We start from the raw sequence: 144,179 nt of genomic DNA on the forward strand, positions 1-144,179 counted from the left end.
CCCAGGTTGAGTATACAGTTTGATGAATTTTGACAATATATAAGAATTCATAATCATTACCACCACAAAAAGTTTCTCTATGTCCACTTTAATCAATTTTATCTCCCCCACCCTCCAGGCCCAGGCAACCACTGATCTGCTTTTTCGCAGATGTACTTTGAATTATTTTCCTTTTGCTTGTCTGTATAATAGTCTTCAGTAAACATGTATCTTTTTTTAATAAAAAAAGCTATTTTAAAATTTAAAAATTATGTTAAAAACAGGAAAGGAATACAAAAAATTAGTCTATGAAATAGTTATTTCAAATTGATTCATATATTTCTCTCCATAAAATATGCACCAAAGAGTAGGATTTTCATTTTCCTGTTTTGCCCCTGAGTCTGAAGGACCTCCCTATCCATCTCCCAACCCACAATCCAGGCATTTAGCTGACCCAGAGTCACTCAGCCCAAACCTGCCCAAAGTTGGGAGCTCCCCACTCCTTTTAGATTCAATAGTCTCTAGGGCTTATAACAATCTTCTCACCCAAAATGGAAGAAAGAGAGCTAGCCCCCTTTTCTGATGTTTGTAGATACATGACATTGATGTAATTTATTGTACAGGACAATCATTCAAATTATTCTTCTTCCTTCAATCTCTTTGAAATACCTCCTGACCACTGAGTGATAATTAAATATAGTGGAAGCTTAACACAGTCCAAATATGTTAAAAAGATTGTCTTCCATGGATAGCTCTTCTGCCAAGCCACTGGAAACATTCTGAGACTACAGGAAATGAAGAAATTGTGGTGAATGAAATAGATAGGATCTTGGGATTAGGTCAGGATGCTGCAGACCTAGGAAGCTGGTAGCTTCTCTACCTACAAAGGTTATGAAGCAGATCTGAGATTAGCTGTTGGGGTATGCAGAGTAATTCCATTAAAGCCAAAACAAATGATCAAATATTTGTTGAAGACCTGCCTGCCTAATATCCAGATACAAAATCCTCTTTGTACCATGTACACTTTGAGTGATGTAGCCCAGTAGCCCTGATAAAAACAATTTTATTTAGTTTACATTGCCTAGAGGAGTAAGGATTCAATAAACACTGATGCTTATCTTGTATAAGAACTTTACATATATTATTTTTCTTAATTGTCTCCATTTCACAGATGAGAAAGTCAAGGCTTTGAAGGCTTAAGCAAATTGGTTGAAGCTGCATAGAAAGCAGCAGAATTGGAATTTAAACCTTCAAAGCCCTGATCTCATGAAGGGCCTCATGCCTGTTTGCTCTGCAAATATGGCTGCAGCGCCCTTTAGTCTACTTATTAATCTTGTATTGAAAACACTTGCAAAAAATTCTCATGGAATTTGTAAGGCTCATGCCTGCACCTTTCTCTTCTCTGAGAGTATTTCTTATATTCATTTCCTCTTGACTCCTCAAGTGTGAGATAAAGTAAAAAATTACTGGCTTTTATTTATTCATCTGTTTGTTACTGAGAAAACATTATCACCATGGAGAAAGAGAACAATTCAAATAAATCGCATTTTCAGTTCCTTTACTGTATTTACACCTGTGTCTGTTAGACCAATTTCTTCATGGGATTGAGTAGTTGTTAGAGTGTGGTACAGACAGAGCAGTTGATTTTCCCTCAATCTCTGAATTATTAAGATTAATTAATGTAGTTAATCTTTATTATTGTTCTGATAGTTTTAAATGGAAGGTGGGGAAATTTTTTATGTGCTAAGAACTAAGTATTTTACAAGGTTATCTTATTCCTTTTATTAACATTCTTATTTTTCAGTTTAAGAAAGTAGCTTAGAAAGGTTAAATAATTTGTAGAAGGTCATACAGCTGATAGTTGCTCAAGTTCAACAGAGCCAGCTTTCAAACCCAGGCTGTGTGATTCCAGAGCTGTTGCCCTGTGTTGTTGTTGTTCAGTCGTAAGTCGTGTCTGACTTTGCAAGCCCATGGATGGCAGCACGCCAAGCTCCTCTGTCCTCTGCTATCTCCTGGAGTCTGTTACACTGTGCTATACCTCTTCCCAAAATCAACTGGGCTCTTTTAGGGTAGCATACTGAATTCATTCACATAACAAATACATTTGACATTTCTTTGGCAAAAAAATGTGGGGGAAAAACAGCAACAAAAATCAAGCAATATTATAAATAAATGAATCAAATGGAGAGAGAAGAAGAAAGGCCAGTTAACAAGGAAGAAGTGAAAGGGTGTTGGGGTCAATTGAGATCTTGGTCTCTAACCAGCGCTGCCTGAAGCAGGGAGTTGTGTTGATGCTTTTAAGGAGATCTGGCAGAGAGTTACATGGCATGAACCAAGCCTATACAGTGATGAGTTATTTTAATTGTTTGGCTGGTGTGTGGCTTCTAAAAGACTTTTGTAAAGAGAAGTGTCAGGAAGGCTGGGAAGAATGAGATGAAAGGGATGGGCTTTTAAAGTGATTAATTGGAAAGGACTATATTTATTGCATAAGTGCTGGCAAGATGGATAAGAAAACTTTCTGATCCCTTTATGGTGCTGCCTCACAGAGGCCTGGTCACATGAGGTTGTAACAACTGTTCTGAATGGAGCATGGTTCTAATAAGGTCACAGTCATATAAGTCATAGGGACAGTTTACAATAGAGGACATCGTTTTCACCTGACCATGCTCACCCAGCCACCGGCAGGACAATGGATTCTGAGTGAGAGAATATGTGCAAATTCATTGCCATTGTTACACAAAGGATTCTAGATATCTTGCCAGTGTTCAGTAATAGAATCTTCTTATGGTACATAAGCAAATATTTATTGAGCACCTACTATATTTTGGGTTCCATTATGAAAATAACTATAGTTATTATTAATTTAGGCATGAAATCCTGATAGCTTTTTAAAAAAAGTCTCTCACATTAATCTTTTTGTTTCACTTGTTACTATCTTAGGTCAGGACCTCATATCTTACATCAGGATTATTGTTAGAGCCTCCTAAAATGGAATAGATTAGAAAATAATAAATTGTTTTATAGTTGAAGGGATATAATTTAGTTCAAATCAATTACAAGGCTCAGATTCTACCAGAGATTAACATCTCTTAAATCATTGCCTTTATCATGGTCTTCACCTATCTTCTCAAGGATACTCAGGATTTTCCCACAGAGTTTAATTCATAGTTTGGCTTTAAGGTCCCACCTTGTATTGTGGCCCTACTCTATCTGTCTAGTCTCAAGTTCCCAAAGCACATCCTCTCCTTTAGATGACCCTAACTTCTTACAGTTGTCTCCCACTCATATGGTACTCAGCTCTGCCTCTGAGACTTTGTTCATGATATTTGTTTCTCCTAAAACATCTTTCCTCCCATTCCTACTGTCTAAATTCCACCATGGACATGAGTTTGAGCAAACTCTAGGAAGACAGGGAAGCCTGTCATGCTGCAGTCAATGGGGTCAAAGAGTCAGACACAACTTAGGAATTGAACAACAACAATTACATCTTTGATGAAGCCTTCTTGGCTGTTCCAATCAATTACAATTATCATTTATCATCTCTCTCAAACCACTAGTGAAATTATAATGCATTCCATAAATTAGGGATTAATTACAGAACTTCAGGATTGAAAAGGTCTTTAAGACCACCCAGTTATACTTTTTAGTCTGTGTGCTAATCTCCCCTACTATAGCCTTCCCAATGAGCTTTTGCTCTTCACTCAAACATATATTCTGGCAGATCTCATCAACTTTACATTCATTCATACATTCAACCAATATTCACTGAGCACCCAATGTTCCAGGCATTGTACAAGGGGCTGGGAATTCAACAGTGAATAGGAAGCAAAAGTCCATGTACCACCATGAAGATAATATCATATAGGGATGAATGCTAAAATAAAATAGTGTTGCATTGCAAAGTGACTGGAGATGCTAACTTAGATAGGGTGCCAGAAAAGCCTTCTCATCAGAATTTACCTTAATGCTAAGGGCCTTAATGATAAAAGGCCAACCATGTACACATCTGGGGGAAAGCTTTTCAGACAGCAGGACTAGCAAGAACACGAGGCTGAGGTCGGGTTGGTGAGTTTGAGGAACAGGAAGGATAACAGTAGGTGACCTGTAATGAGTGGGTGGGAGAGCAGTGGGACAGTGGCTAGAGAGAAGCCTTGTACGGTAGACCCCATAGAGTTCACTGGCTATGGGTAAATGTTTGGACAACATGGTTTGTACTTCATTTGAGCTGAATGTGGTTCACTCTAGTTTTCATTGCTTTATCCTACCTCAGCCTCTAGATGTCATACAGAACAAGTATAGACCCTCCTCCACAGAATAGTCTTTTATATATTTGAAGGTTTGTATCCTGTTCCCAGTGACCCTTTTTGGGGATAGACATTTCTGTTTCCTTCTGTCACAGAAGCCATCTTTATTCTGCCCCATTTCTTCTACACATCCTTCACTGTTTGTGTATATCTCATAAAGATGATACCTGGGCCACTGTCTATTTACTTACTCTTTCTAATATATGTTCGATGCATACTTCTCAGTATTATAGTATCTTCTTTTTTTCCTTTTCCAGCCAGTCACACTGCATAGTCATATTGTGTTTTCTGCCAAAGTCCGTGAATCATTTTCTGTCATCTGCTGTTAAATTATATGTTCCTTCAACCTGTTACCTCTATGATGTCATTGTGGGTTTTTGTCGTTGTTAATTTTGGATTCAAGGGAAGAGACATATTTATCTTTATTATATTCAGTATTATTTAATTTAATCTATTACACCAGCCTTGGGAATAAATGTCATCATCTGCAGGATCTACTATTTTTTTTTTACCTACTTGTCATATAAAAATGTAATTAACGTGTTTTCTGGATATTCACCAAAGTCATCTAAAAATGTTTATGGAACAGACCTGACAGACTCAGATTTAAGATCCTTAAGGGCAGAAACTGTCTGTCTTGTTCCTTGTTGTTCCTTTTGCTCATCACAGTGTTTGGTACAGACTATGTTTGATGGATTAAATTGGAAAAAGTGCTCAGGCTCTTTGGTATGACACCAAGAACCTCCTTTTAAATGGACATAAATTCGCCTTGACTACACTTTGAATAATGTATAAATTCATCAGTCTGTATTCACATTCACCCAATGTTTTCATCTTGACCGCAGGGTATTGAGAGATATCTATTTTGTTGCTATTCAAGGATTTCCTACTTACTACAATTTTGCTGTTGCTGCTGTTTAGTCACTAAGTCGTGTCCTACTCTTTGTGACCCCATGAATTATAACCAGCCAGGCTCCTCTGTCCATGGGGTTTCCTAGGCAAGACTACTTGAAGTAGGTTGCCATTTCCTTGTTCAGTGGTCTTCCCCATCCAGAGATCGAACTCACATCTCCTTCATTGGTAGGCAGATTCTTTACCACTGATCCACCTGTAACTCTTGTCCAAATGGAAATGAGGTAGTCAAAGATGCCTGACTCTTAGAGGGCTTGGTTCATTCTCACACCGGCAGATTGTCTAACTGATCATTTTCTAAGTGCTTACAATCTGGCCCTTTAAAGATTCACTGCAGGGTCATTCTGGTGATTAAATTTCAGACCATACCTTCCATCCCGTTTTGGAAATTAAAATGATATTTACCTGTCCTCCATGTTTCTGCAAAGATCTCTGGTTTTTTAGTAGTTTTCAGCTGTAATTTATTGGGCCTGAAAACGTGAACTCAAGGTAGGGAAACTTTCTTAAAATGTACTTTCTTAAAATTACTTTGCAGAGGTCTTGATTTAGTCATCCCTGTCCATTTTTTTCCCATACCTTCTCAGTTTAAATACCATTCACCTTTACTGAAAAGACAGAAATAAAAGAGACAAAGGGTTTTTTTTTTTTTGGTATTCGTAAACTACTATTTGTTCCAGTGTATCCTGATAAAATATAAGCATAAAACTTTTTTTGTTAACCTTAGCATTTTTTGCAACAAGTAGCCTTTTTTCTTTCATGTAATTCTTTATATAGATTGATGCCATTCTTTTATTATTTTTTCATTGGTCTTTTTCTCTTATGCTTTGTATGCAACTGTTATATATAACCTTGTGGGAAAACTGTATAATTACATTGCTTTTCCATTTCTTTCTTATAGAGAAACCACATAGTCAGAATTTCATTTTTGATAACTTCTTAACCCTTTAAACTATATCCCCTTAAAGAATCTTCTGCCGTGAATCATATTTTCTTCTGTACCTCAATCTCAGGCTTTCTAATCTTAGGCTATATTCAACTTCTGTTTTCCTGATGATCGTCCAGAGAAGTTTTCTCCTGGGACACCATTACTTTCCTTTCACCAACAAACTCCTCCTTTCTGGCTAGTTTTGGCTCAGAGTTGAAATTCCTCTAGGCATTTCATCTGCTCTTTGGGAGATGAAATTGTCTGTGTATTAAACTAAAAGTTAACCAAGAATTAACTTTAGCTGGATGAGACCCTCAGTAAATGTCTGAATATTTGAAACTACGTCGTAAGTCTTTCTTATTCTATCCCATCAAGTGCTTCCTGTGAAAGTATATTTACCATGCCATGCTACAATATCAAATGTATCTCCTTTATAACCCATATTCTATGTTAGTATGTAAAACACCTGGTGTATGAGACTGTGAGACTTGTTTAGGACACAATTCTCTATTATTTTTATTGAAATGATTTGTAACACACTCATAGTCATGCTTTTTTCTGCATAATTTAGATAAGAATTGTTTGCTTGTAAGAATTAGGTACCTACTCAAATTAAACTAAATATGGGGGCTTTAATGACAGAATTGGAGAAGGCAATGGCACCCCACTCCAGTACTCTTGCTTGGAAAATCCCATGGACGGAGGAGCCTGCTAGGCTGCAGTCCATGGGGTCGCTAAGAGTTGGATACGACTGAGTGACTTCACTTTCACTTTTCACTTTCCTGCATTGGAGAAGGAAATGGCAGCCCACTCCAGTGTTCTTGCCTGGAGAATCCCAGGGACAGGGGAGCCTGGTGGGCTGCTGTATATGGGGTCACACAGAGTCGGACACGACTGAAGTGACTTAGCATAGCATAGCATAATGACAGAATATAGGAGTATGTTATAGAATATGTGACCATGGAGGATAGCTGAGCTCCACAAGTAACTCAACTAACATCTGACACTTAGGAATTGCTATCTCTCCATGCTTCTTTGATTTTGAGGTTCGTCTGTACCATTCTCCAGCTTCTGCACCCTAGCATTTGTTGGTTATATGTGCACAAGGTAAAAAATGGTGATGTTATCTGCAATGGACATGACCTTCCAGACCAAGTGTCCAATCCCCAAACTCAGTCTTGGTACCCCTGCTGTATCTCCCATATCTAATTGCCTTATAATGGCCTATAACTTATGTTCTTTGGTGTTACAAGCTCACTTGCTCCAGCCATTTGGATCTAGAGAAGAAAGATCTTTTCTTGACACCAACAAACTGGGGAAAATAGCTTTCCTAAGAAGAGGGCACAGCAGAAAAATATCTTGGAGTTTCCATGTTAGAACTACCATCTTTTACTCTAATTGTTATTGCTATAGGTTTATTTCTAACTTTTCTTCATAATTACATTAAGTAGTTTATAGACAAACAGTCTTACACTTCTTGGAAAGATACAATCCCATCTTAGACATGGCTCTTTAATTTCATTGTTTTAAGTCATGGTTTAGAAATTTTCATTCACTAATATCTCCCATATTTTCCTCTTTCTCCCAAAGGGAATCAATTTAAAATACCTCATGTTCTCAAATACTTGTTTCCTTCCAATAATGTTATTACCCTAAAGATATGTCCCAATTGTCTCTATGGGAATCAGCTTGACTAGGTAACAATCCTGGGCACATGCTTGAGAAAGATAGCAATACTAGCTCTCCTTTGGTTTATTATAGCTGCCTCTAAGTTCCACCAAGCTACCAACACCAACATATATTCTTTCATCCCAGGGTTAGTATTTGATAGCCTTGAACTACCAGGCCTCTTTCGTTCTGGCATTTTTTTTCCTTCCTCAATGAAGGTCCAGTCACATCCCATCTCTACTTCAATGAGAAACACATCCTTTCTCTGCATTTCCAATGAACCAGCATCTTCTATTTCTTCTCTCTGTCACATTCCTATACTTTTCATTCTATGAATTCTGATTTTGATTCTCTTCTCCGATAGATTGTTCTGTTGAAATTGGTATGAAACCACTTTTCTAGAAGGTCTGGATTTACTTTTGAGAGTAAATATACTTATTGTGCATGTTTAGTTCATTTGAATTTCTTCACCTTTGCTGTCTCTTTTTCCTTTTATTCATTATTCTTTATTCACTACTCATTTTATTCATTCATACTGTTGGATCAAGTTTTTCTTACCAAGTCCAAGCTCTCTCTGCTCACCGCATGACAGGCCAATAAATCGGGAGACAAGTTGTTGGGACAAAGAATAGTGACTTTAATCGGAAAGCTAGCAGACTGAGATGATGGCAGATTAGCATCTCAAATAAATAAATAAAAGAGCCCCATCTTTTCTCAGCCAAATTCCAGGATCCCTTTATACAGAATAGGGGGAGGGGCCCACTGTGGTGCTGACCAATGGCCAAGAGGGGCTGCTAGAGGTAGTGCCTACCCCACCCCTATTATAATTCCCCACCGTCAATGTTCATTCCACAGTCTTGTAGGAAAATGGGTGATGATCTTTCTGGTTACTTCCCACTGAACAGAGGTGATGAGGGTGTGATCATGAAATGGAAGTGATTGGCTTGTGGTCTGGAATATTCCTAAAATTTTTAGTAAGCAGTACACTTCTCTGTCTTTATTTACAACTATTTGAACCTAATGAAATTCCTTCTGTGATGAAATCTGAATCTCATCACATCTCCTCTGTGATGAAATTTTACTCTTTTTGAAGAGAAATCTTAACCCTTCTAAGAATTCACAAATCTATTGCTCTCTAGGCCTCTCAGGAGTTGGGTCATTTTCTGATGTCAGTGGGGCTACTTTAACCCAAGTGTGATGAATCCATGGCTTTACTCTAGCTAGCTTGATGGGTGAATGTGTGATGAGTAATACCACGTGTGGTCCTACCCACCTTGCAGTCAGCTAGTGTTCAGGCCCTTGTTTTCAACAGGTTTTAAGGAGGATTCAGTCTCCAGACCAGAAAGAATATAAGACTAACTCAGTTGGATAAGCAGACCTACTGGAAACAAACTCACAAACAGAGGTTAGTATAGTGTCCAGAGTTTAACATAATTGGCAACTGTTAGATTGTTCAGAGCATTTATATATTCTTCCCCCAAGGCAGACACCTGGAATGGCCTACCATACAATATTTCAAAGGAGCTTAATTTAAGCCTGCTTCTGGGAGCCACACTGATCCATAGCAAGGCAACTGGCAAGGCCTTATCCCAAGTTAAATTCCTCTCTTGACATATTTTAGCAATGCTCCTTTTTAATGTATAATTCATTTTCTCAGTTTTTCCTGTTAATTTTGGTCTCCAGGATGAATGTAGCTTTCTATTAATTTGCAGTACTTTAGACACTTGTTGGGTTATTCTAGAAACAAACACAGGCCCATCACCTCTTTGATGGGAGTTAGGCAGTCCAAATTGGGGGATAATTTCCTTAAGGAGGACTTTAACACCTTCGGAAGCTTTTCCTGACCTGGTGGGATATGCTTCTACCTATCCTGAAAAAGTGTCCACAAATGCTAGCAGGTATCTGAAGTTTCCTGTGGCTCGAGGCATTTCAGTGAAGTCTATATGCCAGTCCTTGGTGCACAGGCTCCTCTGTGTTGGGTCCCCATCTGGGGAGGTCTGACAGCAGTCTTTGGGTTATTTTTAGCACAAATTCTATAATTTTGAGTGACGTGTTGGATGGTCCTTTGTAGGTTAGGCCCCAGTACATACTTTTGTGTCCACATCTCTCTTAGATGTCATCTAAGGTGACATCTCTCCTAGAAAGGGTACCATTAGGAATGTGCTGCAGCACAGTGTCCAAGAGGGCCTTGGGAAGCAAAACATTCCTGTGTGCATGACAGTCCCAACCAGGAGAGATGTGATGAAGAGTGAATCTCCACTCTTTGACCCTCTCCTTCCCTTTTCTGGATACACAGGCTGCTATTTTGACAGGTCAGTCTGTGGGAGAAGTCATGGCTTGACCATCCCCACCTTGGCTACTTTCTTTATAGCTTGGTCAGATAACAAGTTGCCTTTTATTAAATGAGCCTTGCCCTTTTGGTGGCCCAGGAAGTGCATTATGGCCACTTGTGGGGGTTTATGGACTGCATCAAAGAGTGACAGGATTTCAGAAGCATGTTTTAAGTCTTCATTGTTTGAAATGAGGATTTCTTTCCAGATTGCTCTGTGAGCATGCACCACAGAGAAGGCACAGAGGGAGTCTGTGTATGTATTTACTTGCTTGCCTTCAGTGAGTAGTAGGGCTCTTGTCAGAGGAATGACTTCTGCCTTCTGAGCTGAGCTCCCCGGCACAGGGCTTTTGCCCCAACAGTCTTTTTAAAGATTACCACCACATACCCGGTGCACTGCCTACCTTGATCCATTAAGCTGTTTCCATTGGTGAAAAGGTCTGATAAGTGTGGTCTGTTGGAATATACTAGCTGAATGACACGTAGGCAGTCATGCTCTGGGGATTGTGCAGCATTAACTGAGACAGTGGGGCTGGATTTATGACTGAAGTGACCTGAAGCTCTACATTGGGATTGTCCAAAAGAATTTCTTGGTGCTTTCCCATTTTCCCAGCAGTCAGCCAATAGCTCCCTTTTTGTTCCAGTAAAGAAAGGACATGGTGAGAGACATACACAGTGGTGGGTTGCCCCAGGATAAACTCCTCAGCTTCCTGAAGTAACTGCTTCAGCTCAAAGGAAAGGTGGCTCCCAAATTGTGTTTCTTGCTCCAACTGCCACGTTTTGGGTTAGCTGGTGCCACTTCAGGGAATTTTGAAGAGAAGGTCCTCAGGACAAGTGGTCCTGGAAGCTGCTAGGGCCTTACATGAAAATTCTCTAACTGGGGTCAGCTGGCTTCAAGCAGCAATGATCCTGGCTGACTTTACCAAAATTTATTACCAAGCTGGGGCTCAGTAACATTTTCACCCTCTTCTTTTTTAAGTCAAGATTTTGTACTTTAAAATTCCTCTTCTAATCTGATTTTGTTGGAATTATTTATGTTCAGATGCTCTCTGCAAAGCCAAAATATATATTTCAAGTCTTATATTTTTAAGTATGTAAGTTAGCTAGCAAGTATTCAAAATTCCCATAACTTATGCTTACTTCTAACAGGAAGACAAACTTCATTTTTCCCTCTGCATTCCACTGAACTAGTACCATTATGTCCCATGAATGTTGGTTAATTAAGACATCAAGATATGTATTATCCTATATCACATCATTGTTTAAAACTCATCTCTTGAAATAGAAGTTAACACCATAATAGTCTTAAAGGTCAGCTGGACCTCTGTGATACTGGAAAAGTTACTAAAACTCTGTAGGACTCACTTTCCTTGTCAGTAAAATAAGGATTATAATAGTTCCTAAAGCATAGCATAGTTATAAAGATCAAGTAAGAAAAAGTGGGTTTGCTGTTTACTGCATAGTAGATGCAGTCCCTGCAACAGTAAGGAGATCCAACCAGTCAATCCTAAAGGAAATCAACCCTGAATATTCATTGGAAGGACTAATGCTGAAGCTAAACCTCCAGTACTTTGGCCACTTGATGTGAAGATCTGACTCATTGGAAAAGACCCTGATGCTGGGAAAGACAGAGGGAAGGAGAAGAAGGGGATGACAGAGGACAAGATGGCTGGATGGCATCAATGACTCAATGAATATGGGTTTGAGCAAACTCTGGGAGATAGTGAAGGACAGGGAAGCCTAGCATGCTGCAGTCCATGGGGTTGCAAAGAGTCAGACATGACTGAGTGGCTGAATAACAACAACAAAATGCTCAATAAGTGCTGCTGCTGCTGCTGCTAAGTCGCTTCAGTCCTGTCTGACTCTGTGTGACCCCATAGACAGTAGCCCACCAGGCTCCCCTGTCTCCGGGATTCTCCAGGCAAGAACACTGGAGTGGGTTGCCATTTCCTTCTCCAATGCAGGAAAGTGAAAAGTGAAAGTGAAGTCGCTCAGTTGTGTCCGACTGCCAGCGACCCCATGGACTGCAGCCCACCAGGCTTCTCCGTCCATGGGATTTTCCAGGCAAGAGTACTGGAGTGGGATGCCATCGCCTTCTCTGAAATAAATGCTAGCTTTAGTTATTCTTATGATTACTTTTGTTAGATTGTAAGCTTCTTGAAATTAGGAACCATGTTCCAAATATTAAACAGTGAATACCTAATACAAATATATTATTTATTATTCATTTATATAACAGTTATATTTAGTAATAAGAATTCCAGAAAATGAAACACACTGGAATTAAGATTACTAGATTTAATTCTAGTTTATGTTCCACTTCTTTATTTCCCCCAAGTTGATGGGTTGTTTTATTTCTTCCTCTTAATCTGACAATTTTTTCTTTTTGAAAAATAGTAATCATTTTTTTTTTAGTGATCATTTCTAAACTTCCTTTTGTCTTTTCTCACTGCAGGGTGATTCACATTCAAATTCCACCTGTATTTTTAAGTGTTAGCTGCTCCAGGCTCTGTGCTAGGTACTTGAGCATACCTAAATATTATCTCCATTTCATAGAGAAGAAAACCAAGGCTTAGAGAGCTCAACAGAATGGCCCAAGATCATACAATTAATGGGCTTCCCTGGTGGCTCAGATGGTATAGAATCTGCCTGTAATGCAGGAGACCTGGGTTCAATCCCTGGGTTGGGAAGATCCCCTAGAGAAGAGAATGACAACCTACTCTGGTATTCTTGCCTGGAGAATTCCATGGACTGAGGAGACTGGAAGGGGTCACAAAAAGTTGACATGACTGAGCAACTAACACATACTAGTTCAAGAATGACCAATTAGACTTAACCCTAAACCACTGAAAAGAACTTTAGGAGGAAAATGACTAAGTAGTTTGATGTACAGAGAGATAGAAATGTCTCTTCTTCAAAAAGGGGTGAGGAGGAGAGTCAGGGAATTCTTTGTGAAGATGAAATTACTCTCAGAGATGGCCAGTCACTCCATGGACAATTGAGAGCTGACTAATCTGGAACAAAACTTTTTCCTTTCACTCCTTTCATTTTATATATGTATTTAAATATATATAAAATAAACACATATTTTATTAATTATATATGTGTGTGTGTGTGTGTGTGTATATATATATATATATATATGCATGTTTATGGCATATAAGTGAAAGTAGATAAATTGCCACTATTTGGAAGATAACATGGTAGCCATGGGAGAAAAACATTTTATTTGATGATATGTGGACCATAAGTACCGGAGAAGAAAATGGCAACCCATTCCAGTATTCTTGCCTGAAAAATCCCATGGACAGATGAGCCTGGTGGGCTACAGTCCATGGGGTCTCAAAGAGCTGGACATGACCGAGTGACTAAGATGATGGTGGACAATAAGTAAATTCACAGGCTTTTGATATATAAAGAATGAAACTAGTAGAAGAAGACCCCTTATCAGTGGTGAAAATGATAACACATACGTCCTTTCACCAAGTTTAGTTACAGTTCTCATAATATAAAACTAGTCCTTGAAATGCCTGGTAAATGTGCTGATTCTGGGTACAGATGAATCCACCACTTCTGGAAGCTTGGTATGGACTTCGATTTAGGTCTCCAATACATGTCCAGCGATTTTTGGTGCCCTTGCGGGAAATACACCATTTGGCATGATCCTGATAAGAGCTGAAATAAGAGTGTCTAGATATCTTAATTGCTTTGATATTGTAGACATGGTGAGGAAGGGAGCAGTTTGAAGGAAGCTCTTGTCTCTTCCGCTGCCAGGTTTCTGTTAGCAAGTGTGTCTTCAACTGTTGAGCCATCCAGGCTGCAAAGATGTCTAGAGTTTATAAAGAGAAAAATAGTGAGGTTAATATTTATTCTTAGATAAATCCTAAAAATATCCTCAGGAAGAGAATCATCACTCATGCCTGATATGTGGATGTCACAAGCGTAATAAAAACAGCATGACTGAAAGAGTGGATGGGAGAACATTTTGTAAATGCTAAAGTGATGTGAAAATAAAAGTAATTATCTTTATTACTAGGATGATATTGGAGCTGAAAATGTCTTCTGTTCTGCACAAACAAGGGAGCAGTATATGTTTTTGTCCTGAAAAGACCTTTGGAAAGACTAAGGCTAGAGAAGTAATCAGAGGCCAGCATCTAGAAATCTTTACAAACCATGCCAGAGTATATGAATTTTCCTGAAATCAATGTGAAACTTTTTAATACTGTATTTTATTTATTCATTCTAAATTAGTTAATTTTATTTTTGTTGCTCTGGATCTTCATTGCTGCGTGGGGCTTTCTCTAACTGTGGAGAACAGGGGTTACTCTCTAGCTGCAGTGCACGGGGCTTCTCACTGCAGTGCCTTTTGTTGTGGAGCACAGGCTCTAGGCTCATGGGCTTCAGTAGTTGCAGCACATGGCTCAGTAGTCACTGCTTGCTGGCTCGTGGGCATGCAGGCTTCAGTAGTTGTGGCTCATGGCCTGTAGAGTGAGGGCTCAGTAGTTGTGGTGCAGGGGCTTAGTTGCTCTGAGGCAGGTAGAATCTTCCTAGGCCCGGGACTGACTGAACCCGTGTCCCTTGCATTGGCAGGCAGATTCTTATCCACTGTACCACCAGGGAAGTCCTCAACAGAGAATTTTTTAAAGAGTGTTAGTGGGGGGTCACAATAAACTGTGGAAAATTCTGAAAGAGATGGGAATACCAGATCACCTGACCTGCCTCTTGAGAAACCTGTATACAGGTTAGGAAGCAACAGTTAGAACTGGACATGGAACAACAGACTGGTTCCAAACAGGAAAAGAAGTACGTCAAGGCTGTATATTGTCACCCTGCTTATTTAACTTATATGCAGAGTACATCATGAGAAACGCTGGGCTGGAAGAAGCACAAGCTGGAATCAAGATTGCCGGGAGAAATATCAATAACCTCAAATATGCAGATGACACCACCTTTATGACAGAAAGTGAAGAAGAACTAAAAAGCCTCTTGATGAAAGTGAAAGAAGAAAGTGAAAAAGTTGGTTTAAAGCTCAACATTCAGAAAACGAAGATCATGGCATCTGGTCCCATCACTTCATGGCAAATAGATGGGGAAACAGTGGAAACAGTAGCTGACTTTATTTTTATGGGCTCCAAAATCACTGGAGATGGTGATTGCAGCCATGAAATTAAAAGACGCTTGCTCCTTGGAAGGAAAGTTATGACCAACCTAGACAGCATATTAAAAAGCAGAGACATTACTTTGTCAACAAAGTTCTGTCTAGTCAAGGCTATGATTTTTCCAGTAGTCATGTATGGATGTGAGAGTTGGACTGTGAAGAAAGCTGAGCACAGAAGAATTGATGCTTTTGAACTGTGGTGTTGGAGAAGACTCTTGAGAGTCCCTTGGACTGCAAGGAGATCCAACCAGTCCATCCTAAAGGAGATCAGTCCTGCATGTTCATTGGAGGGACTGATGTTGAAGCTGAAGCTCCAATACTTTGGCCACCTGATGCAAAGAGCTGACTCATTGGAGAAGTCCCTGATGCTGGGAAAGAGTGAGGGCAGGAGGAGAAGGGGACAACAGAGGATGAGATGGTTGGATGGCATCACCGACACAATGGACATGGGTGTGGGCGAACTCCGGGAGTTGATGATGGACAGGGAGGCCTGGTGTGCTGCAGTTCATGGAGTCCCAAATAGTTGGACACGACTGAGCAACTGAACTGAACTGATTGGGGGAATTGATAGAAACTGATTTATGATCATAAATAAACAATGTGCAGGATGAATTGAGAAGACTACATTAGATTGGAGAGAGGAAAAACATGAGGTTTTCATAATAACTGTGATAACAAGCACAAGTGTAGACTATGGCCATGACAAAGAAATAAATTGAGAGTTATTAAGGACCTGGATGGAGAAGGCAATGGCAAGCCACTCCAGTACTCTTGCCTAGAAAATCCCATGGATGGAGGAGCCTGGTAGGCTGCAGTCCATGGGGTCGCTATGAGTCGGCCGCGACTGAGCGACTTCACTTTCACTTTTCACTTTTCACTTTCACGCAATGTAGAAGGAGATGTCAGCCCACTCCAATGTTCTTGCCTGGAGAATCCCAGGGATGACAGAGCCTGGTGGGCTGCTGTCTATGGGGTCGCACAGAGTCAGACACGACTGAAGCAACTTAGCAGTAGCAGCAGCAGCAAGGACCTGGAACTGATTGTATTTGATGATTTGATATGGGGGGGGGGGCAGTGAGAAAACAGAAGGATTGAGAGTTTCCAGGTGAGTATGCAGAATATGAGAAAAGGGGTAAGATATGTGAGGGATAATGATGAGATGAGTTTGACATATTGAATTTTATGTGGCTCTGCCACTCACTGTTGAATACATCTGTCAGAACACAGGCCTTGGATGAAGATCTAGATTTGGGAATCTCTCAAGGGCTAGCTGGAATTGCCTCAAATGCATTGTAGATGAGATAAGGATGAGTAGAAGACCATAGGGCAACCTAGTCACATAAGGAGTATGCAGAGGAAGAGGACATGGCAGAAGAGACTTAAAAGCAGGAGGAAGACCAAAAGACTGTACACTGCCAGGACTCAGGGAGGGGAAAGTTTCAGAAAGGAAACTGTTCCAACTGTGCCAAATTCTGCAGAAGCTATTTCTGTCCTATTACTTTGGGGATCTCTCATGCCTACCACAGGGCTTGACAAGTAGTAGGCATTCAATAAAATTTATTCACTATTAAAGGAAGGAAGCAAGGAAGGAAGACTGAGGTCAATTAGGGCTGTCATGGGTGACTGGGGATAGAATACAGAGAAGCAAGACTGTAGTCAAGGAGCAGTGAGCAAGTAAAGACCCTGAAGAATTTTCTCAAAATAAATTTAGAAGAAAAGAAAAAAACAGAGATATAGGGAATCTAGAATTGAGGGAGGATTTTTTTTTTTTAGGAATGTTTGGGGCTCGTAGAGTAGATAGGCTAAAGTACAAGAGGGAGAAGAGATTGAGTGTAAGAATCCATGTATTCTGAGCCAGGATGGTTTCTAGGGCACAGGGGGGCACTGCTTCTGTTGGAAAGGGAGGAATCTGGTGAAAAGGAATGAAAGCAGAAATGATTGTTGAGGGTGGAGTGTGCGCTTGAAGTGGTTTCTCCCTCTATTCGCTCTGTGAAGGAAAAACTGAAGACGAGTGAAGAGACAGGGAAAAGTAAAGGACTTGAGGGTAAGGAAGGCTTAAAATAATTGCTTAGGGAGTGAAAGAAAAGGAAGAAAGCTTGATTCTGTGCCCAACTGAGGCTGGAGACTGAGTTTTTACTGGCCTCTAGCTAGATGGTTGTGAGTTACTTTTTTTTTGGATGGATCAGCAGTCCTTCTATTCAAGTGGCTATTGTTTGAATTGGTCGTTGATGTCCCCTTTCCCTTTCCTTTTTTTGTCTTTCCTCCTTTTCTATTTCTACACCCCTAAGTAATCAGTATATTTGCTCTTTGCAATCCAAAATGAGTCCAACAGCACTGTTATAACATATCATTTTGATGATGGTCTTTCTTACCGTCAAGAAAAGAATCAGACTTGGCAAAATGGAGAAATTTTTGTCCCTGGGCTGACTGAAGTGTGGCCAGGTGCCGGCCTGGGATCTCTGAGGAGCTGGATCCAGCACACAGCTGGGGCATGTGGATGAGCTCCATGCGAAAGGCTGCAGGGATGGAGCAGCGGTAAATATTCGGGTTGTAGACCAAGAGCTGAGAGTCTGAACCAAACAGTAAAGAAAAGTTGAGATTTAAGACACAAATGGAAATGCTTGTTGGTATTTTAGATCTTGTTGTGAATTAAAAAACTGAACAGAACAAAAAAACAAAAATGAAAGTATTTCCTTCTTTAAGCCTTCAAACTTTTAATTAAAATAGTTGACACCTATTGAGCACTCCCTACTTTTTATTACATGGCTTTACTAAATTAATCATAAGAATATTACCTTATTATTGGGTAAGTTATTTTATCACAGTCCTCATTTTATAGATAAATTAATGGAGAATTTATGCCCAAAGGTATAAAACTTGTAACTGAAGGAGTTGATAGTCAAGCCCAGGCAGGCTGGCCTTGGAGACCATGTGTTTTTTATCCTATGTGTAACCATACAAAAGTAGAAAACGCCCATATACTGATCATCCAGCTTCAAGAATGACCAATTCATCACCATGAACACCCAGTCTCTATGCTATTAAGCTCTATAATCTTTGCAGGAGCTCAGCTAGCTAGACTAGGGCTTAATTTGGGTAAGAGGCTCAGTGATCCTTTCCGTCAGATGGAAATTTGATTAAAAAAATCATATTTGAAACCTCCTGTATTAGAACAAATCACTCTTTACTATTTAGCAGCTCCCTCAGTAAAAATGATTGATAAAATACCATCACTACTTCTCCTCCTCATTTGTACTTTGCATTTTTCAAGTCCAAGTATTTTTGGCCACTTGAGCTTCAGATCTTAAGGGAAAGTCATCTGGTTTAGGCTCAGAAGTATCATGTTGTTGGCCTGTAAGCAACATGAGGTCTGCACAATTTAAAAAATAAGGTGGAGATCATATTAGAAAATCAGAAGATCTCTTTCTCTCTCAATTTCTCTTTCTCTCTCTCTTTTCTACTTTACATCTTCCCCTAGATTTCTGCTTCCTCTGAAAAATATGGAGATGTAGGTCTTCATTCTCATGGAGCCACAACATAATGGAGTGGCAGCTTTCGAGGAAAGCTAGTGGAGAGTCAACACCCCACTTTGTCAAATTCCCCACTGCCCATGCGATGTTCACTGGTGTCACCCAGTTTTGTCACCTGCCTGGCCCCTTTAGACATTTGAAACTACCACTTCTGATCAAGTTCAAAGACTTCCTTGGATCAGGAAACAAAGGTTCAGTAAGTGAGCCTGCCCAAGATCTCATCATGGCAAAACCAATATTGGAATCTAGGTATCAGGGTTTATGAATAGAGAAGCAAATGAAGTGATACATTTATTCATAATTTCCAAATCCCTTCTTAAATATTATGTCTTTTTAAAAACACTCTAATGTTACCTATTGCTTCATACTGGTTGTACTTGAAAGTTATGCACATGCCAGCTTGTCCATTTCGTCTCCCTGTGGGTGGATAATCATAGCCTTCTTCAGGAACTGGAGGAAAATGGGGAATGGAATGAATCAACCAGAACCCCTGGACTCTGTTCCACAGAAGTACACCTACCAAAGATACAGTTAATACAGATAAATTAGAAAAACAAGCCTCCTTTAAAAACAGAGTTCAAAGCTACAACATTTAAGCCTTTTAAACTTCAGGCTAATGTTTCCTTAGGCTAATAATGACAAAGATCATGTTCTTTTTCAAAGATTTAAAAACCAGTTCAGGTACACATTACATTGCCCCATTACTGATGGTAACCCAACACAAGAGGGAGCTAGCGCAGACACCCTGTGAAGAGTTAAGAGGCATTTCATGTTGAAACTACAAGGAAAATTTGTTTTGGCAGAATGCAAATTTGCTAAATCGGAGTTTGACCTCGATAGACTATATAGTCACCTGGCAAGCTTCAGATAATGTTTTTACTGCTAAGCAGCTAAGCTATTTTCAAAACCCAGCTGAAAAACATAGTTGAAAGAGAAAATATCAAATGAAAAAATGTATTTGCAGTAATTTGTTGTGAGAAACTGATGCTCATTTATGTGCAGAAGTCACCCAATTTCACAAGTTTGAAAAAAAGGAAGCAGAAAAGGGGTGGGGGTGGGGATGAAGGAAGCCATGTCCTAAAGCATCCTGCTGCTGCTGCTGCTGCTGCTAAATAGCTTCAGTAGTGTCCAACTCTGTGTGACCCCATAGACAGCAGCCCACCAGGCTCCCCCATCCCTTGGATTCTCCAGGCAAGAACACTGGAGTGGGTTGCCATTTCCTTCTCCAATGCATGAAAGTGAAAAGTGAAAGTGAAGTCGCTCAGTCGTGTTCCACTCTTCATGACCCCATGGACTGCAGCCTACCAGGCTCCTCTGTAAAATCTCTGGAGCAGACAGTATGAAAGCCAGAAAGGAAGAAAACTGAAAGATTTTCAACATCTTGTGACATGGCACAAAGAACCCTGTCCAACAGGCACCTATGACTATTTCTGTGTTTGTAAATATATCAGGATAATTTGGGTATGCTAACTTGGCTTTCTGGTTTGCACATGACCATGCAGACATAAAAGTCATACTTGCCTTAGTGTTAGAGTAGCAACCAAATGCCTGCCAGTTATTTCTTTTTCAAAGAACATACTTTAAGAAAGCACACTGTTGCTGTCTCAGTGACTGTGGAATCAATACCTGCGTCGAGATGGAAAATGTTCAAAGTTCAGCTGCCTCACAGAGCTGGATGACCTCAGGGTCTCTCTTCTGCCCAGATGAGTATGCTGTTCGTCTGAAATCCTAACTTCCTGGAACAAGTGCCACAGGATGTTGGAGCACCTGTTGGCAGGGAACTCTCCCATATGACATCAGGTTCCACTCCATTTCCAATCTTCTTTCTGAGCCCTTGTATCAACTAACAGAGTGGAGTGACAATGGTGGTGGGAGCTTGGTAAAGAAGAGTTTGCAGAATGTGGCAAATAGGACCATCAGGAGGGCAACTTAGCTAAATCCAAAGCTAAGTTGCTCATGGCATTTGACAGCCATTACAAATTAAATTCTTAATTAGAGGTTGCAAACTGGCAGCCCACAGGCCAAGTCTAACCTGCAGATACATGTTATTATGCTTGCAGATTATTTTTAAAACTTCGAATTCATTGCCAGCACTTAAAAACTGGGATTTTCCACAAACTCCTCATTTTCTCTGGAAAAAGTTACATTCCCATAAGGCAAGCTGAGTGGTAACTGCTTCTTTAGACCATGTGTATACTCTCCAGTTCTCTAGTTACCTGCTGATTCAGCCCCGTTAGCTTGCTGACATCATTTTCCTGACCCTGAAGGTATTTGCTTTGGGAACCTTCTGAAAAACACTTATTGCCACGGGAAGTTATTCATGGTATATTAAGTTGAAAAAAGTTTGAAGTAATCACTAAAAAAGTTTTATAAAAATGTTTCAAAATATATATTATAGAAAAAGTAAAAAAATATTAGATGCAACTGGGGCTTCCCAGGTGGCTCAGAGGTAAAGAATCTGCCTGCAATGCAGGAGAAGCAGGTTTGATCGTTGGGTCAGGAAGATCACCTGGAGGAGAAAATGGCAACCCACTCCAGTATTCTTGCCTGGAAAATCCCATTTTCCAGGAGCCTGGTAGGATACAGTCCATAGAGTCACAAAAGAGTTAAACATGACTTAGTGACTAAACAACAAGATTAGGTGTAATTAGCTAATGAATATTAGGATTACAGATTTTTTGTTTTCTATCATTTTGACTTCTTCAACAACACACATACTTATATACATAGTTTACAAATAGAAAAATATAAAAAAATCCCTATAATAAAAATCATTATAATATATAATTATTAACAAACTTACTATAATATGAAAATTATTTTTAAATACTTTTTCAAAAATGTTTACTGTCTTTTAAATGGGACTAAGAAGGGTGAATTTTACTCTATGTAAATTATACTTCTATAAGTTTGACTAAAATGTGTGTACACACACACACACACAGTCTGGCTAGTATTTCCAGTAGTCAAATGCTTGTATTTCTGCTTTAAAGTATATTTTAAAAATGCTGAGAAATAAAATGGTATTTGTGTGAAGGATATTTCAAAGTCAAATTACATCATTATAAACTGTGATACAGGAATCACTCATCTTGATAACTCAGACCATTAAAAAGAAAAGCTATCTTTTTAGTGTGGAATATAAACCTACCAAAGATAGGTTGTTTTAAGAAAATGCTGACTTCCAGTAGGAAAGAGAAATAAGAGCCTTTGTCATACCTTTGGTGTGTCCATACTTTCTGCTGTAATTCATGGATTTAGGGACTCCATCATTGTATATTAGATAGGCTGTGCTGTTACTCTGCAGGAATATTTTAAGGTTATAATGGCATAAGTCCTTCACTCATAAACATTTTTTGCTCACAACATTTCTACCAGCTACCCAGCCTACGATACAGAACTTTCATTAATACACATGAGAAATCATCCATTCCCCTAATGGGCAGATTTCCCATCAGTTTGAATTCTGTGACATGCGAGGCAGGAGACAAGAAGTCCATCCTCAACTTCGCAACGTGTGTGACAGCCCTGTGCTCTGTGATGTGTGTGTGAGGGCAATATTCCTGTTTCTCCCAGTTGTTTTGGACTCATGTTTCTGATGAAGCAACTAGTGTATAATAGAGGAGTCCTTAAATATTTGTTCAGGAAATGAAGTAGGAACAATCAGCCAAGGAGTACATCTGGGCTTTTTCCATTGATATTATAGGCACAGCGCAGAAATGGCTGTCAGGGTTTGATTTCCTCTGCCTATTTTGTGCTTTACCACTTGGTCATAGCTTCCTGTTTAATCAGAATTCCTCATTCTCTGCTTCTACTACCTCTTTGTTAGTGGAGGATTTTTTCTTCAATCTATTTCCCTGTGTCACTTCACCTTTCCAACTTGACATTTCCCTGCTTAAAAAAAAGTGGTGTAATTGAATGTGTGATATTGGATTTCCTCTGGTAAGGCAAAATGCTAGTAAATTCTCCAAACAGTTTGCCAAATCTCTGAGTCAAAATGAAGCTATTACTTTGATAGTGTCTTTTTGTCATGTTTTGGAAACTTGCTTGTATTTGTTCAGTGTCATTCCATTTCAACTGTATCATGATGCAGTGACTCTTAATGAAGCCAATACTGTCAATAGTACAAAGTCTCAGCAATATATTAATAATTAAAAGCAGGAAAGGACAGCCCATCTCTGTAAAAAAGGTCTTTGTTTTTCTCTGAGAAAAAAATAAGAATTTCCTACAGTTGCTTCATTATTTGATTTCATCTAAAACCTTTTTTTTTTTTTTAAAGGCATAAGGTAGTCTGTATAGCATTTTTGGCTACTATGTTTAGGAATATTCGGGGAAATCAATTGTTTTCTTACCTGCATTTTCCGTAATTGACCACAGCTACGGTTGGTATTCGCGTTCTCCACTGGAGAGCTCTCACAATTGTTCTATGAGCCTGTGTTGAATGTGCTAACAAGGCCATTGTGCGCCTTTAGGGTACAATGTGGAGGGCCTCTGGGAAGATTCAGTGAGGAACACAATTCTCCTAATAGACGAAGTTTATCATTCTAACTAGGAGTGTAACAATCAGCTAAGATTAAATGGGATGTAACTCTAGTGAAGAGAGGCCCTTTTACAAAGGGGAAAAATCATGAACTAACAATAGGGCCTGGAGATTATCATACTAAGTGAAGTAAATCAGACAGAAAGACAAATATCATATGATATCATTTATATGCAGAATCTTAAAAAAAATGATGCAAATGAGGTTTTTTACAAAACAGACTCACAGACTTCAAGAATAAATTTATGGTACCATGGTGGGGGGGAAAGGTGGGGAGGAGGGATAGATTAGGAGTTTGGGATTGACATGTACCCACTGCTATATTTAAAATAGATAACCAACAAAGACCTGCTGTTTAGCACAGGGAATTCTGCTCAGTATTCTGTAATAAACTAAATGGGAAAATAGTATGGAAAAGAATAGATACATGTGTATATATAACTGAGTCACTTTACCGTGCACCTAAAACCAAAGCAACATTGCTAATCAACTGTGCTCCAATATAAAACAAAAATAACAAAAAAGGAATAGGCAGAAAGAGGCCTGTGCCTTTGGACATCTTTATTTCTTTAACTCCTAGTTGGATTTGACTTATTGGACTACTGGATGTTGAACAAGAAGGTTACGGTCCCCAGTCTAGCTGGGAATGTAGTCAGGCAAATATAGGCAACTGTGATATGGTCTAAGTGTTATTGTCAAGGTATATGGAAGGTTCTCATTTATTGACACAACAGTAGAAGAAGGAAAGTATTTCCCAACATAACCCCAGATATTATCTTAACTTGACATTTGAGATTTAAAACCAGTTAGTCTGATCTTGCTTTCTGCTTTCTGTTAGAAGTTCAATTCTGGGTCAGAAGACGGGAAAGTTGTATCTTCATGGTCACTTCTGGCACGTATGTTCAACTTCCAAAGAACATTCAGTTTTACCTGAATATCACCCCCTATTGTTGTTATTCTTTTTTTGGCTCTAGCCAATCAAACATGGCAATCAGCCCCTCTACTGTCATTTTCTTCCAGAATCCACCACTCATGGCATTGTGTGTGAGCAGGGTTTACTGAAGCTATGAAACACTGAATGGTTTTTACATTACCAAGCTGACCTGCCTCAGTCTCCCTCCATGTTTTATCTACTTTTAAATTCCTAGCTTCCATCTACATTTTTTTTCTTTTTTTTGCAGAGCAGTTTAGCTCTCCTGCCCTCCTAGGCTCTGGGACTACTTTTGCACTTCCAAAGATCATTATTATAGTTTGTCAAACTAAGACCCACCCTCCCCAACCAAGATAAATGACAGAGGCTTTGCAGTGTTACTCTTTCCTTTCTCTTCTTGGGCAGTGTGAAGTGGGGAGGGGAAGAATGTGTTTATTTTTTCATTGATGGGTTATACTCCAGGTTTTCCCATTGCCAACCTTGGAAAGCAGAAGCAGCTACAGGTAGTTTTGATTTTACGTAATAATTTATTAATTCAAAACAGGCTTGTTGCTGAGACTGAAGAATTTCTAAAAGCCTCTAGGACAGTGTTTGGAACATCACATGTATTCAAATAGTTTACAAATAAGTTTTGACTTGGTAACTTGGCTCTGAAGGCTGGTGTTAATGACAGGTGAATACAGTGAAATATTTGCACACACAGAGACAGCTCTCCACACATTTCAAGTAAATGTTCAAATAGACCTGTGCACTACGGTGTCTCAGATGGTAAAGAATCTGCCTGCAGTGCAGGAGACTCAGGTTTGATCCCTGGGTCGGGAAGATCCCCTTGTGAAGGGAATGGCAACCCACTCTTGTATGCTTGCCTGGATAATCCCATGGACAGAAGAGCCTGGTGGGCTACAGTCCATGGGTTCGCAAAGAGCTGGACATGACTATGTGACTAACACTTTCAGTAGTGCTATGGTCTAACTCAGAATTCTTGTGGGAATTAAATTAGTTGACATATGTAAAGGCCCAGCACATTGTTAAGTGTTGAGTTATTTTACATTTTTACTTCTCAACAAATTGTTAGGAAATGCATAGATGAAAATGAAGTGAAGTGAAGTGAAAGTTGCTCAGCCATGTCTGACTCTTTTTGACCCCATGAGCTCTAAAGTCCATGAAATTCTCTAGGCCAGAATACTGGAGTGGGTAGCCTTTCCCTTTTCCAGGGGACTTTCCCAAACCAGGGATCGAACCCAGGTCTCCTGGATTGCCGGTGGATTCTTAACCAGCTGAGCCCCAAGGAAAGCCCATAGATGAGTGTAACTGGATATTAATTATTGTTTGATTTACTTGTCATCTCTGGTTGAAAAACAGTATCTTGTCACTGAATAGCAGATGTTGCCTGGATGTTGGGAGACTGCGCACACTGAGGCACTAGGCCTATTTACCCGTGTCTCTTTGGCTGGTTAGTTCATTGCCTGATGAAGTCCAGTGTATGTGCTCAGTCACTCAGTCATGTCTTACTCTTTGTGACACTTTGGACTGTAGCCTGCCAGACTCCTCTGTCCATGGAATTTTTCAGGCAAGCATACTGGAGTGGGTTGCCATTTCCTCCTCCAGGGGATCTTCCCAATCCAGGGTTCAAACCCACATCTGCATCTCCTGCATTCGCAGGCTGATTCTTTACCACTGAGCCATCGGGAAAGCCCGATGAAGTCCAGATAGCAGATTTAATCTCCATATAGGCAAGTTAGTTCCAGGGCCTTGAACTAGTTCTTAACCTAGTAACCTAGGTACAGATACTCTAACCCAGTCCTAGCTCTTAACCTACTATTTTGAAGATGATTAATTAAAAGGAAGACCAAGTGGAACCCTTTACTTTTCCCATCAAACTCATCATGCTATGGCATGAACAACCCATAACTCATGGCATATTGACCATAGATCTATATTGCATTGTAATAGGAAAAGTGCTCTTCTCTCTAGTTCCCTTTAAAGGGCTAAGATAGCCAGTACTGAGAAAATTGGCAGAGTTTGGCAGCCAGAAGATTTCAATATGTAATTAGTTCAGTGATGCCATTGGACATAATGCTAAATGTATCAACAATTTGGCATTGCTGTAGAGTCTGTTGACATATCCCCTAAGGTCTTGGTTGGGTTGATTCAGATTCTGAGCTAACTTACTTCCAGCTGCTAGGATTGGGGGGTGAGCAGTTATAACTTTTTGGAAGCTTTGGAGTCTGTATAATGCATTTTATGTGATTCAAATGAATGATTAACTATAACATACCTCAGAGGCAGATGCTTCATACAGTTGTTGTAATGTCCTTCCCAAAACACTCTTGGTGGCATTCATCAGTTGCTTACTCCTACTCCAGCTTCTGGTTGTAGAGTCTAGGTACAGGTACTCTAACCCAGTCTCTCTGCTTTCCTCGTTTTGTTTTTTGGGCAACTTATAAAAGGTAAACCTAACAAAGGAAATAATTATGAATTACTAACATTTACTGAGTGTTACATTTTTTAAAAAATTATTTATTTATTTGGAGGAAAATTGCTTTACAATGTTGCATTGATTTCTGCCATACAACAATGTGAATCAGGCATGAGTGTGTGTGTACACACACATACATTCATCACACCTTCCTCTTGAGCTCCCCTCCCCTTCTGCTATCTCATCCCTCTAGGTCATTACAGAGTGCCAGGCTGGGCTCCCTGTGTTATATAGTGTTTCCCAGTAGCTATCTATTTTACACTGGTGGTGTATATATGTCAGTGCTACTTTCTCAATTCATCCCACCCTCTCCTTCCCCTGGTGTGTGCACAAGTCTGTTCTCTATGTCTGTGTCTCCATTCCTTCCCTGCAAATACGTTCCTCAGTACCATTTTCCTAGATTCCACATATGTGCCTTGATACATTTTTCTTTTTTTGACTTACTTCACTCTGCATAACAGGCTGTAGGTTCATCCACCTCACTACAAATGACTCAAGTTTGTTCCTTTTTATGATTGAGAAATATTCCATTGCATATACGTACCACATCTTCTTTATCCATTTATCTGTCAATGGACATCTATTGCTTCCATGTCCTGGCTGTTGTAAATAGTGCTGCAATGAACATTGGGGTAAATGTGTCTTTTTGAATTGTGGTTTTCTCAGGGTATATGCCCAGTAGTGGGACTGTGGGATCATATGGTAGATTTATTCCTAGATTTATTCCTAGCTTTTTAAGGACTCTCCATACTGTTCTCCATAATGGCTGTATCAGTTTACATTCCCACCAATAGTGCAGGAGGGTTCCCTTTTTTTCCATAGCCTTTTCAGCATTTGTTGTTTGTAGATTTTTTGATGGCCATTCTGATTAGGGTAGGGTGATATCTCATAGTAGTTTTGATTTTCACTTCTCTAATAATGAGTGATGTTGAGCATCTTTTTCATATGTTTATGTCTTATTTGGAGAAATGTCCAAGTATTTTGCCCATTTTTTTGATTGGGTTATTTGTTTTTCTGATATTGAGGTGTATGAGCTGCTTATGTATTTTGGAGATTAATTTCCTTGTCAGTTGCTTTGTTTGCAGTTATTTTCTCCCATTCTGAGGGCTGGACTATTTTCTTGATGGTAGCCACTGTCAAGCACTTAACTATATCATTTCACCTATATCTCACAGAAGGTCTTGAAGTTTAAGGAGAGGGATTTGCTCAAGCTTTCTGCCTCTTATATTCCACCCTTACTGTTGCTCCTTCCCAGAGAAGGAAATACAAATCTGACTGTGCATGTTCTAAAAACATTTACTGGCCTGGTGTGTGAGATCCCTGTGGTGAAAGCCCATATACATTGAACATGGCTCTGCTATTCTTTCCATGGTTGGTAAGAATGCCAAGGCCCGGGCCTGAACTAGAGAAGTCTTAGATGTGTCTCTGCTGCCTGAAGGGCTTGGCATGCACATCTCTTTGCAGCTGGCTGGCTGAATCTGAGATTTGGGTTTGGGCATCAGAGTCAGTGGAGGCTGTTTTGAGCCTCTGGCCTGAGCTATGTTCTTCAGCTCAGTTTATCGGCATACTCTGCATTGAGGATTGAGGGCTAAGACCAACCAATTAAGTAAGTGCCTTGCTTTCTTTACTATTGTCTCCTGTTTGTATGTTTCCTTTGGTTGTCTCACATGATGGAGAGGTGGTTGGACCTGCATGGTATTCAGACATTCTTGAATCATCTGGCCCAGGGTTTCTCAGTGTGCTCTATTCACATTTTGGCGCTCATTGTTCTTTGTTCTGGGGGGCTGTCCTATGAATTATAATATCCCTGGCTTCTACCTGTCAGTAGTACATATTCCCTGAGTCGTGCCAATCAAAAATGTCTACAGACATTGTTGAAAGTACCTGAAAGGTGAAATTGACTTTGTCTAGTCAAATACCCTTTAATAGCACGAACACACATTTAACCCTCAAATACTCACACTGAACCAAACATTGTAATGCATTCACTATTACCACATAGCTGCATCTCACTTTACCCAGAAAATCTTCACTTTTCACTGGGTTCTCATCAGTCTTATGCTTCTATTTATGCTCTTTTCTGCCCTATCCAGGCTTTCTGCCTCTCAGGGCCAGGTCCTCACATGTGGCAGGAAACATGAAATTATTCTTTGATGCTGACCCCATGTTCCTCTGGCCTTTAACTCTCGCAGTAAGTTGTAGACTCAAGACTGTGCCTCCCTGTGTGCTCAGTTCAGCATTCTCTCTGACAGATACTGCTAAATAATATGTCCATTCATTTGTGGCAAAAATAAAATTTTTGTGTTGATCACAATTTGATGGCCCACCCATGAAAGGTTTGTGAACTATCATGGCACACCAGTTAAAGACTAGTGCTTTTATAAACAATATTCCTGGGTGACCATCTCCAGTTATAATCTGAAGATTCTTGAATCTATTTCTAGCCCAAATCTCTGTGCTGAGGTCTCAATTCAGTTCAGTCACTCAGTCGTGTCCGACTCTTTGTGACTCCATGAATTGCAGCACGCCAGGCCTCCCTGTCCATCACCAACTCCCAGAGTTCACTCAAACTCATGTCCATCAAGTCGGTGATGCCATACAGCCATCTCATCCTCTGTTGTCCCCTTCTCCTCCTGCCCCCAATCCCTCCCAGCATCAGAGTCTTTTCCAATGAGTCAACTCTTCACATGAGGTGGCCAAAGTACTGGAGTTTCAGCTTTAGCATCATTCCTTCCAAAAAACACCCAGGACTGATCTCCTTTAGAATGGACTGGTTGGATCTCCAGATCTCTTGCAGTCCAAGGGACTCTCAAGAGTCTTCTCCAACACCACAGTTCAAAAGCGTCAGTTCTTCAGCACTCAGCTTTCTTCACAGTCCAACTCTCACATCCATACATGACTACTGGAAAAACCGTAGCCTTGCTGAGGTGTAGATAAACCCAAATGCAAAGATGGTTCAGAGACCAACTCCATGTTTTTGAAACCAAGTTCATGATATTGTGCAACAAATCTATTCATTCCCTACTCTTAGGGGATACATTCACACAGTCACAGAAGCTAGCAACCTGCAAGTCTTTCTTAACATCTTTCTCTCTCCTACTACCCTCTGCCCATCCATTACCAAGTCTTCTCAGCTGCTCTTCTGCTTTACTTCTACTTCTTTGAGTATCCAGACATTGTCTGGATACTTTTCTCACCTATTATGCTGCAGAAGTCTCGCTGGTCTCCATGACTCTGCACTGGTTCCTGGCCAATTGGCCTTCACAGTACTGCCAGTGGGCTTTCTAAAATGCAAATTTGACTTTTTCAAGTCCCTACTTGATGTCCCTCAGTAGTTCCCTTTCAAGGTCAAGTTCAGATTCAGCAGTTTAACCCATAAAGCCCTTCATGACCTGGCCGTCACTTATCTCTCTAAGCTCCCCTCTTGCCATTTCCCCATGTTCTCCTGAAGCACAAACATTACTCAACTGCTTCCAGACTCTCCCCATTGTTTATTGCCTCTGGACCTCCTCAATGCTTCTCCATTGGCCTGAGATGCCTTGACATCTCCCTTGTCTTTCTAACCAACTCAAAGTTATTCTCCAAATGTCTCCTAGAGAAGTCTTTCGGGCTCCATCCTCTCTAATGCCCCATCTATACCCTTACCACACACCTATGAGCTCCTTAAGGGTAAGAACTATACTTTATTCATATTTATATTTTCAAAACTTAGCACAGGACTGGTGTGTGCTCAGTAACTATTTGGTGAGAGAGTGATTGAGTGCATCTGTGTCCTTCAGCCTCAACTTTACACAAAGCTTGATGCCAACCATAAAGGCAAACCTAAATACCCTAATTAAAGAGTGAGGAAGTGATCAGAGCTTTTGGAGAATCCACGACTGTAATGCAAAGCTGTGTTTCACCCCTTTGACACTTCAGGAGACCAGTGGCCTCCCACTCACCCTTAACAACTGCCTGTCCTGCCCAACAAACAAGGTTAACCAAACAGTGCTGTGTACCATCAAGCCCTCTTTCTCCTTCACATAAGTATATGCTCCACTATCAGGAAAAAGTCATCTATCTTCTCTTCTTTGTCAACTTAAAAGGATGCTGGGAGTGTTCTGTTAGGAAAACCACAAAGCAATTGAAGGAACTTGCCAAATGAGAGAATCTGTCAGCTCTCCCACACCTCTGTGGCCACCAGCTTTGCCCTGCTAAGAGCATGAATCAGGCCCACAAGGCACTGCTCAGCTCCTTCTCAAGGGAAAACTCCCTCATTCAGAGCCTATCCCTACCTGGATACGTGGCCCATTTACACACTTTCACTTCCTTTCCTTTTATGGGGAGAGGTGGAGCAGAGATCTCCTTCAGAACACACAGTGACCCAGGTAACCACCAGTAGTTTGGCTTTCCACTGGCAGGCACCAAGCCTTACATTTCATTTACTTACCAATCCACAGCTTCACCTTCTTCACTTCTGCATGATATTTTTGTTGCCTCCAGGATTCCAAAGAGACCAAGGAAGAGCACAGTCAGCAGTGTTCCTAGAAGTCTTGCTGTCATCTTCTGTCACGTTTAGTCCATGGCACAGCAGGAAACCTTCCCCCTGGACGGTGGAGTCTGAGTTTCAAGTCTCCCTCAAACTGTTCTGGCTCTGACGTTTGGTTCCATTTACCTCTGTCATTTGCTGTCTGGGCATTTTCAGATTGGGACGCATCCTATGTAATTGTGTGATTCAGTCACAACATGCCAGCGTGATTCCTCATGCCTTTGTGCTGAATTGTTGACTGGTTTGCAAAGTCATCAAAAAGTCCTGGAGAGAAAATAGGGATGTACAGGTAACTCTTTGGAGTGAACATCATGTGATAGGAAGTTCAGCGGACAGGAGAACTCTGTATTGATAAACAGATGTTGAATTAAATCTATTTCATGTGTTTTCCCCTTATGATTGTTCTCTATGAAAAGAAAAGAAAGTAAAGTGAAGTCACTCAATCATGTCCGACTCTTTGCAATACCATGGGCTGTAGCCTACCAGGCTCCTCTGCCCATGGGATTTTCCAGGCAAGAATACTGGAGTGGGTTGCCATTTCCTTCTCCAGGAGATCTTCCCAACCCAGGGATTGAACCCAGGTCTCCCACATTGTAGGCAGATGCTTTACCATCTGAGCCACCAGGGAAGTCCTCTGTGAGTTTCTCTATGAGTGAGAGTAAATGTTTGTGGTTCACCCATTAAACAGAAATGACAAAATCTTATGTCTTAATAATACTTAGGATCTATCACTTGTGATACTCTCTATCTTAAGGAAATATTTCCTAAAGAGTACTTCAAAGGCTTGCTTCAGAGAAAGGGCAAATTCAGAATCGCTTTTAGCAAAGATGTTTACATATCCTCTCCACCTCCTAGTTTCAGCCACTCAGCATGGTGCTTTACTTCAAAGAGGCTTTGCTGTCCAATAGGTTACAATGCAATCAGATAAACATATTGACAACTCTTGCTTTAGATCAAATGAAAAATGTTGCAAGCATTGGTTTTGCCCAAATTATTCTTTCTCTTGAAACTGAATCTGAAGTTGAAAACGAAGGGAAAATGGCTCATTACCATAATGACTATCAAAAGGTGAGCCCATTCTCTTTTTAGAGGAGGGAAGAGGTAGATGGGCATATGAAAAAAATTCTTTAAGTGCCTGCTGATTTTTAATCAATTATTAAAGATGCTGTCATAATAAATAGAAGTTTACTTTATACCTGAAAATAATTATGGCTCTGATCTGTCTCTTTGATTATAGATCCAGATCAGAGTTATTTAAGGATTCAGACTAAACTGGACCCTTGCAAACTGGATCACTTTTGTGGTTGAACTGGAGTTATTCAGGATTCTCAGGAGTTCATAGGAAAGAGAGGGGTGGTTCTCCTATAACAGAATTTTGTGTGAAATGTTCTGGACCACCCGCCCATATTTTCCTGAGGTGCCTGCAAGAAGAACAGAACTGTGGGCCTTGATCCAAACCTGATAAATAAAAATCCTTCCAGTTGGGTCAGGAATCTACCTTAATTACCATGTTTTTGGTGATCTGCTGTACTTTAAACTTTGAGAATCGCTGGCCTGAGATCAAGGCTGTGCTGTATCTGGTTACCAAATTGGTAAACTGAGAAGCCTTTTTCTGACTATTCCTCCATGGGTATCATATTATTTAATGTATGTTTTTACTGCACTCAGATTAAAATGATCTCAGCAAACCCAAGCTTTTCATCAATTTTTAAAAAATTTAATAGCATGAAGTTTACTTTTCTAAGTTAAAGTGAAATAAATTTAATTTTACTCATATTTATCTTGTGATACCTTTTCGTATTATGATAATAGATGAATACACTAGGCTTAAGATTCATTAATTCATAGAAATATAAAGAACTTGTTTTCAGTTACATAAGCTAAAGAACTTTCGTTGAATAAGATATAAAATAATTCATTTTTTCTCCTCATTACACACTTAGCCCATTCATGCATACTTAGTCACTCAGTCGTGTCTGATTCTTTGCAATCTGATGAACTGTATGTAGCCCTCCAGGCTCCTCTGTCCTTGGCATTTTTCAAGCAAGAATCCTGGAGTGGGTTGCCATTTCCTCCTCCAGGGGATCTTCCTGACCCAGGAATCAAACCTGCATCTCTTGCATTATCCTGCATTAGCAGGCGGATTCTTTACCAACTGTTCCACCTGGGCATCCCACACACTTAGCACAGTGCATGGCAAATAGTAAGTGATCTGTAAATGATAGCTAAGAATAGCTATCATTAAAAATAAATAGTTATCATTAAAAATAAATTTAAAAAAATTTATTTTTACTTCAACCTGAGCCTTTCCTGTGACTGGGCTTTAGGATACCTGTATTAGGATGGTTTTGCTAAAGCTAATTTTATTTCAAGGTCTAGAAAAACAGGTAGGTTCTTTTCTTGGAGATGTCATTTTTAATAGGCTTTCTTATCTCTTGTTTCTGACCTGATCATGCTGGTTGTCCGTCAACAGCCTTCATTATGCAATCACTAAGTGTCAAACAGTGCACCCCAGACACTGAGGGGATCCGGGGATTTCAACATTACCCTAAAGCCTAAATTCCAGTGTGTCCTGGGTTTTTACTAAAAACAGCAAAGTAATGTCATGGAAGGAAGCACAATGAATTTAATGGATAGACAAAACAAACTGGGCAGAATGTTTTTCACATTACCCACTTTTGAAACCCAAGAAATACAATATTATGAAAATACCACGTCTCCGTCATAATGATTAAATCTTTATCAAAGGAATAGTAGAAAATCCCTTCATTGTAACTTGGCCAAGTATAGTGAACAAAGATAAGTTCTTCACTTGGCATTGGGCTTCTTATTTTACGGTTGAAAGTTTGCATTAATTCATCCAGTAATTCTAGAAAATCTGTCTTTCTTTAATTGAAGTGTAGTTGATTTACAATGGTAATTATTGCCATACAGTAAAATGATTGTTGTATATACATATTCCTTTTAAAATACTCTTTTCCATTATAATTTATCATAGGATATTAAATATAATTCTCTGTGCTATACAGTAGAGTCTAGTTGTTTATCTGTTCTATGTATAAAAGCTTACATTTGCTAACCCCACCTCCTATTCCATTCCTCCGCTAACCTCCTCCCCACGTCTGTTCTCCATGTCTTTGATTCTGTTTCATAGACAGGTTCGTTTGTGTCATATTTTAGATTCCACATATAAGTGATATCATACGATATTTGCCTTTCTCTTTCTAACTTACTTAGTAAGATAATCTCTAGTTGCAAAAAGCTCAGTCTTAATCTCTCCAAATTTTGCCTCTTTCACATTATCTCTGTCATATCTTTCTAGTACATTTTTATACTATTCTTTTTCTAAAAAAGAATTTTTTTTCATCGAAGTATAGTTGATTTACAATGTTTTGTTAGTTTCAGTTGTACAACAAAGTGACTAAGATACAAAATATTGAGTATAGAGTTCTCTGTGCTATACAGTAGGTCCTTGTTAGTTATCTATTTTATATATAGTAGAGTGTATATGTTACTCATAAATTCCTAATTTATCCCTTCCTCCAACCTTTCCCCTTTAGTAACAATAAGGGGATAAACAAATAACAATAAACTCTTATGTTTGTGAGTCTGTTTCTGTTTTGTAAATACATTTTATGTTTCTTTCATATGTTCGATCTCCTGTGTATCTGCTTCAATCTTTGATTCTTTATTTGGGTCAGTCTCCCAGATCAATCTCTTTGGCAAGATTAAATCATTACTTAATCTATCTCTTACAAATAACTAATTCTTTCTGTTTCAGTCTGTTTCTTAATCCACTTATTAGTGCATTTCTAGAAGCTCTGTTGGATTCTTTTTCAAATTTTCTTGGTCTTTTTTTATGGTTTTTTAATTTCTTTTTCAAGACAAGCTATCTTAATTTTCTCTTTTATTTCTGTAAAAATATTAAATACATGATTTTACATTTTGTGTCTGATAATTCCAATATCTGAACTCTTTGCAGCTCAGACTTTGCTACCTGTTATTTCTGTGACTCTCTCTCAAGATACCTTGTTACTATGTATGCTTTTGATTTTTCATTATGAGTTCATGTTCCTTAAAGCTTTATATGTGAGAATGTGAGGATGAGATACAGTTGGGTTTGTCCATGAAGCCAGCATGGTCTATGTTGGCTTCAGCACAGTGCATTCATCTTGCAAAGACTCCTGGGTATTAGACTGCTGGCTTTGTTTCTTTAGCCTCAATAACTCTTTGAGGCATGGCTTTGCTGGTGGCTCAGACGGTAAAGAATCTGCCCACAATGTGGGAGAGGTGGGTTCGATCCCTGGGTGGATAAGATCCCCTGGAGAAGGGCATGGCAGCCCACTCCAGTACACTTGACTGGAGAATTCTGCGGACAAAGGAGTGTGACAGGCTACAGTCCATAGGGTCGCAAAGAGTCAGACACAACTGTGCTACTTTCACCTATATACTACAACATTTTAAGTCCAACTTTAATTTTGTTCAAACTGTTAAAAAAACTATTAATATACAGAGTAAAATCTAGAATGTGACAAACTGAAAGAAAAAGTTGATATGCTTGTTGCATTGTTATTTTGATGAAATGGGCTGAGACAAGCAAAATGGCCCAGGTATTTGTAACATAAAGAATTGTTGATGAAGATGTGATTTAAAAAAAAGATAAGGAGAATAATCAGAAGAGGACCAGACAATCTGCCTGTCAGCTATGTGACTTCGGGAAACTTGCTTAACATCACTGATGTGGCTTATTTTAAAATAAATGTTCTTCCCACCAAATCACAGGGTTTTTGTGAGGAATAGATTAGATAGTGTAGGTCTTTAATGGATGGAAAATTTTTAAATATATAGAAGTGCAAGTTTCTACAATAGCATGTCCACTTCCCTCCCTCTGTTGGGATCAGAGGACTTCCTTTCTCTCCCTAATGAGTGTAGGGACTTTGATGTAGTGAGATAGAACATATCATTTTAGGGCAAATGGGCTGGGTTTTCCTCCTGCCTCTGTCACCCAATAACTGTGTGACCTTGACAAGTACTTAACCTTAAAGTCTTCCTTTGTGAAACTTGATTAAGGATATATGCTTCACAGTGTTCTGGTAAAGGGTTAGAGGAAATCATACATGCAAATTTCCCAACATGTATCAAACCCTCACTAAATGGTTGCTACTCTTATTTTTACTTGTAAGTCTTACACATTAGGAAACAGAAATCTTTCAGTGTATGCATTTCAGTAGAATTTCCTTCCAACTGCATGTTTGGAAGTCTCCATCAATTCTTTTTATTTTATTTTTTTACAAAGTTTAAAAAATATATATTTATTTATTTATACGACTGTGTTGAGTCATAGCTGTGGCAAGAGGGATTTTTAGTTGCAGCATGTAGGATCTAGTTCCCTGACAAGGGAATGAACCTGGGCCCCCTGCACTGGGAGAGCAGAGTCTTAACCACTGGACCACCAGGGAAGTCCCTCCATCAATTCTTTGTTGTGAGATTTCTTGCCCCTAATTCTAGAGGCTCCAGAGGTCTGTTCCAGCTAAGGCTGTTGCTACCTTGGAGAGGCTGGCAAGAAGAAAATTAGCATTTCCCTTTGCATTTAGTAATGAGTCTCTCTTCCTTTGTAACAGGCAGAAGTATGAAAATAACCGAGCACTTATAAATGGAGTCTTCATTAGGTGACAGGTCGCCTTTTCTACAATAATTATGCTTATGAATTTTTACATTGTTCTTGAAACCTCTGCTCGACAAATCCCTTAGTGTTAGTCAAAACACTTTGAACATAACTGAAGGCATATCCCCCCTTGATAGTAAAAATGAGCCACTATACAACCTAAAGCAACATGACATTTTCTATGAGATATCAATATTTTTCCATCTGACATTTAGTATATCCTAAGCAGCCAAAAAAAAAAAAAGTTGCCTCTAGGGTTATTATTTATCATTATTGTTTTTATCATTATATATTATTAAGATCCACCAAAATGATATTAAGATGGTTCATATGAATGCTCTTTTTTTTCTCATATTAGTTCAGCATTTTTCTTGGAAGTCTTCTTGTTCACAAATGCCCAAGAAAATACCCAGGCAAAGGAAGAACCTAGGCAGAGAATTGGAAGGACTTCTCTAACACATTCCAAAGACAAGGAGGGAGGCATGTTTCCTGGCCGAGTTCTTCCATCTATCACTGCACGCTGCAACTGAATTGGTATTTATACATGAGTGATGAGTCCAAAATAGCTCGCACTTCTGTATTTCCCTCTATTATGGTGGGTAGAGATATGCTTACAAGAGCTCCTCTAATACTTGAGAGAAAATTCTAGTCATTCTAAAATTTAAATTTATAAAAATTTCCCTTGTCTTTCCTAATATTTTCGACCTCAGATCCATCCACGGGACCTTATAGACCTTAACAGACCCCAGGCTAGCAAATCCTAGACCCGTAGTGACAATCTACATCACTTTCAGTGTGACCTGGGAAAAACAGAACACTCAGTATCTCACTGCAGAAGTGAAAATGTACGAGTCATTTAAAATCTCTGAGAGTTCTCTCCAACATTACTTAGAGGCAATCAATGATTCTCTATTCCTTTATATTTCAAGACTTGTCTAAGAAAAGGGAACTTTTCTCATGCAGTGCCAAGTATAGATTTACTCCTACTGATACTTTGTCGAGAGTTCTGCTCTAGGAAATTAAGTTTTTTATAACTGTGTTCCCCCAAGCCACATAAGCCTGAGGAAGGACAATCAAAGTATGAAGGCAGAAGCAGGCTGGATCATAGCAGCAGTCTTTGAGTTTAGCCACCCTAGTTCTGGACTGACGTGCAGCCTGAGTAGTTCTCTCTAATGGTAACTGGAAGAACCCTTTGATGCAAAATACGACATACAATCATTGTTCATTAATGGTAATCATAGCTAATGTTTGTTGAACATTTATTATTTGCCAGGTACTTTTCCAAGTGTTTTATGTTGGTTTTTTTTTGGTCATATAATCCTCACAGCAATCCTGATAGATTGGTTCTAGTATTATTGATTTTACAAATGAAGAAATTTACTTCCATTCAGAGAGTTAATAGGTGGCAGAACAGGAACTCACACTTGGCCCATCGGATTCCATCCTCTCAGCTCCCCACCCACCCTGCAGATGAGAGCAGCCTTGGTGTTTTCCTATCTGGTTATCTTGGATGTGGATCTCTGCCCCACACTGTGCAGTGTACACAATAGGATTCTGGCACCTACTTCTGGTTCTCAGACTACAGAACTGGGGAGGCTTCACTGAGAACAGCCTCAGTCTGGCCTGGGCCGTTATCTGTTCTGTCAGGTCCTGCTGAGGGACTCTTGAGTGTCCCACACTGTTCCTGTTCCTTCTTGCTCTAGCCTCAGATGGTTATGTCCTCTTTATTCTGACTCATTTGCTCAGTAAACATAATTACTCAGCCTTTGCTGGAGCGCCAAGGCCTAGGCAGGGGCTTTCTAAGGTTGCTGACCTCTCCTGCATGTGTCACCCACGAACCCCGGGTGGCTGTGTGGTGCTGGAGCGCTCTGTCTTGTCAGCATTGTGAACGCTTTGTGCTGTGTCACTGACTCTGTCTACCCTCAACTCTGCCCTTCCTGACCTTATTCTCCGGCCAGCTGTTCCTGTGATCTCTGTGCTATGGTGATCAGAGAGCAGAAGTTGCCTTCCCCTCTTTTCTAGGAAGAGGAACTTCCTGATGGGGGTTCTGAGCTGAAGCAGCTCTTCCTGTATTGAAATCTTAGGGGCATTTTCATGAACGAGTGAGTCCGTGTCACTACACAAGAGGTGCAGGTGATGGGGCAGCAGTCAGTCATTCCTGATACATTTATTAGGCACCTATTTATGTTCCCAAAACTCTGCTGAGCATGGGGGTTGCTATGGCGACCAAGATGGAAATTGTTTTTGCTTTCAAGGCTTACTGTTTTTGAACAAATCACACACATGAAGAGGCAGTTATAGTTCTACTTGATAAAGTCTTTGATAAGGCAATAACAGAGCATTTTTAGATCACACAGAACGGGCACCTACTTCAGACTTAAAGGGCTGGGGTAGATTACCTGGTGGAAGTGACATCTGAGATTTAAAGAAGCTGAGTCAGAAGTTAGTCAGGTGAAGAGATTGGTAGTCAGATACAAAGGAAGAGAAGAATGTTCAAGAAATAAGTAATAGTAAATTCAAAGGCCTATGGCAGAGCAAAAAGCAAGCAGAGCCAGGGTGACCACAATTAGCTCAGGATAGCCAAAGTGCAGTTTGAAGTAGAATGTGGTAGAATATAAAGCTGGATTGGTGAGCAGGAGTGGGGATATGAAGGGTAGCTTCCATTCCATCTTTCTTGGTATCTCATGGTAACTACTTGCTTTCTGGGCAAAGGCTAATAGAGTTTTGCCAAGAGAATGCACTGGTCATAGCAAACACCCTCTTCTGACAACACAAGAGAAGACTCTACACATAGACATCACCAGATGGTCAACACCGAAATCAGATTGATTATATTCTTTGCAGGCAAGGATGGAGAAGCTCTATACAGTCAGCAAAAACAAGACTGGGAGCTGACTGTGGCTCAGATCATGAACTCCTTATTGTCAAATTCAGACTTAAATTGAAGAAAGTAGGGAAAACCACTGGACCATTCAGGTATGACCTAAATCAAATCCTTTATGATTATACAGTGGAAATGAGAAATAGATTTAAGGGACTAGATCTGATAGACAGAGTGCCTGATGAACTATGGACGGAGGTTCGTGACATTGTACAGGAGACAGGGATCAAGACCACCCCCAAGAAAAAGAAATGCAAAAAAGCAAAATGGCTGTCTGAGGAGGCCTTACAAATAGCTGTGAAAAGAAGAGAAGTGAAAAGCAAAGGAGAAAAGGAAAGATATTGCCATCTGAATGCAGAGTTCTAAAGAATAGCAAGGAGAGATTAAAAAAAGCCTTTCTCAGCGATCAGTGCAAAGAAATACAGAAAAACAACAGAATGTGAAAGAGTAGAGATCTTTTCAAGAAAATTAGAGATACCAAGGGAACATTTCATGCAAAGATGGGCTCAATAATCTCGGGCTCAATTATCTTCACGACCCAAAAAATCACCATGGTGTGATCACTCATCTAGAGCCAGACATGCTGGAATGTGAAGTCAAGTGGGCCTTAGACAGCATCACTATGAACAAAACTAGTGGAGGTGATGGAATTCCAGTTGAGCTATTTCAAATCCTGAGAGATGATGATGTGAAAGTGCTGCACTCAATATGCCAGCATATTTGGAAAACTCAGCAGTGGCCACAGGACTGGAAAAGGTCAGTTTTCATTTCAATCCCAGAGAAAGGCAATGCCAAAGAATGCTCCAACTTCTGCACAATTGCCTCATCTCACACACTAGTAAGTCGGACATGACTGAAGTGACTTAGCAGCAGCAGCAGCAGCAGCAGCACATGCTAGTAAAGTAAAGCTCAAAATTCTCCAAGCCAGGCTTCAGCAATACATGAACTGTGAACTTCCAGATGTTCAAGCTGATTTTAAAAAGGGCAGAGGAACCAGAGATCAAATTGCCAACATCTGCTGGATCATCAAAGAAGCAAGAGAGTTCCAGAAAAAACATCTATTTCTGCTTTGTTGACTATGCCAAAGCCTTTGACTGTGTGGATCACAATAAACTGTGGAAAATTCTGAAAGAGATGGGAATACCAGACCATCTGACCTGCCTCTTGAGAAACCTATATGCAGGTCAGGAAGCAACTGTTAGAACTGGACATGGAACAACAGACTGGTTCCAAATAGGATAAGGAGTACATCAAGGCTGTATATTGTCACCCTGCTTGTTTAACTTATATGCAGAGTACATCATGAGAAACGCTGGGCTGGAAGAAGCACAAGCTGGAATCAAGATTGCCGGGAGAAATATCAATCACCTCAGATATGCAGATGACACCACCCTTATGGCAGAAAGTGAAGAGGAACTAAAAAGCCTCTTGATGAAAGAGAAAGAGGAGAGTGAAAAAGTTGGTTTAAAGCTCAACATTCAGAAGACTAAGATCATGGCATCTGGTCCCATCACTTCATGGCAAATAGATGGGGAAACAGTGGAAACTGTGTCAGACTTTATTTTTCTGGGCTCCAAAATCACTGCAGATGGTGACTGCAGCCATGAAATTAAAAGACGCTTCCTCCTTGGAAGGAAAGTTATGACCAACCTAGATAGCATATTCAAAAGCAGAGACATTACTTTGCCAACAAAGGTCCGTCTAGTCAAGGCTATGGTTTTCCCAGTGGTCGTGTATGGATGTGAGAGTTGGACTGTGAAGAAAGCTGAGCGCCAAAGAATTGATGATTTTAAACTGTGGTGTTGGAGAACTCTTCCGAGTCCCTTGGACAGCAAGGAGATCCAACCAGTCCATCCTAAAGGAGATCAGTCCTGGGTGTACATTGGAAGGACTGATGCTGCAGCTGAAACTCCAAAACTTTGGCCAGCTGATGTGAAGAGTTGACTCATTGGAAAAGACCCTAATGCTGGGAGGGATTGGGGGTAGGAGGAGAAGGGGACGACAGAGGATGAGATGGCTGGGTGGCATCACCGACTCGATGGACATTGGTTTGGGTAGACTCCGGGAGTTGGTGATGGACAGGGACGCCTGGCATACTGCGATTCATGGGGTTGCAAAGAGTTGGACATGACTGAGCGACTGAACTGAACTGAACTTGCTTTCAATGGACTAACCAGCATGGGTACTTAGTGGCAGGGAATGGGACTGAGGAGTAATATTTATGGAGTCTTGCTGTGTGCCGAGGTTGCTGGAAGGTCTCAGAGACCTCTGGTCCTGGACCCCAGGCCATATCACCCAGGGACCCCAAGCCAGCCAAGCGCCTCCCTCTTCTGGGTAGAATTCATAGTGGTTCTAGAAAACACCAGTCTTCCTTCTGCTGCTACCAGCAGGGCTTCCCACTCCAGAAACTAGTGCCCTTGCTCAGGGTTCCTTCTGCTGTCTCTGCTGCTGCTGCTGCATCCACAGCCAGACCTGACATGGCCTCTCTTGCTACGGGGGACCTCACTGCATCAGTGGGTACCAGGGATGGAGCCCAGCCCTTCACATTCACCAGCATTTGTTGAGATAGTTATCTCCATTTTTACAAACAAGGGGGAAACTTGGGCTTACAGACATCAAATTATTTGTCAAAGCCACAAAGCTATAAATGGCAGGGCAGAATTTGGACCTGGTCTGATTTCAAAGCCACTTAAAGCTCAACATTCAGAAAACGAAGATCATGGCATCCGGTCCCATCACTTCGTGGCAAATAGATGGGGGAAACAGTGGAAACAGTGTCAGACTTTATTTTTGGGGGCTCCAAAAATCACTGCAGATGGTGACTGCAGCCATGAAATTAAAAGACGCTTCCTCCTTGGAAGGAAAGTTATGACCAACCTCAATAGCATATTCAAAAGCAGAGACATTACTTTGCCAACAAAGGTTCGTCTAGTCAAGGCTATGGTTTTTTCTGTGGTCATGTATGGATGTGAGAGTTGGACTGTGAAGAAGGCTGAGCGCCGAAGAATTGATGCCTTTGAACTGTGGTGTTGGAGAAGACTCTTGAGAGTCCCTTGGACTGCAAGGAGATCCAACCAGTCCATTCTGAAGGAGATCAGCCCTGGGATTTCTTTGGAGTGAATGATGCTGAAGCTGAAACTCCAGTACTTTGGCCACCTCATGTGAAGAGTTGACTCATTGGAAAAGACTCTGATACTGGGAGGGATTGGAGGCAGGAGGAGAAGGGGACAACAGAGGATGAGATGGCTGAATGGCATCACTGACTCGATGGATGTGAGTCTGGGTGAACTCCGGGAGTTGGTGATGGACAGGGAGGCCTGGCGTGCTGGGATTCATGGGGTCGCAAAGAGTCAGACATGACTGAGCGACTGAACTGAACTGAACTGAACAATCACACAACTGTGCCTCTTTCCCAGTCAGCATTAGAGTTTTTATAGAAAGTGAAGTCGTTCAGTCGTGTCCGACTGTTTGAGACCCCATAGACTGTAGCCTACCAGGCTCCTCCTCCCATGGGATTTTCCAGGCAAGAGTACTGGAGTGGGTTGCCATTTCCTTCTCCAGAGAGAGTTCTTATTAGGATCCTTTAAGTCTTGTCTTCAGATTTTCTTATTGATGTTTTTCTTGAAGATGAGTCCCCCAAAGATTGGGTCAGAGGCTTCTGAGGAGACTCTCTCAGAGTGTCCCTTCCGCATGTCACTCCTACAGGGGAAGCACTGAATGCAAACACCTCTGACCCTCAGGATATGTGCAGTAACAATAGCAGCAAGCCCTACTAGACTGTATCCCCTAGATTTAAGACAGCCTCCCCTACCTCAATTTGATAAAGGATATGACAATAATTTCTAATTTTAGTATTTTAAAATTCCTCCTAGGGGGTGTGGTGATTTTTTTAAATGTAGGTAGGTATTCAGGCAGTTCCTGACCTGTCTGAGCATATCACATATTTGTGATTAGCAGGTGAGGTTTCTTCTTTGTGACCTCCCCAGATTCTCACTGCATGTTGTTTTTGATTTACTTTTATTTTTGTCACCTTTTCTTATTACCATTTCTATGACAATATTCATGCTAAATAAAATAAGTTTTCCTGTTCCTCTGCTCCCTCCTGCCTCTTTTCTCAAATACCAAGAAAGCCTAGGCACAAGTCTTAAAGGGCCTAGCAGTGGAGACAGGCGTAAACGCCAGTGAGGGCTCCAGCTTCAGACAGGGATACTAAGGAATCAATCACTGGCTTTTATTAAGTGTCTCTTCTCTAAAAGCATAGCTCTCCCTACAGCCAGATGGCCCTGGCTCTGTGCTGCTGAAGGTCATCAAGACCCTGTCACTAATTGCTCTTCTTCCTGGTAGCAAGTAGAAGAAGCAATTTTCCAGTTGTTTTTTTTGATCATAGGGCTGTTTCTCTAGAATACTACTCTCTGTAAAAAGAAGGGTATGATTATTTCCAGATAACATTGTCAAAACACTTTTATAGAGGAAGGCAGTTTATACAGGGGTTAGAAGTACACAATTTGGAGTCAACAGCCCTGAGGGTGAATTCTTGGCTCTATCCTTTACTAAATAGGGCAAGTCACTTAAATTCTTTGAACCTCAGTTTTTCTCTCTGGAAAATGGAAATAATATTACTTCATGGAGCTGATACAAGGATTAAGTTGCTGCTGCTGCTGCTGCTGCTAAGTCGCTTCAGTCGTGTCCGACTCTGTGTGACCCCATAGATGGCAGCCCACCAGGCTCCCCCGTCCCTGGGATTCTCCAGGCAAGAATACTGGAGTGGGTTGCCATTTCCTCCTCCAATGCCTGAAAGTGAAAAGTGAAAGTGAAGTCGCTCAGTCATGTCCAACTCTTAGCAACCCCATGGACTGCAGCCCACCAGGCTCCTCCGTCCGTGGGATCCTCCAGGCAAGAGCACTGGAGTCGGGTGCCATTGCCTTCTCCAAGGATTAAGTTAGTAGAGATTAATTAAGACAGAGTAAATAGTTAGACTTATAAGGTACTGTTTTTATTATCATTGGTTAGTATTATCAAGAAAGTCATCTACCTGTCTCTCTTAAGGCTAACCTGATATATTTTAGTCTATTTCTTGCAATTCTCTTTTCTCCATACAAGTTCTCATTCTTCAAAGGTAAGGCATGATCTTGGTTTCATGAATAATTTGACTCTCACCATTTGCAATTATATGATAAAATTAAGGCTAAAAGAAATTGCATTCAAGAGAGAGGGGACATATTTTTACCTATAGCTGATTCATGTTGATGTATGGCAGAGACCAACACAATATTGTAAAGAAATTATCCCCCAATTAAAAATAAAAGAAATTGCGGTTGACTTCTGGTTTTCATCTAGCCTTCTTCAATAAGATGACTATTTTCATTGCAGAATGATGAAGTGGAGTTTGTCCGAACTGGTTATGGTAAGGATATGGTAAAAGTTCTTCATATTCAGCGGGATGGAAAATACCACAGCATTAAGGAAGTGGCAACTTCAGTGCAACTTACTCTAAACTCCAGAAGAGAGTACCTGCATGGAGACAATTCAGACATCATCCCGACAGACACCATCAAGAACACAGTTCAAGTCCTGGCCAAGTTCAAAGGCGTATGTGTTATTCTTCTTCTTAGATGCTGCCTATCTGGATGGCGAATTCACTGCACTATACTGTGAGGATAGTACTTGCTTATTTCAAGTTCCCTGTACGTTTTAATTTTATTTGTACATTTAAGCCATTGGAAAAAAGATCCTTTTCTATTCTAAAATTCTTTTTTTTAAATTTTATTTTATTTTTAAACTTTACAAATTGTATTAGTTTTGCCAAATATCAAAATGAATCTGCCACAGGTATATATGTGTTCCCCAATTTCCCTTTTTAAAAAAACTTACCACTTTATTTGCTTTTCTTTTTCTGTTCCCTCTTTGTTCTGTTTCCTTGGTTTTCAACTCAGTACAACATCTTTTAGAAGGCAGAGAATCCTATTTGACAAATTTACATGTTATCACTTATTTAGGATCATTGGCAAATCAAGGCTCTGAGACAATTTCAGATTAGAATTTTACCCATTGTTGCCATGCATTTATTTGAGTCCTATTGTTTTGTTTCTTTCTTTAAGAATGGTGTGTATTCATAGAAGAAAGTACCATTTCTCTTCTTGGTATTACTAAAGAAGAAAATTCAGTATAAGATACAGTTTGAAATCTATTTGTCCAACTTTTAATGCCTTCCTAATTTTCTCAACTCTATGACCACTTAGTGTCCATATTTGATGGTAACTGTACTTTTAAAAAGGGTCTTGGAACTAAGAGAATCTGATTTTTTTTTTTAGCACTTTACCTCAGATTTCTCTAAAAAGTGTGAGTGAAATTGTGCTGGGTGACCACCAGATTTCTGGGCAATTCAGGATGATTTTTTATTTACCAAGAAGTTTAAAAAGACAAGAAATGTAGACTAGAAAATTTCTTTTTCCATGATTTTGCATGAAATCCACACCTATAATGCATGAAATGAACAAACTAATTGAAAGATTATTTCTGCAAGGCCTGTCTCCACCGTGAACCTTTCTCTTGCTAATCATAACGGCCCAGCAAGCATAGACAGTGTTCTGGAAAAAGGCATTGCTTTCTTTAAAAATAAATTGAAAATAAGCTTCTAGTACTGTGTTTAAGAAGATGGTTGGGTACCAAAAATTCTTATATTTCCTGTACTATGTGAGAGATACAGAAAAGTGAAGGAATGGACCTGGATGTTTAAAAAAAATTCATTCATTGTTTGTAGCGACCATAATTTCTTATCCAAACCAAGATACTTTTGAGAGTTCAATAGAATGCTTATAAACCTCAGATACGAAACAAAACTATCCTGGAAACCTGTATAGTCTACCTTAATTATACTCAAAACCATAAATAATCTGTAGACTGAGCTAGTACCATAAAATAGAGATTAATATGAAGAATTGGGTGGAAGTAGGGAGCTGCTTTATGGGGGTGGAGAGTTGGAGATGGTCTGTAGAAGGCATGTTTGCAAGGAAAGAAAGCTGAAGTGACCCTTCCTTAACATTTTTCCTGGGGAAACTGGGAGGTCTGTTTGCCAGCCTCATAAAGAGAGCAGAGTGTTTGGAGTATCCTGCAATACTTTTGCTGGCATGGGTGATGACTGAGCTCATCTCGAGGAGAATCTAAATATTCAGTTCCTTTTTGCTCATCCACTGATGGACAGACACATCCTCTCCAGCACACAGTTTTCTTTTAAAAACAGGGTGGTCTCACCTGGTGATGGTGATCCATTAACTACACTTAGGGGCCCATGTGAAAAATTGGGATAAAAAGATAAAATCATTTCTAAGATTCTTTCTAAGTCTTCATTTCTCTGATTCTAAAAAACACTTGATCAGGAAAGAGAGTCCCATGGATATTTAAAAATGACTTTCAATTGGGGCAACTATTGCTGCTCATTCACATTTGTTTCTCTTTATAGATCAAAAGCATAGAAACTTTTGCTATGAATATCTGTGAGCATTTCCTTTCTTCTTTTAACCACGTCATTCGAGTTCAAGTCTACGTGGAAGAAGTCCCTTGGAAGCGTTTTGAAAAGGTTGCCTCACTTATTTGTGTTCTCAGTTTAATTAAAGACATTGGCTTTATGACATATGCTGAAATTTTACTGGAAACAATCTTTTTTTTTTTTTCTAATTTTCAGAATGGAGTTAAGCACGTCCATGCATTTATTCATACTCCCACTGGAACGCATTTCTGTGAGGTTGAACAGTTGAGGAGTGGTGAGAAAATGTCTTTCATGTTTGATTCTGTAATAGCAATTTTAGTTTTTTTTTTTTTCTTCTAAACAACTCTGTTTATCAGCACCAAGGAGAACTGTAGAGAATTTTGAACTCTTTTAAATCTGAGATGGGAATGAAAGTTGTGACCTTGGATTACATTAAAGAACTATCTGCTTTTTATCTTAAAAGTATAAAGATGAAATAATACTCTTTGCAACAAATCTGGGGGTTGAGTGGGGTCAATCATTTTTATTGCATGATCTTGAGGTGAGAGGAAAAAAAGACTCAGGCTGACAAAACTCTCAAATCTCTGAAATTTCTGATCAGTGCTTTTTGTACTATACCAAACTATGATTATAATAACTTTATAGGAAATACCTAGAAAATAACAATCATGTTTCCTTATTTTGTCCTAATAATAAAACCATTGATATTATTATAATTATAATAAAATAAGCTTCATTTAAAATAGCAGTGACAATTATATAGTTCTTTCTGTTTAATAAGAAATCTAAACATTAACTGTGGAACATAATTATAATTTAGACCTTCTTGGTACTGATGACTAAACTTAGCAAAGTATATCTTCCATTGATTTGTTGAGGTTGTCAGAATAGAGCTCAATAATTGGTTAAGAGTTGGACTAGATGAACTTTAAGAACCGTGAAGCCACCATGGTAGAAATGTCCCTATCCTAATGAAAAATAAACTTTAGTGATCATTATAAACTGAAAGTGAGGACTCTGAATTTTTTCTTTTTTCATCTCTCTTTTCTTTTGTCTCCTCTCCTTCTCTTTCCCACGTGTTTCTTTCATTTCATTTCTTTTACTTTATCTTTCTTTCATTTCTAGCTCTCTTCACTAAGAATTTAAGGTGGTATCTGGTAAACATCATAAATATCTTTTAAAAGATTAGTAAAATACAAGTGCTTCTTATTCTGAGTTCTACTGGGTGCTGCCTTCCCTTAGAACGTCCTAGTCATTTAACATTTTAATCATTTAATGTTTTCCCTATCTGTATTAAATTCTAGGCACAGCCAGAGCCTTCTCAGTGTTTGATTAACAGTTATGAAATTATTATTATATAAAGAAGACTGAATAACTAGTTGATAAGTTGAGAAGATAGTGAGTTTTTAAATCCTCCAAATGTGAAGAGGTTGGTTTGGACCTTAATCTACTGTACTAGCAAGACTGGTGTAACTAGGGAATTCCTGGTGGTCAAGTGGTTAGGACACCACACTTTCACCATTGAGGGCCTTGGTTGGATCTCTGGTTCAGGAGCTAAGATCCTACAAGCTGAGCAGCATGGCCAAAAACAAAAGAAAACAAAACAAAACCCTGGTGCAATGAGGAAGTTTTTGCATGGTAGCTAAGTCTACAGTTCTTGCAGACTAAGATATTTTGCTTCCTTTATTGCTTTCCTATTTTAATTTTTTAAATGTAAACCATTTTTTACATTATAGTTTAACTTACAGTGTTGTGTTAGTTTCAGATGTACAGCAAAATGATTCAGTTATACACACACATATACATTTATGTGTATATATATATTCTTTTTCAGCTTCTTTTCCATTAGAGATCATTTAAATGCAAGATATTGAATACAGTTCCTTGTGCTATATATTAGGTCCTTGTTTATCTATTTTATATGTAGTAATGTGTATATATTAATCCCAAATTCCCAGTTTATCTTCTTCTCATAGCTGCTATCCCTTTTGGTAACCATAAGGTCAGGTTCTGTGTCTGTGAGTCTATTTCTGCTTTGTAAATAAATTCATTTGTATCTTTTTTTTTAGATTCCACTTGTAAGTGATATCATATATTTCTTTGTCTGATTTACTTCACTCAATATGATAATCTCTAGATTCATCCATGTTGCTGCAAATGGCATTATTTCATTCTTTATTATGACTGAGTAATAAATATTCTTTATCCATTCATCTGCCTATGGGTATTTAGGTTGCTTCTATGTCTTGTTGCTATTTTTGTTGTTGTTGTTGTTTGGTCGCTACGTCGTGTCCAACTCATTTGTGACCCCATGGACTACAGCCCACTAGGCTCCTCTGTCCACGGGATTCGCAGGTCTCCTTTTTCCTTCTCAGGGGATCTTCCTGACCCAGAGAGTGAATCTGAATCTTCTGCACTGGCAGGATTTTTTTTTAACCACTGAGCCACCAGGGAAACCGTTCCATGTCTTGACTATTGTAAACAGTGCTGCTATAAATGTTGGAATGCCTGTATCTTTTCAAATTAGAATTTCCTTTGGATATATGCCCAGGAGTGGGATAGCAGGATCATATGATTAATTCCTTTCTCTCCACAGTCTCTCTGGCATTTATTATCAGTAGACTTTTTAAATAATGGCCATTCTGATCTGAGAGTGATACTTCATTGTAGTTTTGTATTTTTCTAAAATTAGCAATGTGTGTATATGTGCATGAACAGTCATGTCCAAGTCTGTGCAACCCCATGAATTGTAGCCTGCCAGGCTCCTCTGTCTATGGAATTCTCCAGGCAAAAAAACTGGAATGGGTTGCCATTCCCTTCTCCAGGGGATCTTCACAACCCAGGGATTGAAACCGGGTCTCCTGCTTTGCAGGCAGATTCTTTACTGTCTGAGCCACCAGGGAAGCCCCAAATTAGCAATATTGTGCATTTTTCATGTGCCTATTGGCCGTCTGTATGTCTTTTTCTGAGAAATTTCTCTTTAGGTCTTCTGACCATTTTCTGATTGCATTGTTTGCTTTTTTATATTAAGCTGTATGAGTTATTTATATATTTTGGAAATTAATCCCTTGACATCTCCCAGTCCATAGGTTGTCTATTCACTTTGTTTATGGGTTTATTTGCTGTGCAAAAGTTTTTAAGTTTAATTTGGCCCTATTTATTTATTTTTCTATTTGTATTACTCTAGGAGATGTACTCTTGCCTGGAAAATCCCATGGATGGAGGAGCCTGGTGGGCTCCTGGGGTGTCCATGGGGTCGCTGAGGGTTGGACACGACTGAGCGACTTCACTTTGACTTTTCATTTTCATGCATTGGAGAAGGAAATGGTAACCCACTCCAGTGTTCTTGCCTGGAGAATCCCAGGGATGGGGGAGCCTGGTGGGCTGCCGTCTCGGGTTGCACAGAGTTGGACACAACTGAAGTGACTTAGCAGCAGCAGCAGGGGATGAATATAAAAAAATTTTCCTGCAGTTTATTTCAGTGTTCTGCCAATGTTTTCCTCTAGGAGTTTTATAGTATCTGGTCTTACATTTAGGTCTTTAATCCATTTTGAGATTATTTTTTTGTATATGATATTAGAGAATGTTCTATCTTCAATCATTTACATATAGCTGTCCTGTTTTCCCAGCACCACTTATTGAAGAGACTATCTTTTCTCCATTGTAAATTCTTATCTTTTCTCACAGCCTTTATTTTAAAGTCTATTTTGTCTGATATAAGTATGGCTACTCCAGCTTTCTCTTTTAAAAGTTGTATTTATTTATTGGCTGTGCTGGGTCTTCATCACTATACACAGGATTTCTCTAGTTGTGGTGAGTGGGGGCCACTCTTGTAGTGTGTGAGTTCATTTAGTGTGTGCAGTGAGTGAGTTCTCATTGTGATAGTTTCTCTTGTTTAAGAGCACGGGCTCTGGGTACACGTGCTTCAGTAGTTGTGGCACACTGGCTCTGGAGCACTGGCTTGGCAGTTGTGCATGGGCTTAGTTTTCCCACTAAGGCATGTGGCATCTTTCCAGACCAGGGATTGAACCCATATCCCCTGTGCTGTCAGGAGGATTCTTAACCACTGGACCACCAAGGAATTCCCTCTAGCTTTCTTTTGATTTCCATTTTCATGAAATACCTTTTACTAATCCCCTCGCTTTCAGTCTGTGTATATCTCTAGATCTGAAGTGAGTCTTTTGTAGGCAGCACATATGGAAGCTGTTTCTTTACCCATTCAGCCAGTCTATATCCTTTGGTTGGATCATTTAGTCCATTTATGTTTAAGCAATTATTGGTATATATGTTCCCATTGGTTTCCCAGGTGGCTCAGTGGTAAAGAATTTATCTGCCAAGCAGGACATGTGGGTTTGATCTCTGGGTCAGGAAGATCTCCTGGGGAAGGAAATGACAACCCACTCCAGTATTCTTGCCTGGAATATCCCATAGACAGCGGAGCCTGGTGGGCTACCGTCCATGGGGTCACAAAGAGTCAGACACGACTGAGCGACTAAACAATAGCAGCAGTAGCTTGTTCCTATTGTCATTTTATCAATTGTTTTGGGTTTGTTTTGTAGGTGTTTTTCCCCTTTACTTCTTTTGTTCTCTTCTTTTGTGATTTGATGACTATCTTTAGTATTAAGTTTGGATTTCTTTTTCTTTTTCTGTGTGAATATCTATTATAGATTTTTGTTTTGTGGTTACCATGAGGTTTTTGCATAGCAATCTATCTATCTATATAGATAGATAGATACTTTGCATTTGTATTCTCCTCCCCTCATGATTACTGTTTTTGATATTATTTTCTAATCTAAATATTTTGTGTATCCCTTAACTTCTTATTGTGGATATGAATTAATTCATTACTTTTGTCTTTTAATCTCCCTACTAGCATTTATTACTTTTGTATTTTTTTCTCCCTACTAGATTTCCTACTTTTATTCTATGAAAACTGAAGTGTTTTTGAACTTGAGCTCCACTACTTAATGGGCTTCCCTGGTGGTTCAGATGATAAATCTGCCTGCAATGCAGGAGACCTGGTTTCAGTCCCTGGGTTGCCAAGATCCCCTGGAGAAGGGAATTGGCAACCCACTCCAGTATTCTTGCTTGGGAAATCCCATGGACAAAGGAACCTAGCAGTCAGTCACAAAAGTCAGACACGACTTAGTGACTAAACCACCACCACTTAATAACTTCGTGACTGTTAGCACATTAAATACACTACTTCAGTGTTTTTTAATTTGTAAGATGAGGATAAATGTCTACCTTATCAATTATCCAGATAATTAAAGGAAATAAATGTTAATTGAAAGCATTTAGCATAGTCCCTAACATATAAGAAGCACTCCTTGAAAGAAAGCTGTTATTATTATTATTTTGAATGATTATAGAGATCCAGGGAAGGTCTTTTTGTATGTATGTGTACATTTGGGTAATTCTGACCAAGATTATGGTGAACTGGCTAGAGAAATAGGCCACAGGGAAACATTTGGAGACTTGCTGCAGAGATGAAGTAATGATGTAGGCTGACCTCGGGCAGTAGAGGCAGAGACGGAGGGACTGCAGAAGCTGGGGAGGGACATTATGTGAGGCATTTTTGAAGTGTGCTTAATAGGTCTGTGTAATTGCATAGGGATGCAAGGGTAGAGAAAAGGAGGGGTTAAAGTTACCCTAAAGTCAGGAGCCCGGGAGTGTTGACTAAGAATAATACATATAATGAGGAAGTTTCCAGAGGAAGCTCGTGCGTTTGGAAATAAGGAAAAGATGTGGAGACTGATAGTTGGTGAAGCCATGGGAAGAAGGACTAATCCAGAAAAACATATAAAGTGAGAAGAGGAAAGATGAACAGGCCATGGGAAATTCCCCAGTTCAAGAGTTAAAAGCTTAAAGACTGAGACAGAAGAATGGTCAGAGAGACAGGAGGAAACTTGGAGACAACGGTATTATGGAAGCAAAAGGAAAAGGACATTTCAAGAAATGAGGAATAGTTATTGGGGTAGCAGAATGCATAACAAGTAAGCTTATATGCAGGGGCTTCCTACACAAAGTTTACTGCTATGTGTAAAAGTCAAGTTCACTGTGTATGTGAGTGTGTTGGGAGGATGCTCTGCTCCAGGAATTTATTCAGGAACCCAGGTTGATGCAACCAGACATTTTAATCCTTTCCTTTCTGGGTCACCTTGAGAGTGGATCCCATACCAGACAAGTGGAAGCAAAGAGCTTGGAGAAGGAAACGGAGGGACAAAACCACTCAAGCATAGCACCAAGCCTGAAAGTCGCACAGAGCACATCACACGAAGAGAACCCAATTACACAACCACACCTGAAGGCTGGGGAATGTAGTCTAGCCAAGGACCCAGGAAGGAGAGAAGCTGCCCATGATCTCTGCTGCAGGAAGGTTAAAAAATTTGGCTTGAAAGGAGGCTGAAGAGATTGTGCAGTTTGGCACTTAGACATTGGTGACCTCCCTCTGCAAGAATATTTAGCAGAGCCCTGGAGGTGGAAGTGGAGTGGCCAAATATAGGGCTCAGCTGATCAAAGAAAGAAGACAGGTTTCACACCTTGTTCTTTCCAGGAATTACCAGGAGCTATCATCAGCTTGCATGCTAGTCACCTGGCTGCTGCAGGGTGGGAAAACTTATCAGCAGAATCAGGCCCAATGCTTTTTCTTTCTGGAGAAAACTTCAGGGTGTTGCGATCACTGTGGCGATGTTCCCAGAGCTCCAGCTTGACTGTCTAGAGCCCAGTAAACCCTGCGCCCCCGCCCATAGCATGTGGGGCTGGCAGGGATCTGAAGGGAGGAGGCATCTGCTGCCTGAGTGTGTGTAGTATGTGTGTGCACAAGTCCCTGAATGTGCGTATCTTCCTGCATTGTCTATTTGAAGATGATATTTGTACTCTGTCCCTCTTTGGATTTTTGGTAGCAAAGTTTAATTCTTAATTTGCTTATTTTCCAAGAGCTAAACCCACAGATATCATGAGGTGATTCAGTGTACAATCATTGTCATAAGACATGCCCTTACATAGGCTTAACTGAAGAAAATAATTATTATCTGACACACACACACATTCCAGTTCACATGCTAAAGGCCACTCCAGGAATTTATTTATTTACTGTTTTTTGTTATTTAGTTGCTAAGTCATATCTGAATCTTTTGTGACCCTATAGACTATAGCCTGCCAGGCTTCTCTGTCCGTGGGATTTTCCAGGCAAGAATACTGGAATGGGTTGCCATTTCCTTCTCCAGGGATCTTCCCAACCCAGGGATCAAACTCACATTTTCTGCAATACAGAATGACAGGCACTGTCAATGACAGGCAGATTCTTTGTCACTGCACCAGCAGGGAAACCCAAAGGCTATTGTTGCTGCTGCTGCTGCTAAGTCGCTTCAGTCGTGTCCAACTCTGTGCGACCCCATGGACTGCAGCCCACCAGGCTCCCCCATCCCTGGGATTCTCCAGGCAAGAACACTGGAGTGGGTTGCCATTTCCTTCTCCAATACATGAAAGTTACAACCCTCTAAATAAGACTTTCAGTGGGGGGCTGGCTAGAGTCGTGAGAATTCTGCCCTCTCGAACACATATACTTAATCACACATTCAACCTACAACTTTCCCCAGCAGGATATGTAACTGGGTTTATCCTAGTGGAGTGGATTCATTTTTATTGATTGAACAAACATTTAGAGAAAGCACACTGAATCTGAGGAACCCATTTTAGGCTCTGAGAATTGCTGTAAAACTCCGACCACTCTATCGTTTCCTACCGTACCTTTTAAAGTTACATCATGAAGTGTACTTCTAGCTGTTTCAGAGTCTGCTAGTTCCATGGGGGACTCTGGAAGAGAGAGAAATTTTTTCACCAAAGGGATGAGGGTGGGTGCTATGTTTATGACTTCCTCAGCTCTGAGAGGAGAGCGAGGCTCTACATGTGTGGCGCAGGCTGTGGTGTAGGCTTCATATGGAGCCTCAATCTTCCGAACTCTTTCTCTAATGAGTCTCTGTGAACTGCAAGCTTAGACAAGCCTTGAAGTCACTAGGATGGTTAAGTCACTAATTTAAGCTAGTTGAAATAAGCAGAACACCCTGCCAACACACACACACACACACACACACGCTATTTGAATTGTAATACATAATTCTTTAAGCATTAAATTTCTCCCAATCTGACACTAATTATAAAAATGCAGCTAAAGCGTAACCAAATCAAGGAATGAAATATAAAGAAGATATTTCAAATAAGAGATACTATCTTCTAGTGGTGAAAAAAATCTATTGACATGGGGACTAGCGGGGGTAGGAAGGTGGTTTTAAGGAAGCGGGGAGATGAAACTGAAGTCCAGAAGAAGAGATTTAAGAGGTGTCAAGCAGGACAGATGGACGAGAAGAGAGGAAAATAGGAGACTCAAGACAGAGAGGGCCACTGCCAAGAAGTTTGCTTGTGTCATTCTGATGTCAAGACTAAGGCACTCATCAGTTATTTCAAATGAAAATTTCTTGGCAAGCACAGTATCTTTTACAAATCGTCTTGAGGATCACTTTGCTGTACGAAAACCCAGTTAATGTCCTTCCATGGGGTGACGTCATCTCTCCTCATCCAGAATTGCACACAGAGAGCTTTCACCTTCCTTCCATGAGCTAAATGGACTCTCAGAGGCAAATGATATTCAATTGATCTTCACTTGTTCTAGCACTTTACAGGTTTGAGGTTTTCTACTAGAATTATTTAATATAGTTTTAAAATAGCCCCCGTTTAGCTATTTGTGTCCTTTTTGGAGGTGTTAAACGTGGAAGCAATTATCCTTTTCATGACAGGATTTTTTTTTTTTTTTCTTGGCTCAGTAAAGCTTTGTGCTTTGTGACACCTGATGCGTAGGTAAGGAATCGGGCTTATTTTCTATTAATTTGCAGTGAGTTTCTTTCCTTTAGAGACCTGAAGGGGTAAGATGTATGCTTCTCTGACAGATAAACCACAATCTGTTAAGTGTGTAGGAGGACACTAAAAGCTGGAAAAGATTATGTTCTAGCAAAGGAAAATGTGGAAATCTTCCTTTTGTGTTACTCCATAAACATGGCAGAAAGGCAAAAAAGAGCTGATTAAGTGGTTTCATGGGAAGTAACCTAGAAAAGGACAGTCTTTGGGGTTGAATTATTTCTTGTCTTCTAAATTGGAATCTTTTTTAGAGTGTGTGAAGTATCATATTTTTAGTTGATGGGCCCATGAATTTGAAAGGCTCAGGTTCCTACTAGTGTTCAGTAAGCTGAGGCACTGCCAGCAGAAAAGATAAAATAAGCTCCCAGATTTCATCGAGGGTGTCTGATGTGTGCCAAGAGAATTTATTTTTCACATTCAAAGAGAATAAGTTTTTGTTGTTGTTGTTCAGAGAATGATGAGCATACCAGCGTAGACGGTTTGCGTTCTGCTTAAACCATGGCGGTAGTGAACTGTCTAGGAGACTGTAAGATGTTTTATACTGCATGAAGCTGAAGCCAGAATACATTAGACAATACAACTGCTTTCTCCATTTTCAGATTCTAGCGAGAAAGTAGATCATTTCAAAGTTTCCTAGCAAACTGACATCCCCAAAGATGAACAAATATCACCCCAGGGCCAGAGGTGGATAGGAAAGGCATGTCAGGAGTTTTCAGAACCCAGTGATCCTTTGTGAAACATGGGCAGTATTTGCAGGGGTTTGAAGTCAGTTAGGGCAAAATCATCTTAGTAACTTCTGTAGAGCATTTCCAACGGGGCAGCCATTTTACTGAGTCCTTTATGTGTACCATCTTAGAATTGATCACCTCTAGGAAATAGTTATGATTATCATCTTCTGCAAATGAGAAAATCAAGATAGAGAGAGGTTAAGTAATTCTGTCAGGGAAATACTGCTCATAAACAGGGGAGAAGAAGCATGAAGAGCACTGGAATTGAATTCAAAGGATCAGAGTCCCAAGACTGTGGACTCAGCTGTATGGAACACAGAATCTGGAAATCCTCTTACGATTGGGACAGCTGAGGGGTCCAAGTCTGGTTGGCTCACAGAGATACTGGTGATCAAGGCCATCTATATAGGAAAAGTGGAAATGGATAGAGTTTGCCTTTGGTTTCTCTTGCCTTCTCTTTATCCACCTTCCAGGGTTCCCACCACTTGTTCTAACCCCACTCCTGATTGGAAATTGAAGTCTCATTTCTAGAGGATTTTTTTCCTAGGAGGGATTACTATTAGAAGTAAATTATGATACCGGTTTATAAAATATTAAGGAGTCACTCCTTTAAGGGGTCTTGGTATTTCAATAGGAAATTTTTGAATGATAAAATATTTTCAAAACACATAGGGATCATTTCTAAAAGTGATGCTTCATTTCAAACCAATGGGGATGGTATTTTTCAACTGAAGCCCTCAAAGCACATTGTGGAATGGTGGTGGCAACTTTCTTGTCTCTTGCAAAGTCCTCTTTCATTACAGAAATGGAAAGAGAGAACTGAAAGAAGGAGGAAACATTTTGAGGATGGGAAGTGATACAAAAGGGGGGAAGAAAAGCACGAAATCTCATAATGGGGTGGTGAGTTCAAACTCCACCTCTGCTAGTGTCTAGCCATGTGACTAGGATGCATGTTGGCAGTCAGGACCTTCTCAGTCAGTGCTGATGCCCTCCCCTTCTACCCCTGCCGTACTGTCTGAGAGCTGAGAAGAGGGACCAGATCAGGAAGGGAAATGCTAGAGACTGATAGAAGAGGACTGTCTAGAAGAAAAAGACACTAAGTTATGAGGCTGAGTTGTTAAGGTGAATCAATGGCATTGCATTCATTCATTCATTCATTCATTGAATGGATATTTATTGATTGCTTCTGCAATTCTCTTGGGTCTGAGACTAGACTCACTTGGATTAGCTCTACACTGCATTTTGAAATGCTGATTTTGCAGAATTGTGTTTTTATACACTTCAGTTCAGTTCAGTCACTCAGTCATGTCCGACTCTTTATGACCCCACGAATCGCAGCACGCCAGGCCTCCTTGTCCATCACCAACTCCCGGAGTTCACTCAGACTCACGTCCATCGAGTCAGTGATGTCATCCAGCCATCTCATCCTCTGTCATCCCCTTCTCCTCCTGCCCCCAAATCCCTCCCAGAATCAGAGTCTTTTCCAATGAGTCAACTCTTCACATGAGGTGGCCAAAGTACTGGAGTTTCAGCTTTAGCATCATTCCTTCCAAAGAAATCCCAGGGCTGATCTCCTTTAGAATGGACTGGTTGGATCTCCTTGCTGTCCAAGGGACTCTCAAGAGTCTTCTCCAACACCACAGTTCAAAAGCATCAATTCTTCGGCGCTCAGCCTTCTTCACAGTCCAGCTCTCACATCCATACATGACCACTGGAAAAAACAGAGCCTTGACTAGATGGACCTTTGTTGACAAATTAATGTCTCTGCTTTTGAATGTGCTATCTAGGTTGGTCATAACTTTTCTTCCAAGGAGTAAGCGTCTTTTAATTTTGTGGCTGCAGTCACCATCTGCAGTGATTTTGGAGCCCAGAAAAATAAAGTCTGACACTGTTTCCACTGTTTCCCCATCTATTTCCCATGAGATGATGGGACCAGATGCCATGATCTTCATTTTCTGAATGTTGAGCTTTAATCCAACTTTTTCACTCTCCTCTTTCACTTTCATCAAGAGAATCTGATGAAGTCAACCAACTTAAGGTATTAAGTCCAGGTATTCTCTTGATCCTTCTTCAAATAAAGCTTCCAGTGGGAACTTGGGAATGTTAAACAAATACCATTTTCTATCTTACCACATTATCCTAGACTACTCTGGCCAGAATGCTTATTTAAGCGGCACATATTTAATCAGCAGATCTACCACTAACCATGGCCCCTGCTCTCTCTGGTAGGTACACACATGTGGTTGGGAAAATATCAAAAATATATCATTGTTTACCTACTTGTGAAACTCCACAGTTCCCAAGTTAACCACAGCAATTGAAATCACATAGGATGATGTAAACCACTGGATTATTAAGAGCTGTTTAGGATTTTAACTGACCATCATGGATTACATTCCTGTTCTTCAGCCAGGGCCATGTGCAACATAGTGATGCATGATAATATACCTCCAGCTTTTGACTTAAGATTATAGGTCAAAAGGGATAGATATTAGTCAGGACTAATTCCAAGATCTAAAAGAGGTTGACCTTAGTCATCCTGCTTTGACTATGCTATTGGGAGTTTGCATCCAACTGCTCCCTGAGTATACTGGCCTCACCAGCCTGCACATACAAAATAAGGCCATGATGATGTTAATTCCTGCATTTCCCTGGTCTTGTAGTTCTCTTATTATCAAACTGTTGCTCCTCTCCAGCCCAACTCTCCCACCTTCTCCCAGCTGGGAGGGCTGTCTCACAGGGGCTCAGAGGGAAGTCTGCACCCACTGAGGACAGCTGCTGCCTCACAGCTCTGTCCAGTGTCTGCTGTGCCAGTTACCACTGCTCCTTGGGAAGAAAGCTGCTCTCCACAGACACTGTGTCCTGGGCTTCCCAGTGTGTTAGCTGGTGCCATGTGCTCTTCAGGCTACACCAAATTGCTGGAGCTTCAGTGCATTCCACAGGGAAAAAGAAAGACTCTTCCCCTCACCAACTCAGTACCCTGCCTGTCACCTGGGCCCTGAGCTAGAACTACCCGGCACAAGCAAACGAGGTTTTCAGATTTTTGCCTCTCTCCCTACCACCTTTCCAATGCACCTCATGAGGTGATGTCAGGGACTTCCAGAGAGACATATCATCTCCTCCAATATTTTCAACTCTGCCCTCTCTCCTCCAGGTCCCCACAAACCAACTTTGCCCCTTCTCAGTTCAGCCAAAAGCTAAAAACCTTTATGGGTGTCCATGTATGCAATCTATAACTTATGGATCACTGGTCTCATCTTCCCAGCCTCCATTTAGGCTCATTCGGGCCCATGCTGCTACCCATTCATAAAATTTTCTGGGTTTGCTGAGTTCATAACCACAGGGAACTGAGGGGTCTGGTGGGGTCTGAGGGGTCTGGAGCCATTTGGCAGTACAGAGAACCCATATGAGAACCACCCCCAATTGAAGGCATCACAGTGCTGGACAGAAGAGCTGCTTTTGAGGAGTTTATGAACTCTTTCCAGCATGACTGCCTGCTGAGGGAGATGGAGCTCAAAATGTGGAAGGTAATTTGGCCTAGAAGACACACCTGCAAGTACCTAAGAAAAAGGTTCCTGTGGGCTGCAACACAGCATGGAGGTTCAGTCTCTGCCCTTCAGTTCTCTTAGGGCATGGGAAGGCAGGGAGTTGTGGAATTCAGATGGGGCAAAGGCACACCATCTTCATCACATGGACTTCAGAGGGGACCAAGAGACAGAACACTCGGGGAGTGGTGTTGCTCTCTGTACAGACACGGGGTGCCATGTTTTACTGACCCCAGAATCCTCAGGGCTAGGCAGCAAGAAGGCACTATTTCCTTTATGACTTCATCCCCTCTTACCTTTTGACTTAAAACAGGACCTCCAGTCATTCATTCTGGAATCAAAGACCTCAAGGTCCTGAAAACAACGCAGTCTGGATTTGAAGGATTCCTCAAGGATCAGTTCACCACCCTCCCTGAGGTGAAGGACCGGTGCTTTGCTACCCAAGTGTACTGCAAATGGCGCTACCACCAGGGCAGAGATGTGGACTTTGAGGCCACCTGGTACGAAGAAGGGCTAGGGTTTGGCACTGGCACAGGTAGTATCCACCCTCTTTTCCAGGGGCCTAGGAGTCTTCAATCTGAAAGAGAAACTTGGAGGCCATTTAGTTCAGCCTCCCCACTGTACGAAATCCCTTCTGATGGATAACAGAAAGAACACTGGTCTTACTCTGAGTTAGTAAACCTGCACTTGAATCTTAGGTGCTCTTAGCTATAACAGCCTTAAGTGGAGTGCCTGATTTCTCTGATGCTGTCTTTCCTAACTGACTACATCAGTAGTACACAAACATGATTGGGTATGAGAACCACTTGGAGGGTTTGTTACACTGTAGCTCACTGAGCCCATCCCCAGAGGTTCTGATTCTGTGGCCTGGAATGGGGCCCGAGAAGTTGCATTTGCTAACAAACTCCCAGGTGTTTCCCATGCTGCTGGAGCAGAGGCCACACTTCCAGAATCGCTGGATCAAATGAGGATAGTGGCCTTGTCACTTCATAGCAGGTGCAGGGAGAGCTAAACCAGGCTGACCAAACTCGTCCCAGTCTGTCAAGGGCTTTCCTGATTTTAACACTGAAGGTCCCATGTCCTAGGAAACCTCTTGGTCCCGGTCAAATTGGCCACCATAGGCCAAACTCAAAACGAGATGACAGTTACAGAAGCATTTTCTAAATGATAAGTTCTTTAACATTGTAAAGGTATGGCTTTTATTTTAACATCCTAGACAAGGAGTGATTAGGCCTCTGAATTCCCAGTTTGCTTTTGACCAGGTATCTCATTCCTTTGTCGAAGTTCTAATTGTTAGAAACTTGTACCCTGTTATGAGCTAGAATCTGCCTCCGGTAGCTTCCTCCCACGGGCAGAGTGTTGCTCTGCTGCTTTTATTATAAGCTAGGTTGGAAATGCTTGAAGAGAACCTCACCTCAGTCTTTTTTTTTTTTTCCTTGTTTTTTCAAGTGTTACCCATGGGCAGCAGTCTGATGTATTTATGTTGAAATGAGTATGAAATTGAGATAGTCAGGGTACCAGTTGGGCCTCCCACTGAGGAGAAGGACTGAGAGTAGATCATTTAATTTTTAAGCTCATATTCCTTCCAAATTGGGGACGATAATAATAGGAACTGCCTCAGGTACATTGAGAAAATTTAATGAAGTAATCACATAAAACACTTAGCCTACAGCCTGGCATGGTAAAACCCCTGAAAAATGCAGCAATTCAAGCAACCAGCCAAGCCAAGCAGTACAAAGGTTAGAATATGAGGAAGTCTTCTTCATGAATTCTTTAAGCATGGAGGGAAACTTAGCCTGGAATGCCCATTGAGCCCTGGTGCCAGATTATGAAGATAGCCTAGTTATGCTCAATATGTCTGTTGACTGGTGTGTGTGTGTGTGTAAAGAAATTAGAAGTTAGGGTTTTTGTTTTTTTTTTTCTTTTTGGCATTATAATATATTCCTGTGCTGTGCTAAGTCACTCTGTAGTGTTTGACTTTTTGCGCCCCAGTGGACTGTAGTCCACCCGGCTCCTCTCTCCATGGGATTTTCTAAGTGAGAATACTGGAGTGGGTTGCCATGCCTTCCTCCAGAGGATCTTCCCAACCCAGGGATTGAACCCGCATTTCTTAGGTCTCTTGCATTGGCAGGCACATTCTTTACCACTAGCCCCACCTGGGAAGTCCCTATAATCCTCTCTGAAGCCAGCAATAAAATTGTTTTGGGAGGAGGGGACAGAGAGGTCTCCACATCTTAGTTTTGCAGTGAATTCCCAAAGACCACCCTGTGGGAGCTCTCAGTTCTCCTTTCTGTGTTCTAGGGAGGCTGTCAGGGGCATTGTCCTGAAGAAGTTCGCTGGACCCTATGACAAAGGCGAGTACTCGCCCTCAGTCCAGAAGACCCTCTATGACATCCAGGTGCTCTCCCTGAGCCAGCTTCCTGAGGTACGTTTTGTCACTTGCCATTCTGAAGACTGAGAGAACTTTCTGTGTCTCCTGTTAGCTCTGAGAAAGAGCTGGGAGTTAAAATAAGAAAGTGGAAGACACATGAAAAATGACATCTGTTGTTGCTCAAAAGCTTGTTATAGCAAGTGAGAAAAGAGAAAAAAAGTGGAAAAATCTGTGCAACCTGAAAACACAGGCCACTGCTGTAGTTCTTTAGTTTTCTTGAAAATTCTGAGTCTCTTCAATCTGCTACAATTTGAGTCTCATATTTAGGACACTCGAATGGCCTGAAGGAGGGGTAATTATCCCAAGGGTCTATGTTTCAGGAGAGCCAGAGAATGAAGGATAGAAGCAGAGAGATTGCATCCATCCGTCCATTTGATATTATTGAATGTTACTATGTCTCTATCAGCACATGAGAAAATCAGGGATAAATTAGACATGGAGTCCCATAGACTCTACCCTCAATGAGTTCATCATTCAGTGAAAGAAGAAAATAAGTAAGCTAATAATTAAATAAACAATAGAATGTTATGGAAATTCAGAAGATGGCACGTAACTCAAGTATATGGGAAGTGCCTGTCAGGTTCTCTGGAAGGAGAGGTATTTGAGTTGAGCTTTAAGGGACAAGTAGGGGTTTTCTGGGTTCATACTCAGGGGTGAGGGAGGGGTAGGTATGGACAACGGGAGGCGGCATGGAACAGGCATTTATTGTTGAAGGTCTGCCACACGTGGAGCTCCAGGAGTGAAAGCCCTTCCATGTGCCTAGAGATGAGGTGGGAAGCAGGTCTGGAGGGCTTTGTGGTCTTTGTAGAGTCTATATTTCATCCTGAAAAAATCTTAGGAGCCACCAAGGGGTCTAAGCAAGGTGCCATGCTACCAGCTTTGCACTCTAGAAAGACCACTCTGAAAGATGTGTGATAGATTAAAAGGATGATGGGCCATAGACAAGGAGACCTATTGGGAGGTTGTTGCAGAAAGCTGGAAAGGAGGTCATGAACCATGGCCATGATGGGATGGAGAGGATAGTGCTGTCCTTAGATCTGGGCAAGAGGGACGCCCACCATGGCCCTGAGGCCCCCTCAGGCCATCTTCTAGCTATGCTTCTCTCTACTAGAAGAGGCACTTCAAGGGAGTGAACACTTCAGGAGCCCATGCTTCCCCTTCTAGACTATTCTCTGGGATGTTTGCCATCAGGCAACTTCACATGCAAGCTGGAATATCCACCCACATGAGTCCAAGAGAGAGGATAGGGTGGGCCAGGTGTTAGGGGCTGGCTCTTCTCATGCTACCAGGTCCTGGCCCAATGCTGCAAGGAGTCAGAAGATTTAAAATTTGGTCCTGGCCTTCCAGATAGTTGTGAAGGATGATGTGTTAAGTTACAGAGATAGAACATACTTCTATCTCTGTATATTAGCTTGATTCATAACTTTAAATCTTTAAACATGTGGTATGAGTGTGTGCTAAGTCACTTCAGTTGTGTCCAACTCTTTACAACCTTACGGACCATAGCCCACCAGGATCCTCTATCCATGGGATTCTCCAGGCAAGAATACTGGAGTGTGTTGTCATTTCCTCCTCCAAGGGATCTTCCCAACAGGGATTGAACCCATGTCCCCTGCATCTCCTGCATTGGCTTGTGGGTTCTTTACCACTAGCGCCACCTAGGAAGTGCAAAATATCTGGTGTGGGGACCTCCAGATGCTCCCTCCAGGGCCTGCAAATGTTGAGGACAGGCCTGGAGAGGAGGGTGTTGACTGAGCGGGAACTGAGGAGGTTGACGGGCCGACATCTGGAGGCCAGCTGGATGCTGAATATCTCCCAGGTGTCTGACCCCAGGAGATTTTACTTTTCTGAGAAATGGATTTCATACACAGAGGGAGGAACGAGTCCATCATTTAATAATAGCACTAGCGAGAGAGAACAGCATTGAGCAGTAGAGGAACACCAGAGGGTGCCCCGGAGACAGAGGTGGAATCTGAGTAATGAGCTAGTTGGAGGTTGGGGGTGAGTAGTGATAGAGACAGATTCCCAGTTTTCCAACGTGATACGTATTATTGTGGATTCCAGATAGAAGATATGGAAATCAGTCTGCCGAACATTCACTACTTTAACATAGACATGTCCAAAATGGGACTGATCAACAAGGAAGAGGTAAGAGAACTTTTAAAATATTTAAAGCACATTTCCCCTGCCTTGCCCACTTTTTAACCCTCTTTGTAAACTTGGGGTGGTACAACTGCCACAACTTTTAATAGCTGTTGCTGTTGGGATATTTATAGTTGCAACTGTTTAGAGCCCACTTAGACGCTGGCCTTTCAATATCTGAGGCTGGAATGCCCTAGAAGTGGATGAAAGCTTATAGAGGAGGCTTGAAATTTGCATAGAGTAAAAGACAAAGAAAGAACAGAGTATGCCCAAAGAAACAGCCCTGAAATCCACTTCTCCAAAAGGTGCCACAGAAGGTCACAGCTTCATTATTTTTCCATCACAAGGCGATAAGAAGAAAGGAAGAAGATTATATTTTTATTTTCTTCTATCATCCCTAACTTTTAGATAGTCAGTTTGAATAGCATGCAATAAACACACACAAAATGAAAGATATTTGTGTTTCTAACTGCAATTACAGCAGGCAAGACGAGGAAGTTCAGTTTTCAAAAGGAAACCCGGCCTTAGAAAAAACACTTAACCATGACTTGCTTTTAGCCATGGTAGAAGGTTCAGCCAAGTTAGTGTGTCTCATTAACCAGCCTGAAGTCCCAACAGATAAGCTTGCTGTGCTCAGTCCTGGGAGATCAGAACTGTCCCTCCCCACTTGGATCACTCTCATACTGGCAGGACTTCTCTGATCCATCTTCCCATGGGCTTCCAGTGTGCTAAAAAAAACACCATTCTGTTGGCTGCTTCTAGTGTTGTTGGGGAAGTGAGATAGGAAGGGACCCTCTATTACCATAGCTGCGCAGCCAGAGAATCATCTCTTTTGATGGAAAAAGGTCAGTGAAGGGTGTCCAGAAGGTCCTACCTTCTGGGTCTGCTGCCCCAGGAGCCTTATCAGTCACAGCCGTCTGGCCAGGTACCCTGTTTCTGTTCTGTATGTTATGCTCCATCACGCTCTGTACTACGACAGCTGTGAGGGAGGCTGGGGAGCAGCGCTGGGTAAGTAAGGTCATGCTGAGGTGCCTGGTATGGCTGAAATAGGGCCCCGAGTTGCAGAGGAGGACAGTCACTGTTCATTCAGCTGGAAGGAGAGGCAGCATTGTTTACTTCAGAGGATGGAGAGGATGTAGATTCCCAGAATGCCACTGTTAATTTGGATGTAAAGACTTTTTTGACAGCTTACTTTCTAAAGGGAAGAAAAGGGACACGTTCAGCAAAGATGAAACCAATGGGCCCCAAACAGAGAAAGGCTCAGGCTCATGGCTACAGCAGTGCTTAGCTCAGGAACCCCAACCTAAGGAAGAGGGTCTCCCAAGGCTCCTGATACCCCAGGCCTGCAGTGATCCTAGCTCGATGGTGTTCTGGTAGACCGAGGCCACTGTGTCTTTTGCTCTAAGAAGTCAGACTCAAAACTTCCCCTGGAGACCTGCAGGCAGGAAGGCCTGAGATCCTTTGGGTCAGGCTCTGTGTAAAGGCACCCAAGGGGGTGAACAAACTGTCCCTATGTCTGTGTTTGCACCTTGAGGATGGCTGGTCACTCTTGGGCCCTTACTCAGCAAGTGCCTACAAAGTGAGGGCAACATATGAGAAGCAGGGAGTGGGGACACAAAGAAGACAGCAGAGAAGTGACTAATGATAGAGTGGAGGACAGAAGAACTGCAAATGCAGAGCTGTCTGGAGCCAGTTAGTATCAGGCTAAGAGTCCTGAGGACCTCAAATGTTCCTGAGGGCATGACACTATTATAGCATTGGACAATGATTGATGTTCAAAGAGAGTCATCAAGCAAAGGCCAAATTGTGTTCACTACACTCTGTTTAAAAAGCAGGGATATGTAATGCATCTGAGAAACATTTATATCCTGATGATTAAACATTTTTGAAAAACTCTTTAATTTTCTGGAAAATTACCTCATCTGTCTTCAGTGTCTCTGAAGTTGCCCTGTGGTTTTTCTACAGGTCTTGTTACCATTAGACAATCCATATGGCAGAATTACTGGTACAGTCAAGAGGAAGCTGACTTCAAGGCTGTGACGTTGTGGCCACCAGTGGGAGTCCATGCTCCATTGAGGCATTCCTTAAGCCACTTGTGATGCTGGAAATCGTAGTGCATAGCCATGCAAATTTTCAACCTAGTATGTTGATTTATAGTGTTCATTTTCCTCCTATATGAAAGAATTCTTCTATACCCAGCTCAGCAAAGTGTTTTTGGATTAGTAATTAAAAACATGCTTTGTGGATACAGTTTACTTCACAAATGCTGAGTAGTATTAGAATAGTCATAAATCAGTATTTCATTTTAGTGGTCTTGGGCCTTCCTATCTTAGAGGAGCTTTAGAATACATTCAATAGGAAGATAATCATGAATCAATGGAGGTGTGATAACAGTTAATCTTGTGAACAAATTTAAGAAGCCAGCATTGCTTTCATCCTACTGATGCTAAAACTTGCTCCTTGGCAATGCAGAAAATATAATGATTAAGTAATATTTTGAAAAGTATCACCACTGTGACTTCAATTAGACTGAATACTTGAGTTCTTAAATATGCTCTAGCATATGTATTATTGGGAGTTTATTTCTACTCTAAAAGTACTTTTGAAATTTTAATGTATTTGTTTTATGACTTTTACAGTCCTTAAAGAATGGTTAGTACACATTGAGACATTGAAAAAAAGTGTAAATTGTTTTTCTTTGAATAATGCATCACTTTGGCACAAAGAGTCACATTAATAAATGGTAAGTCATTACCCAGGTGGTTGAATATACATATAGAAAGAAGACTAAAGACTATATGTATGAATAAATCAGCAGTGATGATTCTGGATGGTGGGATTATGAATGATTTTCGTATTTTGTCTTATGATTTTCTGAATCTTCCAGATATGAACATTTATTACTTTTATAATCAGAGAAATAAATATAATTGATGATTTAAAGATATATGCATATTTGAATGGTGGTAATCTTTACATCAGTAAACTAACACTACTGTTGTACATATACCATAAAACTCCATAAACTGGAATTTTAGAAACCCATGACTAAAAGTTGTTTACATGAGCATCCTAGATAACCTTCCTCCATTAAAAAATTGTCATCCTGCTTATTTAACTTACAGGCAGAGTATATCATATGAAATGCAGGTATATTATCACCCTGCTTATTTAACTTACATGCATCATATGGAATACCAGGCTGGATGAAGCACAAGCTGGAATAAAGATTGCCAGGAGAAATATCAATAAACTCAGATATGCAGATGACACCACCCTAATGGCAAAAAGTGAAAAGGAATTGAAGAGCCTTTTGATGAAGGTGAAAGAGTAGAGTGAAAAAGCTGACTTAAAACTCAACATTTAGAAAACTAAGATCATGGCATCTACTCCCATCACTTCATGGCAAACAGATGGGGAAACAATGGAAACAGTGACAGCCTTTATTTTCTTGGGCTCTAAAATCACTGTAGATGGTGACTGCAGCCATGAAATTAAAAGATGCTTGCTCCTTAGAAGAAAAGCTATGACAAAACTGCTGCTGCTGCTAAGTCGCTTCAGTCGTGTCCGACTCTGTGCGACCCCATAGACGGCAGCCCACCAGGCTCCCCCGTCCCTGGGATTCTCCAGGCAAGAACACTGGAGTGGGTTGCCATTTCCTTCTCCAATGCATGAAAGTGAAAAGTGAAAGTGAAGTCGCTCAGTCGTGTCCGACATGGACTGCAGCCTACCAAGCTCCTCTGCCCATGGGATCTTACAGGCAAGAGTACTGGAGTGGGTTGCCATTTCCTTCTCCAATGCATGAAAGTGAAAAGTGAAAATGAAGTCGCTCAGTCGTGCCTGACTCTTAGCGACCCCATGGACTGGAGCCTACCAGGCTCCTCCGCCCATGGGATTTTCCAGGCAAGTGTACTGGAATGGGGTGCCATTGCCTTCTCCAATGACAAAACTAGACAGCATATTAAAAAGCAGAGACATTACTTTGCCAACAAAGGTCCGTCTAGTCAAAGCTATGGTTTTTCCAGTAGTCATGTATGGATGTGAGAGCTGGACCATAAAGAAAGCTGTGCCGAAGAATTGATGCTGTCAGACTGTGGTGCTAGAGAAGACTCTTGAGAGTCCCTTGGACAGCAAGGAGTTCAAACAAGTCAGTCCTTAAAGAAATCAACCCTGAATATTCATTGGAAAAACTGATGCTGAAGCTGAAGCTACAATACTTTAATCACCTGATGAGAAGAGCTGACTCATTGGAAAAGACCTGGATGCTGGGAAAGATTGAAGGCAGGAGGAGAAGGGGATGATAGAGAATGAGATGGTTGGATGGCATCACCGACTCAATGGACATGAGTTTGAGCAATCTCCAGGAAATGGTGAAGGACAGGGAAGCCTAGTGTGCTGCAGTCCATGGGGTCGCAAAGAGGTGGACATGACTGAGCAACTGAACAACAATGATTAAAGATCTCCATTTATTTAAATTGTTTGTCTCCCTTTTTATAAATACATACCCATGTGTACTTAGTATTATTTGACAATTCTGCATTCACTTTTATAATACTATTACTTAAGGTGCCATGTTTGATTGCAGAATCTCGTTTAAATCCTGACTCCGTCTCTTACTAGCTCTGTGACAAGTTTCCTCATCTGTAAAATGGAGATGAACATATAGAACCTACCTCATAGGTTTTTTGAGGATTAAATGAATTAATGTCTGTAAAGAACTATGGTAGTAAGGGGGCTTCTGAGGTAGTGGTAAAGAGTCCACCTGCCAAAGCAGGAGATGCAAGAGACAAGAGTTTGATTCCTGAGTCGGGAAGATCCGCTGGAGGAGGAAATGGCAACCCACTCCAGTATTCTTGCCTGGAAAATTTCATGGACAAAGGAACCTGTCGAGCTACAGTCTATGAGACCACAGTCGGACATGTCTGAGTGACTGAACACGTGGTAGTTTTCACACCTGACACATAACTTCCTGTATGTGTTTGTTAAATGAAAAATTCTGTCTTCTTTTCACTTGTTTTTAGACCTACATGGAAAGTTATCATTGAACTTTGTGGGTGAGATGAGAGATGGGAGGTCTGAGAGCAGCAAACTCTAGAAGGTACTGCAGGTCATTCTCAAGCTGCTGCTGCTTAATGAAGAACATGAGATAAGAAGGATGAAGTACTGTGATATAGAAAGTTTTGTGATGTATTGATTACTCTTGTTACAAAATGTGCTTTTACATCATGTAACTTGCATGGACAAATGGCTAGTACATTTTATTCCTCTGCTGATTTTATAATTCTGTGCAAAGAAGAATTTAGATTCTAACATGATTTTTCCTAAAAAGAAAGAAAAGAAAAGAAAAAAAGCTTAATTAGTCCCATTTTACTCAATGGTCATATAAATCTTAGAAACACTATATTTGTTTCAGAGAAGAGCAGAATTCTTAGAAATCGTAGTTTATACATATATGCATTTATTGTAATGAATTGCAAAAGAACTATTGGAGGTTATATCCCAGGTGTGTGGCAGGAAAAGTCTGTAGTCTGTGAAAATTTCAAGGAACAATTTCCTGTTTTGTGTGGTCAAGCCATTCAAGATGGCTGTTCTCTTGTTCTCTGTGCAGCTTCTGCTCAACCATGTGACTGCTTAACTCACATGACTATCCAGTCCTCTGAATCAGAGGGCTTAATCAGTAACTGCCTATGTGCTTGTCCCCTGCCCCAGCTGCTGGTTTCCCTGGTAACTGATGAGCCAACTTGATGTCAATCCCCCCTATAAAGTGTAGCCTCCTTCCCTAAATAGTGAAGACTGCAGCCATGTCCTGCCTGTTATTTGCCAGACTTGGTGGAATGTTGCTCCAGGATCCTTTGTTTTGTATGTATAAGACATCAAACCATTGATGTCTCTGACACTCTCTGGGCTCTATCTTCGGTCTTGAGCCTGGGCAACTACAAGGCTTGCAGGCCTGTGGGTGCAGCCCAACAATTGGCAAGCCAGCCAAGAGGCCAAGGAAACTCCCATGAGTGCTGTGATACCAGGAAATAAGGACAGGGAGTGAAAAATTGTGCAGGTAACCCTGCGGTGACTAGCATGTGGGCCTGTGGCACTTGACCACCATGAGACCTGTCTTCCTCTTCCATTATATTGATGATACTCCATAAACTTCAGTCTCTTTCCAGTTAAAAAATAGCCCTGTGCTCATGGCTTATCTGACTGCATGGGGTGGCGGTGAATACAGATGCCAGGACTTGGATTATCTATCAAACACGTGGGTGTTACCTGGTCAGGTAAAATAAGCATACTCCCAACCTACCATCCTTAAAAAATAAGCCATTGACACAGGTTTTAGGGATATTAACTCAGGGACAGGTTTGAGAATTGGATGTGGCCAGTTACCTTGAAGGGTTTGTTTGGGGCCTGTGGCAATGACAAAATAATAGAGCACCCTTGGACTCCTGGCCCCAGCGCTGAAGGATGCAGTGTGATGGAACAGCAATGATATGTGGCCTACAGTGCCTTACAACAGGTGGAAGACATTACAGCAGGCATACCTGAGTCATCAGGCCACAAGAAGAATGACTTTTGAGGGTCGAGACTGCTGTGCACAGGGCACCCCTTGGTACTGATGGTGAGCAAGGATCCCACTTTGCCAGCCATGAAGTTCATTCATGGGCTGGGCTGATGAAAAGTCATATACTGGTGTTTCCACCTGCCTCACCACCCCATTGCTGCCAAACCAATGGGAAGAATAAAGGGGCTACTTCAACAATAGTTGAGGTTCCCAACACATGGACACACCCAGGAACAATTGTCTCAGTGCCTGCGCCATGTTAACCCAGAGGCAACCAGCCCACACCATTTGAGTTCAACTGCTGACCACCATAGGACCACTGCCAACTATGGGTCAGGACAACAGCTCACTTTTACCCTGGCCACAGGGTCTATGCTGAGGGGAACATACTGTAGAAAGGCTGTGGGACTGGCAGGTGAGTCCCCAGTGCTTTGGTTTTGCTGCATCATGGGGAACAGGATTAAAAAAGGACATACAGGTTTCATTTGTCTTCTACCTGGCCCCACTTAAGACTCCTAAGGACTAATCTGGGCCTCTACTGGAGACAAGCACCATTGTATTGGGTTGGCCAAAGAGTTCATTTGGGTTTTTCTGTAAGATATTATGGAAAAACCTGAAATATTTTAGGCCAACCCAATACTAACCCTGTGGTCTGTTGTTTCGCCACCTCTCCTGGATTTGGCACTGGCTGTGGGCACTGAGGGTGGACAGGCGGGATGGTGCTGCTGGCCAGGACAAAGCCCATAGGCAGGAGTGGTACGACCTAGAAAGCTGTTACTGCTTGTAGTCTGCTTAATGGTCATGATCTTCCCTTTATTGTGTTTGTTAAACATCTCACACTTCATCCCTAGTCTGACCAGAGGGAATCTGTGCACAGTGATGGCCACACTGTAAAATGAGTCTGATTGCTGGGTCGACAGTGAGATGCTCTTGTTGCCCTCTGGACTTGCGTGGAAAACCGACATCAATGCCTGGCTTACTCTTGATACTCTTCAGCTGCTGGTGTCTGTACTGCATTTGTGGTATCTGGGTTGCAGTGTACTCTACACACCTCACTTCAGGGATATCTCAGAAGAGGGGTGAACCAACACGGCAAGGGACATGCAGGGTATAGTGGAGTGGAGTGCATGGTTAGGCCATTCAAGATGGCTGTTTTCTTGTTCTCTGTTCATCCCCTGCTTGACCAGTCCCCACTTCACTCACGTCATTGTCCAATCCTCTGAATCATAGGGCTTAATCAGTAACTGCCTACATGCTTGCCCCTGCTCCAGCAGTTGGTTTCCCTGGTAACTGATGAGATAGCCTGACATCAATACTCCCTATAGATGATAGCCTCTTTCTCCCCCAAGTAACAAAGGTTGCCATGTCCTTCCTACCTGCCATCTGTCAGACATAGAGGGGTGTGGCTCCAGGACCTTTGTTTTGGATGCGCTTATCCCCAATAAGTGAAGTTGCTCAGTTGTGTCTGACTCTTTGCAACCCCATGGACTGTAGCCCACCGGGCTCCTCCATCCACGGGATTTTCCAGGCAAGAGTACTGGAGTGGGTTGCCATTTCCTTCTCTAGGGGATCTTCCCGACTCAGGGATTGAACCCGGATCTCCTGCGTTGTAGGCAGACGCCTTACCATCTGAGCCACCAGGCTGTGCGGTGCAGGAGCGGCTGAGAGGAGATACCTCGCATACAAGGTAAGGAGCAGCCATGAAGAGATACCCCACGTCCAAGGTAAGAGAAACCCAAGTAAGATGGTACGCGCTGAGAGAGGGCATCAGAGGGCGGACAGACTGAAACCACAATCATAGACAACTAGCCAATCTTATCACATGGACCACAGCTTTGTCTAACTGAGTGAAACTAAGCCATGCCATGTGGGGCCACCCACAACAGACAGGTCATGGTGGAGAGGTCTGACAGAATGTGGTCCACTGGAGAGGGAATGGAAAACCACTTCAGTATTCTTGCTTTGAGAACCCCTAGAACAGTGTGAAAAGGCAAAAAGATAAAACACTGAAAGATGAACTCCCCAGGTCAGTAGGTGCCCAATATGCTACTGAAGATAGTGGAGAAATAACTTCAGAAACAATGAAGCTATGGAGTCACAGCAAAAACAATACCCAGTTGTGGATGGGTGATAGAAGCAAGGTCCAATGCTCTAAAGAGCAATATTGCACAGGAACCTGGAATGTTAGGTCCATGAATCAAGGCAAATTGGAAGTGGTCAAACAGGAGATGGCAAGAGTGAACATCAACATTCTAGGAATCAGTGAACTAAGATGGACTGGAATGGGTGAATTTAATTCAGATGACCATTATATCTACTACTGTGGGCAGGAATCCCTTAGAAGAAATGGAGTAGCCATCATAGTCAACAAAGGATTCCAAAATTCAGTACTTAGATGTAATCTCAAAAATGACAGAATGATCTCTGTTCGTTTCCAAGGCAAACCATTCAATATCACAGTAATCCAAGTCTATGCCCCGACAAGTAATGCTGAAGAAGCTGAAGCTGAACGGTTCTATGAAGACCTACAAGACCTTTTAGAACTAACACCCTAAAAAGATGTCCTTTTCATTATAGGGGTCTGGAATGCAAAAGTAGGAAGTCAAGAAACACCTGGAGTAACAGGCAAATTTGGCCTTGGAGTACAGAATGAAGCAGGGCAAAGGCTAATAGAGTTTTGCCAAGAGAACACACTAGTCATAGCAAACACCTTATTCCAACAACACAAGAGAAGACTCTATACATGGACAGCACCAGATGGCCAACACCGAAATCACACTGATTATATTCTTTGCAGCCAAAGATGGAGAAGCTCTATACAGTCAGCAAAAACAAGACCAGGAGCTAACTGTGGCACATATCATGAACTCCTTATTGCCAAACTCAGACTGAAATTGAAGAAAGTGGGGAAAACCACTAGACCATTCAGGTATGATCTAAATCAAATCCCTTATGATTATACAGTGGAAGTGAGAAATAGATTTAAGGGACTAGATCTGATAGACAGAGTGCCTGATGAACTATGGACAGAGGTGCATGACACTGTAGAGGAGACAGGGCTCAAGACCATCCCCAAGAAAAACAGATGCAAAAAGACAAATGGTTGTCTGAGGAGACCTTATAGATAGCTGTGAAAAGAAAAGTGAAAAGCAAAGGAGAAAAGGAAAGATATAAGCATCTGAATGCAGAGTTCCAAAGAATAGCAAGGAGAGATAAGAAAGGCTTCCTCAGCGATCAATGCAAAGAAATAGAGGAAAACAACAAAATGGGAAAGACTAGAGATCTCTTCAAGAAAATTAGAAATACCAAGGGAACATTTCATGCAAAGTTGGGCTCGATAAAGGACAGAAATGGTATGGACCTAACAGAAGCAGAAGATGTTAAGAAGAGGTGGCAAGAATACACAGAAGAACTGAACAAAAAGATCTTCATGACCCAGATAATCACGATGGTGTGATCACTCATCTAGAGCCAGACATCCTGGAATGTGAAGTCAAGTGAGCCTGATGAAGCATCACTAGGAACAAAGCTAGTGGAGGTGATGGAATTCCAGTTGAGCTATTTCAAATTCGGAAAGATGATGCTGTGAAAGTGCTGCACTCAATGTGTCAGCAAATTTGGAAAACTCAACAGTGGCCACAACTGGAAAAGGTCAGTTTTCATTCCAATCCCAAAGAAAGGCAATGCGAAAAAATGCTGAAACTACCGCACAATTGCACTTACCTCTCACGCTAGTAAAGTAATGCTCAAAATTCTTCAAGCCAGGCTTCAGCAATATGTCAACTGTGAACTTGCAGATGTTCAAGCTGCATTTAGAAAAGGTGGAAGAACCCAAGATCAAATTGCCAACATCTGCTGGATCATGGAAAAAGCAAGAGAGTTCCAGAAAAACATCTATTTCTGCTTTATTGACTATGCCAAAGCCTTTGACTGTGTGGATCACAATAAACTGTGGAAAATTCTGAAAGAGATGGGATTACAAGACCACCTGACCTGCCTCTTGAGAAACCTGTATGCAGGTCAGGAAGCAACAGTTAGAACTGGACATGGAACAACAGACTGGTTCCAAATAGGTAAAAGAGTACGTCAAGGCTGTATATTGTCACCCTGCTTTTTAAACTTATATGCACAGTACATCATGAGAAACGTTGGGACTGGAAGAAGCACAAATTGGAAGGAAGATTGACGGGAGAAATATCAGTAACCTAAGATATGCAGATAACACCACCCTTATGGCAGAAAGTGAAGAACTAAAGAGCCTCTTGATGAAAATGAAAGAGGAGAGTGAAAAATTTGGCTTAAAGCTCAACATTCAGAAAACTAAGATCATGGCATCTGGTCCCATCACTTCATGGCAAATAGCTGGGGAAACAGTGGAAACAGTGGTAGACTTTATTTTTCTGGGCTCCAAAATCACTGCATATGGTGATTGCAGCCATGAAATTAAAAGACGCTTACTCCTTGGAAGGAAAGTTATGACCAACCTAGGTAGCATATTCAAAAGCAGAGACATTACTTTGCCAACAAAGGTCCGTCTAGTCAAGGCTATGGTTTCTCCAGTGGTCATGTATGGATGTGAGAGTTGGACTGTGAAGAAAGCTGAGCGCTGAACAATTGATGCTTTTGAACTGTGGTGTTGGAGAAGACTCTTGAGAGTCCCTTGGACTGCAAGGAGATCCAACCAGTCCATTCTAAAGGAGATCAGTCCTGGGTGTTCTTTGGAAGGAATGATGCTAAAGCTGAAACTCCAGTACTTTGGCCACCTCATGCAAAGTGTTGACTCACTGGAAGACTCTGATGCTGGGAGGGTTTGGGGGCAGGAGGAAGAGGGGACAGAGGATGAGATGGCTGGATGTCATCACCGACTCAATGGATGTGAGTTTGAGTAAACTCCGGGAGTTGGTGATGGACAGGGAGGCCTGGCGTGCTGCGATTCATAGGGTCGCAAAGAGTCGGACACGACTGAGCGACTGAACTGAACTGAACTGAGTCAAAGCCATGGTTTTTCCAGTAGTCATGTATGGATGTGAGAATTGGACCGTAAAGAAAGCTGAGAACCGAAGTATTGATACTTTTGAACTGTCGTGTTGGAGAACACTCTTGGTCCCTTGGACTGCAAAGAGATCCAACCAGTCCATTCTAAAGGAGACCAGTCCTGGGTGTTCATTGGAAGGACTGATGCTGAAGCTGAAACTCCAATACTTTGGCCACCTGATGGGAAGAGCTGATTCATTTGAAAAGACTCTGATGCTGGGAAAGATTGAGGGCAGGAGGGGAAGGGGATGACAGAGGATGAGATGGTTGGATGGCATCACCGACTCAATGGACATAGGTTTGGGTGAACTCCAGAAGTTGGTGATGGACAGGGAGGCCTGGTGTGCTGCGGTTCATGGGGTCGCAAAGAGTCAGACACTACTGAGCGACTGAACTGGACTGAACTGAATTCCCAATAAGCTGTTATTGTCTCTGTTGCTGTCTCTGGGCTCTTTCAGTCTCCAGGTTGCACAACTCCAAGGGTTGTGGGTCACAGGGTGCAGCCCAAGAGGTGTTTCCTTGTGGTTGGAATTGCGAACCGTATGCTGAAAACCAGGCTTCCTATTTCACCTGCTCCTCTTGGCACTGGCAGAGGAATAGGCCAGCCTGGACTGTAAACACCTGGGAGGTAATTTGTATCAAAACACTTTGTGCTTTTGTTATAGAAGGTCACATAGACTCTTCCAATTTTCTGGGAAGCAGACTTCTCTCACAGCACTTTTTCTTCTTATCTCCCTGTTTTTAGCCCAACCCGTCAGGTACTATACAGGAATAAAACAGGTGATTCTAGCCCGTTTGCTACCTGGGAGGCAGTCTGCATGGTCTTCGGTGGAGTAGCTGTCACCTGGGGCTTGAGGTTTTGGCAACCAAGATTCTGGCTATGACTTATTCCAAATCCTCTAAATCTCATCTGCTAGGTTTTCAGAGACAGGCTCAGAAAATATTCCATTCCCTCCCTTTATACAGTCAGACTTAAGTTCATACCATTCTTTACTCTTAGTAAACTGATTTTCTCACAGTTTTCCTCCCCACAATATAATAGAAATAATTTTTGAGATAACAGTTTGTCATTGAAACAGAATATACCTTTTCAGTCACCTACAAGATTCAACTATAGAAATATGAATTTCCCTCTACCCTCCTAACCCTCTGTTCAGAAAGGACTTGGGGCTGTCTGACTTTGTGTTTTGTATCCTCCTTTATAATACTTCTGTAACTCTGGCTTCCTCATCCTCATGCATGAGGAAACCAAATCTTATTTCTAAAGACATAGATTTCCAGTCTTCTAACCAGAAACACCTTTCAAACACTGGAAACTTCATCTCTTTATTATAGTCTTTGTTGTTGCTTCTCCTAGAGGTTGGGTGCCTCTCATTCTTTCATTTGCCCAACTCTTTCTCAGAAATCCTTAGAGTTCTTTGGATCCTATGGAGACTGTACTGTAAATACAATGGCTATGGACCTTCTTCTAGGGAAATCATTCATTCACATCTCTACAGATGTTCAACTTCTGCTAAGGAAATTGTTTATACTCTGTCTTCAAAGTGTAAAGGATTCCATTGGAAATTCCCTACATTAAGGAATATACTCAACCAAACATAAGAGAAAAGCACGCTGATTACCTTTATGTGAGAAAGGAAAAGTGTCTTTAGAATGAAAGAAAGATCACAGATGTATTAGTTTACTGAGACTGCCATAACAAAGTAGCACAAACTTGGTGGTGTGTATAACAATAGAAATGTATTCCCCTATTGTTCTGCAGGCCAGAAGCCCAAAATCCAGGTATTGGCAGGATTGTGCTGGAGTGGATTGTCCTTGCTCTTGCAGAGACTCTTGGCTGCGGCTGCGTTCCCTCCAAGCCCAGTCTCCACTGTGTGTCCCTTATGAGGACTCTTATCTTTGGATTTAGGGCCCACAGAGACAGCCCAAGGGACTCTCATTATCTCAAAACCTGGAGTTAATGCCCACTACAAAAGACCTTTTTTCTACATAAGGTCACACCTACAGGTTCTGGCAACTAGATGTGGACATAGGATTTGGGAGCCACCACTCAGGAAGCAGGGAGCTTCTTAAGAGCAGTTCTTCTGGTACATATTGAATCTTGAGCTACACAGGCTCCTATTCTTTTCAGATCTGGGGATGCCACATGCCTCTTCCCAGTTTGATCACATAGATGTTTCCCAAATGGAAAAGAGGATGGAGTTTGGATTTAGATGGTGTGACATTTTACACTAAGTTTCATTGATTTCTAAACTGTGTGACCTTGGGGAAGTTACCCTAAACTTTAATTGTATAATGTTGAAATGGGATTGATATCAACTTCAGAATAACTGGGGGTTAGCTGAAATAACACAATGCATGCATGTGTTAGAATGCTTTTGGTTGCAAGAAAATTAATACAGTGTTTCACCAAAAACTTTCACAACATTGTTTATTAATCCTCTATATATCTATGTGATCAAACTGGAAAGGGGCATATGGCATCCCCAGATCTGAAAAGATTAGGAGCCTGTGTAGCTAAAGATTAATCCTCTATACTTTTAATTTAAAAATTAAAAGTTAACAACTAAAAAATTACAGTGTCTTAAATGAAAGTGTTAGTTGCTCAGTCGTGACCAACTCTTTGCGACCCCATGAACTGTAGCCCAGGAGGCTCCTCTGTCCATGGATTTCTCGAGGTAAGAATACTGGAGACGGGTTGCTATTTCCTTCTCCAGGGGATCTTCCTGACAGGGATCAAACCTGTGTCCCTATGTCTCCTGCATTGGTAGGCAGATTCTTTACCACTAGTGCCACCTGGGAAGCCCCTTCAATGGAAAGGTTATCTTATTAAGTTTAGAGAGAAGTTATCCCAGGATTGATTTGGCAACTCAGGTTCAAGCCATCTTTTGCTCTACTGTCTTTAGTGTGTGGTAATGTTTTCTCAATGGACACCAAGTGGGTGATATTTAATAAAACACTTATTAAGGATGCTGTGATGTATTACCCAACTAGATCTCCCTTGGGACCAAGGCACTCAGATGCCAGAAGTGTTGGCCTCTGATGGCTTATAACTGGCTCCTGCTGCCAGAATGCCCTTGGCTGAAGGCTGGTTCACCCAAGTTTACACCCACTCCCGGGGAGCAGCTCATATCCAGTGTTGGTCAATGTGAGAGATACAAAATCCTGATCCTCTTGCTGAATAGGGACAGACCATCAGGGGCATTCCAGCTCCATAGCTCCTAATGGGCAGAGGCCTTTGCAACTGCATCATAGTTCAAATTCTCCCTCTGCCCAACCCTGCTTTCCTCACTGGTCACAGGCATTATTCCAGAGAGTACCCCTCACTCAACCTCCTGCATGAAAATCTCAGAGTCTCACTATGTGCTTCATGGGCACGTCTGTCTGTGATACCAGGAGTATAGGAAGGGGGCTTTGAAATGAAGGTTTAGGAACTGGGCCACCTGTTGGCCAGCTGGCAATGAGCCCCTGGAGTGTTATAGTCACACAACTGTTAAAACTTCTACCAGAGTTGAATTAGGTTGAGATACTAGAGGAAGGGAATTTACTAGTAGGGGCAATATCTCAGGTGCCTGAGAGATTTGGGGAAAATAATTATAAGGAAAATGGAATCTGGATGGGTGTTGCTGGAGACTGTTAGCATATTAAGAAAGACAATAAGGCAAAGTGTGAAAGCAAGAGGGACTCCTTGGCACCATATAGAGACACAGCCAGATGGCAGAAAAAATTAGGATTGGGCCCAGGACTTAGAAAAGCAGAGCTCTAAGAAAGAAAGAAAGTTTTCAACACTGATAGAGCTGCCACACCAGCATTAGGGTCCTGATACATCTGAAATCTTGAACCCTTAGATCTGCAATTCTCTGGGCCTGCAACACTGATATATTCTTCCCCATTAAAAGCTGGGACTGTGCCCTTTGCTTGAAGACAGCATAGAGATTTCTGCTTGGTGAGGAAACACATGCCTGCTTGAGTTCTATCCCACCTCCCTTCCTGGCTACCAGGCCTATAAATAGGATCAAGTCACAGCATAAACCAGCCAGAGACATGCTGGGCCTGCTATGAGAGGAAAGAGACTATAGGCCAAAAGTGTGGCAAAGACTAAATATATGTAGGAGCCAGAGGATTATACATGGGGCTTGATACTGAAGGTGCTTATGGGATAAAGGAGGAAAAGAAGTGGTTTCCATTCACATGAGATAGATCATTGTGTACACTTACGGCTTTGCCCTAGGATTAAACTAACTCTCTTGCTATTTGTATTGGGACTTGGACCATCCGTACATTCCTCAAAACATCACACTAGTTCATTGTATCCATGATACCATGTTAGTTGGACTGGAAGAATAAAAAGTGACATTTGTTCTCTGGAGAATGGTAGACAGACCCATCACAGGTCTACTATATTGGTGATGTTTTTAGGAAGCCAGTGGTCTAGGGCAAAATCTGTCCCACCACCTATTTTTGTAAATTTTAATTAGGATGCAGTCAGGCCCATTTGCTTATATAGGTCGTGGTTGCTTTCATGTTACAATGGCAGAGTTGGGTAGTTATCACAGGTTATCTGGCCCACAAAGTCTTAAAATATTTGCTCCGGCCCAGCAAATGTTTCCGATCTTTAGTCTTGGGCATTCCAGGACATCCCTTCAAAAATAAAGAACATATTACTGCACTTTAAATTTTCTACCACTAAGAAGAAAACAGTGCCTTGTAATTTTAGAGGCATTATATTCCACTGAAAGTGGAAGTGTTAGTCGATCAGTTGTGTCTGACTCTTTGAGATCCCATAGAGTGTAGCCCACCAGGCTCCTTTGTCCATGGGATTCTCCAGGCAAGAATACTGCAGTGGATAGCCATTCCCTTCTTCAGGGAATCTTCCCAACCCAAAGGTGTAAGATGGGTCTCCTGCATTGCAGGCGGATGCTTTACCACTGAGCCAACAGGAAAGCCCTGTGTTATACTGGGATATCCCATTGGGAATATTCATCCAACCCATTTACTGAGTGATAAGGAAGGCTTCCTGTTTTGCATGAGGCCCAGAGAAGTAAAAGGCTATGTAGCAGGTTCAGGCTGTACAAATATTCCTGCTACTTGGGCCATGTGAGTCAGCAGACTCTGTGATATAAGAGGAGTCGTTAATTGTACAAGATATGGGACTTGTGGTAAGTCCCAGTAGGAAAATGACAAGATAGACTCATAGAATTCTAGAGAAAGTCTATACTATCTGTAGCAGAGAATTACTCACCATTTGAAAAATAGCTCCCGGTGTGTTACTGAGTCTTGTTGAAGATGAATGTCTGACTGAGAGACAACAAGGGACTTTGGCGAAACTAGTTGCTCATTATGAGCTGGTTTATATCAAACCTGTCAAGTATTGGGGTCTGGCAGCCTAGCAGCAATTTGTTGTAAGATGGAGATTATGGACCCAGGATTAGGCACAAGTTGGCCTAAAGAGCACAATATATGTTGATGCATATAGCATCAACATCCATGTCATACACCACTGCTTCTTCAGTACCTCTCATGGCCATAAGAGCCACCCTCTTATGACAGTGGTGAAGGGAAACTCTTGTAATGAATAAAGCTTTAAGAAATGCACCAAAGTTTCATCTACTTTGGGGAAGAGGGGGCGGGAAAAGTGGCATTCAGTTCAGTTCGGTTCAGTTCAGTTCAGTCGCTCAGTTGTGTCCGACTCTTTGTGAACCCATGAACTGCAGCACGCCAGGCCTCCCTGTCCATCACCAACTCTCAGAGTTCACCCAAACCTATGTCCATTGAGGCGATGATGCCATCCAACCATCTCACCTTCTATCGTCCCCTTCCCCTCCTGCCGTCAATCTTTCCCAGCATCGGGGTCTTTTCAAATGAGTCACCTCTTCGCATGAGGTGGCCAAAGTATTGGAGTTTCAGATTCAACATCAGTCCTTGCAATGAGCACCCAGGACTGAACTCCTTTAGGATGGACATGTTGGATCTCCTTACAATTGAAAGGACTCTCACGAGTCTTCTCCAACATCACAGTTCAAAAGCATCAATTATTTGGCACTAGGCTTTCTTCACAGTCAAACTCTCACATCCATACATGACTACTGGAAAAACCATAGCCTTGACTAGACAAACCTTTGTTGGCAAAGTAATGTCTCTGCTTTTGAATATGCTATCTAGATTGGTCATAACTTTCCTTCCAAGGAGTAAGCGTCTTTTAATTTCATGGCTGCAATCACCATCTGCAGTGATTTTGGAGCCCCCCAAATTAAAGTCAACCACTGTTTCCACTGTTTCCCCAACTATTTGCCATAAAGTGATGGGACTGGATGCCATGATCTTAGTTTTCTGAATGTTGAGCTTTAAGCCAACTTTTACACTCTCCTCTTTCACTTTCATCGGAGGCTCTTTAGTTCTTTACTTTCTGCCATAAGGGTGGTGTCATCTTCATATCTGAGGTTATTGATATTTCTCCAGGCAATCTTGATTCCAGCTTGTGCTTCTTCAAGTCCAGCATTTCGCATGATGTACTCTGCATAAAGTTAAGTAAGTAGGGTGACAATATACAGCCTTGACGTACTCCTTTTCCTTCTTGGAACCAGTCTGTTGTTCCATGTTCAGTTCTAACTGTTCCATCCTGACCTGAATACAGGTTTCTCAAGAGGCAGGTCAGGTGGTCTTGTATTCCCATCTCTTTCAGAATTTTCCACAGTTTATTGTGATCCACACAGTCAAAGGCTTTGGCATAGTTAATAAAGCAGAAATAGATGTTTTTCTGGAACTCTCTTGCTTTTTCCATGATCCAGCGCATGTTGGAAATTTAATTTCTGGTTCCTCTGCCTTTTCTAAAACCAGCTTGAACGTCTGGGAGTTCACAGTTCATGTACTGTTGAAGTCTGGCTTGGAGAATTTTGAGCATTACTTTACTAGTGTGTGAGATGAGTGCAATTATGTGGTAGTTTGAGCATTCTTAGGCATTGCCTTTCTTTGGGATTGGAATGAAAACTGACCTTTTCCAGTCCTGTGGCCATTGCTGAGTTTTCCAAATTTGCTGACACATTGAGTGCAGCACTTTCACAGCATCATCTTTCCGAATTTGAAATAGCTCAACTGGAATTCCATCACCCCCACTAGCTTTGTTCATAGTGATGCTTTCTAAGGCCCACTTGACATCACATTCCAGGATGTCTGGCTCTAGGTGAGTGATCACACCATCGTGATTATCTGGGTCATGAAGATCTTTTTTGTACAGTTCTTCTGTGTATTCTTGCCACCTCTTCTTAATATCTTCTGCTTCTGTTAGGTCCATACCATTTCTGTCCTTTATCGAGCCCATCTTTGCATGAAATGTTCCCTTGGTATCTCTAATTTTCTTGAAGAGATCTCCAGTCTTTCCCATTCTATTGTTTTCCTCTATTTCTTTGCATTGATTGCTGAGGAAGCTTTCTTATCTCTCCTTGCTATTCTTTGGAACTCTGCATTCAGATGCTTATTATCTTTCCTTTTCTCCTTTGCTTTTCGCTTCTCTTTTTTTCACAACTCTTTGTAAGGCTCCTCAGACAGCCATTTTGCTTTTTTGCATTTCTTTTTCTTGGGGATGGTCTTGATCCCTGTCTCCTGTACCATGTCACAAACCTCCGTCCATAGTTCATCAGGCACTCTGTCTATCAGATCTGCTGCTGCTGCTTCTGCTAAGTCGCTTCAGTCATGTCCGACTCTGTGCGACCCCAGAGATGGCAGCCCACCAGGCTCCCCCGTCCCTGGGATTCTCCAGGCAAGAACATTGGAGTAGGTTGCCATTTCCTTCTCCAATGCATGAAAGTGAAAAGTGAAAGTGAAGTCGCTCAGTCGTGTCCAACTATCAGATCTAGTCCCTTAAATCTATTTCTCACTTCCACTGCATAATCATAAGGGATCTGATTTAGGTCATACCTGAATGGTTTAGTGGTTTTCCCCACTTTCTTAAATTTAAGTCTGAATTTGGCAATAAGGAGTTCATGATCAGAGCCACAGTCAGCTCCCCGTCTTGTTTTTGCTGACTGTATAGAGTTTCTCCATCTTTGGCTGCAAAGAATATAATCAGTCTGATGTTGGTGTTGACCATCTGGTGATGTCTATGTGTAGAGTCTTCTCCTGTGTTGTTGGAAGGGGTGTTTGCTATGACCAGTGCGTTCACTTGACAGAACTCTATTAGCCTTTGCCCTGCTTCGTTCTGTACTCCAAGGCCAAATTTGCCTGTTACTCCAGGTTTTTCTTGACTTCCTACTTTTGCATTCCAGTCCCCTATAATGAAAAGGACATATTTTTTGGATGTTAGTTCTAAAAGGCATTGTAGGTCTTCATTGAACTGTTCAACTTCAGCTTCTTCAGCATACTGGTTGGGGCATAGACTTGGATTACCGTGATTTTGAATGGCTTGCCTTAGTATTGAACAGAGATCATTCTGTCATTTTTGAAATTACATCCAAGTACTGCATTTTGGAATCCTTTGTTGACTATGATGGCTACTCCATTTCTTCTAAGGGATTCCTGCCCCAGTAGTAGATATAATGGTCATCTGAGTTAAATTCACCCATTCCAGTCCATCTTAGTTCACTGATTTCTAGAATGTCGATGTTCACTTTGCCGTCTCCTCCTTGACCACTTCCAATTTGCCTTGATTCATGGACCTAACATTCCAGGTTCCTATGTAATATTGATCTTTACAGCATTGGACCTTGCTTCTATCACCAGTCCCATCCACAACTGGGTGCTGTTTTTGCTTTGGCTCCATCTCTTCATTCTTTCTGGTGTTATTTTTCCACCAATCTCCAGTAGCATATTGGGTACCTACTGACCTGGGGAGTTCATCTCTCAGTGTCCTATCTTTTTCCTTTTCATAGTGTTCACTCCCAAAGAAAACAATGCCAAAGAATGCTCAAACTATTGCACAATTGCACTCATCTCACACACTAGTAAAACAATGCTCAAAATTCTCCAAGCCAGGCTTCAGCAATACATGAACTGAGAACTTCCAGATGTTCAAGCTGGTTTTAGAAAAGGCAGAGGAATGAGAGATTAAATTGCCAACATCTGCTGGATCATCGAAAAAGCAAGAAATTTCCAGAAAAACATTTATTTATGCTTTATTGACTATGGCAAAGCCTTTGACTGTGTGGATCACAATAATCTGTGGAAAATTCTGAAAGAGATGGGATTACAAGACCACCTGACCTGCCTCTTGAGAAACCTATATGCAGGTCAGGAAGCAACAGTTAGAACTGGACATGGAACAACAGACTGGTTCCAAATAGAAAAAGGAGTACATCAAGGCTGTATATTGTTACCCTTCTTATTTAACTTATATTTAGAGTACATCATGAGAAACGCTGGGCTGGAAGAAGCGCAAGCTGGAATCAAGATTGCCGGGAGAAATATCAATAACCTCAGATATGCAGATGACACCACCCATATGTCAGAAAGTGAAGAGGAACTAAAAAACCTCTTGATGAAAGTGAAAGAGGAGAGTGAAAAAGTTGGCTTAAAGCTCAACATTCAGAAAACGAAGATCATGGCATCTTGTCCCATCACTTCACAACAAATAGACGGGGAAACAGTGGAAACAGTGGTTGACTTTATTTTGGGGGGCTCCAAAATCACTGCAGATGGTTATTGCAGCCACGAAATTAAAAGAATCTTGCTCCTTGGAGAAAAGCTATGACCAACCTAGACAATGTATTAAAAAGCAGAGACATTACTTTGTCAACAAAGGTCCATCTAGTCAAGGCTATGGTTTTTCCAGTAGTCATGTACGGATGTGAGAGTTGGACTGTGAAGAAAGCTGAACGTCAAATAATTGATGCTTTTGAACTGTGGTGTTGGAGAAGACTCTTGAGAGTCCCTTGGACTGCAAGGAGATCCAACCAGTCCATTCTGAAGGAGATCAGTCCTGGGTGTTCTTTGGAAGGACTGATGCTGAGGCTGAAACTCCAGTACTTTGGCCACCTCATGCGAAGAGTTGACTCATTGGAAGAGACTCTGATGCTGGGAGGGATTGGGGGCAGGAGGAGAAGGGGATGACAGAGGATGAGATGGCTGGATGGCATCACTGACTCGATGGACGTGAGTTGAGTGAACTCCGGGAGTTGGTGATGGACAGGGAGGCCTGGCGTGCTGCAATTCATGGGGTTGCAAAGAGTCAGACATGACTGAGCAACTGAACTGAATTGAACTGAACTATTCACTCCAGTGGTCTGCTGGAGAAGGGAATGGCAAACCACTTCAGTATTCTTGCCTTGAGAACCCCATGAACAGTATGAAAAGGCAAAAAGATAGGACATGAAAGTGGCTTTAGGTAATATAAACTCCTGTGCTGTGTGCTCATTTGTGTCTGACTCTTTGGGACTTCATGGACTATAGCCCACTAGGCTCCTCTATCCATAGAATTTTCCAGGCCAGAATGCTTGAGATGGTTGCCATTTCCTCCTCTAAGGGATCTTCCCAAACCAGGGATTGAACCCAAGTCTCCTGTGTCTCCTCGAAAGCCCCTCAGTGGCAAATGGCTGGATTGGTTGGTAAGGATTCTGGAAAGAGGAAGGTGGGAAGGCTGGGGAGAAAAAAGAGGTTTATGAATGGATCTGTGTATATTAATCATGTTTTAAATTTTCTGTATTTTACGTTTTGACATCTGGGGGCCTTAAAGACCCAGAGAAATATTTCTTCTCCTACAGAAAGCTAGTACCTGAAGATAGAAAAAGGGCCAACTTCTTTTGACTTTCCCTACTGATAGAATAAAAATAATGCATTCAGTATGGGAAAAAAGAAAAAACCAACTTACTTGACAGCATGCCTCACATGCAAGTCAATCACCTCCTTATTGAACCCTGAAACACCCAGCCCATATTTCCCCTGCTATATATATCATTTCAAGGCCAGGAACAAGAGATCTAGAGACAGCCCCCAAAGCCTGCTGGGATTATTCAAACCAGCCAACCCTAACTACTTACTCTGCCCTGCCTTTCCAGTGTTTCAGTTCAATTCAGTTGCTCAGTTGTGTCCAACTATTTGTGCCCCATGGACTGCAGCATGCCAGGCTTCCCTGTCCATCACCAACTCCTGAAGCTTGCTCAAACTCGTGTCCATAGAGTTGGTGATGCCATCCAACCACCTCATTCTCTATTGTCCCCTTCTTCTCCCGCCTTCAGTCTTTCCCAGCATCAGGGTCTTTTCAAATGAGTCAGCTCTTCAAATCAGGTGGCCAAAGTATTGGAGTTTCAGTTTCAACATCAGTCCTTCCAATGAACATGCAGGACTGATCTCCTTTAAGATAGACTGGTTGGATCTCCTTGCAGTCCAAGGGACTCTCAAGAGTCTTCTCCAATACCACAGTTCAAAAGCATCAATTGTTCAGTGCTCAGCTTTCTTCACAGTCCAACTCTCACATCCATACATGACCACTGGAAAGACCATGGCTTTGACTTGACCTTTGTTGACAAAGTAATGTCTCTGCTTTTTAATATGCTGTCTATGTTGGTCATAGCTTTTCTTCCAAGGAGCAAGCGTCTTTTAATTTCATGGCTATAATCACCATCTGCAGTGATTTTGGATCCCAAGAAAATAAAATCTTCACTGTTTCCATTGTTTCCCCATTTATTTGCCATGAAGTGATGGGACTGGATGCCATGATCTTAGTTTTCTGAATGTTGAGCTTTAAGCCACCTTTTTCACTCTCCTCTTTCACTTTCATCAAGAGGCTCTTTGGTTCCTCTTTGCTTTTTGCCATAAGGTTGGTGTTACCTGCATATCGAGATTATTGATATTTCTCCCAGCAATCTTGATTCCAGCTTGTGCTTCATCCAGCCTGGCATTCCTCATGATGTACTCTGCATAGAAGTTAAATAAGCAGGGTGACCATATATTGCTTTGACATGCTCCTTTTCCCATCTGGAACCAATTCATTGTTCTGTTGGAGAAGGAAAGGGCAACCCACTCCACTATTCTTACCTGGAGAATCCCGTGGACAGAGGAGCCTGGTGGGCTGCCGTCTATGGGGTCTCACAGTCAGACACGACTTAGCAGCAGCAGCAGCAGCAGCAGCCATTGTTCCATTTTAAGTTCTAACTGTTGCTTCTTGATCTGCATACAGATTTCTCAGGAGGCAGGTAAGGTGGTCTGATATTCCCATCTCTTTCGTAACTTTCCACAGTTTATTGTGATCCACACAGTCAAAGGCTTTGGCATAGTCAATAAAGCAGAAGTAGATGTTTCTCTGGAACTCTCTTACTTTTTCAATGATCCAACAGATGTTGGCAATTTGATCTCTGTTCCTCTGCCTTTTCTAAATGCAACTTGCACATCTGGAAGTTCTCAGTTCATGTACTATTGAAGCCTAGCTTGGAGAATTTTGAGCATTACTTTACTAGCGTGTGAGATGAGTGCAATCATGCGGTAGTTTGAGCATTCTTTGGCACTGGCTTTCTTTGGGATTGGAATGAAAACTGACCTTTTCCAGTCCTGTCACTCCTGCTGAGTTTTCCAGATTTGCTGGCATATAGAGTGCAGCACTTTCACAGCATCCTCTTTTAGCATTTGAAACAGCTTAGCTGGAATTCCATCACTTCCAGTTCTTACCACAACAAAACCTAGGTTTTTCTCAACGTTCTGCTTTGGCCTCCTGATTTAAACTTATCATGTTTCCACTGTGGCCCTGCATGGCATGCCCCCTTTTATCAGGAAATGTGGGTACTAAAATTCTTCTTTCAATGGCATTGACGTCTTCATGTTGTCACTCAGTCATCTTTATAATTTAAAACCTAGACACAAGTCTCTGTGGGAATGGTCATTAAATATGAATATTTTTGTGTTGCATATAATATCTACCAAAGGGTATCAACCATTGAAGAGTCACTGGCCAATCAAGTAGACAGAATGACTTGGCCAGTTGATATCAGCCAGCCTCTGTCATTGGCAATCCCAGTGCTGACACAATGAGCTCATGAATAGCGTAGTCATGGTGGCAGGGTTGGAGGCTATGCATGAATCCCAAAGCATCGGATCCTGCTCTCCATTACTGATCATAACTGTTGCTAACAAATATCCAACTTTCTAGTAGTAGAGACCAATATCAAGTGAGACATTTATAGCTCAAATGCTTAAGAAGACTCATCAGCTGCTTGGCAGCAAACTGAATACATGGACCCCTTTTACTCTGAAAGGAGCAATGACTCATCCTAATTAGAATTGATATGAGTTTCCTTTCTGTGCCAATGGGGACTCAGCCAGCAGCACTGTCCAAGAGCTTATACAATCTCGAATAACATTACTCAGACCTCGGGACCAAAACACCTACTTTAAAGGAGATGTGGCAGTTTGTAAGTGCCCACATGATCCGCTTGTCCTGGCACATAGTGTATCATCCAGAAGCTGCTGGCCTAACAGAGGAATGGAGTGGTTTTTAAAGGCACAACTGCGGCTCCAGGTTGGAGATAATACTATGTGATAATGGGGTATCTTCCTCTAGGATGTAGTACAGTCCCTAAATACTTGATTCTTCTTTGGTGCTATGTCCCCCAAAAGTAGAGCACGTGGATCTGGTAAACAAAACAAAAGTGGAAATGGCCCCACTTACCATCATTCCTAGAGACCCACTTGGGTAGTTCATGCTGTCCCATCCCCTCAACCCTAGCCTCTGGTTATGCAGCAGTTCTATTCATAGGAGATGCTTCCACCAGGGGTTTAAAGTGAGAGTAATTTAAAGTGAAAGCTACAGGGTTGTACAATAAGCAAACTCAACAATTCTCAAGGAAAGCAGCTGTTCCCAGCTCACTGCACAGCCGAGAGAGAATCATAATCAGACTGAAACCACAGGACATTCATGAAGAGGAAATGACATTGTGCAACGTGACAATGCTGTGAGTTTAATTGAATGGTGGAGAGAAGCAGTGACACATATAAATCAAATAATTGGACTCTTAGAAAATCAAAGATATTGAGCGCTGAAATAAAGTTCTAGTTAGACATGTTTATTTTACATGGGACGCAGTTGAAGCAAGAGAGGTTATGAGACTGGTACAAGGTCTTGCAGGTAAGCCAATAGCAGATCCTGACCCCCTGTCCAGTGTTCCCTCCATCCCCCACTGTGGACTCATAGCTCCAGTTTTCCTTTTTATTGTGGATTCAGCCAATATGAACTTACTCTGCATTCTACCTGCACACAATACAAAAGGTTGTTGAATAACCTACAGACATTCTAGTGGTTGGGAGAAGTCACCTTAGTATTAAAAATTCATTATAAAATCAGCCCAAATAGACAATTAAACAGACTGACGTCAACCTAATTGGCTCAAATTAATAAATGCAGATCTATTTTTAAACTTTATTGAAAGAATTTTTTCCTGTTAGTTATTGACCCACACTTGTCTTCATTAAAAACGACAAAAGTCTCAGAGGTCTCCCTTTCGTTGCTCTCACAAAACTGTTTCGAATGTCATTGACTGTTCATTTTGGATTAGGAACTGGATGCATTAATATTTAGAATGCACCAAATGCCTCAGACTAACTTCTCTAGGTCTTTGGGGACCAATAAAAGCTTATATACATTTTGCTCAGCACATTTCCCTTAACTCAGCATAACAATTTTTTCATGGAGCTTAAATAATGCAAGTTTTCTCCTTTTATGTGCCCTTATGAAGATAAAGCATCTGGAACCACCCAATATCCAAGGACCTAAGAAGTAAATCATTTTATCTTTCAGCAATATTCAGTTCAGTTCAGTCGCTCAGTCATGTCCACCTCTTTGCAACTCCATGAATTGCAGCACGCCAGGCCTCCCTGTCCATCACCAACTCCCGAAGTTCACTCAGACTCATGTCCGTCGAGTCAGTGATGCCATCCAGCCATCTCATCCTCTGTCATCCCCTTCTCCTCCTGCCCCCAATCCCTCCCAGCATCAGAGTCTTCCAATAAGTCAACTCTTCGCATGAGGTGGCCAAAGTACTGGAGTTTCAGCCCCAGCATCAGTTCTTCCAAAGAACACCCAGGGCTGATCTCCTTTAGGATGGACGGGTTGGATCTCCTTGCAGTCCAAGGGACTCTCAAGAGTCTTCTCCAACACCACAGTTCAAAAGCAATTCTTCGGTGCTCAGCTTTCTTCACAGTCCAACTCTCACATCCATACACGACTACTGGAAAAACCATAGCCTTGACTAGACGGACCTTTGTTGGCAAAGTAACGTCTCTGCTTTTGAACATGCTATCTAGGTTGGTCATAACTTTCCTTCCAAGGAGTAAGCATCTTTTAATTTTGTGGCTGCAATCACCATCTGCAGTGATTTTGGGGCCCCCCCAAATAAAGTCTGACACTGTTTCCACTGTTTCCCCATCTATTTCCCATGAGATGATGGGACCAGATGCCATGATCTTCGTTTTCTGAATGTTGAGCTTTAAGCCAACTTTTTCACTCTCCTCTTTCACTTTCAGCAATATTAGGGTGCATCAAATGAGCAGTATTTGGGTTTAGCATATGTTTGTTCCCAGGTGGAGCTAGTGGTGAAGAATCCATCTGCCAATGCAGGAAATGCAAGACATGCGGGATCAATCTTCCTATGTCAGGAAGATCCCCTAGAGTAGGAAATGGCAACCCACTCCAGTATTCTTGAGTCAGACATGACCGAGCACATACGCACTCACACACCCACACATACACACACATTTTTTAATTCTGGGGCTGGGCTAAGCTTGAAAGGGAGTGAGATCATAGTAATAAAACAATATTTTAATGCACTTGTCATGTAATACTAATGATTGTACAAGTAATAAAACAATATTTTAATGCACTTGTCATGTAATACTAATGATTGTACAACATACTCTCATTCAATCCTCCGTCAATCTTATGAGATTGGTATTATGGAAGGATTGCTAGCTTTCTCCCATTATCCATCCTCTTGTCCTTGTTCAGCTGAATACTTGGCTGCTGGAAAGAAGACTAGAGTTCCCAGCTTTCTTTGCATCTCAGTTCAGTTCAGTCGCTCAGTCATGTCTGATTCTTTGTGACCCTACGGACTGCAGCACACCAGGCTTCCCTGTCCATCACCAACTCCCAGAGCTTGCTCAAACTCATGTCCATCAAGTCTAGATGCCTAGATTCCTTGCATCTAGGTATGGCCTAATGACTAAGTTTCAGATAAAGAGATGTAAGTGGAAATGCTATATGTAACTTCTCATAACAGGTACCCTTCTCTCCTCTTCTCTTCCTTGGCTAGAATACAAATGTGATACTGAAGCTTAAGCAGCTACCTTGGACTGTACAGGAAGCTGTGTGTTAAGGATGGTGCAGCAAAATGCTAGGAGAAGACTGGGACCCAGTGATTATGCAGTGACCATACCAACTCTGATTTTACTCTGAGACTTTACATATGTGTTAGTCACTCAGTCATGTCTGACTCTTTTCAACCCCATGGACTGTAGCCTACCAGTCTCCTCTGTCCATGGAATTCTCCAGGGAAAAACTGGAGCAGGTTGTCATGCTCTTCTCCAGGGGATCTTCCCAACCCAGGGATTGAACCTGAGTCTCTTGTATTGCAGGGGCTAAGCCACCAGGGAAACCCCCACATATACTGTAGAGAAATTCTGTCTTGTCTAAGTCATTGTTATTTTGATTTTCAACTGAGGCTAATTCTGATACACTTGAACTGTCTGTCCTGAGATGGGTGCTGTGGATTTTGAAGACATGAATAAAAGATTGTACAGTGCATAATTAATCATTTTATACTGATTACATATGGAAAATGGTAATATTTTGTATGTCGTGCTGTGCTAAGTCACTTCAGTCATGTCTGACTCTGTGAGAACTTCTGGACTGTGGCCTACCAGGCTCCTCTGTCCATGGGCTTCTCAAGGCAAGGATACAGGAGTGGGTTGCTATGCCATTCTCCAGGGGATCTTCCTAACTGAGGGATCGAACCTGAGTCTTTTATGTCTCTTGTATTAGTAGGTGGGATCTTTACCACTAGTGCCACCTGGGAAGCCCAGTATTTTGGATATACTAAATCACTGCAGATGGTGATTGCAGCCATGAAATTAAAAGACGCTTACTCCTTGGAAGGAAAGTTATGACCAACCTAGATAGCATATTCAAAAGCAGAGACATTACTTTGCCAACAAAGGTCCGTCTAGTCAAGGCTATGGTTTTTCCAGTGGTCATGTATGGATGTGAGAGTTGGACTGTGAAGAAAGCTGAGTGCCAAAGAATTGATGCTTTTGAACTGTGGTGTTGGAGAAGACTCTTGAGAGTCCTTTGGATTGTAAGGAGATCCTACCAGTCCATTCTGAAGGAGATCAGTCCTGGGTGTTCTTTGGAAGGACTGATGCTGAGGCTGAAACTCCAGTACTTTGGCCACCTCATGCGAAGAGTTGACTCATTGGAAGAGACTCCGATGCTGGGAGGGACTGGGGGCAGGAGGGGACGACAGAGGATGAGATGGCTGGATGGCATCACCGACTCGATAGACGTGAGTTTGAGTGAACTCTGGGAGTTGGTGATGGACAGGGAGGCCTGGCATGCTGCAGTCCATGGGGTCGCAAAGAGTTGGACATGACTGAGTGACTGAACTGAACTGAACTGAAATATATTCTTCTGTTTCCTTCCACTTTCAAAAATGTGACTACTAGAAAACTTTAAACTACATATGTGGCTCACATTATTGTACTGCTTTGTCTGTCTCTGTATTTGCATTGAAGAAAAGATGAGACATCTGAGGCTAAGAGGAGTCAATCAACTTGCCCAAGTTCCCAGGTCAAGTCAATGGCAGGGCTGGATCAAGCTCGTAAACACCTGGAGCAGCTCCAGGGCTTCCACCATGACACCACAGTGCTTCTCAACCGGTGTCACTGGGTTCTGGCACAGGAGACAGGGTACTGTCCCAGACATTCACTTTTAAAGGCAGGAACTGCTGGCTTCTTGAAGAGTTTTACTGAGTTTTTCTCAAAGTGTATTTATAATCTAATAAATTTCAGTCTAATTTCAATTTTTTTTTATTTTCCAGTATATAAAAAGAGTAAAATTCACTGAAAAAGTGACTGAGACACAATTTACTGAATCATTCTGCTATCTTTAATTCAGAAAGAAGACAGTTAACTTGAAAACTTGGCCATAAATATGCTCCACGCATGACAGAGCTGGAGACCCCCATGGCAGATCTTTCCTTGACATTTCTGGAAGCTTAAGGCCTCTAAGTTCTGTGACCCAAGGTGCCCTGTGGGTTGATGCCTAGGTGATAGCATGTGCTGAATGTGGCACATGCGCTCTTATCTTGGCTGTCTGCAGATCTGGCTGCCCAGGCCATGGCCCAGCAAGTTCAGTATTATTTACAAATTTTCTCACTGACCTCTTGCCCACCTCTACTATGATAAAAGTGGTAGGCCTTCCCATGTACTTATTCTATGGAGGAGGGACATATTTTTTATTTGGAGATTGCCAGGCATTCCCAGCTTTTGTGATTTCTCCCTAAAGACAACTGTAAACGGGAACACCCAGCCCAACTACAGTAGAGAGACATCAACCTAGCTACCTACTGTGGGGACCCAAAGACTGTCCTTGCTTTGCTCAGAGGGCCTCCATTATTCTGCCTCCGTTTTAGAATAGACACAACTATTTTTTTTGAGGTTCACAAAGACACGGCAGCCACACACGCCAAATGAGCCTGGATGTGATCATTTTAGTCTCTTTCCCTCTTTATAGCACTGCCACTACTAGCCAGGAATGATACACAAAATACTTAATTGCCTACAGAGCTACAGCATGAAGCTAACAAGCTGCTCATTAATGCACCCATTGAGTTCTCTCTCCTTCCTGTAGATTCTGTTCCTGGTTTAGAAACAGAATTAACAAGTTTTTTTCTAAAAGGCATATCAGTCCTATAGCAGTCAGCTCTTTGAACATTTAACTTCATCTTCCAAATCATTACAGAAAACACTTAATGGCTCTGCGCCCAGACCTGACCCCTGCAGATCCCATTTGTAATGACCGTCAAAGACAGATGGATCACCATCAGCAAGTACTTTTTTCATTCAGCTTCTAAATATGAGAGTGGTTGGGCAACTCTGGGTCATCAGACTTTTCCAAATTAAATTCCTTCAAAGATACATTTCACTAATGCAGTGGAAGAGCAGTATGCCCCTGATGGTATATGCTAAGCTCAGAGGGACAAAATTCATGCTCACATGGGATATTTGTCAAGGACTAAATGAAGAGACAGCTGCCAATTGGTTTCTTTTTCATTGTCATCCTGTCCACTATGCATCAAAAAATGATGCTTAAACCTGCTTCACATTCCAATGTAATATGCTGGCTTGTTTTCTTTTAAACTAAATCTACATGCAGTTTCTAGTTCCTGAGTTAACTTACTCTAAGCAGGCTCTCTCTATATGTTCTTTGCTTTAGATCAGGTTCTAAACAGTTAATGTAAAAGTGTGCAGCTGCTGGTTGCAAGATATTAGGGAATCAAAGAATCTGTAATAAATTGGAGTTTTCAGCATCACCTATAAGAACATAAATGTGGTTGTAAAAATATACACATACTGCAATGGCCAAAGGAAAACATGTCGGCTTAGACTCTCTGAAAAGCAACCAGTTTGTGACCTTGTCTTTAAATCAATTCATTAAATTTCCTTCATAGAGTCTGAATTCAAGGTTCAAACGTGGGGAGGGGAGGTGGAGTGGCAATTACTTTTTAAAATCTCCCATGATTCTGATATCTTGTCTGTCCCACTGATTGAGAATAGTCAAATTCAACATTAAACAGTTTTCACACAAAATGTATTGACATCAAGGCAAACTCATTCCCACTTATACTCATGAAGTGCTTCCTTATACTGCATGTGTATTTGCTGCTAGTTGCAGACCCAGATCACATTAATAGAAATCCAGTGTGATCTGAGAAGACATCAGACATCTCTGGTTTTACAGCTGTCTGGACACAAAGGCTGTCTACCTGCTGAATTTCTAGTACTTCCAGACTGTGTCTATGGCCTATTTAGGTCACACTGTTTTTACCCTAGATGGGGTCGGGGAAGGAGTAGGGATGAAAGCACCTAACGATATTGCTAAGGCACTCAGGCCTGCCTGTCATAGGCCTTTATTTCGGGTATAAGAAAGGCAGACTATCTTTAATTTGCTAATTTTGTCTGAAAGCTATCAACAGAGACTGAGAAATAATTTTATTTTTTTCAGTTTGCTTTTCAATTAAGATATTTTCCTTATTTATTTATTTTTTTCCCTGACAAGCATTTATAGAGTAGTTAGGTCTAAAGCTTAGTTGAGTTAGGTTGGGGGTAGTGAACAAGGTTTCTAATAGCTGCGAAAGGAGACTGTGATAAAAATATCCAGAGACTGAAGGAAGTGTGAGTCCAAGTTAAAATCTAGAGAAAATATAATATATAGAAAATACATAGAGAAAAACACACACTTTCAGTGTCATTTGTTCCCAGTGTTCAATGGCTTGCTGACAGTGGTAAAGGAAGTTGTCCCCTAATATCCCTTTCCCCTTGTCTACAGAATAATGGGACTTTTAGTTGGGCTCATTGGCTCTAAGAAAAAGAGATATTTCAAGCCCTGGTTGTAGCTTAGGTATGACTGAATTTTGGACAGAAAAATATGAGGAAGTAACACTACTAAATTTCTTAGAAGTGTTCTTAAAGGAAGGATGTATGTTCCTTTTTTCTTCTCCCCACTAGTTGGAATTCAAGTGGTGATGGTGACAGCTGAAGCAGCCGTCTTGGGCTGTAAAATGATTATGGGAATGAATAGCTGTGTGATAGAGCAAAAAGAGAAACTTAAGTCCCTAACAATCATGGAGGACCTTACCACTTAGTCCCTCTATCTGGACATTCCCATAAAGAGAAGCAAGCTTCTGTTTTGTTTACATGAATTAGAAGAAGGGTAGGATTGAGGGAGACAATATTTTTTATCATTCACAGTCAAATCTGTGAATCTGTCAATTAGATAGATGCACAGAAGAGGGCTTGGATATCCTCATGCTATCCTTTTGAATTAGAGAGAGTTTAAGCACCATCACTACTTCACTTGTGGAAAGCTCCTTCAGAGAGGTTAAGTTCTTCCTTCCATCTTCCTTCTATTTGATTTCCTGTCACTTCTTTCCAATGCAGGTTTCCAGCAGGTACAGTCCTCGTCTTTGAACACTATGGCACTTCACAGTACCTAACTATATTTTGCCTTTTGGTCTTATATGCTCTGTAGACTGTGAAAACTTCAGGATGGAGAATGTCTCTTTCTTAAACACTTCTCCCACTTATGCAAGACAAAGCATTACATTTCATGGAATTCCCTAGATGTCCAGTGGTTAGGACTCTGAGCTTTCATTTCCAAGGGCCCAGGTTTAAGCCCTGGTTGGGGAACAAAGATTTTACAAGCCAAGCCACATGGTGAAGCGATGAAAAAAACAAAAACAACACACCATAAACTCCATAATTGAATTAATCTGGAATACAGTTTTGAACCCCACTCATTTGGACATTCTCTTCTTTAGAGAAAACATCTCCATAGGAGATTGAATTGTAACAGTCCTGAAATAAGGACTATTTAACTTGAGGAGGGAAAAGGGAATTTTGCAGAGTCCATCAACTCTGCAATGTTTTGTATGTGGGAATGTGAGCTTTCATCTGGAGGGAAGGTCCAAAGTTTTCATTGGAATTTAAAAAAATTCGTGACACCCCTTCCCCCACTGGCTTATAGCAAAAAATAGAAAAACACAGACAAACATTGGCTAAAATGATACCCTAAGTGATAATAAAATTAGTTGTAGGATACAGGTAAGGAATAAGGCTAACTTAGACAATTCAGTTTATAAAGAAGATAAATCTACATATAGATCTATATGTTTTCTATATATATAATTAATTTCTTAAAGCAGGATTAACTTTCTCTCCATGGTTTCAAGGAGTGACCTTGAAGCCCAACCAAAGAAGCACGAAACTGAAAAGATAAAAAATACACGGAGAATAAACTTAAGCAATGCTTTATTGTGACCACAAAGCACCAGTTCAATATGGCATTGACACACAGAGACTGAACAAATGTCTCTTTGAACAGAGATGTAGCAAGCCCACTTTTTCAAGTTCTTAAAAACAAGTACTCAAATAAGAAATCAAACAAAGCATTGGAGCAATTAAAAAAATATTACACCATCATGAAGGAATATATATATAGAAAAATATTCTGTACTGGTAACAAGGCTTTTTGATCTATAACTCTTGGCAAATTTCTTCAGAAACAAATTATTATAAATACAAACCATAATGTGAAAAAAAAAAGTCTTCTTCAGAAACCAAGAATCAATTTAAAAGCAGATCTATGCAGAAAATACCATTAACCCCCATGAAAGCTAACTGAAGATAGATGGATATCCCCAAACACAACAGAGTTTCTCTTTCCAGAGCCACAGTTCTGCTCCTCAAGGGGCCATGATGTACGTCCATCTCCAACATGGCAGCATATCCCAGTGAAACCTTAATAAGGTCAAGTGGAGGACCCTCTATAAAAAAGGGTGTTGGCAATTCCATCCAAATAACACAAGCTCTAAGGAGCAGAGGACTTCAAGGGAGGTGCAATCCCTTTCTCTTTTATCCCCCTCCCCAAGTTTTCTTGCTTTTGATCTTCCCTGTTACAGTCAGTTACACCTGTAACTGGAAGATGTTCATTCCATTCAGTTCTTTTTTCAAGGAATTTGGGAACGTAATCTATGAAGAAAACCCTCCTTGTGGGGAAGGGTACCTAATCTCATCAAAGACCACTCTATTTGACTAGGTCAACAAGGTAAACCATCCTGTTCACATGTCCTCACTCCTCCTGGCTGAGTTCAGGTTAGCCGATGGATTGCCTAGTCTATCCCATAGGATAACGTTTCATTTGATTGAAATTCTTTACATATACACATGTATGTATTCTGTTTACAAAGTTTCATCACATGAAACCAAATTCTTTCATTATGTATTTTTTGAGGTCCAAGACCCCAATTTGACTACTAGGAAGAGTTGTGCTTTAAATGCTTTGTCTGAAGAGGTTTTACATGATACTCGTAGATTTTCAGAGCAGGCCCCAGTTTTAACTGAAGTCCTGTCAACACATCATTTCTTGTCATCAGTAGCAGGGATTTTCCATCAATTTCCTATAATGGAAGCAGAAGGTAAAGCCAACATGTAAGTCCAAAAGTTCAAGGATAATGAAGAAAAACGGAAGGTCAAAGGAAGAAGTTTTTGTCTCCACACTAAAAACATTACTATTTTTTAAAAACTAGTGCCCCAAATGTAATCTTCTATTTTTATCTTCCATCTTCACCATTTATTTTGGAGTTAAATACAATCTATAGCTGATCTTGTTTTCAGATCACATCATAAATGTCACATCTTAAAAAACTGACAGCAAGCCTGGAGTATGTACCCTGAAGGATCAAAGACGAAGCTTCTGAAAGGAAGAATGACACTTTGCATTTATAAAATATTATTGAAGTTTAAGAAGAATTTTTGTCTATTTAATTCCCAAAATCACTCCATAAATTAGGACAGGTGGGAATTCTCAACTTAATTTTATAGGCAAACCAAGGATAAAGGCAAAAACTTAGCTTGCCCAGAAGTTACGAAAGAATGGTACAGAATTTGAATTCCCATCTGCCTACAGCCAAAGCCCATGTTCTCATAACTCACTTCTGTTTCTCTTGACACTTAGAAGCAAATATGTGTTGTCTCGATGGACCAGTGGGGCCAGAGTCAGGTTTTCTGAAACCTTTTCAATCAGAACAATGGGCATTGGAAAAATGACTCACTCTCTGAGAACTTCTTTCCTGCCCTTTAAAAGGAGAACCATCCTGCTTCAATCCGAAAATCAACTGTCATGCTACCTGCGTCGTCTTAGTGGAGCCTCAAGAATCCAGATAAGGCAGCGAGGGGCAGGGCTGTGCCCACCGGAAATTCCCTTCCAGATTCTCCTTACAGTCCATGGCCCCCCTCCTCTCAGGTACCCAACCCCTCGGACTTCTACCGTGGAGACTACAAAACTTTGAAATGACATAAAAGCAAGCTTCTTGTGAAAGAGATGAGGACCCGAAATATAGAAAGTAGTTTGAAACCTTTGGAAAAGAAGCACTGAGAAGAGCGCTGAATACAACCTTATCTTCGTTATTGTGAGGCCTCGCTAAGCTACTTCCAAGGAAACCTGGGTTCATGAGATGGACCAGCTGCGCATGCTCAGTAAACTCCACACAGCTGTACATGATTCTACCGGCTCCCGCCCGCCCTCCCCCCACCCCCCACTACTGGGCAGACACGGAGACACCTTGTGCCCCTGCCGCTACGTAAAGCTGTGACTCCCTCCCACACTGTCCCCAAGGATGCCATTCCTCCAAAGCCTCTCATGTATATCGCCAGCTGTGAGGAAGATGTGCTCTGAATGTGTGGGAGAAACAGCATTAAAGAAACACCCACTTTGTGACCTTAGGCAAGTCCATTGCTCTATCTCCTCAGCTGATAGTATGGAATATTGAGTTTTGAGAGGATTCATTTACAATTATTTAAGGACATAGGAACTGACTTTCCAGTCTTAATTATTTTCTATTTAGGCAGCTAGCAATCCCAAAGACTGTCCCTTCAGCAAAACCTACAAGCCTGAGAGTTGGCAGATGACCCCTGACTCCTGGACACCGCAGTAGCAGCTCTGGGCATTGTGAGGTCACAGGAATCTAATCACAGGTTACAGCAAAACTCATGCTCTACCTCATGCCCTGAGATGAGTAGGGATTCACTGGGGATGCTTCACACAACAGCAAAGCCTTCCCTGCTCTCCATTTTTCCTTTGCTGCTGCTTGCCTGTACTTAACTTACCACATATTTGAAACAGGCACCAGGAAGAGATGACAGTGCTTTCATTTCTATACAAGAAAACTTCCTTGACTAACTGAAAATGAAAATTTTTATATCTTTGTTGGCAAAAAGTCCTACAACTCAGCATTTCTGTCAAAAGCCAAGTTCGTCTGTGAAAAATGCTGAAATTTGGATTTTATTTAAGACAAAATGGAAAATTATGTTTTACGCTCCAATTTGATTTTCCTTTGTCTGGTAGCCACACTGCAGTTCACCTCGGATGAGGGTTTGTAAAAGAAAACTCCATCTGGAATTCCTCATTTAAAAATTTTTGAAATGAACAGAATTCATATGTATAACAAAACTTAAACCATAACTATTACAGCTCAACTGAAAGGGAGTGAAGATGGCATAATGGAAATGGGATCTTTCAGGTCAAACAAACTGCAGACTGAACTCTGTCTCCACAACTTATTGTGTGGCTCTGGGTAAGGGACTTAAACTTCCCTGAGCCTCAGTTTCCAAGCTTGTAAAATGGAAATAAACCCCTGAAGGATTTGGGAGGTTAAAAAATGATTCATATAAGGCACCTAGCACAGTGTCTGACATACAGGATGTTCTCAATGATTACTAAGTGGAAAAGTATAAGCTTTGATAGAAATGGGATGTGTTCCCATTCCAAACCCATCTTCTGCTTCCTTCCTGGACGTGTTCTCCCTGCCTGAAAGCTACCCTTTGCCAATGGGATGCAGGCATATTCTTGTTCAAGTTCAGAAAATCCACTGAGATTTAAAAAGTTCAAAGACTACATAAAAATGTGTCTTATAAAAATCACAAACATAGGAAAGTTCCCTATTTTAGATTAGATTAAGAAAGTTAATCATTTGTTATATAACTTCTATAAAAGCTTGCAAGGCAAATGAAGCCCAAATTTTGCCAGTCAGCACAGTATACTAGAATGGCATGAGACTGGAAATCAGAAGACAGAGGTGTCTAATGCAGACTCCATCAGTAACTTTCCACAAGGAAATGATCCTCTGGAGTGTAGTTGTATTATATAAATAAAGGAGCTGCAGTCTGACCAGATCCAGTTAGACAAACAAAAACATCCCATGATTTTGTCTTAATCCAAAACAAAAATATAATTCACACCTTGGGATTTTGTTTATATTTCTGTGTTAAGTGGTAATCATTTGTTAGTTTCAGTGAAACTTTTTATACTGCTTCTGTTTTCATGTTAGAATAACCAAGTGCCTGCTGGGCAATAAGACTCAAAATGCTTGCCTACTTAAGTTCCTGAAATATCCATGCATGGAAGTAAGATTTAGAGATGACAGGTGTAAATTTCCAATGAGGGCAAGAACCTAGATCTAAAAATAAATGAGTAGAATCAATAGATGTTACAGCTCAGTAGATAAGCCTGTATTTTAGAGTGAGACACTATCTTATTGCTTATTAGGTGGGGCCTGGGGCAAGTTACTTAATCTCTCTAAGCCTCATTTCCTTATTTGTACGATGGGGGAAAGCAGTACTTCACTGCTGAAAAGATTATTGAGATAATACATGTGAAGTGGAATTCCCGACTTCTACTGAGCATTTGATAAAATGCTGGCGAGTTTTTAAAGTATATTTAAGCAATCTTCACCCATTTACTTTTCACTCTAACAACATTATATATAGGTGACTCTTTCAACTAAGCCTAATTGATATAGTCCATTGGAAATGTATGGAGAGAAAGATGATGAGGTTGGAAGAGAATAGGGCCATCAAGACAGAGACAATGGCTAATAGCTAGGTAGGGTAGAAAAAAGAAGTCAGGAAGAGAAGTCAGGGGGATTTGTGATGGTAGGACTCTGTACACCTCTCAGAAGGCCATATGTGTGGTGGTCTCTACTGTCCCAGATAGAGTACAGGGGGAAAGAGGTTCAGTTTAGAATCAGAAGACTTAGGCTGTAAGCCAGACTCTGTGGCTTCCTAGTTCCTCCTTGTGGAGCATTTGGCCCATCAGTCCCTTCTTCTGTGAAATGAAAAATTTGGACTAAGCAGACCCTGCCCTGCAATGCAGGAGACCCTAGTTTGAGTCCTGGGTCAGGAAGATCTGCTGGAGAAGGGAAAGGCTATTCACTCCAGTATTCTGGCCTGGAGAATTCCATGGAATATAGTCTATGGGGTCTCAAAAAGTCAGACACAACTGAGTGACTTTCACTCACTCACTCAGACCCTGTCCATTCCAATTCAGCACATTCTCAGATTCCAATTCTGTCTGGGATCAGCACCAGACACACCAGCCTCACAGCAGTCTCCCTATGAAAGAACACAGCAGCAACTCCTTACCCATGGCGTGGAGGAATCTGATGAAACAGATGTTCTTTTCCCATTTTGGTCTTTTAGCTCACATTTTCTAGAACTTTCTTTATAACCACTTTCTTGCCATTCACTGTCTGGCTATAAGTGGTGACCAGTTTGAAGTTTCCCATTCCACTGCTTATGAAGGGTACAAATGTCCTGGAGGAAGGGGAATTTGGCCCAGAGCCCACGAATACAAAAGTGGAAAATCCTGTGTCCGGGATGGGGGTCACATCAAAGAAGGAGGGGCGGAATCTCCTGGCCCCTCCCACACTGTCAGTGGGAAAACAGCCTCCTGAGAAGAAGTCTTGATCTTCAAAGATGCTTTGAAAGTCACAGCGTGGCCTTGCAAAGCGCAGTTCCTCCTTCAAATAATCCTTGTCCCTGCCATCTCCTCTGTTTTCCCTTTTGATGCAGTGCCTCCTGGTGTTGTCATAGTTGTCTCGTTTCTTGGCATCTGACAAGACTGCATAGGCCTCTGCTATTTGTTTGAACTTCTCCTCAGCTGCCTCCCGGTTTTCTGAGTTCTTGTCTGGGTGGACCTGAAGCGCTAACTGGTGATAGGCCTTCTTAATATCAGAGGAGGAAGCATTTTGAGGCACCCCTAGGACTTTGTAGTAATTCACCATATTTCTTTAAAGGACTCTTCCTCACCAAGACAGAGTGTATTATCTGAAGAATTTCCATAAAACTTCAGAAAGGAAGATGGTGAGCTACAGAAGTCTACACTAAGGCCTTTTGAGTCTTATTACATGGTTCTTGGGATAAAACCTCTTGAGGAGGAATTCCTCTTTGGGGCTGATATCCTCTACACTGTCCCCACAGCTGCCCCGCTGTCTGCAGCTCAGCATGGGTGGAGTGATTATGAGCTCAACACTATCAACCAGTGACTATCAGCTGATGCTGTGCTTGTCTTGCAATCCTACTGGTGGAAAATTTGGGGTGGGCAGTATACATATTGGAGGGACTTCATCTAGTTAAAAAACACTGAGCAGCTTGTTAGCAGAGAATGTGTGGCTCAAAAAGAAATCTATCTCATTCATTAAAGTAACAGTCGGAAGCTGTTACTTAAACAAATGAGGTCTTGCATTTATATTATTTATGTGCTGTGCTGTGCTAAGTCACTCAGTCATGTCCAACTATTTGTGACCATGTAGACTGTAGCCTGCCAGACTTCTCTGTCCAAGGGGTTTCTCCAGGCAAGAATATTGGAGTGGTTTGCCATGCCTTTCTCCAGGGAATCTTCCCAACCCAGGGATTGAACCCAGGTCTCCCGCATCACAGGCAGATTCTTTACCAACTGAGCCACCAGGGAAGCCCAAGAATACTGGAGTGGGTAGCCTGTCCCTTCTCTAGGTGATCTTCCTGACCCAGGAATCGAACTGGGGTCTCCTGAATTGAAGGTGGATTCTTTACCAGCTGAGCTACCAGGGGAGCCCTGTATCATTTATATCAAACACAAAATCCATGCTGGCTCCTTCTGCAGGCTAATGCCTTCAGTAATGTAATGGATATCTCCTTGTAGATATCTGCTTCTGGTACAAAGTGGGTGATAAAGGGCTCTATCACACCAAAAAATCATGTACACATTTCTGATGAAGCAAAGGAACAAAACTCATGTCATCAAATGAGGAAACTAGGTTACAGAGATTTCTGCCCAGAGAAGAAAGAACAGATTGAAGGAACAGAATTAGAAGTGAAGACTTCCACGTACAGTCAGATATGGCTTCTTCACTTCAGCTGTTCTCTTAAAGTTAGCCTCTCTGGACTTAAAGACAGCCAATGCTTTAAAGAATGGCTTTAAAGCTCAATTGTAGCAGGGCTGCTCTTTTTCCCAGGGCACACAACTACACATTTTCCAGACTTTCTTGTAATTGGGTGTGGCTGTGTGACCACAGTCTGGCCAATGACAAGTTAAAGGATGACCTCTCTTCAGCATGACCCATAGAACCACCCACATGTGCTCCTTCTTGCTCTTTATCCTTACACCAACTGGATGTCAGTTCCCAAGTGATCTTGAAAGTGTCCTGCTGAAGATGACAGAGCTCCCATCAGCCTAGGACCTTGAATTACAGTGAAGCAGAACACCCCCCAACCAATCTCCTTAGACTATAGAGTAAAAACCCTCTACCGTAGTTAAGCTATTATACCCATTTTCATGACGTCTGCTCTTAGTACACCAACCATTTCAATCACATCACCTATGTCATCAGCCAGGAGCGCCCCACCTCTGTAACAATGAAGGTCCAATATCTTCATCTCTCTCCCACTCCTGCCTCCCATTAAACCCACTTTTTTCATCTCTTTCTCCTTCTCCAGGGTAATGTGTCACCTGCTGACTCCTCTTTTGTATCAAGTCTGCACGCACTGGGTGGCCCTGGGAACCACTCTTTTTACATGCTCTCTCTCGAATCACCCTCTATGGTTGAGTCCTGCATTGTGCCCATGCCATGAACACTCCACCCAGGAACAATTTAGCAATCAATCCAGGTTCTCTGATTCCTGTACCTGGTGCAGTGGGGATGAGGATGGGGGTGGGAATCAAGAAACCATGAAGATAAGCACTAAACATGTGCAGTATGCCCGTCTTGGCTGGGTCAGGAGAATATATCAACAGTTCTTTTATTTATCCTTGCTCAGCTCCCTTTCCCTTTCCTCTTGGTGGCCATTCTTAACTTCACTACTCTCTCCTCTAGCTCCTTTTTAAACCTCTACCCATCCTATCCACTGTAAGCAGAGACGCTTGCCTCTTGGTTAGCAAAAAAAAAAAAAAAAAAGCAGAAACTGTCAGGAACTCCCTGAATGTCCCCGAGGGAAAAGAACATCTCAGCTGTTTCTGTGCACATGCTTTCCTTGCTCCCAGAGCACGGGAAGGACAGAGGACGACGTACCAGTCTTGATCAGAATTAACCCTTTCATGTTCTTTTTAAAAATATAATAGTTGAATATTTTATCAACCAAGTTGAATCATGTATATTACCTGACATTACATTTTATTGCAGTAAAATATGAAAGAAAAGTGAAAGTGTTAGTCACTCAGTTGTGTCCGACTTTGTGACCCCCTGGACTGCAGCCCACCAAGCTCCTTTGCCCATGGAATTCTCCAGGCAAGAATACTGCAGTGAGTTGCTATTCCCTTCTTCAGGGGATCTTCCCAACCCAGGGATCAAACCTGAGTTTCCTGCATTGCTGGGAGATTACCTGTCTGAGCCACCAGGGAAGCCCAATAAAATATATATAACACAAAAAAGACAATTTTAACTATTTTTAGGTGTACAATTCAGTGGTGGCATTAGTTATATTCACAATGTTATGCAATTATTGCCACTAATTTTTAAACTTCTCCATCACCAAAGAGAAACCCTATGAATCAATAACCCCTTCCTCCCCTACGAGCCCTTGATAATCTCTAACCTGGTTGTATGTCTATGAATTTGCCTATTTAAGATATCTCATATAAACGGAATCATATAATATTTGACTGGCCTATTTCACTGAGCATAATATTTTCAAAGTTCGTTAATCTTGCAACTTGTATCAGAACTTCATTCTTTCTTATGCATGAATAACATTCCTTTGTATGTTCCATGAGGGTGGTGGTTTAGTTGCTGAGTCATGTCTGACTCTTTTGCTACCCCATGGACTGTAGCCTGTCAGCTTCCTCTGTTCATGGGATTTCCTAGGCAAGAATACTGGAGGGAGTAGGGATTGCCATTTCCTGTTCCAGGGGAACTTCCCAACCCAGGGATCCAACCCATGTCTCCTGCACTGCTTTACTGCTAAAACCACCAGGGAAGCCCTCTATGTTCTAGACCACATTTTATTTATCCATTCATCTGTGCATGGACACTTGGGTTGTTTCTACCTTTTGGTTATTGTGAGTAATGCTGCAATGAGCATTTCTGTACAATTATCTATTTGAGTCCCTCTTTTCAGTTCTTTTGTGTGGAATTGCTGGGTCATATGGTGATTTCTTTTTTTTTCAAGGCTTTCTTGATAGCTCAGTGGTAAAGTATCCACCTACAATGCAGGAGACACGGGTTCAATACCTGGGTCAGGAAGGTCCCATGGAAGAGGAAATGGCAATCCACTGCAGTATTCTTGCCTGGAAATAATCCCATGGACAGAGGAGCCCAGTGGGCTACAGTTCATGAGGTTGCAAAGAGTTGGACAGGATTAGGTACATGGTGATTATATGCCTAACCTTTTGAAGAACTGCCAGAACTGTTTTCTGTAGCAGCTGCACTATTTTATATTCCCACCAGTGATGCACGAGGGTTCAAATTTCTCCATATCCTTGTCCCTCCACCCTCTTTGATCTCATCCCTTTCCTATACTCAGGGATTTTGCTTCGTTAAACTGTTCTAAATTTCATTCTATTTTAAACTATCCAATTATTTTGGTTACTTCCCTGCATCTAAATAAGTATCCTCTCTTAGAAAAGAGCCCTCATGTCTATACAACCCTCCCACTGCTGGTTCTCCCTCCACTCGCCTCCCATTCACTCCTCTACTTGAAGGAAAGTGTCTTCCACCTCCCAGGCCTCCCCTCAGCTCCAGTGAAACCCTACTGTCATCAGCTGACCGGCTGGATCAATCTCTACATCCATCCATTTATTCCTCGTAAAACTCTTAAAACTGACCTCTTGTATGGATAAGGAAGATGTGGTACATATACACAATGGAATATTACTCAGCCATAAAAAAGAATGAAATAATGCCATTGGCAGCAACATGGATGGATCTAGAGATTGTCCTACTGAATGAAGTCAGACAGAGAGGGAGAAATATCATATGACATTCTTTATATGTGGGATCTAAAAAGAAATAATATAAATGAAGCATACAAAGCAGAAAGAAACTCACAGACTTAGAGATGAACTTATGATTGCCCAGAGGGAAGGCTAGGAGGAAGGGATAGTTAGGGTGTTTGGGATGGATGTATACAGTGCTACACCACCAAGGACCTGCTGTGTAGCATATAGAACTCTGCTCCATGTTACGTAGCAGCTTGGATGGGAGGGGAGTTTGGGGAGAATGAGTACACGTATATGTATGGCTGAGCCCCTTTGCCCCCAGAAACTATCACAACATTCATCATTAATCGGCTCTACCCCAATACAAAATAAAAAGTTAAAAAAAGAAAAAGAAAAAGAACTGACCTCTCATAGATGTCCTGGTTAATGGGATAATTTTGCAACTAACCAATCTAGAAATCTAGCAGTCATCAACCAAGCCTCTTCCCTCTCCCATTTTGAGCAGTGAGCTCAATCCTGGTGCTAAGGCAGAGAACTGAAACAGGACAAATCTTCACCCTCCATTGCCAATGATCTACTAAATTCTTTGACCATCTTCCCTAGACTTTCTAATCTGTTTCTTCCTTTCCATCCCCAATGGAACAATTACAGATTTCCTGTGCTTTGTCTCCTTGCTTTCCAACATTGACAATAGACTGATCTTTGAAAAACACAAATTTCATCATGGTACTCCCCACTCAATATCCTCTAGTGGTTCCTAGTCCCTCTCAGGCAAACAGACAGTCTGTTATCTGGACCCCTATTTATCTTTCAGTTTTATCCTCAGGGATTCCCTGCTCCACATCTCTTACTTCAAGGTACTAGGAGTTTTCAAGATAAATTATATTTTTTCATGTCCCCATAACTTTGTATCTAATCCTCCTTCTGCCCAGAATCTTCTGTGCTTCCTTCAAATGATTCTTATACCTACAAGGCTTTTGGGTGGCCTTATTAGAGTAAAATAAAATATTTGTAATAATGTCCATTATTTTGTTTTAATAGTTTTATATTTATTTTCATAAGTGTTAGAAAAAGCTATAACTACTATAGAAACAACTGAACAAGTGAATAAGCCAAAGAAGCACCATGTACCTGGCTATCTTATAACTTCTCATTTCAAACAAATGATTTAAAAATCATTTGGGGTTTTGGTTTATAGAAATCTATTCTATTTTATTCAATCAAAAAATTCAGAAGTTTCTTATCAGTTTTGCTTTCCATTCTTTTGGATGTTTTCTTATTGCTAACATTACTCATTTGTTTTTTTAACTCTTTCTTTTCAAAACTTTTGTGGGCTTAAAGGACATATCAGCAGAGTTTGAGTTGCCACTTCCCCTGTTCATTATGCTACAAAATAGTCTAAGCATTTCAGAAGCCTTCAACTGTTAAGAAATATCATGTGTCAAAGCACCTGGAATACTTCTAGTACTTGGTATTGTAATATGCTGACAAGGTAATAAAAGTTATTTCCCATTTGCAGGATTTTAACTGGTCTAATTCAGAGCTGGATTTACCATGAAGCTAAGGAAGCTTAAATTTCCTCTTAGCAAATTTGTATCATAATTTTGTACTTTTATTACAAAAGAAGGCTTTTATAATTGTATAATCTTAACCCCTTTCTCCCCCCACCTCCACAAACCTGGATGTGTCTTGGGTCTGATTAGAAGTGTCTGTCTAGAATCACGACAGTTGACGTCCATCTGACCACAACTTAGGACACAGAGTAGGGCTCAGAGTTGCTCTGACTGGCCTGTCCACTTTACTGCTCCATCTGAGGAGGTTAGTGTTACTTGGCAATTTGTAGCAATAAATTATTTTATTTATAGTTAGTAAGTCAGTGGCCTCATAAACATTATCAAAAGTTAGTAATCAGATCAGATCAGATCAGTCGCTCAGTCGTGTCTGACTCTTTGCGACCCCATGAATTGCAGCACGCCAGGCCTCCCTGTCCATCACCAACTCCCAGAGTTCACTCAGACTCACATCCATCGAGTCAGTGATGCCATCCAGCCATCTCATCCTCTGTCGTCCCCTTCTCCTCCTGCCCCCAATCCCTCCCAGCATCAGAGTCTCTTCCAATGAGTCAACTCTTCACATGAGGTGTCCAAAGTATTGGAGCTTCAGCTTAAGCATCATTCCTTCCAAAGAAAGCCCAGGGCTGATCTCCTTCAGAATGGACTGGTTGGACCTCCTTGCAGTCCAAGGGACTCTCAAGCGTCTTCTCCAACACCACAGTTCAAAAGCATCAATTCTTCGTTGCTCAGCCTTCTTCACAGTCCAACTCTCACATCCATACATGACCACAGGAAAAACCATAGCCTTGACTAGACGGACCTTTGTTGGCAAAGTAATGTCTCTGCTTTTGAATATGTTATCTAGGTTGGTCATAACTTTCCTTCCAAGGAGTAAGCGTCTTTTAATTTCATGGCTGCAGTCACCATCTGCAGTGATTTTGGAGCCCAGAAAAATAAAGTCTGACACTGTTTCCACTGTTTCCCCATCGATTTCCCATGAAGTGATGGGACCGGATGCCATGATCTTCGTTTTCTGAATGAGCAAAGCTAGTGGAGGTGAGGAATTCCGGTTGAGCTATTCCAAATCCTGAAAGATGATGCTGTGAAAGTGCTGCACTCAATATGCCAGCAAATTTGGAAAACTCAGCAGTGGCCACAGGACTGGAAAAGGTCAGTTTTCATTCCAATCCCAAAGAAAGGCAATGCCAAAAAATGCTCAAACTACTGCACAATTGCACTCATCTCACACGCTAGTAAAGTAATGTTCAAAATTCTCCAAGCCAGGCTTCAGCAATATGTGAACCATGAACTTCCTGATGTTCAAGCTAGTTTTAGAAAAGGCAGAGGAACCAGAGATCAAATTGCCAACATCCGCTAGATCATGGAAAAAGCAAGAGAGTTCCAGAAAAGCATCTATTTATGCTTTATTGACTATGCCAAAGCCTTTGACTGTGTGGATCACAAGAAACTGTGGAAAATTCTGAAAGAGATGGGAATACCAGACCACCTGATCTGCCTCTTGAGAAATTTGTATGCAGGTCAGGAAGCAACAGTTAGAACTGGACATGGAACAACAGACTGGTTCCAAATAGGAAAAGGAGTTTGTCAAAGCTGTATATTGTCACCCTGTTTATTTAACTTATATGCAGAGTACATCATGAGAAACGCTGGACTGGAAGAAGCACAAGCTGGAATCAAGATTGCCGGGAGAGATATCAGTAACATCAGATATGCAGATGACACCACCCTTATGGCAGAAAGTGAAGAGGAACTTAAAAGCCTCTTGATGCAAGTGAAAGTGGAGAGTGAAAAAGTTGGCTTAAAGCTCAACCTTCAGAAAACGAAGTTAGTAATAAGCCATCTTAAAAGAATGATCAGTCTTGGCATTTCAGATGAACAGCTTTAACAATCAGTTGGACATTTCACAGTAAAATACTGTTCCAGTCACATGGTTTGGGGAATGTGAGGAGATAATGGATTAAAATTAGTCACCATGAGTTGCATATTATTTTGTCATGATACTCTGAAAAAAAAAATGATTTTAGTGATACATATTATTCTAGAAACAGAGTCAGTGATGTCGCTCACTTGTGAGTCTGAGGATCTGAACGATATGAGTTATGTGACAGTGACTGAATGGCAGCTCTCCATTTCCATCTTCTTCACATACATTCTGAGTGTGTGAGTCAGATAAAGAAGATATGAAGTGACTACCCTACAACAGGCAGGTAGGGTCCAGTTGGAGTGATGCATTTGCTGTGATGGACTTAATTGGCAACTGAAAGCACCGTCAGAAGCTTCTCAGCCTTCAGAGTTTAACAAAATAAACTCTATCCTAAATGTTCTGTGTAAGGAAGGTAGAGGTGCCTCTGAATGAGTTAGTCAAGAAGTTCTTTCTTAAAAACTAAACCCTTAGGAAAGTAAAATTCCTAAGTTACCTTTGACTCTTGAAAAGCAGGTGACGCACATCCCTGGGCCACTGCCAATTTTTTATCATCTAGTTCTGCCCTGTGTTGTGCATTGAAAGCTTACTTCGTGAGGGCCAGTTGCAAGGTAACAATTGGCTCTTAAAGCAGGAACTTGAGCAATATTTGGCTTGTTTAACTCAACATTCATCATAGAAATCTGAGTCCCAGAAAGGCCAACCCCGCAGGGTCTTCTAATGACCATGAGTTGATCAGAAGGAAAGAAACCAGGAGTCATGACTCTCACTCATATCCTTCACACCACAGCCTAAGAGGTCTGAATGCTGGAAGACACTTGGGAAAAGAGCCACCACACCACCGTGTTGGTGGGGATGAGAGACAGTGTTGGCAATAGCCGTAATCACTGCCTTGTCTAGGAAGGGATCCCAGTGCCTCCTCCTCTTATGTGCCAGTGAGTCATCTGGGGAGCAACGTTAATGAGGCCAGTGGGCCGACAGAGAGCCATGTCACTGGTCATGACAGAATGGCCAGAGCAGGAAAGGACCCCAAACATGCACACTGTTGACAGCGGATCCTTGGTGCAGGGGTGTGGAGGGGACTGGGCAGGTTCTTAGGCCTTCCCTCTTGATAATTCTTTTGGTCTGTACTTGTGGCTCACACAGAAGCTCAAAAGAAGTTGATCAGAGGAAAACCTGATGGTGATAACTGCATCAGTGGGAACCTTAGGGAGATAATTATTAGGTATCACTGTGCTTGCATAGAGAAAAGGAGGTTACACAAAGATCCCTCGGCTAATCCAGCTGCCCCTCCATACCACAGGAACATGGGACATCCCTGCACTTTGGACAAATCAATGGCCTGACCTCTTCCAAAGGAACACGCTGCTAGAAATAAACCTCTTAGTCTGGTTGGTACAACAACAGGATATCCAGTAATATATTGTGAGACCATACCAAGAAGATAGACATTCTCCTGAAAGTCAGCACATGTCATGGTGGACATGTCTGGCATCAATGTCAGTGTCTTAGTCAGCTTAGGCTGCTGTAACAAGACACCAAGGGTCAGGTGGCCTAAACAACAGAGATTTATTACTCACAGTCTGGAGGCAGGAAGTCCAAGATCACAGTGCCAACATGTGGCTCTTGGTGAGGGCCCTCTTCCCACCTTGCAGATGGCTGCCCTCGTGCTATATCCTTACATATAATACGGAGAGAAAGAGCAAGCTCCCTTTCCAGGGCATTTACCCCACCACGAGGGTTCCAGCCTCAAAACTTCATCTAAATCTATCTCCTGAAGGCCTTACTTCCAAACACCATCACATTGCGAGTTAGGGTTTTAAAATGAATTTGAGGGGGACAAACATTCCATCCATAACAGCCAAGAAACTAAGCTCTCACACCAAGACGTGCTGCGTTTGGCAACTGTACTACCCTTTCTGAACCTGCCACTTTCTAAGGTGGTTTAGAGGATGCTCACTTTCCTGGCCTGCTTCTGTCACATGGAAGGGCAGAGCCTACCCTATGGAGATTTAAGGATGTGGCCATTCTTTTTCTCTCTCAGCTGCTGTGACCTAGAAGTGCCTAAAAGGGTCCTGTGTTTGGGCTGGGGGTAGCCTGTAGTCTTCCCATCAGGGATGAATGTGGTGAGTGACTGCTGACTGCTTGGGGTTCGTTTACAGGAAGATCACTGGAGGTGAAGCACTGAAGGCCTCTGAAGCATAGTGATGGAAGAGGATAACATAGCAGAGGATCCTGATCCTCAGTCCTCATGAAAAGCACAGCAGCTGTTGGTCTTGTCAGCCTGAGTCTGGCCAGTGGTTGCTTCCTTGCAAAGTTTACCTCCTTTAATGAGAAGAGGAAAGATATGAGATTCAAAGTAGGAGGAAGATTCAAGTCACTTCCAGAGAATAATTCAAGGCAGATTCTTTTCCTTTCCAACACCTTTCCATAAGAATGAAGTAACTTGAGCATCTAGACCATGCTTGCAAAATTCCACTCCCTCAGGAATTCATTTCTCAGGCTCCAGAGTTGAAGAAACAAGACGGTGTTCCTTTTCTCCCTTGAAGGACTTCTGAATGAGATGCTTTGGGGAACTGTGTCCCCTTTTGACTCCCATGTCACTGGTGCTAGACTGATGTCATTCCTGGGAGAAAGGGCCTGCTCCTGGGCAGAGCTCAGAGCTTGCCAGTTCCATTTCAGAGTCTGAAAGGCCCAAAGAATATCCTCCACCCCCAGTCTGGGCCATCTGTATCAGAGGAGTCTGAGCAAAAGCTCCTTCTGAAAAATGCTTTTGGGCAGCTGGGAATCTGGCCAAGAGACCTTTTAGCTCAGTTCTTTTTTTTGTTAACCTTTCATAATACTATTTAAATTTAATTTTAGAAGTGAGTTATTCAACTGCAATGACACAAAGGGACATTATAACATTAGACCAAAACAAAATAGGTTTCAGCTGATCAGCCTTCCACTCTCCAACCGCAGTTATTTTCCCCCACAATTTTATTATAAAAAATTTCAAACATGAAGTTGTAAGAATATTATAGGGAGCACCTGTATTGCCACCACGTAGATTCTACAATGATTATATTCCATGCTTATTGTATCATATGTCTATCCATCTACTCATCCCTCTATGCAACTGTGAGTCTGTATTCTGATGCATTTCAAAGTAAGTTGCATAATCAGTATACTTCTCCCCTAAATACTTCAGTTTGTATACCATTAATTATTTTTTATAGGTCTTTACTTTTGAGGAAACATTTACTGGCTGTGTAATACACAAATCTGAATCATCTGCATATGTTTGTGCATAAGCAGTGACCAAAGCATATACCCATAACCCAAAGCTTTATCAAGATGCAAAATGCTACCATCCCTCAGAAAGTTCCCTCATGCTCCTTCCTAGTCATTCCCCTTTCCTACCTACCCAGAGGCGAGCACTGTCTGATTTTTTTTCTATCATTAGTGTATTTTCCTGTTTTCATCCTTTATCTAAACAGAACTGCTGTGGTCTGAATGTGTTCTCCCCCAAATTTGTATGTTGAAACCAACCCCGCAATGGATCTTGAGGGTATTAGTAATGATATTAAGAGGCGGGCCCTTTGGGAGGCAATTATTAATAGATGATGAGAACAGAGCCCCCATGTATATCTGTGCCTTTATAAAAGCGGGCCCAGAGAGCTTGCTCATCCCTTCCTCTGGGTGAGGACACAGCAAAATGATGGCTGCCTAGGAAGTGGGCCCTTACCAGACACCCAGTCTGCTAATGCTTTCATCTTAGACTTCCTACCTGTAAAATATGAGAAATAAGTATTGTTTATAAGTTACACAGTTCATGGTATTTTTGTTATAGCAACCCACATGGAATAAGACAAAAACCATTCAGAACAAGCTCTTTTATGCAGAGCTTCTCTCATTCAGCATAATGTTTTAAGACTCATCCAAACTGTTGTGTGTATCAGTATAGTTCATTTTTCTTTATTCCACTGTAAATTCTGAAAGAGATGGGAATACCAGACCACCTGATCTGCCTCTTGAGAAATCTGTATGCAGGTCAGGAAGCAACAGTTAGAACTGGACATGGGACAACAGACTGGTTCCAAATAGGAAAAGGAGTACGTCAAGGCTGTATATTGTCACCCTGTTTATTTAACTTATATGCAGAGTACATCCTGAGAAATGCTGGACTGGAAGAAACACAAGCTGGAATCAAGATTGCCAGGAGAAATATCAATAACCTCAGATATGCAGATGACACCACCCTTATGGCAGAAAGTGAAGAGGAACTAAAAAGCCTCTTGATGAAAGTGAAAGAGGAGAGTGAAAAAGTGGACTTAAATCTCAACATTCAGAAAACGAAGATCATGGCATCCGGTCCCACCACTTCATGGTAAATAGATGCGGAAACAGTGGAAACAGTGTCAGACTTTATTTTTCTGGGCTCCAAAATCACTGCAGATGGTGACTGCAGCCATGAAATTAAAAGACGCTTACTCCTTGGAAGGAAAGTTATGACCAACCTAGATAGCATATTCAAAAGCAGAGATATTACTTTGCCAACAAAGGTCTGTCTAGTCAAGGCTATGGTTTTTCCTGTGGTCATGTATGGATGTGAGAGTTGGACTGTGAAGAAGGCTGAGTGCCGAAGAATTGATGCTTTTGAACTGTGGTGTTGGAGAAGACTCTTGAGAGTCCCTAGGACTGCAAGGAGATCCATCCAGTCCATTCTGAAGGAGATCAGCCCTGGGATTTCTTTGGAAGGAATGATGCTAAAGCTGAAACTCCAGTACTTTGGCCACCTCATGTGAAGAGTTGACTCATTGGAAAAGACTCTGATGCTGGGAGGGATTGGGGGCAGGAGGAGAAGGGGACGACAGAGGATGAGATGGCTGGATGGCATCACTGACTCGATGGATGTGAGTCTGAGTGAACTCTGGGAGTTGGTGATGGACAGGGAGGCCTGGCGTGCTGTGATTCAAGGGGGTTGCAAAGAGTCGGACACGACTGAGTGACTGATCTGATCTGATCTGATCTAATGGCTAGACCACAGTTTGTATATTCACTCTATTGATGGACACTTGGGCTTCTGGTTTTGTACTATTAGGAATAAAGCTACTTGAACAGTGTTGTGCAAATCTTTGGTGGACATATGCTTTCATTTCCCTTGGGTAAACACTCTGGAATGAAGCTGCTAGATCATGGGGTAGATATATGAGTGTTTTTTTACACTCCCACTAACGATGTAGGAGAGTGTGGTTGCTCTATATCCTCATGAACATTTGCTATCAGTTTTTCTAATTTTAGCTGTCCTGGTGGGTGTGAAGTGATTTAAGCTGTTATTCTGGCAAATTTTCCAAATTAACAAAAAACACATATGCAGGGATAAAGTTGAAGAAAAAAACTGGCTGAAGGAAATCTAGAGATTAGATTTATTTATGATATTAGAGACGTGTACTTGTCTATATACGATATTAGATATTTATTAGAATACAAGATATATATCTCATTAGAAAACATGATATTAGAAAACTGCACTTATCCAAACCTATCTTGAGAGAGAAAGAAATGGCTAAGGGGATGTGCAAGAAGCAGCGAAATGTATTGCTCAGTTTATAATTCTCTCAATTACATTATAAAATTAGAAAAGTGAACTGAATGCTTAGAAGACTGCAGACTTCATTGACAGGGAAAAGGGAACTCTGTGTTTTCCTACAGAGCTGGTCTGGTGGTGATCACATGTACCCTGATTTGCTTCCTCATGGTCAAAGCCCTTTGAGAACCATCCCTTGCAGTGCTGGCCCAGCCTGGAAAATGGAACCAGGAATCACCCAGACAATTGGGAGGGATCCCCTGCTCTTCTCTCCATCTCTCCAGTACCAACACTGGATCTGAGTGAGGGAATTCACATTTGGGGGGCATCAAAGTTGGGCCAGCACCTACCCTAGGCACCGTGCCTTCACCCTTTAACTCTCAAAATACCACCCTAGGCACTGACAGCCTGGTATTACAGATGTGAAAACATGACTCAGAGAGTCATAACAACTTGCCTGGGATCACAAAGAATTATAAGAAGCAGGATTGAAGTCCAAACCCTGTGTTCTTTCCATTCGACTTTGCTCAGCACCCAGCAAGCAAATTGGAGGAGGCTTAATTAACAGCTCAGGTGGTGCAGAGGCCAGCAGCAGACAGAAGTGTGTCTCTCTGCCAGATTCACCCCTCATTTTCCTCTTTTTTCTGTGTTCTGCTTTCTGAGATGCAGATGGAGATGAGACTTGGACCTCCTCTCTATAGCTGCGCCCATGTCTCTGTCTCAGAGCTTGGGTTTTCCTCTTGCAGGAAGGAATCATTAGCTTGTCACTTCCATACTTCCCTTCCCCACCCTCTCAGTTTCCCGGGGGCTGGGGTGACCTGGAGCATCACTGATCCCTCACTGCTCTCTATGCCTTTCCTTCTCAGTCCCTTCTGCTTGTTGTGGGGAAGGGAGGCAATCATGTTCATTGTGTATTTCTCTAGATTGAGTTACCTGTTCCTGAAATGCACTAGCTTGCTCCTCAAATCCTGCCATTCGGAAGTAATTGACAACATCCATTACGGCCCAGTCTGCAGGATCCGGTGGCCTCCCGTTCTCCATGGAACTGCAAAATAAAATACCAATCAGGATGGCTATCAGGGCAGAGCATGCTCACGGCCGTGTGTGGCCAGGTCCCCACTCGGTCTCCCGGGGGCAGGCCTGGGTCAGCTCACTGCAACCAGGGGCCCAGACCCCATGGTACATGCTTCAGGACCAGAATCATTCTTGTGTTTCTTGGGTTCAGAAGATCATTGCTCTCACTGGCCCAGTCACTGCTTTTTCTATAAACCTTTAATATAAAGTATTCCCTCATGTATTGTTTTTTAATTTAGAGATATTCGGAGTGGTCCAGTGACTTCTGGCAGCCCAGAATATCATATTCACACTCCTGAACTAAGAATACCAGACCTTCTACAATAAGGCCCCAGCACATCACCACTTTCCCCACCCCCATCCCCATCCAGAGCTAAAGCCATTCCCCAACAGCCATGTCCGTCACGTGCTGTTCCAGCCACTGAGGGCCCCCTCAGCTGTCTCTGAAAAAATCCTATCCTTCCTACTGGATCAAATGCCACAGTCCCTGTGAGGCATTTTCTGCTCCACCTGAAAGTGTATTAGTTATAACCGCCTCTGAGTTCCAGACCTCCATTCTAACTCCTATCAGAGCACTTTCCACATTGTATTATACTCTGCTATTAGACAGTCTCTAGACTTTCTACTAAAGTGGGAGATGTGGGCTGAAGATGTACATTTGGGTCTGGACCAGTTCTCACTTTATAATTCCTTGCATCAACCAAGTTGTTAGGAAGTCACTCAATGTTCAGGCAACTAGATATTGATCAAGCATTTGTTTGAGAGGGTATCTGGGTAACCTCACTGGATTTGGAGAGGAGAGGAGGAAAGGTGGAATAGAGAAAGAGTGGACCTGCAGTTACTGTGTCTCTGCTTATTTCCGTGTTTCAAGAGTACTTGTTTGGATTTCTCTACGCCTTGTCCACGGTGATTCTTCTAGAGTATACATCCTATCACATTGTCCCCTGCTTCCAAACTTTCAAAGGCTTCCCATTGCCCTTTGGATAAATTCCAAATAGCTTCACCTGGCTCAGGAGGTCCTTCAGGACCAAGCCCTCTCCTAGTCCTCCAACTGGGAATACATTTGGTGAGTAAAACAGAACAGTCCTTACTTTGTGAGCACACAGCACAGGGGGAGTAGACACTGACTCACAATCATACAACCAAATGCATAGCCATGCAATGCAGCTAAGGATGGGTACTCTGTACTATGGCAGTGGGAGGGCCTATGAGAAGCTTTCTTGTGGAAGTTTCTTTTCAGGTAAGGTCTAGAGAGCAGCCAGAAAGTTAATCATATGAAGAAGTCAGGTAAAGATGATTTCAGGCTCTCTGACAGGAATACATACAGAGAGCCATGTTGGTCTTGGATGTCGCATTGAGGATTCTGAAAGCAATGGGATTTGTTAAATGGTCTGAAGTAATGGGCGTGACCTGATCTGACTCACATTTCTGGAAAAAAGAGTATTGGAGAGGAGCCAGAGAAGACAGGACCAAGTAAGAGCTCATGGTGACTGAGACTATTGTAGAAAAGGAGAGAAACATATGGATTTAAAAAGTATTTAACCAACAGAATCAGCAACAGCTAGTGGTGGACTAGTGCATGCATAGATTCAAGGGATTAGATCTGATAGACAGAGTGCCTCAAGAACTACGGACAGAGGTTCATAACACTGTACAGGAAGTAGTGATCAAAACCATCCCCAAGAAAAAGAAATGCAGAGAGGCACAATGGTTGTCTGAGGAGGCCTTACAAATAGCTGAGAAAAGAAGAGAAGCAAAAAGCAAGGGAGGAAGGGAAAGATATACACAATGAATGCAGAGTTCCAGAGAAAGGCAAGGAGAGATAAGAAGGCCTTCTTCAATTAACAATGCAAAGAAACAGAGGAAAACAATTGAATGGGAAAGACTAGAGATTTCTACAAGAAAATTAGAAATAGCAAGGGAACATTTCATGCAAAGATGGGCACAATAAAGGACAGAAACGGTATGGACCTAACAGAAGCAGAAGAGATTAAGAAGAAGTGGCAAGAATACACAGAAGAACTACACAAAAAAGAATTTTTCATGACCTAGATAGCCACAATGGTGTGAGTACTCACCTAGAGCCAGACATCCTGTAGTGCAAAGTCAAGTGGGCTTTAGGAAGCATCACTATGAACAAAGTTAGAAGAGGTGATGGAATTCCAGCTGTGCTATTTCAAATCCTAAAAGGTGATGCTGTTAAGGTACTACACTCAAAATCCCAGCAAATTTGGAAAACTCAGCAGTGGCCACAGGAATGGAAAAGGTCAGTTTACATTCCAATACCAAAGAAAGGCAAGGCAAAGAATGTTCAAACTACTGCACGATTGCACTCATCTCACATGCTAGCAAGGGCATGCTCAAAATCCTCCAAGGTAGGCTTCAACAGTACATGAGCCAAGAACTTCCAGATGTCCAAGCTGGATTTAGAAAAGGCAGAGGAACCAGAGATCAAATTGCCAACATCCGTTGGATCATAGAAAAAGCAAGAGAGTTCTAGAAAACATCTACTTTTCCTTCACTGACTATGTTAAAGCTTTGACTGTGTGTATCACAACAAACTGGAAAACCCTTAAAGAGATGGGAATACCAGACTACCTTACCTGTCTCCTGTGAAACCTGTATGCAGGTCAAGAAGAAATAGCTGGAACTGGATATGGAACAATCAACTGGTTCCAAATTGGGAAAGGAGTACATCAAGGCTGTATATTGTCACCCTGCTTATTTAACTTATATGCAGAGTACATCACGTGAAATCCTGGGCTGGATGAAGCACAAGCTGGAATCAAGATTGCTGGGAGAACTATTAATAACCTCAGATATGTAGATGATATAACTGTTATGGCAGAAAGCGAAGAGGAACTAAAGAACCTCTAGATGAAGGTAAAAGAGGAGAGTGAAAAAGCTGGCTTAAAATTCAACATTCAAAAAACTAAGATCATGGTATCTGGTCCTGTTACTTCATGGCAAAAGATGGGCAAATGATGGAAACAGTGACAAACTTTATTTTCATGGGCTCCAAAATTTCTGCAGATGGTGACTACAGCCATGAAATTAAAAGATGCTCGCTCTTTGGAAGAAAAACTATGACAAACCTAGAAAACATGTTAAAAAGCAGACATATTACTTTGCCTACAAAGGTGTGTCTAGTCAAGGCTATGGTTTTTCCAGTAGTCAAATATGGATGTGAGTGTTGGACCATAAAGAAGGCCGAGAGCTGAAGAATTGATGCCTTCAAACTGTGGTGTTGGAGAAGCCTCTTGAGAGTCCCTTGGACAGCAAGCAGATCCAACCAGTCCATCCTATAGGAGATCAGTCCTGGGTGTTCACTGGAAGGACTGATGTTGAAGCTGAAGTTCCAATACTTTGACCACCTGGTCTGAAAAGCTGACTCACTGGAAAAGACCCCGTTGCTGGGAAAGAGAGAAGGCAGGAGGAGAAGGGGATGACAGAGGACAAGATGGTTGGATGCATCATCGACTCAACGGACATGAGTTGGGCAGACTCCGGGAGATGGTGAAGCACAGGGAAGCCTGGCATCCTGCAGTCCATGAGATCGCAAAGAGTCAGACACGACTGAGCAAGTGAACAACAAAGTACCTGCACGCTCAGTTGCTTCAGTCGTGTCCAACTCTTTGCAACCATGTGAATAGTAGCCTGCCGGGCTCCTGTGTCCATGGGATTCTCCAGGCAAGAATACTGGAGTGAGTTGCCATGCGCTCCTCCAGGGGATCTTCCCAACCTAAGGACTGAAGCCATGTCTGCTATGTCTACCTGCATTGGCAGGCGAGTTCTTTACCAGGAGCACTACCTGAGGAGCCCAGTGGTGGACTAGACATGAGAACTAAGGAGATGAAAGTGTCCTGTAACTGGCTGGATGGTGGTAACTTCACTTAGACCACACCCCCAGGTTTAGCTGGACACACTGAGTGTGGGGTACCATCTACATCCAAGTTGAGATTTAATGCGGAATATGGGTCTGGAGCTCAAAGCAGACAAGTGGGAGTCAGAGTGTTCAGATGGCATTTGAAACCTTGGGAGGGGACAAGGAGAGAACTGAGTCCAAGAACTAAGCTTGGAAACATTCAACATTCAGTGCAAATTGAAAAGATTCATGTTACTTTCAATAGAAATAAAATTGCCCAGAGTCTGTGCATTTCTGAAAGTCTTCAAATATCTAGAAGTCAAGGGCTGAGCTGTACCTCTGCCTCACCCTCAGAATAATGTCTTGCTCATAGTAGAAACTTAAAATATTTGATTAAAAAAATCTAGATACATGGTGTAGATGATCTTATTTGCAAAACAGAAATAGAGACACGTGTATAAAACAAAGGTGTGGACACCAAGGCTGTAAGTGGGGCGTGGGATGATTTGGGAGATAAAGACTGACATGTATACACTACTGATATTATGTATAAAGTAGATAACTAATGGGAACCTACTGTGTAGCTCATCAAATGCTACTTAGTGCTCTGTGGTGATCTAAATGGGAAGGGAATCCAAAAAAGGGGATACATGTATATGTATGGCTGTTTCACTTTGCTGTACAGTAGAAATTAATACATTGTAAAGCAATTATACTCCAGTAAAAAGTAATTAAAACAAGAATAACAACAACAAAATTCTCTCCTAAAGAAAAAGGAGTCACTAGTCAATGGCTCCTGCTACTGCTGCTAAGTCGTTTCAGTCGTGGCCGACTCCGTGTGACCCCATAGATGGCAGCCCACCAGGCTCCCCCGTCCCTGGGATTCTCCAGGCAAGAACACTGGAGTGGGTTGCCATTTCCTTCTCCCATGCATGAAAGTGAAAAGTGAAAGTGAAGTCACTCAATCGTGTCCGACTCTTAGCAACCCCATGGACTGAAGCCCACCAGGCTCCTCTGTCCATGGGATTTGCCTGGCAAGACTGCTGGAGTGGGGAGCCATTGCCTTCTCCATAATCAATGGCACGTGTAATCAATTACTTATTAACACAACACTTAATTTAAAAACAGAGTCAATGCTTACTAATTAGAGGTACGGTCCCTTTTGGGCATAGAGATCGTAAATCTGTCAGTACTGCCCTTGTGTGCACACACTCATGTACTTGCTCACTCACACATGCCACATGTCCCTCACCTCACCCTGATTCCCCACCCCCACCCCCACAACACTTTCCTACCATTTAGGCAAAACACATGGGGAAAAACTATTTTTCATCCTAACATTCTTAACATGTTAGGGTGTTAACATGTATTTTCAAATTAAAGCTGCTGCTGCTGCTGCTGAGTCGCTTCAGTCGTGTCTGACTCTGTGAGACCCCATAGACGGCAGCCCAACAGGCGCCGCCATCCCTGGGATTCTCCAGGCAAGAACACTGGAGTGGGTTGCCATTTCCCTCTCCAATGCGTGAAAGAGAAAAGTGAAAGTGAAGTCGCTCAGTCGTGTCCGACTCTTAGCGACCCCATGGACTGCAGCCTACCAGGCTCCTCCATCCATGGGATTTTCCAGGCAAGAGTACTAGAGTGGGGTATTATCATGCTGGGATTTTCCATCATCCTATCAGCATAAGCAGTCATGAGCTGACATTGAGGACTCTTTTCTAGGTACCATTTACCTTCCCTCTCTTGCTTAAGATAGGCTTGAAAAAATGTTTGGAAAGGAGTTCATTGTTCTAAAACATTTTTTAGGCTTTTTAATCAGCTCACTTCTAGCAGTAAGCACAGTGACCCATCCAATACACTCTTAAGTGCCCCCAGAAAACATCTGAATTCACCATCCCTGTGGCTATCTTCAATTAGCTGCCTTTATTCATTAAGAAGAGCTATCAAATTGTGATAACAAAATATCAGTTCAGTTCTGTCACTGAGTCGTGTCCCATTCTTTGCGACCCCATGGACTACAGCACGACAGACTTCCTTGTCCATCACCAACTCCCGGAGCCTACTCAAACTTATGTCCATCGCTTTGGTGATGCCATTCAACTATCTAATCCTCTGGCATCCCCTTCTCCTCCTGCCCTCAATCTTTTGCAGCATCAGGGTCTTTTCCAATGAGTCAGTTCTTCACATCAGGTGGCCAAAGTACTAGAGTTTCAGCTTCAGCATCAGTCCTTCCAAAGAATATTCAGGGTTGATTTCCTTTAAGACTGACTGGTGCATCTCCTTGAAGTCCAAGGGAGTCTCAAGAATCTTCTCCAACACCACAGTTCAAAAGCATCAATCCTTCGGAGCTCAGCTTTCTTTATGGTCCAATTCTCATAACTATACATGACTACTGGAAAAACCACAGCTTTGACTAGATGGACCTTTGTTGGTAAAGTAATGTCTCTGCTATTTAATATGCTGTCTAGGTTGGTCATAGTTTTTCTTCCAAGAAGTAAATGTCTTTTAATTTCATGGCTGCAGTCACCATCTGCAGTGATTTTGGAGCCCAAGAAAATAGTCAGTTACTGTTTCCATTGTTTCCCCATCTATTTGGCATGAAGTGTTGGGGCCAGATGTCATGATCTTAGTTTTCTGAATGTTGAGCTTTAAGTTTTTCACTCTCCTCTTTCACTTTCATCAAGAGGCCCTTTAGTTCTTCTTCACTTTCTGCCAGAAGGGTGGTATCATCTGCATATCTGAGGTTATTGATATTTCTCCCAGCAATCTTGATTCCAGCTTGTGCTTCATCCAGCCCAGCATTTCACATGATGTACTCTGCATATAAGTTAAATAAGCAGGGTGACAATATACAACCTTGAAGTACTCCTTTCCCAATTTGGAACCAGTCTGCTGTTCTATGTCCCATTCTAACTGTTGCTTCTTGACCTGCATACAGATTTCTCAATAGGCAGGTCAGGTGGTATGATATTCCCATTTCTTAAAGAATTATCCACAGTTTTTTGTGATCCACACAATCAAAGGCTTTGGCATAGTCAATAAAAGCAGAAGTAGATGGTTTTCTGGAACTCTCTTGCTTTTGCGATGATCCAATAGATGTTGCCAATTTGATCTCTGGTTCCTCGCCTTTTCTAAGTCTAGCTTGAATATCTGCAAGTTCACGGTTCACTGGCTGTTGAAGCCTGGCTTGGAGATTTTTGAGCATTACTTTCCTAGTGTGTGAGATGAGTTCAATTGTGAGGTAGTTTGAGTGTTCCTTGGCATTGCCTTTCTTTGGGATTGGAATGAAAACTGACCTTTTCCAGTCCTGTGGCTACTGCTGAGTTTTCCAGATTTGCTGGCATATTGAGTGCAGCACTTTCACAGAATCATCTTTTAGGATTTGAAAGAGCTCAACTGGAATTCCATCACCTCCACTAGTTTTGTTTGTAGTGACGCTTCCTAAGGCCCACTTGACTTCACATTCCAGGATGTTGGCTCTAGGTGAGTGATCACACCATCGTAGTTATCTGGGTCATGAAGACTTTGTTTTGCATAGTTCTTCTGTGTATTCTTGCCACCTCTTCTTAATATCTTCTGCTTCTGTTAGGTCCATACCATTTTTGTCATTTAGTGTGCTCACCTTTGCATGAAATATTCCCTTAGTGTCTCTAATTTTCTTGAAGAGATCTCTAGTCTTTCCCATTCTATTGTTTTCCTCTATTTCTTTGCATTGATCACTGAGGAAGGCTTTCTTCTCTCTCCTTGCTATTCTTTGGAACTCTGTGTTCAAATGGGTATATCTTTCCTTTTCTCCTTTGCCTTTACCTTCTCTTCTTTTCTCAGCTGTTTGTAAGGCCTCCGCAGACAACCATTTTGCCTTTTTGCATTTCTTTTTCTTAGGGATGGTCTTGATCACTGCCTCCTGCACAATGTCATGAACCTCCGTCCATAGTTCTTCAGATATAATGCCTTGAATCTATTTCTCACTGCCACTGAATAATCGTAAGGGATTTGATTTAGGTCATATCTGAATGGTCTAGTGGTTTTCCCTACTTTCTTCAATTTAAGTCTAAATTTGTCACTAAGGAGTTCATGATCAGAGCCACAGTCAGTTCCTGGTCTTGTTTTTGCTGACTGTACAGAGCTTCTACATCTATACATACAAATATTATATATATATATACATATTATATATTTATATATATATAATATATATACATACAAAGTATGCTACATTGTAATTTTAGGATGGGAGCCTTTCCTGATTCTTATTCTGCTGGGATATGACATCATCACTTCCTCAGTTCTGAAATATTCTTGAGTACTAGCATCATAGCAGAGAACAAAGGCTTTGCAAAAGTGCTGGCAGCCTACCATGAAGAGCAAGAGTAATGAGGAAAGTCTCCTACTTAGGACGAGGGGATCCTTACAAAAGAATCTAGGGGAACGTCTGATCCACTTAAGTTACAGCTGATTAGCTCAAAAGACAAAGTAACATAAAAATCACAATGTTAGACCACACACATCTTGAAAGGAGAAACTGTCTCCATCTCTGCATCTCTCCAGCACCCAGCACTGGTTGGACTGGAATATACAGTTGATACACAGCAAAGATCTGTTACATTAATGGACTAACATCCAGAGGATACTTACAGTCTACAATAGGCTTTTCACTTATAACCTATTGTCAGTCTTCTAGCTCCTAGTAAACTGGCTACTGTGACCTGATTTTCAGGAAACTAAGGCTCAGAAAGGTTAAGAACTCACTGCATATCACATAGTATATAAAACCAGGATTGAATTCCATACCTGTTTGTCTCCATATCAATTCTTTTTCCAGCCCATACTTACTGATACAATAAATGTTTACTAAAAGCCTACTGTCTTCTCAGTGCTGTGCTTAGAGACAGGTTATGAGGATAGGCATGCATATCCTTCACGGAACCGGCACTCTGGTGAGGGGAAGCAGACATGTAAACAGCGTACTCTAAGTGTTAGAACTGGGGGAATGAACTGGTGCTTCTGAGGATGCATGCACCGGAGGGCCTGGAGAATGCTGCTTGACTAGGATACTTGAAAATTTTTAATGCAATTCTGGAAGGCATCACTTGCTTCAAACACACACTCAGGTCCTCCCTGAGAGGAGAATTGTCTGCAGAATTGTCCAGTGGTTTCAGCAACAGTATTAAGAAGAAACCTAGAGGTGGTCCAAGGCCCATGATGGTGGGGGTTCAGGAGGCCAGAGTGCCAAGGCCAGAAAAAATGATGAGAACATTTCAGAGGATGGATTTAAGCGTCACCTTTCCCCACTGGGAAAGCCATATGTTTCCTCAAGGACTGTTATTTGTGGCCAAACTCAGATGCTCTGTTCCCTTTTAAATGGGCCATTCTCTTCAAATCTTTTCTTATAACAAACATGTCCATGTCAAACTCCAGGAGGAATTTAAATGGTGCTGTTTGAAACAGCTCCCAGATGGTGGTTCCCTTTGTGGCTGCTAATTTTGCTAATGAAATGAGATGGCAGATATAACAGTTCCATTATCATTTGGTATTTATTATTATTGTCACAGCAAAATATTTCCTAGAATACAATGTAAATATAAAGATGATAAATTCATGAATATTTTTCCAGGCATGGAGACTTTGAAAATATATATATGCATTTTTCCCTTATTATAAAAAAGACTAGCAAGAAATGAACAGCAGAATTTGTCTCCAGTCCCATCACTTATTCGAATCAATGTTCCCATTTAACACTGTCTCCTTTCAGTCCCTATGCATATGATTGGGAACATCATGTATGGATAAGAATTATATCATGCATGAATACTTCACACTGGGAACTGATTATCCCTTAATTAAACAATCACCTCACTTTTAGAGAGAGCTAAAGAGACACAACTGTGAGGACAGAAATGCAATAAATAACAAATTTGGCAGATACATGCAGATTATGACCTTATGGTGAATGTTTTCATGTTGGCACATGATAATTTGAAGTGCTAGCAGCAGAAGTGCCCATTCCCCTTTAATTTTATTCGTGGAAACAGGTGAAAAATATTCGAAACTCTTTCTTGGAATTTAGTGTGTATATTTTACGATAGTTATGCTTTTATAGATTCTGAAGGTTGATAAGACCAGAAGGAAACTCTGGATAAATACAGCCCATATGGGATTTCAAAACCCTGTTATACCTATTAATTGCATTTCAACTTTAAAGTTCAGAGCGAAACTTACTTTCTATTAGTTAATATATTACGGTGACATTTATTTATCATGCTACTCCTTTTATAAAGCTATTTCTCAATGTTACTTGCGTTTCCACTCAGAAATACACTTGAACTTTGTACTATTTTGATCTTGATAACTTACTTTTCAAATTATATTAACCTACTCTTTGGTCATATCTTAAAACAGCCTTTGGCTAAAAGCAATATAAATTTGATCACAATAAATCAACACTGATCTCTTGGCCTATGGACATAGCTAAGGATGAAGCAACCAAATGAGCTTTCAGTTTATCTCCATTTTTTTTTTTCTCCCTCTCCCTTCATCCTAACAAGTAGGTATCTGGCTTAAAGACAGCCAGACAAAGAGACAGGATGATTTAAAGTTTCCTGACAGGACATTTTTCATTTTTTAATATCCAGCTACATAAGAGTTGACTGCATTTCACTGCCACATACCCAAGCAACAAAAGTACTGAAAGAGCAAATAGCTCTTCTGTATATTTGGCACTCAGGGATTTAATTCAAACATAACTTTCCAGGCTTCTTTCCCATTCCAAGTTTGTACTGAAATCCAACCAGTCAACATCCTGGACCTTCCCATATCCACAGCTTTGGTTATGCTACTCAAAACCCTGTTTGTTCAGCTTTTAAGGGTTAGAACTCTACTTATTTAAAATAGATACTGGTTAAACATCTCCTTTCTAATAAACTCAATCAATCTTTTATTCCCATCATCAATTAAGTTTCACTTGCTCACGATGAGTCTGGCACTTAAGGCTTGGGAACTTGCAGTCTAGTGAAAAGAAAAATCTCAAGTCAGCTGCATGATGAAGAACGGTTTTAACATGTTCCCTGCCTTATTACAAAGAACAGTTAAGGAAGAAGAGGAATGGAGGGAGGGAGGGAGGGCAGTGTGAGTCAGGCTGTGTTAGGTGTGTGGAGCCCTGAATCCAGAGCAACACCAGGATCAGGTCCCAGGAACAGGGAGGTCAGTCTTCCTGCATCATTTCTTTCCTAAGAGACATCTTCCCTCAGGCTCATGCGTTTCCTCTGAAATCACAGGGCACTCTGTCCTTGGCATTCCTCTGCTAGGAATGTCTCCCAAACACCCCACTTCATTTTTCTGAAAACAAATCTGCCTTTTCCCCCACCTGTTCTCAACTTCCTAGTACAAATAAAGACCTCTGACCTGGAGGAAATAAAGACATTCCTCTCAAGAGGATTCCATGCATTTTTGTATTTTATTTGCTATCAGATACAATTCACACCCACATTCACACTACACATAAACATAGGAATGTTTCATACTCCCGTAATAATATTAAAGACAACTGCATACAGACGGCCTGCAGAGCTCCCCATCCCTGCTCTGAGCCAGGCACAGTGGTCACTATTCCAAAGGACTGACTGTGGCTTTAATGCTTTAACAAACTCGGTTTTCCTTTGTAGGAATATCAGTAGCACACCAGAATCTATGTAGAAAACAGCAACCCTTCAAGCTACTAATGTATAGAAGATATATAATGCATGTTTGTGAATTCTGCTGACTTTGATAGGAACTCCTTGTTGTTATCACATTTAAAATATGATGATATGATTAGCTGACTCTAAGTTTTGCTCATCTTACTCTTTTGAAATGTATACTTCCTTAAGGTAGCTATTTACAATGCACAAATGGTAAATTGAACAGATTCAATCCTTAACCCAAGTTGTCATTTATTTAAGGGAATAACCAAACATAACCAAACTTTTATCATAAGAAAATATGTTAAGACTGAATTGTGTCCACCTGACCCCCAAAATTCCTATGCTGAAGTCCTAACCCTCAGTGTGGGCAGGGGCTTTTCGGAGATAGAGCAATTAAGGTTAAATGTGGTCATGAGGGTGGGCTAACAGAAGCAGAAGAAATTAAGAAGAGGTGGCAAGAATACACAGAAGAACTGTACAAAAAAGATCTTTATGACCAAGATAATTATGATGGTATGATCACTCACCTAGAGCCAGACATCCTATAATGTGAAGTCAAGTGGGCCTTAGAAAGCATCACTATGAACAAAGCTAGTGGAGGTGATGGAATTCCAGTTGAGCTCTTTCAAATCCTGAAAGATGATGCTGTGAAAGTGCTGCACTCAATGTGCCAGCACATTTGGAAAACTCAGCAGTGGCCACAGGACTGGAAAAGGTCAGTTTTCATTCCAATCCCAAAGAAAGGCAATGCCAAAGAATGCTCAAACTACCGCACAATTGCATTCATCTCACACACTAGTAAAGTAATGCTCAAAATTCTCCAATCCAGGCTTCAGCAATACGTGAACCGTGAAATTCCTGAAGTTCAAGCTGGTTTTAGAAAAGGCAGAGGAAGCAAAGCTCAAATTGCCAACATCCGCTGGATCATCAAAAAAGCAAGAGAGTTCCAGAAAAACATCTATTTCTGCTTTATTGACTATGCCAAAGCCTTTGACTGTGTGGATCACAAGAAACTGTGGAAAATTCTGAAAGAGATGGGAAAACCAGAACACCTGACCTGCCTCTTGAGAAACCTATATGCAGGTAAGGAAGCAACAGTTAGAACTGGACATGGAACAACAGACTGGTTCCAAATAGGAAAAGGAGTACGTCAAGGCTGTATATTGTCACCCTGCTTATTTAACTTATATGCAGAGTACATCATGAGAAACGCTGGGCTGGAAGAAGCATAAGCTGGAATCAAGATTGCTGGGAGAAATATGAATAACCTCAGATATGCAGATGACACCACCCTTATGGCAGAAAGTGAAGAGGAACTGAAAAGCCTCTTGATGAAAGTGAAAGAGGAGAGTGAAAAAGTTGGCTTAAAGCTCAACATTCAGAAAACGAAGATCATGGCATCTGGTCCCATCACTTCATGGGAAATAGATGCGGAAACAGTGGAAACAGTGTCAGAGTTTATTTTTTTGGGCTCCAAAATCACTGCAGATGGTGACTGCAGCCATGAAATTAAAAGACGCTTACTCCTCGGAAGAAAAGTTATGATCAACCTAGATAGCATATTGAAAAGCAGAGACATTACTTTGCCAACAAAGGTCCGTCTAGTCAAGGCTATGGTTTTTCCAGTGGTCATGTATGGATGTGAGATTTGGACTGTGAAGAAAGCTGAGCACTGAAGAATTGATGCTTTTGAACTGTGGTGTTGGAGAAGACTCTTGAGAGTCCCTTGGGCTGCAAGGAGATCCAACCAGTCCATTCTGAAGGAGATCAGCCCTGGGTGTTCTTTGGAAGGAATGATGCTAAAGCTGAAACTCCAGTACTTTGGCCACCTCATGCGAAGAGTTGACTCATTGGAAGAGACTCTGATGCTGGGAGGGATTGGGGCAGAAGGAAAAGGGGACGGCAGAGGATGAGATGGCTGGATGGCATCACCGACTTGATGGACATGAGTCTGAGTGAACTCCGGGAGTTGGTGATGGACAGGGAGGCCTGCCATGCTCTGATTCATGCGGTCACAAAGAATCAGACACGACTGAGCGACTGAACTGAACTGAAGAAAAATAAAACTACCAATTACAAGTATCACTATCAACTACCATATATTCTCTGATTCAAGAATCCATACATATAGCACTCTGACTTATCCTACCAAATATATCCACAGAAGGGTTACGACATCAGATTCTGATTAGAAAGGTCATGTTGCATGTCTGAATTAGTGGCTCACTTTCCCCCTCTCCTCTCCACTCCCCCCTTCTCCTTTCTGTTTCTCTTTTCTTCTTCCTTCTTTTTTCCTCCTTCTCTCTCTCCCTCCCTCCCTTTCTTCCTTTCTTTCTAACAAACTATCTGTTAAGAAGTATTTGATATTTAGCCACTTAAATGTCTTGGGAGCTTTATTTTATTCTCCCATGTGTTTAGTAGAGTGGAATCTTACATTGAGATCACTCTCTGTTCCAGACTGCTATTCCCTGGAAAGAACAGTGTGCCGGGAACCCTCACTCAAGCAGGTAGACTCAAGCAGTATGGTTGTGGAGTCTGGTTGCAGCAAGCTGGTTGCAATCTCCTCCTTGCTTTTAAAAAACACACATCTAAGGACTGCTGATTATTTACTTGACAACACAAAAGGACAGGAATACGAGTAAATGAACAAAAGCTGAAGCCAGTGATCAGATGCACAATTACTTCTAACAGCTTCCTCTTCCTCCTTCCCTAAGGAACCTTGCAGGACTTCCAGGCAAATAAATAAATATCCTGTGAAGTTATTTATTTAACCCTGGATGTGACTGATTCCCTTAGAATTAGATGCCTGACTGATATGTGGGTTGCTATACACATAAACATTGCTGGATTTTTTTTTAATGAGGTAAGTAATGGTAGCTATTGTTATTTTTGTTATATGAAAGGTCTCTTTAATAATTCTACAATGAAGTCAGAGTTTTGAAATTTGGCATGTTAGTCACTCAGTTGTGTCTACCTCTTTGCAACCACATGGACTGTAGCCCACCTGAATTCTGATGTCTGTGGAATTCTTCAGGCAAGAATACTGGAGTGGGTTGCCATGCCCTTCTCCATGGGATCTTCCCAAGCCAGGGATCGAACCCAGGTCTCATGTATTGTAGACAGATTCTTTACCATATGAGCCACCAGGGAAGCCCTACCTAAAAATTCTAGCAATACCAATAGAAATTCTAGTAATACCAATAATAATTTCTAACGTTATCCTAATATCTTACTTCTATCATTCACTTCCTAATCTTGAATTCACATTAAGAATGACAACTTCTTTAAATTTAATAATTAGCTTAATATTTAATAGTTAACAGTCCTCAGAGAGGGCTATTTCAAAAGTTAGTATTAATGCACATATGGCCAATTAATTAATGACAAATGAGCCAAGAATATACAAAGGGGAAAAGATAGTCTCTTCAATAAATGGTGCTGGAAAAACAAGAGGATGATGTGCAAAAGAATGAAACTGGAACACTACCTTATACCACATAGAAAAATTAATTCAAAGTGGGTCAAAGATTTGAATGTAAGGCCTGAAACCATAAAGCCTGTAGAAGAAAACATAAGTGGTAAGCTCTTTGACATCAGTCTTCGCGATGATTTTTTTTTTTTTTTTGGATCTGACTCCAAAAACAGAGGCAATAAAAGCAAAAATAAACAAGTGGGACTATATTAGACTAAAAATCTTCTGCAGAGCAAACAGAACCAACAAAGTGCGAAGGCAACCTACTGAACAGGAGAAAATACTTGCAAATCCAAAATACATAAAGAATACATATAACTCCACAGTAAAAATAAATATTAATAAACAATCAAATTTAAAAACGGGCAGAGGATTTGAATAGACATTTTTTCCAAAGAAGATACGCAGATGGCCAACAGGTATATGAAAAGATGTACTGAACCATTAATTATCAGGGAAATGCAAACCAAAACAATAAGGAAGTATCTTATGCCCTTTAGAAAGGCATAAGAAAAAAACAAGAGATAACAAATGCTGGCAAAGATGTGGAAAGGGAACCCTTATGCATTATTGGTAGAATTGTAGTATGGAAAATAGTAGGTAGGTTCCTGAAAAAAATTAAAAACAGAACTACCATACAATTCAGCAATTTTGCTTCTGGGCATCTAACTAAAAGAAAGAAAAACACTAAATCCAAAAGATATAGCTCCCTCACATTCATTACATCACTATTTACAATAGCCTAGACATGAAAGCCATCTGAGTGTCCATCACCAGAAAATAAAGAAAATGTGGTGTGTGTGTGTGTGTGTATGTGTATGTATATATATATATATATATAGAATATAATAGTATTCAGCCATAAAAAGGAAGTCTTGTCATTTTTGACAATATAAATTGAATGTGAGGGCATTTTAAATGCCCTCTGCAAGTCAAATAAGTCAGCCAAAGACAAATACATAATCTCACTTATATGTGGAATCTAAAAATAAAATATTCAAAAAAAGTAAATCCAAAACCAAAGATACAGAGAACAGATTGGTGGTTGCCAGAGGTGAGGGGAGGGGTTGCAGAGCACTAAATGGGTGAAAGTGGTCAAAATGTACAAACTTCCAGTTATAAAATAAGTAATTCATGGGGATGTAACATTCAGCATGGTGACTATAACTAATAATACTGTACTGTATATTCAAAAGTTGTTAAAGACAGTAGATCTTAAAAATTCTTATCAGAAGAAAAAACTTTAACTGTGTATGTGATTCATGTTAACTACAGTCATCGTGGTGAACATTTGAATTATCGTGGTGAATAATGAATTATTATGTGGTATATTTGAAACTGATACATTATATGAAAATTATATCTCAATGTTTAAAAGCTAGTATTTCAATATTAAAGTGAGTTGAAAACTTTCCAATATTCATTACTAAGAAAAGTATCACTTTACTAATTATAAAAGAAATGTTAGTTACAAAATTTAGTCTTTGCTTCATAATAAAACAACCAACTGAACACAAAGGCAGAAGAAGACGGTGAGATACATGAGCAAGAAAAGGCATGATTTTAATAAGAAATAGCTTCTTTTGAAGGTTGCTAAGCTTTGTTGCTGTGAGCATTCTATTGCAGTAGAGCTTCTCCACCGTGGGGTGAGGGGTTGGTGGTGGTGGGGAGATAAACCACTTGAAAAGCTGCTAACTTACTAAAAGCATCTATTGTGTGTGGGAATATTAGTTCCTCCTCCCTCCTAGAAGAAAAGGAAAAAAGGGATAAAAGACCAACTGATGAAAAATGGAGTAATAAGACTAAATGAATGGGGAAAAATATTCACATGTATACTTGTAAGTTGTATAGATACGCACATACATGTGAAACACCTAGAATTTTTTATAATTTATTGAAAATTCTACATGATTAAACATAGATCAATAGCAAGAGTGTCATGTACCAAAGTTTTGATTAATTCAAAATCTGTGATTCTGAAATCCATAAAAAAGAGAACATTATGATCCCATTTGTTCAATAAAAGTTTATGTCTCCATATTCATTGGGCTTCCCTGGTGGCTCAGACAGTAAAGAATCTGCCTGCAATGCAAAAGACCTGAGTTTGATCCCTGGGTCAGGAGGATCCCCTGGAGAAGCGAATGGCTACCCACTCCAGTATTCTTGGAGTGGTATCCTGGAGAGTCCTTGGCGGGCTTGGAGCTTGGCGGGCTGCAGTCCATAGGGTCACAAAGCGTCGGATATGACAGAGTGACTAAGCACAGCACACATATATATGGATACAGAGAGCTCTATATAGAAACTGTCTAGAAGAACATACCCCAAACTATTAAGATGGCTCCCTCTTAATTATTTAATTATTTTAAAACTTAATAATCACCATGAATCCATCATGCAAAATAGAAGCTATAATATTTTTTTAAAAAACTATAATCTTGACAATGCTTATATCCATCCCACCCCTGCATCCCTGACCTGAGGGAATCATCCTCCCCAACCCCATATTCATTTAACCTTTCTCCCCATGCATGTGTGCAAGAGCTTGTTTTGGCTATAACCTGTGCAATATTGTAGCCTCTAAACACAGGTGGCTGTTGAGCATTAAAAATCCAACTAAGAAATTGGGTTTTTCATTTTAACTAGTTTAAATTTAAAAACCCGAATTAAAGTAAATTGTGTTTCTGATCAACACAACTTTATTGTTTTGGTGTGATAACATTTCCCTTTAACCATTGCAGTGCCTAGAAACTACTTTGAAGTTCAATCAGATGCAGCTCTCTTTCTCTAGTTTTACACATAAACACATGGCAATCCAGTTGGCATCTATACATTGATTCAGGATAAATGATCTTTTCTATGCACCCATGTGATATTGTAATGTGTTTGATGCCGACAGCACAGGTTATAAGACTCTCTTTGTATGTTGTAATTGGTAATTAATAATCTTACAATTTTAATTGCAATAAAATATTTTAGTTAAAAGTAAGTATGGATACATTTTAAAATGTAAAAAGGAGGCATACCACTGATGCAGAATCAAAAGGAGATGCAGAAACTAGCACCAGAGTCAGAACAGTAAAGAAAAAAGGAGCCCGACTCAAAGTATATTGGAAATTTCATGATGAACAGCAATTGCAATTCGTTGGAGCAGAGCAAAAGGAAAAAAGCTGTTTATGGTAACAATAACCCTGTGTACGAGACAGCAAAAGAGACACTGATGTATAGATCAGTCTTATGGACTCTGTGGGAGAGGGAGAGGGTGGGGAGATTTGGGAGAATAGCATTGAAACATGTATAATATCATGTAGGAAACGAGTCACCAGTCCTGGTTCGATGCACGATACTGGATGCTTGGGGCTGGTGCACTGGGACGACCCAGAGGGAGGGTATGGGGAGGGAGGAGGGAGGAGGGTTCAGGATGGGGAACACAGGTATACCTGTGGCGGATTCATTTCGATATTTGGCAAAACTAATACAATATTGTAAAAATAAAATTTAAAAAAAAAAAAACACCCAACCTAAGGGAAAATACCAAGACAAAAAAAAAAAAAAAAGAAAAATGGATAAACATTAAGTGACATTTTTAGCAAAGACATAGTGAATTTGGTAACTTGCTTCTCAACAGTCAAAAAGAGCTAATAACATTAGACACCTGTAATCAAAATTCAACATCCAACAAAACATTTTGAAGTGATTTTAAACAGAATCTGAGCTCATAAATTTGCCCAGCTATAAACAACTTGGATTCTAGCACAAAAAAAGAACACAGTTTTTTCAATAGCTATGTTGTTATATTCAGTTTTTAGAATATTATGATAAAATACTAAAAAGGCAGTTCATCAAAAGTGAGACATTTTTCAATCATGCCATCAAACAATTGCCCGAAGAATGTAAGATCTTTTTAACAGTATCTAAGATCGATTGGTTCAAATTTGGAAAAACACAACTACTTTTCTTTAGCTGTAGATGAGTAGTGCAACATCAAAAGTGAAAAGTGTTAGTCACTCAGTCATGTCTGACTATTTGTGACCCCACCGACTGTAACATGCCAGGCTCCTCTGTCCATAGACTTCTCCAGGCAAGAATACTGGAGTGGGTAGCCATTCGCTTCTCCAGGGGATTTTCCTGACCCAGGGATCAAACCCGGGTTTCCTGCATTGCAGGCAGACTCTACCATCTGAGTCACAAGGGAAGCCCATAACATCAAAGACACTGCCAAGTTCATACTTGGAGTCTGCTTTATCTCAGAAGACTTCCAAATTTAAGAAGAAATGTTATCAATTTATGGCCTGAAAAACTGAATTCCTATTTAAATATTTTAAATGTTTTATATTTGTTGAAGAATAACTTCAGCTAGATTTGAAAAAATTAAATCCTATCCTGGTAGATGGTACTTCAGCCACACTAAGTTTAAAAAAATCTGGTTTTAATATACTTTTAAAACAGGAGACGTATTTCATTGCTTCATTCTACTGTATGATACATGTGTTCGGTTTTTTGAAGCGGACTCCTGAAATGTGTCAAGAATGCCATTGTTAAATCATTCCATAAATATTTGTAAATGCCACAGATCAATGCCGAACAATGGAACTCTTAAAAGAAACAGAGCACATTTAAAGATCTGTGTTCTTTGCCAATACTCGTTAAGTTATAGAAGAAATATACAAAGACTTATTGTATTGTTAAGTACAATTCAAGATTTCATTAAAACAAAAAATGCTTTCCAAATATTCAATAATTAAAGACAAAAAATGGCAGAGAAATTCGTATTTTCTCATTGATATATCAGACTACATGTAAATGAGATTAATTTGAAGCTCCTAAAAAAGGAAATGCTGATTTGTAACCTAGGTAAAGAGGCACAAAATTTTGTGTTGAAATTGTAACTTTTCAGAGTATAATAAAAATAATTTTACACATCTTTCTAACATAAATCAATTTGAAGAGAAATTTGAAGAATGATTTATTGGATAAATTTATATGTCTTATAAATTTATGTAATACACTTTTGAATTTAATGCTAACAATATGATTTTTTTGAGTATCAGCAAATTTAACTTAGTTTTGAAAGGATACGCTATTGCTTCCAAGTCAAGTCAAATCTAAAATAGAAGAACCAGGAACTTCCCTGGTGGTCCAGTGGCTAAGACTCCCGGCTCCTAATGCAGGGGGCCCAGGTTCGATCCTTGGTCAGGGAACTAGATCCCACATGCCACAGCTAAGACCTGGTGCAGACAAATAAATGAACAAAAAGGAAATATACAAAATAGAAGAAGAACAAGTTGTGTCAATGTACACAAATGTATTAAAGGAAAATAATTTTTGGTACTTGATTCATTTATTGAGACTTTTAAGAATTATTTAGGTATGTGATTCTACTTTTTCAATCACAAATTTTATGAAATCTAATAGAGATCAAATATTTATAATAAAATTTTTCCATCCAAACTGAAACATACTCTAACTGTAAAATATATAGTGCACTGATAAAATTTAGCACAGAAATATAAACTATTTCATTAATAATGTGCTATATTGACTACATTTAAAAATGATAACATCCTGGGTATTTTCAGTCAAATATAAACTATATTAAAATTAATTTCATCTGTTTAAATATGACCACCAGAAAATGTTAAATTACATCTATGGTTCAAATGTCATTTCTAGTATATATCTGGCACTAACATATATCCAGAAATGGACTTGAGTTATAAAATATTTCATGGTTCAACACTGGAAAATAATGCCAAATTGTTTTCCAAAGCCACTGGACATCAGCATCAACACTACCAGAGAACATGTTAAAACACAAGTTCCCAGGCCTTTGGGATGTACCGAACAGAAACTCTGGAGGTGTGGCCCAGCTGCCTGTATTTTAACATGCCCTCCAAGTGATACAAATTCACTTTGAGAAACACTGCCTAGCATAACTTAGAACAGACTTATGATATATCTTATACTTAGAAGAAATATGCCATTTTGAAAAGGGAAGTCCTGTCTTTGTTAAGTTATGGTCATAGTATTGAATGTTTCCATCATTTACAAATCTTGGGTACTTAGGCTTCTATAGCCCCCTGGGAGTGAGAGCTGTGCCTCTGGTGAAAGAGACTGAAAGCTACCTTTGAAAACCTAGTCACCCCAGTGCAGAAGAAAGGGCTCAGGCTTCAATGCCAGACTTTAAACCTAAATACCAACATCAGGACTTATAAGCAATGAACTCTTAGAAGGTCTTTTACCTCCTGGAGCTTTCGTTTTCTCCACTATAAAATGGGAATTGTAGCACATACCTCAAAATATGGTTGTGAGGATTAACAAGGCTCACACAAAGTGCTAGACACAGAGAAAGGACTCCATAAACAATAGCCTTGTAAAACTAAAGCTCTGAGCAGTAGCACACGGCCAGTGAATAGGTCATTATCCTAGGCTTCTTTGGAAATGATCCTTTGTGAAGTACATTGTCTAATAAAGCAACTTTATTTTCCATGCCTGGAAAACAAAATGGAAGCAACTGTGACCCCAGTTTGAGCAGATCTCAGAGAGAGCCTTAAGACTCTATGTTTTAGGGATTCAGTATTATAATCTAACTCTATCTTGGCCAACAGGTTAGCCAATAGCCACTTGCTATATCAACTGAGACTGCTATTTCTGATCAAGGTGGAGTCATGGGGCCCAGAACTACACTTCTACCTAAAACAACTAAAAAATTGACAAGATGTATGAAACTGGCACTCAAGGCACTGGACACAGGCAGTAAAGAATAGTGGTCCCTGAAGGGTGGGAATAAGCATGGTAGCCCTGGCCACTTACTGCCTGAAGAGAGATTTTAGGCTGTGCCCGGGTGCAGAGTTCCAGAGAGGAGACAGCTACAGAGAGGGAACTCTGGAGATGTGTAGAAGTTTCCCTTCAAGTGCTCAGTGGAGTACTGATTATCACATACACATGAAGAAATAAGCTGGGGAAAGAATCATGAAAAAGAATTAGAGACAAAAATCCTTAGAGATCACACAGAGTTGGGAACAGTGCTTGTTTCTATCTTCCAGAGAGGAATATCGCATCATTCAGGAGTATTGGTTATAGTAGAAATGTGGGTCTTACTTCAATAAAAGGGGGAAAAAAGGGTAAATACAGCTCTAGTCTTGACTAACAATACTTATTAATAAAATAAGGCTTCAAAGGATCAATTGCTTGTTTCCAACTAATTCAAGCACATCCCAGGACAAAGATCTGGAATATTTACAGGAATACAAAATTATCGAACATTCAACAAGGAAAAATTCAAAACACCTAATTTTCAATAAAGAATTACCAAGCGTACAAAGAAGCAGAAAAATATGACCCATAGTGAAAAGAAAAACCAATCAACTGAAACCGACTGAGAAGTGATAGAATTAGTAGACAAGGACATTGAAACAATTTTATGACTATATTTCATACGTTCAGAAGCTAGAGGGAAGGATATGTAAAGTGAAGACATGAAAGATTTAAAAAGACCAAGCTGAACTTCTAGAGATGAAAACTTGTTTGAAATGAAAAATGCATTGGGTGGGATTAACAAGAGATTATACATTTCAGAAGAAAAGATTAGTGAACTTAAGGAAAAGCAATAGAAACTATCCAAAAATGAAACACAGAAAAAAGACTGGGAAAAAAATTAGCAGGGTATCAGTGAATTGTGGGGCAATATCAAGTGATCAAATAAACCTATAACTGGAGTCCCCAAAGGAGAAGTGGAGAAAGACCAAAGAAAATTTAAAAAATAACAGTTGAAAATTTCCCCCAGCAATCCCACTGCTGAGCATACACACTGAGGAAACCAGAATTGAAAGAAACATGTGTACCCCAATGTTCATCGCAGCACTGTTTACAATAGCCAGGACATGGAAGCAACCTAGATGCCCATCAACAGACGAATGGATAAGAAAGCTGTGGTACATATACACGATGAAATATTACTCAGCTATTAAAAAGAATACATTTGAATCAGTTCTAATGAGGTGGATGAAACTGCAGCCTATTATAGAGAGCGAAGTAAGTCAGAAAGAAAAACACCAACACAGTATACTAATGCCTATATATGGAATTTATAAAGATGCTAACAATGACCCTATATGTGAGACAGCAAAAGAGACACAGATATAAAGAACAGACTGTTGGACTCTGTGGGAGAAGGTGAGAGTGGGATGATTTGGGAGAATAGCATTGAAACATGTATATTATCATATGTGAAATAGATCACCAGACCAGGTTCCATGCATGAGACAGGGTGCTCAGGGCTGGTGCACTGGGATGACCCTGAGAGATGGGATGGGGAGGGTGGTCAGAGGGAGGGTCTGGATGGGGAACACATGTATACCCATGGCTGATTCATGTGAATGTATGGCAAAACCACCACAATATTGTAAAGTAATTAGCCTCCAATTAAAATAAAAATAAAAAATAAAATAAAAAAAAAAGAAATTTCCAAACTTGATAAAAACTAAGCCCATAGATTCCCCCTCCCAAAAAACAAACTTTAAACACAAGAAAGATGAATAAAACTACACTGAGTCTCATAATCAAATTGCTCAACAATCAATGACCCAGAGAAAATTTTAAAAGCAGGCTGAAAAGAAAGACAAGAAAAAAAGTAAAAGTTTTTCTTGTCTTAAGATTGAGAACAAAATTAGGATGTCTAATCTCACCAGTGCTATTCAACTTTTTACTGGAGATCTTATTCAGCACAATAAAGTAAGAAAAAGAAATGAAAGGTATCCACAGTGGGAAAGAAAAAGTAAAACTGTCTTTATTCACAAGACATAGCTGTCTATGTTAAATATCTGACAGAGTCTATGAAAAAGCCATTAGAAGTAATAAGTGAGTTTAGCAAGGTTGTAGGATACAAGATTAACATTAAAAAAAAACCTGCCATATTTCTTTATACTAGCAATAAACAACTAGAAATTTAAATTTAAAAAGCACTATCAATAATGGGGCTTCTCTGGTGACTCAGTGTTAAAGAATCTGCTGTTAATGCAGGAGATGCAAGTTCAATCCCTGGGTCGGGGAGATCTCATAGAGAAGGAAATGGCAACTTCCTCCAGTATTCTTGCTTGGGAAATCCCATGGACAGGGAAGCCTGGTGGGCCACAGTCCATGGGATCACAGAAGAGTCAGACATGACTTAGCAACTAAACAACAACAACCATTAATTATAGTGTAAAAATATGAAATATGGAGGGATATATCTGATGAAATATGTGCAAGACCTGCACACTGAAAACTATGAAACATTGCTGAGAGAAATTAAAGAGGACCTAAGTAATGGATTGAAATGCTGTGTTAATGAGTTGGAAGACACAATATTGTTAAAATGTCAATTCTCCTTAAATTGATCTATAATTCAATGCAATACCAGTCAAATGACAGCAGGTATTTTTTGGGGGTAGAAATTTAAAAGCTGATTTATATGGAAAAGCAAAGGACCTAAGAGTGCCAAAACAAGTTCCAAAAAAAATCAAAGTTGAGTGGATAATACTACCTGATTTCAAGATTTATCATAAAGGTATAGTTACCCAAACAGTGTTGTATTGGGATGCTGCTGCTGCTGCTGCTAAGTCGCTTCAGTCGTGTCTGACTCTGTGTGACCCTATAGACGGCAGCCCACCAGGCTCCCCTGTCCCTGGGATTCTCCAGGCAAGAATACTGGAGTGGGTTGCCCTTTCCTTCTCCAATGCATGAAAGTGAAAAGTGAAAGGGAAGTCGCTCAGTCGTGTCCAACCCTCAGCCACCCCATGGACTGCAGCCTACCAGGCTCCTCCATCCATGGGACTCTCATAAATACATACAAAATATCAATGGAATAAAATAGAGTCCAGAACTAGAGCTACAGATATTTGATCAGTTATTTTTTTCAACAAAGTTGCAGAGATAGTTCAACAAATGGTGCTGGAACAATTGGGTATCCAAAGGCAAAAAAACCGACAACCGAAACCACTATCAACAGTAAGACTTTAATCCTTATTCCACACCATATACAAAAACTAACTCAAAAATTATAGTCCCAAATCTAAGAAAACATAAGAGAAAATCTTTGTGACCTTGAGCGAGGCAAATATTTCTTAGATAAGTGACACTAAAAGCACTATCCATAAAATAAAAAATTTATAAACTGGACTTCATCAAAATTTAAAACTTCTGCACTTTGAAAAGCACTGTAGAGAGAATGAAAAAACAAATTATATACAACAAGAAAATATTTTCAAATCATGTATATAACAAAGGACTTGTAACCTGAATATGTAAAAATTCTACATAATAATATACTAAAAAACCAGCCCAATAAAAAGATGGGCAAAAGATCTGAACAATACTTAAGAAGATCTGTAGATAAAACAAGCACATTAAAAAAAAAAAACTCAACATCCTCAGTCATTACAGAAATGAAAATTA

At 41.0% G+C, this 144,179-nt stretch overlaps 3 protein-coding genes and 1 pseudogene across 5 annotated transcripts in view; 1 reads left to right on the plus strand and 3 right to left on the minus strand.

Annotated features, from left to right (window-relative positions):
• Window positions 1-13,318: 13,318 nt before the first annotated feature.
• Window positions 13,319-32,088, minus strand: DNASE2B (deoxyribonuclease 2 beta). 2 transcript variants are annotated; one of them, XM_027536715.1, is made up of 7 exons: window positions 31,894-32,088; window positions 31,185-31,547; window positions 26,555-26,732; window positions 22,025-22,106; window positions 19,160-19,255; window positions 17,648-17,845; window positions 13,319-13,946 (listed from the first exon to the last, which is right to left on the minus strand). In XM_027536715.1, exons 2-7 carry the CDS (start codon window positions 31,295-31,297, stop codon window positions 13,606-13,608), a joined length of 1,008 nt encoding a protein of 335 aa, XP_027392516.1. In that variant the 5' UTR covers window positions 31,298-31,547; window positions 31,894-32,088; the 3' UTR covers window positions 13,319-13,605. The 2 variants fall into 2 exon arrangements, with proteins under 2 accessions (XP_027392516.1, XP_027392514.1); XM_027536713.1 differs by having other exon boundaries at window positions 19,160-19,321.
• Window positions 32,089-32,138: 50 nt separating this feature from the next.
• Window positions 32,139-68,021, plus strand: LOC113889694 (uricase). Its single transcript, XM_027536712.1, has 8 exons — window positions 32,139-32,351; window positions 45,200-45,418; window positions 47,289-47,405; window positions 47,511-47,589; window positions 60,815-61,001; window positions 62,803-62,926; window positions 64,997-65,080; window positions 67,040-68,021. Exons 1-8 carry the CDS (start codon window positions 32,154-32,156, stop codon window positions 67,112-67,114), a joined length of 1,083 nt encoding a protein of 360 aa, XP_027392513.1. The 5' UTR covers window positions 32,139-32,153; the 3' UTR covers window positions 67,115-68,021.
• Window positions 68,022-98,643: 30,622 nt separating this feature from the next.
• SAMD13 (sterile alpha motif domain containing 13) overlaps window positions 98,644-144,179 on the minus strand; it is a 52,781-nt gene continuing 7,245 nt past the window's right edge. Inside the window, exons 3-4 of one of the 2 annotated variants that reach the window (XM_027536717.1) lie at window positions 118,595-118,706; window positions 98,644-99,808 (exon numbers count right to left, since the gene is read on the minus strand). In XM_027536717.1, coding sequence (XP_027392518.1) covers window positions 99,665-99,808; window positions 118,595-118,706 — 256 coding nt within the window. In that variant the 3' untranslated portion in view covers window positions 98,644-99,664. Of the gene's footprint in view, window positions 99,809-111,925; window positions 114,418-118,594; window positions 118,707-144,179 lie in introns of those variants that run through there. The other variant, XM_027536716.1, reaches the window with a different exon arrangement.
• Window positions 103,644-104,948, minus strand: LOC113889697 (annotated as a pseudogene).

The sequence above is a fragment of the Bos indicus x Bos taurus genome, chromosome 3, assembly GCF_003369695.1.
Source record: "Bos indicus x Bos taurus breed Angus x Brahman F1 hybrid chromosome 3, Bos_hybrid_MaternalHap_v2.0, whole genome shotgun sequence".
Classification (NCBI taxonomy): domain Eukaryota; kingdom Metazoa; phylum Chordata; class Mammalia; order Artiodactyla; family Bovidae; genus Bos; species Bos indicus x Bos taurus.

Bases quoted from the DNA above. Each gene is read 5' to 3' on its own strand.
- DNASE2B (XM_027536713.1), bottom strand. From the start codon at position 31,297: ATGACAGCAAGACTTCTAGGAACACTGCTGACTGTGCTCTTCCTTGGT. The intron at 19,322-22,024 runs GTATGACAAAGG...TATCTTTGGTAG, and splicing joins AAAGTATGGACACACCAAAG to GTGTACTTCTGTGGAACAGA. The intron at 17,846-19,159 runs GTAACATTAGAG...TGTTTGGTTCAG, and splicing joins CAACCAGTATGAAGCAATAG to ACTCTCAGCTCTTGGTCTAC.
- LOC113889694 (XM_027536712.1), top strand. From the start codon at position 32,154: ATGGTGCTTTACTTCAAAGAGGCTTTGCTGTCCAATAGGTTACAATGC. The intron at 45,419-47,288 runs GTATGTGTTATT...TTCTCTTTATAG, and splicing joins TCCTGGCCAAGTTCAAAGGC to ATCAAAAGCATAGAAACTTT. The intron at 61,002-62,802 runs GTACGAAGAAGG...TCTGTGTTCTAG, and splicing joins GTGGACTTTGAGGCCACCTG to GGAGGCTGTCAGGGGCATTG.